Genomic DNA, 144179 nt, shown 5'->3' with positions numbered 1-144179 from the left:
TACAACACCGCACATATACTTACATTCTGGGACCAATTGCACAACATAACAGCAGCAAATCAAATCGATCATACGCAATACATTGTTGTCTGGGACAATGTGTCTTTCCATCGTTCTGCTCTGGTTCAGCACTGGTTTCAGCAACATCCACATTTCACTGTCCTATATCTTCCAGCATATCTCCATTCCTCAACCCTATAGAAGAGTTTTTCTCGGCATAGTGGTGGATGGTATATGATCTCCGTCTTCAGGCTGAGGTACCCCTCATACAAGCCATGGAGGAGGCCTGTGACCAAATGGAGGTAGCAGCAATACAAGATTTTACATTCAAGACACTTCTTTCCAAGGTGTCTTGCTAAGGACAACATTGCAATGTTGATAATTCTCATGCCAGATTCATCTAGGCAAAGAGACAGTGTCTAACTTACAGTTCAATACGTAAAGTGACATGTTACAGTACTTTGAATCCTCATGCCAACATGTTGGACATGTTGAGGAATAAATGAGTTTATTCAGTGTGCAGCATTGCTCTTGAGTAGTGTTTGGTAAATTTACTTTATATTTGTACTTTGTTGATGGTAGCCTACTCTAATCATAAGGAAGTAGAAGTGCTAAAAGTGTTTTAGGTTTATCACAGCAGTGTGTAACTCGTGCAAACAGTGTATAGTAAATGTGAAAATGTGTGTTTCTTATGGTAAAAAAGTGTGGTTTTTAAACATAAGTCTATAGTTTTTATAAGAGTGTTTAATTATGCAAAGGATCTGTAATGTTTTGCTAATTGGGTGTGTGGTTGTGCTAATTGTGTGTACTGTTTTGATAACAAGGGCCCTGTTTTGAAAATCGTGCTTAAGCAATCCAAAAAAAAAACTGTAACAAAGTATGGTCTATTTTTTTTTCCGTACACAACAATGAATCATTTTTAATAGCACTGGCAAAACTACCACATACTTTTAAGGCCATAGAGACACTTTTTGTCAATTTTTAAACAATACTTTTTAGCTTTTTTACAATATTTTATTTTACTCTTGATCCTAAACTGAAATAATTTTACAAAAAAGACAAGAACACTGTCAGTAATAAAATAAAAAAAAACTAATTACTTGGTTTCTGACAACAATACATTTCTCAAGGCAGTGCTTTAATAATGTTTATTTTGATAAATGTAACAGATTGCTTTGACCTGTAATGCCTGTACAATTTTGTGATGCTTTAAGACAGATCAGAATACCTCTATTATGTATAAATCACATAAATACCTCATCCAGAAACATTTCTAGCATAATTCTTTTGCCGTAAAGAAATAAAAAGTTGGTCTTCCGGCGGAGGAGGGATGGAGTAGACACGTGTTTAGGCTCGCTCCTACACTTTTTTACTTCTCATTTACTTTAAACCCCACATTTTACTCTACATTTGCTTCCAAGTGGACAACATTTTTACAGCACACAACTAAACTTCGAATCATGGCAACAAAATCAGCCAAACCGAGCAAAAACGAACCGAAAACGGAGGCGAACGGAGACGAGGGCAAGGAAGTTAGCATGTCGGCTATCGCAAAACTCCTAGAGGACCACCGAACCGCTCTCTCAACCGACTTTAAAAACACAGTTTCTGCACTCGAAGTAAAACTAGATAAAATCCAGTCTACCGTGACAGAGCATAATTCAAAAATCGCCAGTCTTGAAACCTACGCAAATTCACTTGAGGAACGCGCACAATTTCTCGAAGCGACTTGCACAATGCTAATGGAAAGTAATTCAAAATTACTCACCAAGGTCATAGATCTTGAATCCCGTAGCCGACGCAACAACATACGGATCGTTGGACTGCTGAAGAAGATTTCTATTCTCTCTGTATGAAGTATTTTCTAAGTGTAAAGCAGTTAATTTTCTCTTCTCAAAATGTATGTAGTGTTTGCAGCAAACATGCCAGCATGTGTTAAAAATACAGTGATATGTCTGTGTAAGATGAGAGTGCCTGCACAGAAGCAACACTAGGAGAAGGCTGAGTGACTGATTGTGTAGAATAACTTAATATGTAAAGCACTGATTATATATGTTAAATACTTCTATGAAGCTATATGTGTCAGAAGTTAGAATGAGTAACATATTATCAAGTTATTATCCTATCATGACAATGTATGTAAACGCTTAGTTCCTTTGCATAAGTTGCATCTATACTTTGCTGACATAGACCTGTAACATCTCTGCTGACATGAGCTAGTGGGCTGAGAGCCAAGAATAGCAGGACCCTTTAGACTAAAAACCTATTCAAAAATGGTCAAGAGTTAAAAAGAGACTTAGGGGTGTGTCAAATAATCCTGTATAAAAATTGTAACAAACACAGATACTTCAGAAGGTGCAGGAGAGACTTCAGAAGGTGTCCAGGAGAGACTTCAGAATGCTCTGGGGTCTGCTCTGCTCTTTCTCGGCTTTATTATGGAGAATAAAGTCTATTTTCTGATATTTAAAACCTCTGGTCTGATAATTTCTAATTGATAAGTCAAGATCTGTCCAGAAAGAAAACCACTAAATGCTGAAATAGGTATAAAACTCTATCGAAAAGTGAAAAATAGGAGCACTAATAGAAACATTTAGATACTGTAATATGCAATCTGTCCTAGACATTTCTATCTAAAGTCAATTTCAATGGAGTTAAAAAATTATAAGTAACTAAGAAGATTTAATTGAAGTTAATGTGATAATTAAAATAAATGGTTAATCAAGACAGATAAAAGAGACTTAATGTTGATAATATGATTTAGGAGTAATCAATAGGAGAAGATTTTCCAGCTAAAGTTAATATTGTATGTAAAGATATGTTCTTTTGGATGATAAATATTTCAAGTGGTTTGGTTTCTATTGAGTTAATTTTAGGTAACTACCAGAGGAGGGTAGAAACTTGTTTGTACTTGTGTAGCTTGATGAATAGCAAATACTGTATACACCAGAATGCAGAAAAAGTTAATATTTAGGGAGAAGATCTTAGGATGGACATTGTCACAATATGTGGATGATTGAATTATCTGCAACTTCACAGAGCTCTAGTTCAATTAAAAGACTTGACTGGTGACCATTGCTCCAAACAGTGAGATATGATGACTGTTTTTGGTGTTGACTAGATAGAGAATTATTTCGTAAACAAGCACAGTTGAGAAACTATGATGAGTAGATGATTGGAGATGGTAGCAAAAGCAAATTATAAAGCTGGAACAGTTATTACATTTGTGACAAAAGAAGTACTTCCTAGGATTTGAAACATCAGCAAAAATAAATTTAATAAAGGGTTTGCATTCATAAAGTAATTAAAATTAAAGTTAATAAGTGATCAATAAATAAAAACATCTAAAGGAGTATGAAAAATTATGAATAAAGCAAAAGAGAGAATAATTGTATTATGCTCAATTACCAGAAATGGCTGAAAGAGATGAAGATGATCCATCAAGGCCAACGCTCAATGAAATATGTGAAAATAATAAACTTAATGGGATTAATGTGCTAACAAAGTGCATTGGTGAGTGATGGCATGGAAACTGACAGAAACAGGCATCTAACACTGCATCGAATGAACTGCTATTGGGTCGACCCTTGAAAGAAACCTTGCAAGAAACAGCATGACCCTTGCAAGAAACCACATGAAACTTTGCATAAAACCTGGCATATAATCTCACCTATAACCTTGCACATAACCTCTTGGAATGATTTGCAAAGATGTCTAATGCAGTAGGGATTTTTATGAAGAAACAAATAATTGCCATGTGCAAAGCGATATCTGTGCAGGAAACCAGAAAGGAGCCATGTGAGAGAGCAGTGATACAAGGTCCAATTGGTCTAGTTGATTGAGTCTATCTGAGGATGGTCTGGAGAGCTCAGGAGGAAAGGACCATATCTGGATGAGGGCAAATCCAACAGCTGCCAAAGTGGATGCCATTGATGAGGTACCAATGCCTCAAAGGAGCGAAAGGAAACAACTCCAGCAAGGAAAAGCTGACCGGAAACAAAGGAGCCTGAATATTCCAAAGCTCTAAGCTACGAAGTTCAACTTGTGGAAGGAGAAGTTTATCAGAACAAAGTAAAGAGTGATTCTGATAATATGCCTGAGTACCACATACAGCAGTGCTCCATCAACATCTTTTCAAAGTTTAATGAAGATGCTGATAGCTCTGAAGAAGAGAAACAAGGATGAGCAAAGATCAAGATCAACATTTGATGCTTTTTACGTTTGCATATTGATTTTGTTTGCATATTGCTTTCATGGTACCTATATATAATATCACTTCAGTATATTCTACATGAGTGTGAAAACTAGCAGCTAGCACTGAACCAACTGAATACTTATGCTTAAAACTTTATTGTCTTTGATGTGTTAAGAGAAAAACAGAGGAGATGCGCATGCGCAACGGACGGTGATGGCTGCTTAGTGAAACGCGCTCTGCTTCAGATGTCCTTTTCTTTTATAAATATTCCTACTGAGCTTTAAACTGAGGTTTTAAGTATTCGCTTTTGTTAAGAGACGTCAGAGATGGCATCCAAACGAGAATTGCTACACTCGCCCTCCAAAAAACGACCTAAAGATGACGAACGCCTTCACGACGCCATTGCCGAGATGCTCGAACAACAACTGAGCGCTATAAAGCTAAGTATGTCTGCGATCGTTCGGGAGGAAATTTCAAAGATTTCTACACGTCTTAACTCCCTGGAAAATGATGTCAAAGCGGTCGGCGACAGACTGGATTATATGCAATCCACAGTGCGCGATATTAAAAAGGATTCGATTGCCAGCACGTCGCGTGTGGAGGAGCTACAGGAGAAGCTTTGGCTTTACGAAGACAAGGCCATACAAAATAATCTAAGATTGGTGGGTTTACCTGAAGGCGCGGAAAGCAGCAATGCAATTCAGTTCCTGCAGACCCAGATTCCTAAGTGGCTGCCGGCCTTGCAAGGGAAGGTGATCGAGATTGAACGCGCACATCGCCTGTACGTGAACGAAGATTCCTCCAGAAAGAAAGCGCGCACTTTGATTTTCAAACTTCTCCGATACAATGACAGGCAAGCGATTCTTAAGGAAGCCAGAAATTCTTCATCCCTAAATTACGAAGGAACCAAACTATGGTTCTTTCCCGATTACAGCAAGGGCACGTCTCAAAAAAGGAAAGTCATGTCAGAAAAAAGGAAACGTCTCCAACAGTTGGGCATTGAGTCTTTCTTGTTATACCCAGCAGTGGTGAAAGTGTTAAACGGCCGTGAGCAAATTCTCTTCAAAACACCCACAGATCTGGAGAAGTTCGTCTCATCGCTAAATGCTGACACTCCGATGGGAGAAAACCTGACGGCGCGATCAACTGACTAAATTTTGCCTCATATAAAGGGTGCTTACTACATATTTCAAGTAGGAATTTAAGTTGTATTACTGATATGGACATTTGATTAGGCGAGACACGGCTCCCTGGGTATAGCCGCGCAGTTCGAGCGCATGGCCTCGAATTTGTTTATTTTCCAGGCAGGTAAGAGAGACTGTATTCTCTCTCTACAGGCTGCCATTTATATTTTGTTTATTCTGTTTTTATTTTATTTAATCATTTCGTTGTTGTTAACAGGGTTTGCTTTTTCTTATTATATATTCAATTTGATGGTTCTCTGGGGTGACATTCTTGATTACATGTGTGCTATTTATGGGTTTAAAATGATCACTTTATCTGTTAAGTGTTTAATCTATGCGTTCTGTTATGAATGATATCAACGTGATATCGTGGAATGTCAATGGCTTGAATTCACCGGTAAAGAGAACAAAATGCCTGGATTATTTACATCGCAAGAGAGCCGATATAGCTCTCATACAAGAATCCTACTTCAGGGCCTCAGATGTTACTCGTTGTCAAAATAGACATTTTAAAATTATAGCCGCTTCATCTTACACTAGCGCTTCAAGAGGAGTGCTAATACTTCAAAATAGAAGATTCCCATTTATATTAGAGAAATCAGGGAGTGATGATCATGGGGGGATCACATATGTTTTGGGATCGTGGAATAGTTTAAAAATAGCTTTTGTTTCAGTCTATGCCCCAAATAAATTTGACACAGTTTTTTTTCCTTCGCTTACCAAGCTCCTTCTTAGCTTTGGTGACTACAATCTGGTAGTGGGTATGGATGCTAATGCAGTTGTCAATCCCTCTATTGATAAGTCTCTCTCCGCACCGTCCGCTGTACACAGTGACCAGTCTTCCCGGGCATTGAATGAGCTTATTTTGGATAATGACTTGTGTGATATCTGGAGGCTGCAGAATGAAAAATGTAGAGACTATACCTTTTATTCTTCCCGACACAAGACATTTACAAGAATAGATTATATTCTTATATCAAAATATTTAATTCAGAGTGTAAATAACATAGGTATTCTCCCCATGCTCATTTCAGACCATTCGGCAGTAATTTGTAATTTATCACCCCCTACAGGATTTCAAAAGACAAAAAGGTGGCGCTTTAACACAACTCTGCTACTGAAAGATGATTTTATTAAACAGTTACGAGATAATCTGACCATGTTTCTTTCAGAAAACTCCAGTTCAGCAGTTAATCCGCAGATTTTATGGGAAACAACCAAGTGTTTTCTGAGAGGGAACTGTATATCATTTGCCTCCTATGAACATAGATCTAAAACTAAAGAATTAAATCATTTAGAAAAACAAATTAAAATAATAGAGAGAGACTTAAAGGAAACTTTTTCAGAACAGAAGAGCAGGATTTTAGGAAATTTAAAATCTGATTGCAAGGCAATTTTATTAAGAAAGGCAGAATTTTTGATTCATCGCACCAAACAAAATTATTATTTTAATGCAGAACGACCCACTAAATTATTAGCTTTAAGGCTGAAACATAATGAGGCAATGTCATCAATAACAGCCATTAAGGATAGTATGGGCACCCTGCATACTGCTCCGGACAAGGTGAATGCTACATTCAAGAACTTCTATGAGCATCTTTACAGTTCCGAGGTGGGGGTAGAGGATCAACAAACAATTGAATTTATATCAAAACTAAATCTCCCTTGCCTAAGTGACGAGCAACAGAAATTTTTAGACTCTCCAATTACATTAAGTGAAGTAAAAGAAGCTCTAGAGTCAATGAATAAAGGAAAGGCCCCGGGCCTAGATGGTCTACCCCCAGAGTTGTATTTGGTGATATGGGACTTGCTAGGACCCCTCCTTCTAAATTCCTTAAATTTTGCAATAGATACAGGTTGTTTTCACAGAGATCAGAATACTGCCCTTATCTCACTGATTTAAAAAAAAAAGGGAAGGACCCCTTTAGCTGCTCTAGTTACAGGCCGATTTCACTAATCTGTACAGACACTAAGGTTTACGCAAAAGTTCTAGCCCGCCGTTTAGATCAAATTGCCGGTTCTATAATTTCCCATGACCAGACAGGCTTTCTTAAGGGTCGCTCTGCTATGGATAATGTCAGACGACTTTTAAATATCATAGACAAGTCCAAACTTACTGAGGATCAAAGTGCTATTCTCTCACTAGATGCAGAGAAAGCCTTTGACCGGGTCGAATGGACATATCTCTGGTCAGTGTCTGGGCTTTGGTCCAAATTTTATACATATGGTACAAACTCTGTATCGTAATTCAGCTGCAAGGGTGTCAACAGGGTTGAGCTGCTCAAGTGCTTTTCTGCTGGGCAGAGGCACAAGACAGGGCTGCCCATTGTCACCATTGTTGTTTGCCCTTTCGTTAGAGCCTTTGGCCCAGGCAATTCGTCAGGATCATGTAATCGCCCCTATCATTATAGATAATTCTAAACATCACATCTTTCTGTTCGCTGATGATATTCTACTATATATGTCAGATACTTCTACCTCTATTATTCAATGTCTTAAAATATTTAATGATTTTAGAAAAGTGAGTGGGTATAAGATTAACTGGGAGAAATCTGTACTAATGCCACTGTCGGGGAGAAGTGATATCACGTCAGTGCCCGCTTCAATTCCAGTTAATAGCGCATTTACATATTTAGGAATTCAGATTCTTCCTTCACTTCAGGTGATGGTCAAACAAAACTATAGTTCCTTATTCAACAATATCAGACAGGACCTAGAGAGATGGGGCGCACTATTACTCTCTCTGCAAGGTAGGATTGCGATTATCAAAATGAATGTTCTACCTAGACTTCTATTTTTATTTACCATGATTCCTCTTTCTCCACATAAGACGTTTTTTAAAGAAATAAATTCCATTATAACTAAATTTATTTGGAACAACAAACTAATTAAACTTAAAACATTACAGAAAACACCTGCTAAAGGGGGGTTGGCAGTTCCTAACATTCAACTATATTTCTGGGCATGTCGACTGCGCAGTCTTAAGACTTGGTTGGAAGTAGATTCTGATATTGCTTGGCGTAACATTGAATCATCTGCTGTGCATCCACACCGACTACAAGATTTGTTATTTATGGGATTACCTAAGAAAGTAAAAAAAATTGATAATAGAATAGTGGTTGACTCCCTTCAAATATGGTATGATGTTTGCAAATTTACTGGATGCACCAACAAATTTACAAAAGAATCTCCGATTTGGAACAATTTTCATTTACAATCTGGGGGTAAGCCCTTTATATATAAGCTGTGGTCAGATCAAGGTATTTCTGTGTTGGGTGATATCTTCGACAACCAGGGCTTGAGGTCTTTCCAGGATTTGAAAGAAGGTTACAATCTCCCCGGACATTCCTACTTTCTGTATTTAAGGCTGAGAAGTGCAATGCGTGCTTATGGAGTTCCGTGGAACTGTAATTTGGACAATCATCCATTGCGGGACTGTGTGAATTTCTCTCAGTCACGTGGATCAATCTCATGCATTTACAACAAACTGCTTAATTATGACTCTATTGCACTCCCCATCATCACAATATGGGAAAAGGAACTGTCCTCTTACCAACTGAACTGGGACTGGATATGGGAAAGTATCCAGGTGATGTCTAAGAATCCTGCCCATCAACTCATACACTATAAACGGATCCACAAGGCTTATGCAACTCCATATGTGCTTCACCGCATGAAACGGTAACCTACCCCTTTTTGTACACTGTGTAATTCAAACTCTGTGGGGACATATATGCATATGTTTTTTGAATGTCCACTTATCAGTACATTTTGGGATAAGGTATTTCAAACTACTTCAGAATTGTGTGAGATGTTCATTCCCAAATACCCTAATATCTGTTTATTGAATGATGATTATGATCTAAACCTAAACAATTCCCAACGCAGGATATTTCATACTGCACTAACTGCAGCCAAGAAAGTTATATTTAAAATATGGCATGAACTCTCATTTCCAGCGGATAAAATGTGGCTTATTGAACTAAAAAATATTGCACTGTTAGAACGTTCCACTGCAAGAATTAACAGAGCTAAACCCCATACAATCAAAGTATGGTCCGATTTTATTGAGAAAATTTCTTATATAATAACTAGTTAATTCTCACCCCAGAGTTTTTTCTTTTTTTTTTTCTGTGTATTGTTATTCATTTATTATTGTAATGTCTTTATTTTATTATTATTTGTAATTTCTTTATGTATTTTTATTTAATGCAAACCCTGGCTTGTATATAGTTGTTGCTAGCTATGTATGCTGGCTTTGTTCTGCAATAAATAAATAATCAAAAAAAAAAAAGTTTTAGGTAAAGACGTCAAATTATTCCCACACATGCTGACCCACGATCAGACTTCATTTAACCGGTAAATAAATATAGTGAAATCAGCTTAACCGAGTCATCACACTTCACGTATTAACCAACCAACATCAGTGTTAGGGAAAACCTAAATGTTACAATCTAATGTCATTTAAAACAATTACTTAGTTATATTTTAATGCATTAGTGTAGCCAGAAAAATACCTAAAAAGATACCAAAATTCACATTTTATTACCATGAAAATTGGTTAAATTTTGGCACGGAAAACACCCAACTCAATATGCTATATAACTTTTTTTTCATCATTTTAAATGTAAAAACAAAGATTTATCTTAGGCTACTAGGCCTACCCGTCATTTTTTTTATTAATTATTTTATTTATTAAGCCTTTTTTAATAGCTTATTTTCAGGTTATTTTCATTTTAGGGCCATGAGCTACAAGTCAAAACAAACTCAATATGTTGTATTTTAGCTCTTAAAATAGATCTACAATATATTTTATGTTGTTTAATTTTGGATGAATAGCAAATAGCAGTATAGCCTAAATTACATATTTTTAAAAGATTATCATTCTGCCTACCTGCAGCACGAGAGGTTTCTCGGTTGATCCGCGATAAATCCACTTAAGCACTACACCTATTCCATTTATAACACTGCAAACTTGACTTAATAAACGCAAAAGGCATTTATTATGTGTTATACCTTGAATGCTGCTGCATAATGTGATGTTTCTCTACACAACTGTAAAAGTGCGCTTTTTAGCTAAATGAAAGCAAACATAACCTTATGAGAGTGTTCATCAAGTACAAATAACGTTCTGAAGATGTTTCAAGAACTTAATTCTAAAAACGTTTTCTGTCAACATTATGACAACGTTTATGAAGTACAAATAACGTTCTGAAGACGTTCCAAGAACTTTGTTTTAAGAACGTTTTTCATCAACATTATGACAAAGTTTATGAAGTACAAATAACGTTCTGAAGACGTTCCAAGAACTTTATTCAAAGAACGTTTTCCATCAACATTGACAACGTTTATGAATTACAAATAACGTTCTGAAGACGTTCCAAGAACTTTATTCAAAGAACGTTTTTCATCAACATTATGACAAAGTTTATGAAGTACAAATAACGTTCTGAAGACGTTCCAAGAACTTTATTCAAAGAACGTTTTCCATCAACATTATGACAAAGATTATGAAGTACAAATAACGTTCTGAAGACGTTCCAAGAACTTTGTTTTAAGAACGTTTTCCATCAACATTATGACAACATTTATGAAGTACAAATAACGTTCTGAAGATGTTCCAAAAACTTTGTTATAAGAACGTTTTCCATCAACATTATGACAACATTTATGAAGTACAAAAACGTTCTGAAGACGCTTCGAGAACTGTTCTAAGAACGTTTTTTATCAACATTGTGGCAACATTCATCAAGAACAAATAACGTTCTGAAGACGTTTCAAGAACTTTGTTCTAAGTACGTTTTCCATCAACCTTATGAGAGTGTTCATCAAGTACAAATAACGTTCTGAAGATGTTTCAAGAACTTTGTTCTAAAAACGTTTTCTGTCAACATTATGACAACGTTTATGAAGTACAAATAACGTTCTGAAGACGTTCCAAGAACTTTATTCAAAGAACGTTTTTCATCAACATTATGACAACGTTTATGAATTACAAATAACGTTCTGAAGACGTTTCGAGAACTTTGTTCTAAGAACATTTTTTTAACAACGTTACAAGAACGTTAACAACGTTAAGAGACCCTTCTAAAAACGTTATATTGATAACGTTTTGTGCTAACATTTCCACAACGGCAGAAATGGTTTATTGTTATTAGCTATCATCATCATCAAACATTTTCCACAATGGTAGGTTAACAGTGTTTGGTAACTTACAACTATCTGATCCAAAAGGTTTCTTATTTAAGAAATATGACCTATTGACTTATTGTTAAATAAGTAAATAAATGAGTCAGTTACTGTGGTCACTTACTCCATAAAGTTAACCTCCACTCCACAGCTGCCCTGTCCTGACCTCTTTATGCATCTCAAAGGACCGAGCTGTCCCGGGAGAAGCTTGCTAATATACAGAATTGGACTCAAGGCCATCTGGGCGTTCAAAGCATTTGCAGACCTGGACAGATTTGTCCAGCCCAGCACCTCCTTGTGCTGCAAAAGGGATGAATTCTCCCTATGAGCTATCAACCAAGGCTGAACCTGGACGGGGGCATCCCACGAGTCACTTTTAACACACAAGGCAGGGATAATTTGTCCCAATCGGAACGTAGCCAAGGCAGAACCTGGACGCAGCAGGCATCCAGCTTTGAACTGAGAAGACAGGGCTCATTTGTCCCTACTGAATCTACTTTTACCACACAGATAATAAATAAAAGGAATAATGAAGACACTGAACACCATTTGACTGTTAAGTTGTACAATATTTATTCAGGACGATTCAGAGTCTTCTGTTGGTTCGAGTGGGCGAGCGCCCTGGCTTTTTCCCCTGGCAGGACGCCATGGCAGGACGCCATGGCAGCGTCCTCCTGCTGGTTCCCTCCTGGAAAAGAGACACATAAAGGGCAGTTAGCCAATGCCACACGTTCTGCTGTCCACGCCAAAGAGAATCTGATTTTACCAGGGGAGAGACGGGAGTCTCTGTCCTCTTGTGCCCTTTCCGCGGGGGGCTTTCAGTGCCTGCTGCCTCCCCATCCTCCTCCTCCACCAGGGCCCTTTCAAACAGTCTGCGGCGCTCGCGTGCTTGGAGAAGTCCGAGGTGAAGTGCATAGAACTTATCTGAGGTTGAAGTGTCATGGCACATGAATTGCGCCACCTTGCGGCGATCCTCTGAAGAGTGTGCATTCTTTGCCTGCGTCGGAGAGAGACAGAAGCTTGATTAGGACCGAAGCCGCCGCTGGTAGTTACAGGGGCGTCACATGCATACTCACATGGGTCGCGATCGCAGTCCATACTTCAGTAAAGGTGGGTTTGCCTGGAAGGCCCATACTGATCCAAGCAGACTGAAAGTACTTGTTCAGGGTCCGACAAGGACTGGCTCTGGAAGTGAAAAAGAAATAGGTAGCCTGGCTCCCTCCAGGGAGACCAGCCTGCAGCGCCAAGAACCTGCGGAACCAGCTGTATTCCTCCCTGTTTAGGGACAACTGCGCCGCCCCGAAGGCTCTGTTTGTCTTGTGCGTGGTAATCTGCCATCAGAGAACAAGCAGTGAGTGAGAGCATGCTACTGGTGACCCCCACCTTACTAGCGCCATACTCACGTTAATGACATAAGCAGACTCGTCGGGGCTTCTGGAGGCCTCTTCAACCTCCTGGATTGTGAGATTCTGGAAGACTCCACAGCGATGCCCAGAGATGGAAGTTAGGTAACCAGTCAGAAAGCCATAAAAGCGCCACTGTTGCCTAGTGCTTGGGTTAGACTCGAGGCTATCTGATGAAGGACATTAGCCAAATTAGACCACCGACGGTTTTATTTCCTCTCTGGTTCACCAACAGCTCTTGGCTACTGACTTGTTCTCCGGGGCGCCAGCAGCCCAACCAAGAGCTGCTGGTGGCCCGGAGAGGAAATGTTCGTTTCTTCTCCAGGGGCACTAGCAGTTCTTGGTTCACCCAGTCACGTCTGTCTGCCCCTCTCCCCCGCGAATGGGACTCATTCGGGGGGAAGGGGGGCGGACAGACGTGGGTGGATGAACCAAGAACTGCTGGTGACCCAGAGAGGAAATTAAACCTAGGCCACCAGCAGCCGTTGGTTCACCCAGCCACGTCTGTCTGCCCCCCTTCCCCCCAAATAAGTCCCATTCGCGGGGGAGAGGGGCAGACAGACGTGGGTGAACCAAGGGCTGTTGGTGCCCCGGAAGAACGAACAGGGGGAATTGTTGGAAGGGCGGAAGGCTGGCTTACCTAGCAGGGCAGGAATTTTCCTCCCAGCGGTCCGGTGACAGCGCACTAGGCTGGCCTTGGGGATCAGTCTGTTTTCCTTCACCTGCTTGGTCCGTACCTCGTGCACGACGACACGCCGGCATATGCCGCGAATGAGGGCTCTGACCTCCCTTCGAATCAGAACCAGAGCCGTGCTGGAGAGGCGGCCAGCGGGGTTTCCGATAGGTAGTCCAGGAACTGGGCCACGTTCTTCAGATAGTGCTGCCTGGTGGGCTCGGCCATCCGCGTCTGACCTAGCAGGGCGGTCCACGCTCAGATTCAGGCTGGTTGGTTGAGGAAAAGGAAGGTCCCTGGCTCCGCAGTGCCCCTGGCCATGTAACCAAGGAAGGCTTTGATTCTCCCTAGCTTCGAAGTGACGTTGTTCCGCAGGCGGGCGGTGGGCTCGCTGCCCAGTTGGTAGCCTTCGAACTCCCCCAAGAGAAGGTCTGTGGAACGAGCACAACCAAGAGTCAACTTCCCCGAAGACACACACCCAGCACAGCGACAGTGACATGCCTGAAATATACTCAACTCAGCACAGGGACGTGGTCCGGGAATGGGTAGGCATGGGGTTCCAAAGCCTCCGGAGGCTCGGGGGGCGTCGGACCTCCGGGTGCCCCTCACCCGGGAGTCGATGATGCAGTAGGTGACCTGGTTCTCTTCGCCCTCTTCCTCCTCCTTCTCCCCTCCTTAACTTCCAGTAGAGGCGTGTGATTTGGAGCAGGGTGGACCGCATCTTGGTAACCTGCTTCCCCAGGTCCGTTAGCTGAGCCTGTATGCGCTCCGTGTCACGCCTGCAGCCGCGGTCGGCGCACGGGCGGCCGGCCTCTGGGCCCTCCGAGTCCCGCTCCTCCTCGGAGGACGAGGCTAGCCGGGACACGAAGGGGCTAGCCGGGACACGAAGGGGATTGCCGGCTGGGTGGACTGCAGTCACTGCAACTCCCGAGCTACTTTCCAACGTTTTGCCCTCCCCATAGCCTCTTTCCGGCCCGAGGTCGAGAGCTCCGCGTGCTGCCTCAAGTGCCTGTCTAGTCGCAGGACGCCAGCCCGGGACTGGGCACGGCGTCTTCCGCGTGTCCACGTGGCCGGCGGCCAGCGCGAGCAGCAGCCACTTCTCGTCCGAGTTGGTCACCTAGTGAACGGCCGTCAGGTGAGGAGCAAGCCGACTGTAGACGTTGAAGCATAGGGCACATTCAGCCATGGCCGTGCTAGAGCCAATGCAGAGGGGGAAAGGGGCCCACACGCCAGGTGCGGCGGTTGATAAGCGGGCGGAGGCGGTGTCCACTTCTGCGTCATGACGTTGGTGGACCCGTATTTCTTAAAGAGGAAGGATACCCCCCCGCACCAGGGGGTGTAAGCCGATGCCCTACGGGGATCCATTCGGTTCAAGCCTTCTTTTGTTACGACTCTCAAGTAGGGGGGAGAGGGGTGTCCACCTCACTCCCCCCCCCTTTTCAAAGGAACCAGAGGGGGGTGTCCCGTTCGACAATGCACTCCCGCCCCTTCATCGCTGCCCCGGCCAGCGGTTCGACACTTCTCTCTCTTGTTACGACTCGAGTAGGGGAAGGGGTGTCCCACCTCACTCCCTCCCCCCTTTATTGCTGCTCTGGCCTGCGGGAGCTTTTCCACAGCCTTTCTTTCACGTTCACTTTTTCCACCCCAAGAAGGGGATTGTTTGAGCCCCATCGAACATGCACCGTTTTGGGGCGGGAGCTTGACTCTAGTCTGGCACTGTGAAGAGACATGAGGGGTGTAGAATAAGTGGGAGGCCCCCGGGCTACCCGGGCCGGCCGCCGGTGAAATACCACTACTCTTATCGATTCCTCACTTACCCGGTTAGGCAGGGAGGTTGGGTAGCTCTTGGTCAGTGCTCTCCCCGCTTCTGGTGTCAAGCGCCCTGGGGAACAGCCTCCCGGGCGCGCGACCTGCCCCGGGGACAGCGTCAGGTGGGGAGTTTGACTGGGGCGGTACACCTGTCAAACGGTAACGCAGGTGTCCTAAGGCGAGCTCAGGGGGGACAGAAACCTCCCGTAGAGCAGAAGGGCAAAAGCTCGCTTGATCTTGATTTTCAGTATGAGTACGGACCGCGAAAGCGGGGCCTCACGATCCTTCCGGCTTTTGGGGTTTTAAGCGGGAGGTGTCAGAAAAGTTACCACAGGGATAACTGGCTTGTGGCAGCCAAGCGTTCATAGCGACGTCGCTTTTTGATCCTTCGATGTCGGCTCTTCCTATCATTGTGAAGCAGAATTCACCAATCGTTGGATTGTTCACCCACTAACAGGGAACGTGAGCTGGGTTTAGACCGTCGTGAGACAGGTTAGTTTTACCCTACTGATGTGAACCGTTGTTGCAATAGTAATCCCGCTCAGTACGAGAGGAACCGCGGGTTCAGACATTTGGTTCGTGCGCTTGGCTGAAGAGCCACTGGTGCGAAGCCACCATCTGTGGGATTATGACTGAACGCCTCTAAGTCAGAATCCCGCCTAAAAGCAGCGATACTGCAGCGCCATGATCTCCGATAGGCCCCGGGTAACCGGGAAGCCCCTCTCCGGGGGGGCCCCTGGCGCGGAGAGCCATTCGTGACAGGAACCGGGGGCGCGGCTAGAACGAGCGCCGCCCCCTCTTCCAGTGACGCACCGCATGTTTGTGGGGAACCCGGTGCTTAAATGACTCGTAGACGACCTGATTCTGGGTCGGGGTGTCGTGCGTGGCAGAGCAGCTCCGTCGCTGCGATCCATTGAAAGTCATCCCTCGATCCAAGCTTTTGTCAGCTGAAAGAGCGTTAGGGGCCTTTCGGTTTGACTATTCCTTTAAAGTTGCGGTCCACCAACGGCACAGCTCCTTTAAGAAGGGGTGTAATCATCCGGGCGCCCGAGGGTATAAAAGCCGAATGCCACGTCAGCATAAACACTCTTGACCATGGGTATGGGATGCGCGTTGTGTGGCGGCGATTACACAGATCTTTCCCAACATTTGAAGTGAACGCACGGTATACTTAACCCCCAAGAACGGCTCCTTTTGCTCAAATTGTCGTCCGGCCGATTCGACATAAATAAGACCGTTTGTCCATTACCGGACTGCCTCAAAAGGCCAGCCCGTATGGATCGTCACCTGAAAGGTCACGGCTTGGGCGAAGCGTACAGAAATTAAACGGTTTCTCCGTGATCTATGGTCCAGCAATCCATCAGTGGCGGTGGTTAGTCGGTTGTCGGATGAGGAGGAGGAGGCGGCAGCGCCGCCGGAGGAGAGGGTTGGTGATGGGTCTGGGGCAACAACGCGGGTCGACCTGCAGTCTTTGGCCGACGACGTCAATTCGTTGCGGGCGCATTTGCTTGATCTGACCCGCATGTTTAGTCAGCTAAGGGCTAATGAAAAGGCCGTGATCCAACCTCATACAAGCCGGGTCCGTGGTTCGTCTCCGGGCAAAGTAACGGGATTACGTGAGTACTGTAACGCTAAAATTGACCCGGATTATTGTACCTAGTTTGACCGCGTATGTGGTGTGCTTGGCAGGCCAGTTGGTCTGCGAATACAAGGGATACATCCTTGGCAGCGATCCGACCCCCAAGACCCGAAATAACGCGGCCACGAAAGTGGGTCACGTTCGGTCATTCTTGCAGTTCATGAGCGCTGGTTCGGAGCAGGTAGACGACCTGTTATTCTTGGAGAACCCATCTAAAATACGAGAATGGGTGGTAGATTTGGGCCGGTCACCGATAGTTGAATCCACCCGCTCGCAGTACTTAAAGCATGTGATTCAGTTCCTGCAGTATGTGTACGAGGCTCCACCAACCTCGTGCCGGCTGACGCCACGTGCCATGGTCATAGTTATGAGGGAATTAAGGTCATTATCCCGCGGGCTGCGTCGCAAAGTCGCAGCCCACGAACGCTCTGTGAGGCGGGCAAAAGAGGCTAGGCTGATATCCAAATGTGACCTGTTGACCTGTCATCAGCGGGCGGGCTCGATCATTCCCAAGCATCTAGGTGATCTGATTGCGGTCGCTGCGTTAATGACTGGGGGACATGGGCTCCGCTAACCCACGCTCTGTTTCTGTATCAGATGATCTGTCCTCCTCCCCGAACACGAAAGGTCAAATGGCGGCTATACGGCTACTTAATTGCCTACCTGGTATTTATTACCGGTCATAGGCCAGGCGTCTTCCAAAATCTTTTAATCCAAGAAGTGACCGGGGCTAGGCGGTCAGCGGATGGCCTGTCGTTGGTTATTAATGTGAGTAACCCCCCATCCCCATACTAAGGGGACCAAATTAATTAAGCCGCGTAAATCGGCTTGGTCTCTGTGTAAATAAAGGTTGTGACGCACAAGACAAATCAGGCCTACGAGGCCGCGCAACTGGCTGTTACGACCGAAGAATACCAATGGTTCAATAAATTTCTGGGTCTGAGATCCAGCCTACCCGGTGGGAAGTCTGCCAACTACTTTTTCTTCACGTCAAGGCCATCCAACTGCAAAAATTTGAACCAATATTTCCAATTGGCTTGGGCCGAGATGAGACTTCCAGGGACCCCCACATTCACCGATGTTCGTTCATCAATCGCAACCCACGTAAGAGATCCTTTACCCGGGTTAGTAATTGTGATATTTGCGGTATAATTGTGGCTAAATGTATCGTCTCTCTCCCCCCAGATTAAACACGCTCACAGCGGGGAACATCGAGCCAAGCTCGCGGATTTTATGGGGCATGACACGAGCACATCGGACCGCTATTACGAAATGAATCTAACGGCCAGTCAAGCCATGTCCTACCGGCACCTGTTCGAACAGGCCCTCTCTGAAACCCCCGGTGATAATCAAATTGACAGCCATCCTCCAGCGGTAAGTAAGTGTGTTGGTGGCCGATTTAGATAGCTCGATCCACGGCTGAAATGTGTGTGTGTTCTTCCTTCTAGGACAGTAGAGTGAGAGCGCCCAAGCGCAGCAGCGATGGAAGCCGGTTATCTTCCAACCCCAAACGGAAGAAATTGTTTCAATTTCCCCCTTAAATAAAATGGAACAAATTACCTCTCTGTGTCTGTCTCATGTATCAGAATCGGGCAAACTGACATTAGACTTGCGCCCTGGACATCCGTCCTGCAGAACCAGCTACAGGCGTCTGTCCTCGGTCATCCGGCCTAAGTGAGGAGTTAATCTGTATTAACCGTGTACAGGTTGCCGCTTAGAGAAACGTCGGGCCGGCTGTGGGGACTCGCGATAACACTTTCTCCCAATATTGTATTTTTGATCTTTATATTCCTAGATCATTTGAAGTACTTTATCTAGGAGATACTCCTATTAATCTTAAAAAGGAAAATAAATATCTATTTAAGATATTTTTGGCAACAAGTAAAAAAGCTATAACCCGGAAATGGTATAAAGAAGAGCCACCAACTAAAGACGAATGGTTCGAAATTATAGCAGAAGTTAAGGAAGTGGAAAAATGACACATGCACTTGGATTACAATTAGAAACCTTTGAAAAGAAATAGAGTAAATGGCTGACTTTCTCCTCAACGACAATATAATTATAACTGAACATTTACATAATTCTATAGGTTATGTATCATTGTGAAAATATGTTTGGCAACCTTTTATTATAATTTATTTTATATTTATTTATTTTGAGGTTAATTTAATATTTTTATGCATATGTGTGTACATGGATATACATGTGGAATGATATATATATATATATATATATATATATATATATATATATATATATATATATATATATATATATATCAAACAAGAGATGCAAGTAAAGCTTAAAATAATATCATTGATGGTTAAGTGCACCATTTCCCAAAAACTATCAATTCTTGAGCACTGCCAGAATATATGCACATGATGTGCCTCTTTTACTCAGCAGTTCCTCCAACAAGGATTAGTCCCCAATTGTAATGATTTAATTTAGGGTGTAATTAAAAAAAAAAAAAAATAATCAAATTAAGTTTTTCCAACAAAACTCGCGCCACATTCTTGAGCTTGTTGAGGTGTGTGGGACAGCACATATTTTAACCCATTGGTTTTAATTTAGTATAATGCCTACTTCATTTTCCAATTTTAATCTTATATAGTCTGTTGAGAGTCCTCTAGAATTACTTATTGCTCTATATAATTTAGACATTTTTTTAGTCATACTTGTATGTCTGTTCAAAAATCTGAACAAGCTGGTTGTTTCAGTCCTCATCCTGTATTTATTTTATTTAATAGTCCAGCAACTGTAAAGATCTAAATACATCTTGCTTTAGAACAGTGGTTCCCAACCTGGGGTCCGCGCCCCCCTAAGGGGGGCGCCAGAGTTCACAAGGGGGGCGCGGGAGAGGATAAGTATTGAGGTAGAAAAAGGCATAAAAATGCTCCACTATTATATAGGGCTGTACAATTAATCGAAAATCCGATTTCGATTTCAAACGATTATAAAAAAGCATTAATCAAGATAAACGATTATATGCATCATATACCGCCACCTTTCCAGCTGTGCACGCGTTGCTCTTAAAAGCGCGAATGTGTGTGTGCAGCACGCACACGCAGCCAGAAGCATGCGGCCAGTCAGCATTCGCTCTCATTCGCACACTGAGACGAGCAGAGGAGCGCAGACATCTAAAGTCATTAACGTGAGCGCTTTAATGGTCAAATAGGTGTCAAAACGCGGTGTTTCGTGATTATTTATATTAGCCCCCATTTGTGTAATAAACAAACGAGTTGAGAATCAAAAGACGTGAAAGAGAAACCATTAAAGAGACAGCGCGAAATATTCCTGCTGCCGCCTGTTTTATCATTAATCAAACATAACGAGAAAATGTTTCTCTGAAGGATTTTTGTAGCTAAAGTGTTTTTCTTACAGTAAAGATGCTTAAAGCAGTTTGTTTAATATTTTTATTTAATTGTATTTATTTCTCTTTCCTTTGCAGGCTGGAAAATAACTGTATGTATACACTTGAAGTCAGAATTATTAGCCCTCCTGAATATTAGCTGAATATTAACTTTTCCTGCCCAATTTCTGTTTCATAGAAAGAAGTTTTTTTTTCTGAACATAAAAGTTTTGATATATCATTTCTAATTACTGATTTATTTTATCTTTGCTGTGATGACAGCACATAATATTTTACTAGATATTTTTCAAAATACAACCATTCAGATTAAAGTGCAGTTCAAAGGCTTAATTAGGGTAATTAGGCAAGTCATCAAAAATATTTATTGCTTAAGGGGGCTAATAATATTGACCTTAAAATAGCTTTCAAAATATTTAAACTTGCTTTTATTCTAGCTAAAATAAAACAAATAAGCCTAGAAGAAAAATATTAGAGGAAATACTGTTAAAATTCCTTGTTCTGTTAAACATAATTTGGGAAATATTTGTAAAAAAAAAAATTCTCAGGAGCGCTAATAATTTTATTGTATTTTTTCTGATTCGTTTTGAATAATCGTGATTACAATTATGACCAAAATAATTGTTATAATGATTTTTCCCAATATCGAGCAGCCCTACTATTATATATGTATTTTTAAGTACCAAAAAAAAAAATCAAAACACATGCTTAAAATTCCAACATAATAGTAAAAATAATTAAAATAAATAACTTTAAATAATTATTTAAATTTTGCTCACTTGCGCAATGTGGTTGTCCAACTTCTCGTAAAGGCAAAATCAAAACAAAAATGGCAGAGAAACGTAAATGCAATGATTCTTTAGAGGTGAAGAAAAAGATTAGACAGTATGTCAAAGCCTACCTAAATTTTGGTTTTATTGAAGGCCAAGACAAGTTAAAACTGATTATTTTATATTTTGTATACATATTATATATTAATATTACACAAACACACACATACTGTATGTATGTATGTATGTATGTATGTATGTATGTATGTATATATATATATATATATATATATATATATATATATATATATATATATATATATATATATATATATATATTCAGTACATATGTGTGTGCGTGCGTGTGTATTTATATGGTGGGGGTGCTCCAATGTTTGTATATGTTCATGGGGGGGGCCCCTAAGAAAAAGGTTGGGAACCACTGCTTTAGAAGACCAAACTTATCTTTTAAAGTTTGGAAGCATTCCATTCTGCCATCTTTTATAATTGTACAAATGAAGAGATTCCTAAATATACCCATCGTTTAAATCTATTATCCATAGTTCCAGGTTTGAAATCAGAGTCATGCGCCACCCAATTCAAGATTTTAATTTGTTTTTCCAAATGAAGTTCCTTCACCACTGTATACCAAGTTTTCAGAGTAAACTCTGTTAGTGGGTTAAAATAATGGATCTTCATCTGGAAATTTTTTTTTACCTATTAATGCTTGAATTGGTATTTCCTGAATTTTGCTCTCTATTTCCTTCCATCTTGTCTCTACTTCAAGATCACACCAACATACCAAGGCTCTTAATTGTGCTGCATAATAATAATAATAATAATAATCTTTGAAATTATAATAATTTTGCCCTGTAATGTCAGACAGGGCAGAACAAGACTTCGCACAGGACTTCATTGCTTTTATTTGGCGGATCGCACCAGTTCTTGTGCATTATCCCCACCTGCCTGTAACCTGATTCAGAGACTCTACTGTTCCCATTATAATCCCTTCCCCTAACCTAATGAGAGACTTCGTATCCGCCAGCGCCGCGTCTCCAGTTCCTCTGACTTCTGCACACTTCTCCCACTATGTCAGGTTCAGAAAATAACTCCCTCCCTCCCTACCTTAAACTTTATAAATTTGCATTAAAGTAATTCTAAAAATGAAATCTTATTAATCAGTCCTGTATCTTTTAAAAATCTAAACAATGCAGTGTACTTAATATGCCTTCCTACCTCAGGATTTAATAAAAATTTCAATGTGAACTCATAATCTCTTTCTTGACTTCTTCCCATAACTCTCTTCATTATACCGCTCACAATGCATGATCACATGTTCAACAGATTCATTTTTCCCCACACTCATAGACCTGTTCTGTGCTTCGCCATTACCTTCAATGTACTGTTAGGTCCAGTATGCCCAATTCTTAGTCTGGATAAAATAGTATCCTCTTTCCTTTCGAGTGCCTCCCTTTACCCACTTTTGGCTGAATATTGTACATTTGCCTTCTATTCTTTCCTGCTTCCCAATGGAACTGCCATTTCCCCATTATTTGTTTCTTTATTATTGTTTTAACTTCAATTCTACTGTAATTCACTTCCATTCCTATATTATCTTCTATTGTAGCTTGCTTTGCCATTTTATCTGCTTCTTCGTTTACTTGTAACCCCTCATGAGCTGGCACCCAGATGAACACTAACTTTACTCTTTCTCCTTCTAATTTATACAACTCGTGTAATATTTCAAATGCTAAACTTGCCTACAGTCTAAGGGGTCTATTTTGATGGTCCAAAACGCAGGGCACAACCGCTTTCAGGGCGTGTCAGAACGCATTTTTGCTAATTTAAGGACGGGAAAACCCGCTTTGTGCCGTGGCGCATGGTCTAAACGGGTTGAGTTTATTTTGTTAATGAGTTATAGGTGTGTTTTGTGAATAAACCAATTAGAGTCTCATCTCCCATTCCCTTTAAGAGCCAGCTTTGTCGCGCCATAAGCGCATTCATTATTTACAGGACGTATAGTAAGTCTAAGTGGAAAAACTGAGCATTTCACTAGCAAACAGTGAACAGTTTTTTTTTTTTTGTTTTTTTTTTTTTTTTTTTACAGAAAACTGTTAAACAGAGCATCTATCGAGTGAGAATGAGTGATAATGGATCTACTTTCACTTACACTCTTGGATAGGGAAACCTTTACACACAGACATCCATTAGCCTATAAATAATCAATTGCGTTTGTTAAGCGCAAATATTAGTTTCAAAACTTTTTCTAAATTCAGTTCCAATTTCCAGCAAACAAATAAATGAACAACAATAACAAGTGTGCTCAAAAACCTGAGTTACATCCTAAAACACATGCTGTGCCCCATATGGTGTAAAACCTGACAGGTGGGCAAATCTAAGCTTGTTGTTAATAAAACAAATATAAATATGAATATAATAAATAATACTGCTAACAACAACAACAACAACAACAACAACAACAACAACAACATTATACAAAAGCAAATTGTTATGAATAAACTGAAAAAGCCTCCCGAGATGAAGACAAAAGCAGTGATTTTTTCATATTTATGTAGGCTAGAAAATAATGTTTTGTAATATTTTAATCCTTTATATTTATTTCCTATATTTATTCTTATTTTATCCTATATATGTTCTTAATATTTAAATGTTTTCATATGTAAAGATATTTGCCTATTGCTCCCTTGTGCGTATTAAACAGTGTGTAAGCGAGGCGCAACTCTGCACCGGAGTTTAGTTTTGGTCTAATGAAAAATCTATTTTAGAACGCCTATAGGTGCACATCTGAACGCAAATGCATTTGCTATTTAAACAGCGTAGCGCAACTCTTGCGCCAAGCTGAAACTAGCAAAAGACTATTGCACCGCGCCTTCCGCCACATTGCGCCGGGTGTATGATAGGGCCCTAGGTGCTTCAATGCTAAAAAAAGAGCAGAACTGCAATCTGAGCAAACTAAAAAACTCTTTATTTCAGCATCTTTCACCCATTGTAAAGCTAAACTTATTGCCAACATTTCCCCTCTATATATTGCTAATTTGTTTGAAATCCTTATTTTTTTTTACTATATTGAACTTTGGAATTACAGATGCTATTCCTAGCTGGTCATTATCTGGATTTTTTGATGTATCTGAATAAACATGTACCATATCTGCATATTCTACCATTAAATATTCCCTTACATACATTTCCTCCAATTCTCCCATTCCCACTTTTTGTCTATTTTCTAAAATTTTTAAATCCACTACTGGTTGAGGCAGAACCCACAGAAATACAGCAGGTATAATCAGTCTGGGAGATATACTTAACTCTTTAATGTTCACTTCCTCTACTAAATGTTCCACTATCCACCCAAAACTGTTACATTCACTTTTTCCATACTCCCAGCATTTCTGTAAAACCTTAGTTGTAGGTTGAGACTCCTCCTGCCCCATTAGATTAACCCAATAAACTGCCGTTAACTGTTTCCTCCTTAAACTAAGAGGCATCTCTCCTACTTCAACTTGAAGTGCTGACACAGTAGATGATCGGATCGCTCCACAACAAATCCTTAATGCCTAAGCCTGTATTCTTTCTAACTTCTCTAGATGAGTCTTTGCTGCTGAACTGTACACTACACAGCTGTAATTCAACACTGATCTAATCAGTGTAAAATATATAGTTTTTAAAGCCAATCTGTCTGCCCCCCAGACCTGCCCAGCTACACATCTCATTTTGTTCAGAACCTTTTGCATTTATCTTCCATCCTTTTAATATGTTCATTCCATGTAAGTCTATGATCTAACCACATACCTAAAAATCTTATTTTTGATACCCGTTCTAACTGTTGATTATATAACCTTAACTTCAAATTTGTTCCTTTACTTTTTTTGTAAACAAGACCACTTGCATTTTCCACTGAAAACTTGAAACCCCATTTAAAATGGACCACTCTTCAACCTTATTTAATGCCTCTTGCATTTTCCTCATAATATAACCTAGATCTCATCCCCTAAACCACAAAGCTCCATCCTCCGCAATCAAAGACCTACTTATCCCCCTATCTACTTTCTCAAATACATCATTAATCATTATAATGAAAAGCAACGGGCTAATGACACTCCCTTGAGGAGTACCATTCTCTAACAATTGTTTTGGTTGTTATAAAATCTCCTACTTTTACCTTAATTGATCTCTCTTGCAAAAAAAAAATAAAAAATCTTTAACCCAATTAAACATTCTCTCTTCTACTCCCATTTTTTCCAGTTTCATTAACAGTCCATCATGCCATATCATATGCCTTTTCAATATCAAAAAAAAAATACTGCTCCCACTGATTCTTTCTTTATTAATGCTTTTATATCTGTCTCTAAACATACTACTGGATCCATAGTCCCTCTTCCCCCCAAAGCCACTCTGATTTGGTGATAATTTCTTACCCTTTTTCAAATGATACATTAATCTGTCAGTTTTTTTCCATTATTTTACCTAAATGAGATGGAAGTGCTATTGGTCTGTAGCTGTTTGGATTACTATAATCTTATCCTGGTTTCTTAATTGGTATTATTAAAGCTTCTTTACAACTCTTTAAAAAAATTTCTTCTCTCCACCTTGTTGCAAAAATCTAACACAATATTCAAAGCCTTGTCACTTAAACGTTTAATCATAGTGTAACTTTATCTAAACCAGGGGAAGATTCTTTTTTTGTTTGCCTTAATACTTGCCTAACTTTTGCTTGAACAGTTTTATATTCTATTAAACTTTGAAAGTTATGTGAATTTGTCATTTTTTTAAATGCCTTCCTTTTTCGTTTTATGACTTCTCAGCATTTCTCATTCCACCAAGGCACTATCTTCCTCTCCCTTCCCCCTTTACTCTTTGGAATATATTGTTCAGCTGCCTCCATAATTACTGCTACTATTCTGTTGTTTATTTCATCATTGTCAGATATCTCCATTTAATCCAGTGTTTTTAACCCTTCTTCACTAACTGACATAAATTCTTCCCAGTTTGCTTTTACATAAATCCATCTCCCACCAATCTTTGCACAAGACTGAGTGTGAGCTGCTTTTATGAGTGAGTGTGGTTCATCAGTGTGATGTGCTGCAGGTGTGTGTGGCAATTAGTGTTTGTGCATGACGTCATGGTTAGAAGTCCGGTGATGGTGACCTCTGCTGGCCAGCGAGGGGAATGACTAAGACAGAATCGGTGACAACTATACCGGTCAGCTGCATCATGTGTTAACCACACTCCTAAGTATTTAAGGGAGTTTAGTTTCCAATTAATATTTAATTTATGTTGAAGTTTATTGTTTGGGTTGTTGCCAAATTATAAAATTTGAGTTTTTTTGTATATTTAATTTGTACAAAGAGAGTTGTCCAAACCTTTCAAGAACAAGAAGCAGACTAGAAAGTGATTCATCTGGATTGGAGAGATATAGTAGCACACGATCCGCATATAGAGCAATTTTATGGTCTACCTTATTAATGTTGATCCCCTTAATTGATTTTTCTTCTCTAATTGCCTGGGCTAGAGGTTCAATGTACATGGCAAACATCAGGGGAGAGAGGGGACAACCCTGCCTAGTTCCTTTTTCTAGTTTTTTCTTTTTTTTGAAAGACAATCGTTTATTTTTATCCTAGCTTCTGGGTTTAAATATAAACATTGAAAGCTTCTAATTGTATTTTCTGTAAATCCAAATCTATATTAAACATTAAATAAATATTCCCAATTTACACAGTCAAACACTTTCTCTGCATCTAGGCTAACTAAAATTGCTTTAATGTGATCTTTTTTTAATTTGTCGTATTGCATAAAGTGTCCTTCCTATATTATCTTGAGTCTGCCGTCCTCTAATAAACCCTGTTTGATATATGTCTATCAAATCAGGTAAAAATGTTTCAAGTCTCTTGGCTAAAATAAAGGCAAATAATTTATAGTCTACATTTAAAACAGACACAGGTCTAAATGAACTACAAATAGTTTTATCCTTCCCCTCTTTAGGTATGACTGAGATAATTGCTTCCCTCCAAGAAAGGGGAATTTCTGCCTCTTTAAGTGTCCAATTAAATGATGATATAAGAAGAGGTGAGATCTCTTTTTTAAATGTTTTGAACCATTCAGAAGGTAGACCATCATTGCCGGGTGTTTTATTATTTTTAAGATTATTTATAGCTTTATCTAATTCCTCCTCTGTAATTTCTTTTGTTAGGAGACTATTTTGTTCTCGTCCAATACAGGGAAGATCAAGAGAATCCAAAAAAAAAAGCTTTAATTGATGTATTATTTACCTGTGTCTGTTGTGAGTATAAAGATTTATAATAGGTTTCAAATGCCTCTTTAATTTTATCCAGACTATACAATATTTTTCCTGAGTTGGGGTCCTTTGTCTTATGAATTGAAACCTTTTGTTGTTGTTTTTTAAGTTTCTATGCTAGCCTTTTTGTTGCTTTTGGTCCCGTTTCATAAAAGGCTTGCCTTAAGAATTTTAATTTTTTCTCTGTGTCCTCTCTATACATTTTATTTTATTTTTTATATTTTTGATCTGTTTCAAAATCAGGGTATCTTTAATAGTTGCATGTTGTTAATTGCTTTAAATTATCTTTAAGAATCCTAAATTGAAGTTCTTTTATCTTCTTAAGGGTTGCTGTAATAGAAATGATCTTGCCTTGTAATACAGCTTTAGCTGCATCCCATAAGATTATAGGACTAGCTTCTCCATTATCATTATTCTCTACGTATAATTCAATTTCTAATTTAATTTGGGCCACTACTTCTGTTTTCCCTAGTATACTTGTATTTAGCCTCCATATTTTATCAGCTTTTCTGTCATTCAAATTTAAAGTGAGGTATAATGTTGCATGATCTGATACATTGGCCGCTTTCATTTCACATTCTTTTACCCTGTGTCTGTCCCTGCTAAACATAAAAAAAATATTCAATCCTACTGTAAACTGCATGGGGTGAAGAATAATAGGAGTATTCTCGTTTTGAGGGGTGAAGATCTCTCCAAACATCTAATACTCCAAGATCTTTTAATGAATTCTTAAAACTTCTTAACTGAGTCGTTTTAATTCTTTTATTATTGGAAGTGTGCTTTTGTTGGTTAAGAACTATATTGAAATCACCTCCACATATTGTTATTGCCTTAGTTTCCATAGCCAAAAGGTTGATAATTGTATTGGACAGCGTTTTACTGCCAGAGGGTGCATATATATTTACCAAAGTGATTAATTGTTCATTTAGTTTTCCCTGAAGCAAAATATGTCTGCCTTCTTAATCTGATATCTCTTTTAGCAACTCAAAATTAAGAGAATTATGTATTGATATTGAAACTTCCCTTTTATTATTTTTCCTAAAAGAACTATAAAAAGTTTGTGTATATCCAAATTTTTTTAAGTTTATCATGTTCAGAAAGGGAAAGGTGTGTTTCTTGCAAGTAAATTATTTTTTTTTTAACGTTTCATTTTGGCTATAACCTTACTCTTAATTGGATTATTTAAACCTTTTACATTTAAAGATGCAATTTTAACATATCTCTGCATGGTAATTTCGGAAAGTTAAGTTGGCAACCTAGAACTAACAAAAATGATAATAAAACTAAACAAAGATCCAAGAAAATTGGCTTTCAAAGTTGTGGGCCACGTTTGACCCAGCAAAACCCAGCTGAAGTCCTGGGGAGAGGGATTTATTCCTGCCTCTTGCAGGTGTCCCTCATTTAGATGAGAAAAATTCTTTTCTAACATACCAATCTAATCACTTGTCCCTGGTCTTTTGTTCTTTTTAACTCAGATTATTAACTTAAGTAAATATTATTTTAAACAAAATGATTTCTATAGCCCCTCGAGGATTCCAACCAACTAGGAATCATGAGGGTTGTTCAAATACAAAATGAAACATATTCAGTCCAGAACGACGTAGTTTTTACCTTTTAAATGACTATGGAGAAGAACACATATTCAAACAAATTGTAGAATGGTTAGAGTTCAAGTATTTCAGCCGAAGTCAGTTCGCACTCATAAAGTAGTTTGAAATAGCGTTATTTGTAAGTTGTGTATCGTAACAGTGCCTCCGCATACCTCTTTAACGTTAACAGTCAGCGGTGTTTATCAACAGTTAATCTTCATTTGGTGTTTGTCTCTGAAAGCTCTTCAATCTTTCCCGAACACGATCAGGAGCGATCCGTCCAGCTCTTTGCCACTGGGTACAGCGTGTCAGTCTTTCTTACCATCAACACCGGGGGTCTTCGGATACCTGCTGTGTCATCATCAGATCCACCGTATATCCTCTCTTATTCAAATCTTTCGTAGCTTCAGCTGCGCTTTTGTAAAGTTGTGGTCCTGTCTCCCAGTGTATTCGCATCTTGGCTGGGTAGGGAGTCTGAAATCTGAAAAACTTTTTTCACTTCTTTATATTCCTCCAGTTTTGCATTATTCTCCATGGGGAAATCGTGCGCAAAGAAAATCGGCTTGCCATCGTGTTGCGTTTCTTTTGCCCAGGCAGCTTGCAAGATCTTATCTTTAGTGGTGTACTGCAGGAAATTGACTATAATCGATCTTGAAGTATTATTATTTTGAGGTCTAGGACCGAGATATCTGTGTGCTCTCTGTACCTGCAGGTCTAAATCGGAGTCCAGTGAGAGCTTAGTTTTTTAGCAAAGACGTGATGAAATTAATCATGGACGTCCCTTCTGCTCCTTCTTTAATACCGTATATTCGGATATTATTTTGTCATGATCGGCCCTCAAGATCTGTTACCTTATTCTGCATCATTTTTTGCTCTTTCAAGGTGTGCAGTAAGGCGTCTTTTAGTTCAAGGTTTGCCGACTCGAGTTCAGTTATTCGCTCCTCTGCTTCATTCAGTCTTGTGCCATGTGACTGAATATCTTCGGTGATGTCTTCTAGCTTCTAGTTTATGTCGCTTTTCAGCTTGTCCACTTCTGTTTTCATATCCTTTTTGAACTCTTCTTTGAATTGGCTGAATTCTTTTCTTAAATCTGTCTTCAGTTCGGAGATATCTCTGCTGAGTGCTCTCACTGCTCGCAAAGTTTTGGCGCCATGTTCTTTCTCAGGTAGGCCTAACTTGTCATTATCATTCCTCGTCTCCTTTTCCTCCTCGCTTAATTTTGGCTTTGAATTCCCCTTTTTAGGTTTTGCCCCATTCATTTTGAAGTCATCAAGCGCAAAGCTCACTTGAATTGGTAAAAGTATAAGGGCTTTTTGAACACCTTGACCAGGAGAGTACGTTCTATGCTGCCATCCTACCGCTCACCCAACCGGAAGTCCTGGACTATGGCATTTATGTATGTATTTGCAACTATTTTCAGTAAAGGTGACATTAAATTTTGCAACAACATCCTTCAAAACGCTGAGAGGGTTCGAGTAAAAGAACTTCCAAGGAAGCACCAGGCTCTGTCAAATCCCAGAGCACACGAGCGACAAGGATGGGATTCGAACCCACGTGTACAGAGCACAATGGATTAGCAGTCCATTGCCTTAACCACCTCTTCAAATATTTTCCTTTTTTGTCTGGTGGAGGCTGGACTGTGGCACATATTTGTAAATGTATGTTTCTGCAACTATTTTCGGTAAGATGACTTTCAGTTTTGCCATATGAACGACAGAGCATATGAACGACAAGAATGGGATTCAATAGATTCAGCCACCTCGTCATGTATGTACTCACTTTCCTGTTGGGGGCTGGACTATGGCATTTCTGTATGTATTTGCAGCTATTTTTAGTAAAGATGACTTTAAATTTTGCAACAACATCCTTCAAAACAATAAGAGGGTGAGAGTAAAACACCTGTCACGAAAGCACTGGCCTCTTTCAAACACCAGAACATATAATCGACAAGGATGGAATTCAAACCCACGCGTGCAGAGCACAATGGATTAGTAGTCCATCGCCTTAACCACTCGGCCAACTTGTCATGTATAAAGCCATTTTCCTGATGGGGACTGGACTATGGCATTTATGTATGTGTTTGCAGCTATTTTCAGTAAAGATGACATTAAATTTTGCAATAACATCCTTCAAAATAACTTCCACAGAAGCACCAGGCTCTCTCAAACGCCAGAGTATACAAGCGACGAGGATGGGATTCGAACCCACGCGTGCAGAGCACAATGGATTAGCAGTCCATCGCCTTAACCACTCGGCCACCTCATCACGTATTTTCCCTCTTCTCTGGTGGAGGCTGGACTGTGGCACATATTTTTATATGTATGTTACTGCAACTATTTTTCGGTAAGATGACTTTCAGTTTTACCATATGAACGACGGAGCATATGAACAGTAAGAAAGGGATTCAATGGACTCGGCCACCTCGTCATGTATGTACTCACTTTACTGATGGGGGCTGGACTATGGCATTTCTGTATGTATTTGCAGCTATTTTCAGTAAAGATGACATAAAATTATGCAACAACATCCATCAAAAACGATAAGAGGGTGCAAGTAAAACAGCTTCCACGGAAGCACCGGCCTCTTTCAAACTCCAGAACAAATGAGCAACAAGGATGGCAAATGCCAACTGACCCAGCGGAGGCTTGAACCAGCGTTTTTCTTGCTGTAAGGCGATTGTGCTACCCACTGTGGCATAGCGTCACCAACATTGAAATTAAATGTTAGATTTTATATTGTTGAAAAAGAGATCAATATTAAAAAATGTCTATGTTAAATGTGAAATATATTTATTTGTTTACATATAGTCAGTGAAACACTTTTCAGTGTTTATTAAACTCATCTGTTTATCGTCTGTTTCTTTTAAAGTCTTTAAATTTAATATTAAGCCTTGAAGGGCAAATACTTAATTTACTTCATAGGGCATATAATTCAATAAATTTGATTCAAAAATTCATGTAAAGCATAAAATGTCATAAATATCAACATATTAATTAGATTAAACTAACATCTGCACTGGAAAAAAATATTTAGCCCAGCTTTGTAAGCTCAATTTGAACAAGAAAAATATTCATCCTAAAACATGAAATAAATGTTACAGACACCAAAATTTTACTTTCTCAAGTATCAACATATTGTTACAACACCAACTTATACATTTTTTGATTGTATTTCTTGAAAAGTAAAGCTTCAATGAATGATCTGGCAGACAGAACCTCATAATTCCAAGTAGAAAATTACTTTTTTAGAATGAGAAGGTTTTATCAGCATTTACCGTGTTTTTTTTACTCCAAAGTGCAAAGTAACTTTGTCATGACAGACCCTAAGGGTTCTCTAAATGCAAATGATCAATGTATGAAAGAGAAATGCTACACACACATTGTTTGATATATGGAATGCAAAAACTTTTAAGCTCAATATCTCAAAATCATTCATTACACAGATAGAACCTTATAATTATAAGATGACGATTTGCCAAACCTATTTTACACAATCTCATTTCACTTAATAAACAGTTTTGTTTTAAAATGTAATCAAAATTCTCTAAAACTGGACTTTTCCACCAAGCTCTCAAATTTTGCCATATTTCCTTCTTTTCGATATTGGGATATAATCTTTTCCAATACTCTTCTGCTTTGGGTGTAACAAACACGTCTTTACATTAACAAGAATAAAACATTAGTATACCATCTTTAAAAGCATATTGATTTTCTTTAAAGTTAATCACCCTTCCTTCATCGCTGTGCATTTTCAATTTATTTTCTATAATTTCTTTCCATTCTTTCATACTTGGGAAAAAGCTCTTGGGAAAAGGGTTGTGCTGGAAAGGAAAAGCAACAAAATTAAAACGGCAGCGCATGCTAACTGACTGCTCTTCATACTTGCGCCTGTACATAACCAGGTATCACTTCATATAAAATATCTTTAATTTTGCTTTATTCCTGCATTAAACCATTTCTTATAAAAAATAGTATTATTCCCTTCTTTAATGTGTTCATTTAAAAACAGCGGTTGCTTAAAAATCTCTTCTTTACTAAAAGTACAATCAATATGCTTTCTAAAATCTCCCCATGCTTTAATAACCTCTTTATAGAATTTTGGAATTCTATTCATCATATTCTCTTTGGGCTTCATCCATAATATATATTCTTGAATTTCCCCACATTTATTTAAAAAATATCTCATCACATCTTTCCATACATGTTTTTCTTTCCAATATTTTTTTTACAGTTTTTATTCTTATGCTTTTCATTCTGATTAGTGGATCAATTAAACCTAAGCCTCCTTCTTCTACTTTACCAATTATGGTGTCATAAGCTTTTTTGGAAGGTTTTCCATCCCATATGAAATCTAATACAAAAGCTTTTATCTTTTTATACACACTCATTGGCAAACTCACTGTACCTAAAACACCACATTTTTGATAAAAATACGGAATTTAAAACTAAAACTTTCCCCTTTAAAAACAAACCTCTTCATTTCCAGAAATGTTATCTTTTCTCCATTCCTTTTAAAACTTCCTCCCACATTAAATTCCTTGTTTCATTTTCATTTTCACCAACCCTTATACCTAAAATTTTCATATCAATTTTCTCCTTTTTAAATTAGAATTTTTTTTCTGGTAAAACATTTGTTTTTCCCATTCTCATGTATTTAGTTTCTTCCTTATTAATTTTTGCTCCTGTTCCTTTACAATATCTGTTTAAAATTTCCTCTGCTTTTTTAATACTTTTAATATCTTTTATTATTAGTGTGGTATCATCAGCATACTGAAATATTTTTTGTTCTAACCATGTTCCTTTTATACATAATCCTCTTATTTGCGTTTCATTATCAATTGCTAATGCCAATGTTTCAGATACAAGTGTGTATAATAGTGCTGACATTGGACATCCTTGTCTTATCGATCTTGTTTTTTTTTTTTTAAATCTTTAGTTAATAAACCATTTACTTTTATACAGCTTGGTTGCTGAGGTGTTGCTATGCGGTTGCTAAGGAGTTAGAATGTTTTATTGGAAAAATTAAAGACATGCTAAATGAAATGGGGATTGAAAATGAGGTCGTTGATGAGGAATGGGAAACATTATTTTTATTTGGTTGTAAAACAGAAGGTTGTAAGATTCCACCCACAGGTCCAATGAAGGAGTCCAGTGTTTTGGTCGAAGGAATTCTGCGTGTATGCCTTTTCGGACGCTTCTGGAAAGAGTTATTTTATTTCATTAAAATTTGTTGGCCAATTTTATATCTGACTTGATGCGTATTTTAATCTGACTCCAATTTCAATCTTATAAATTCATCATTTACGTTTTTAGCTGATCATGTTATTGGTTGTGATTTTAATTTAGAATTTGATATTTTCTGGGGTCCGAAAATTTAAATTTGTTTGTTCATTAGGGACCAACGTCGCTCAAAGTTTCACGCCCCGGGTTTGCGCTTCTTCTCACGGATAATATGTCGACACTCTGAAAATAGTCAGAGGATGCAGGATTAACTAGTATTTAGGCTGGTTGCATAACGCTCACCTAGTCCTAAAAGAACACATCTTCAGCCAAGCCCTTGCAACTTGCTGCTATCAGTTGTTAAATGACTAAAAGGTCTACATGTTATCAGCACGCTATGGCTACATATAATCAAATGAGCCTATTAATCAATTTCATTTATGCCGTACTTTAAGGGTAACGAAGATTCCTCGTAATCTAATGGACACAATGAATTCACAAAACTCCAGAATTAATCAAAAAGGGTTAACATTTATTTTGCCAGGCAGGTAAAACAACACTTAGAATGAATCAAAAATTGAATACAAAACACAACTAATTAGCATAACATATAAACGCAGATAAATGCAAATACAAATACAAAGTTAAAAAATAATTTCATAAAGTCAGCATACCTGGCAATAGAAGAGACACACAGAGGCTGTGTGGGAAGTCTGGCTACAGAAACTTCCCCAAGTGTTTTGCCAAGATTCTTTAAATACCCATTAACATTTGTGCAACAGTCATACATATTTAGCACCCACATATCTGACTCTGTTTTTAGAGTTAATTAACTTCAAAGGGTTACCCAATGTTTTGGGGTGAAATGAACTTTAAAGACAGTTCACCAGTTTACCAGTCACACCTGAATGATTATAATTAAAAAACAACATCAGTAAGGGAGATGGATGCGGGTGAAAGGAATGTTCTGATTGTGTTCTCCTGTCCCCTCTTCCAGATTCCAGAGATTTTATGGTTTTATTGCAAGGGATAGTTGTTTGAGTAAAATCCAGTCTTACAAGGTAAAAACACAAGGTTTATAAACTTCATTTTAACAGTTGCAAGAAATGTGATATGGAATAGAAGGAATATTGTTAAAGAAAATTATAGCAAAATATCTGTGTGTAAATCATTTCAAAGAAAAATGTCTAAACTGCATAATGCTCTTTTCTATTATTGTAACATGAATAACAAAATTGATGTATTTGAAAAAGACTTTTTAAGTGGAAATACATATGTTCAAATGGCTTTATATAATGTACATGTATTATTACCTGAATGTAATTGTTTTAAATTTTTGATATAAAATAAATGAATAAAAAATAAATAAAAAATAAAAAAAGGCGACGGACTAGAAGTCCATTGGGGTCTACATGCGCAGGCTGTGCAAATGGCACGTCCTGAATGTTTACGTTTTCTAAAGTGTGGAAGACTAGGGATTCGATATGAGCAACGGGACCTTTGATGCAGCATGCTGTGTAGATAAGCATTGATCAAGTCACGCTTCTAAGGCATGGAAGGAATCTTTTCAATTGTTAAGACTCCATTCATTGCCACAACAGAAAGACATTCTGCAGTTATCATTGATCTATTTAATGTCTCCTACATGACATGGAGTCCAAACTATTGTGTTGTACTGATGTCTACACCTACAAAAACCATAAACCCAACCTCACAGTAAACAGTTGTGTTTTAGTAACATCTACACCAACCATAAGCCTAAACCCCACCTCACGGTAAACTTTTGTGTCGCAAAGGTCTGCGCCGACCACAACCCTACACATTGCCTACTTGTAAAGCATTGCCATGGAGCCCGGATAGCTCAGTTGGAAGAGCATCAGACTTTTAATCTAAGGGTCCAGGGTTCAAGTCCCTGTTCGGGCGTGTAAGACTCTTTTTGTGGAGCCACTGCTTATGTTGTTGAGCTATCGCTTGCTCAAAGTTTCATCTGGATGCACAACACATGTACTAGGCATGAGGACATGGCAGTATAGGCACTCTTGTAGTTGTGGCTGAGTGGTTAAGGCGATGGACTTGAAATCCATTGGGGTCTCCCCGCGCAGGTTCAAACCCTGCCGACTACGTCCAGCCTGTGTGCAGGACTTAGTTTGCAACCTTCCATGATTGTTTGCAACTCCATTGTTTCTTGAGAAAAGGGTTGTGCTAAAAAGGAAAAGCAACAAAAATAAAATGGCAGCGCATGCAAACTGACTGCTCTGGGGGCCTTCCATTTTCAAAGACATATGATAGAGAGTGAAGGATCTGTGACTTTTCCGTAGCTCGCTGGGATCGCATAGTGGTTAGTACTCTGCGTTGTGGCCGCAGCAACCCTGGTTTGAATCTAGGTCATGGCAGGTTTTCCAAGATGACATGGGTGTTGCACTCTGTGTTGCCATTCGTAATCTCCAGCCTGCTTTTCGTGCAGGCTGTGTTAATGGCACACCCTGAATGTTTACGTTTCCCAAAGTGTGGAAGACTAGGGATTTGATATAAGCAACGGGACCTTTGATGCAGCATGCTGTGTAGATAAGTACTGATCAAGTCACGCTTCTAAGGCATGGAAGGAATCTTTTCAATTGTTAAGTCTCCATTCATTGCCACAACAACAAAAAGACACATGTACTTGGCATGAGGACATGGGTGTACAGGCAGTCTTGTAGTTGTGGCCGAGTGGTTAAGGCGATGGACTTGAAATCCAAACAACAAAATTAAAACGGCAGCGCATGCTAACTGACTGCTCTGGGGGCCTTCAATCTTTTAAAGACATATGACAGAGAGTGAAGGACCTTCATCTGGTTGCACAATACTTGTACTAGCCATGAGGCCATGGCAGTACATGTAGTCATGGCCAAGTGGTTAAGGCGATGGACTAGAAATCCGTTGGTGTTTGCCGCGCAGGTTTGGATCCTGCCAACTACATCCAGGCAGTGTGCAGGATTTGGTTTGCGACCTTTAATAAAACAGCAGCGCATGCTAGCTAGCTGCCCTGGGGGCCCTCCATTTTCAAAGACATTTGACAGAGAGTGAAGGTCCAGTGGCTGTCCCATAGCTTGCCGTGATTGTATAGTGGTTAGTTCTCTGTGTTGTGGCCGCAGAAACTCTGGTTGGAATCCGTGTCACGGCAGGTTTTTCAATGGCATTGGCGTTGCACTCTGTTGCCATTTATAATCTCCAGCCTCCTTTTAGTGCAGGGTGTGCTAATGGCTAAGGCAGTGCAGTCAGTCTTGTAGTTGTGGCTAAGTGGTTAAGGCGAATTCAGGTCACGGCAGGATTCCTTACGGTGACATTGGCATCACGCCCCACTCTTGCCACCTGTTTTGTACAGCTCATTTTTTAGTGCATGTTGCAACTCTGACACGTCACAAGTAAATCTAAGCTAATGCCCCAATGATCCCAGTTAACTCAGTCGGTAGAGCATCAGACTTTTCATCTGACATTCGAGGGTTCAAGTCAAAGATGCTGTGCCCTGATATGTTGTTGACTTGCTGCCAGCTCAGGTTAAAGAGGCCCATCTCATCTCAATCATTGTACAGTTGTCTCACTTTCAGCAACAGCTTGCTGCTTTTGACCAGTTGACAGAACTCACATTTTAACATTAGAAATGGCTTTTGACCAGTAAGTAGATTTAGTCTGTATGCCTTATGTAGCAAGCTTCTAAAACTCAGATTAGCTTATATCATTTTATCAGTGGAGTTAGTTACGTTTGTGGAAGTCAAATCTTTAAAAATCTAGAGTCTTCTAGAACTTAGTACTTCTAGATTTAAAAAAACTTCTAGATTTAAAAGGTTAGAAAACCGCTGAAGAGGACAGATGTTTGTGAAAGGAGAGCATTTTGCACACTAATTGTGTTGTTAATTGACTTGTAAATCCTAACTAGTGGTATAATCTTGGTTTAAGAAATAATTGAGACAGTTTTAATCTTCTCTCATAATGAATGTCATATATTTTAAATACATTTTTAAATAATATGTTTAGTAACAGTATTATATTAATATGAAATTAAGTTTTGTCTTAAAACTAATCAAAATGTCAGGCAGACTTTGCTGTGTGTTTGTGTGCGTGTGTGTGTGTTTTTTTGACTCTGAAACTCGCGCATGCCCAAATAGACACTCCCACACCATCCCACTTTTCTTCCTCTGACACTCCCCCCTAAACAGAGCTGGACACGCCCACTTTTCTGACTTTTTCCAAAGTAGAGGTGTGAAAACACCCTGCTGAAACGAGGGGGTTTCATGGCCCCTTAAGGTCCGATGAGTTGCTGAAACTCTTCCCACACCGAAGCTGCTGTCACACTAGAGTTTGAGCATGTGAAATTCTGTGGTTCGGTTTCTCTCCAGTGTGGATCCTCAAGTGTAGATTACGGGATGATAATTGGCTGAAACTCTTCCCACACTGAGTGCATGTGTATGGTTTCTCTCCAGTGTGGATCCTCATGTGTTGATTAAGCTGTGATGAGCAGTTAAAACTTTTCCCACACTGAGTGCATGTGAATGGTTTCTCGCCTGTGTGGATCCTCATGTGGTGATTAAGGTGTGAGGAGTAGCTGAAACTCTTCCCACACTGAGTGCATATGAATGGTTTCTCTCCAGTGTGGATCCTCATGTGGTTATAAAGGGATGATGATAGGCTGAAACTCTTCCCACATTGAGTGCATGTGAATGGTTTCTCTCCAGTGTGCATCCTCATGTGCTGATTAAAGGATGATGATAGGCTGAAACTCTTCCCACACTGAGTGCATGTGAATGGTTTCTCTCCAGTGTGGATCCTCATGTGGCGATTAAGGGAAGATGACAGACTGAAACTCTTCTCACACTGAGTGCATGTAAAAGGTTTCTCTCCAGTGTGCATCCTCATGTGTTGATTAAGGGATGATAATAGGCTAAAACTCTTCCCACACTGAGTGCATGTGAATGGTTTCTCTCCAGTGTGGATCCTCATGTGTAGATTAATGTTTGATGATTGGTTGAAACTCTTCCCACACTGAAGGCATGTGAATGGTTTCTCTCCGGTGTGGATCCTGATGTGAATCTTAAGTTTGCTTTTTCTTGCAAAATTCTTCCCACACTGAGTGCAGGTGAAACGATTCTTGTCTCTCCTTTTCAAAAAACCATCAGTCTGTAAATTAGTTTTTTCCTCAATTTTGACATGATGTTCCTCCTCTTTACTCCTCTCATTCTCTTCAATTAGGTCTGAAATCAATAAATTAAACATTAGTTTTCATTAGGTCTTAAAAACTCTCATCAAAAGCTGAAAAGTGGAAAGACACTGGAAACATTGGCTACACACACTGTATTTCTGATGCACATTAAATGTAAAATAAATCAGATCATATTTTGTTCGGTCCATTAACGTGTACACATTTAAGCAGATTCAATTCAATTCATATTCATCAAGTATCTTTTACAATGTAAATTTTGTCAAAGCCGCTTAACCTTAAGTTATAGTAGGGATGGGCGATACCACAATTTTTAAATTCAATATGATACCGATAGTTCTTGTTAAAAATTTTACGATACCGATATCGATACCTCTTATTATAAAAAATATTAATGTAATTTTTCAAAATGATGTTAATTAAAAAAACCATTACATATATATATACTGTAGTGTGTGTTTGTGTGTAATATAAACACCCATACACATCCATATTGTATATACACATTGCACAGATACACACACAGCCTTATATTTATTCTTATTCACCTAATGGTAACAAGAGACAAAGATTTACAGAGCTGATTTATTAATTAATTTATTTATTTTTTATTTGTATTTATTTATTATTATACTATATATTTAAATACTATTGAAGGATTCGGATTTCTGCTTTCCAATTCGTCTCATCATGGACCATCGTTTATCCTTTTCATCATCCTGTTTCTCAGTATTTAACTGTGAATTGATTTTAAGTAACGAATAAGTTAAAACTGCTTACTGTAAGAATGTTCTGTGTCCTTGTTTCTCTTTTTGCCTGTCTATTTTAACTTTGTTTTCAGGAGACACACAAACCAGGTCATAGGTCATGGAGACCTCTCTCTCTCTCTCTCTCTCTCTCTCTATCTGTTCCTATGACTAGAGGTCCAATACAGAGGAGAAGAAGACACCTGTTTTATTGTCCTGATATATTGCCTATTATTTTATAGCTGTTTGATTGATCTGTTTTTGAGTATAATTAATAGTAATGTAATTCCTTTTTGTGTGGAGACAGACTGTGACTGTGTGTAGCCAAGATATTGCAGCAGACTGTTGATGGAAACAGTCTTGAACCAGCCTGATAACACAGCTGAACGTACAAGAAACATCCTTGAGTCTTTAACACAGATGGTCTTTTGTGTCTATTGTGTTCCTGGTTTAGCTTTTTACAGGTCGGAGATCAGCTCCTAATAACTTAGGGCGACCTCACCTCTAGGCATCAGGTCGCCATCCATATCTGGATACAAATACAAGGCTTTCTTTGACGCACACACTAAGGCCATCCATATCTGGAAGTAGATACTATGTTTCTTTGACGCATGTATTTGGAATTGTCTATTTCTGTTGTAACCAATGAGGACTGTTTACCTGGATCCCACCCTTTCTGGACTTGTGTAAAGAGTATAATTGTTCGATTGTTGAAACTGTAAGCAGAGCGGCCTAGGAACTCATTGAGAGTGTTGAAGCTGGCTTCTGCGAATGAAACTGCAAACTATCTTCAGTAAACTTAATTTATTTTTTTTTAAATCTCTGACTCCGGCTCTTCTTCATCTACCAGACTGGTCATTCTTTGGGTTAAACTGTAAACTATCCCTACACTATACTACTGTTTGCTCTGTTTACTAAGCTTATATATATATATATAATATATATATATATATATATATATATATATATATATATATATATATATATATATGTGTGTGTGTGTGTGTGTGTGTGTGTGTGTGTGTGTGTGTTTTAATGTTAATTTTATTAATTCTTTGGCAAAACATGTGTAACATTTGTCATGTCAATAACGCAATCATTGAATGGAATTGAATTGAGAGAGAGAGAGAGAGGGAGAGGTTTGCCTCCTTTAAAACTCTTCTATGTCTTTTGTCAGAGGGAGACTGAGCAGAGGTACACTGGGCATCTTGTTTTTGTTTCACTTGTTTTCTGTAAGTGTCTATAAAGGCTGCTTGTATGGTTGCTGTGTTTGAATTTCTTATAACAAAAATTGCTTGTGCAAAGCTTTTTAAGCTGAAGACCACCACAACACGCTGCGTTATGTCTCTGCCATCGTGTCATTCCGTAATGCAAAAGTGTCTGCGACTTGCGTGTGTTGAGTACATAAGTTATCTGAAAGGCACATGATCGTTCACGTGATATTTCGCCGCAGATTGATTGGTGTAACGTCTTATATACAAAGCGTCACTGACAAGCCTGTACACAGCGCCAAAACATTTAGTTATGCAGAAATTATTAAAATATAGTTAAAATATTGATACTTTAAAAAAATATCGATACCAAATTAAAATCTTCCGAGTATCGATATATCAATACTCGAGAATCGATGTGCACATCCCTAAGTTATAGTAAATTGAAACTGTGTCAGTCCAGTTTTCAGAGTTTCTTACATAATTGATCATGAGTCATTTTGGTCATATTGATAAGACAGATTTGAAAGCTGTAAATGGCCTAATTTTATTCATATTTATTCATAATTACAACAAAATGTTTTTCTAAAATTTGTAAAGCAGACAAGGAACACTTGTTCATTCTGTGCCTGACTGGTAAACGCATCAAAAAAAAGTTCTGGGGTAACAGCTGAACAAACAGCTGAATATTTGCCTCGCAGACATGAGACATACCTGTACAGCATCAGCATAAAGGCTAGAATGTACACCTTTCCCTTTGTGTGCTGATGGGTCATTTTTATCCATTCTGGGGTGATTTTGAATCTTAATTTGGCCAAAACTTTCTCTGTTTCAGCAAACGGACTGTTATTTGGGGACATCTTATTTTGACATATTCTGGAAAAATGCTTTGAAATAAAAAATCACTACACTCTGGGCAAATTTACTCCCTTTTCATTATATTCATGGCTGTTTTTTCTCCATTTGCCTCTATTATAACAAAATTTTTTTGATTGCAAAGCCAAGACAGCATATAATCATGCATTTATGATTGTTGGTGTTTTCTGTGACGACACTCTACATTGTTTAATTGGTCTCCACCCATGAGACGGCAAAAAGGAAATGGGTGAGAGAATAAAGGAAGAGGAGGAGAGTTGAAGAGGTTGACTGAACTGTTGCAGTGCAGGGAAACAAGAAGAGAAACCGGGTCGAGACACGCATTGTAAACTTAACAACTGGCTGTGAGAAACAAAAAGCAAAAGTATGTATTGAAGCAACAGAGCAAAGACCGCTGTCTTATTACTGAAGTGCTCGTAACGTTGGCAAAGACTTCAGTGCAGTGTGTCCTGAACAAAATCAACTTACCAATTTATCTCGCTGGCATGGAGTCAGCTGCCTACTCACCGGCCGGGTTCAATGACGCCCTCAACCTGCCCATCCACACCTCCACATTCGCTATTTCCCTTGATCCCTCGGCTCCGTGTAAAAGAAGCAAAAGTTTTTGTTTTCTTTGCCCAAATTCTCATTTTGTTTCTCTTGTTAAGTTTTCTCCCCGTACTATTATTATCAGTATTATTTTTCCTCGTTTTCAAATCTGACGAATCTGCTGGCCTGAAATAATTTGCATTTTTTTTCCTTTTGATGCGAATGGTGCGGTGTGAATGGCGCGATACACGTAAATGACGCAGTGCGAATTGAGCGTTTTGCGCGTTCCACGTGAAATGCTTGAGTTCAGAAATGTGAACTTTAGCGGACATTCACACTGCATTAACCAATCAGGAGCTTGCTCTTGTGGGGGCGTGATTGTGACGTAGCACCTATTGTTGGTGTCCCGGGGGAAATCGGCTGGGTCAATTTGGCATTTCTCTGTGGAGTTTGCATGTTCTCCCTGCATTCGCGTGGGTTTCTCCCACAGTCCAAAGACATGTGGTACAGGTCAATTGGGTGGGCTAAATTGTTTGTAGTGTAGGAGTGTGTATGGATGTTTCCCTAGAGATGGGTTGCGGCTGGAAGGGCATTCACTGCGTAAAACATGTGCTGGATAAGTTTGTCCATTCCACTGTGGCGACCCCGGATTAATAAAGGGACTAAGGCGAAAAGAAAAGGAATGAATGTTTTTACTTATGTTATATAGCGCCAGTGCTCAAGGATGCAACAAACAGTAGGAGAACGAGAAAAGCAATAACTTTAAGAGCGCGGTTCACTTGAGTTTTGGCGCGGTACGCTTGTAGTGTGAGTGGAAAACGCGCCAAAGCCCGAAACTGAAAGCTTGACGTGACTTTTAAGTGACTGTTTCACAGGGTATCTGCACATTTTTTAACAGGAAATTTAAGACCTTTTAAGACCTTTTTAAGTCCTCTAAAATGAAAATTTAAGACTTTACCTAATCAAAAAAAAAAAAAAAAAAAAAAAAACAGGAAAATGTTCAGTGTGTCAACACAGAATGATGTGGTGAAGTATGGCGGCAAATCTATGGCAATATAAATCGAGCGCAGCGGTGATGTTTGCGCGCAAGGAGAAGTGAACCGTGAGCAGATTACTTGGTTGACTTGGTTTACTTGTTATCTCTAATGCTATTGGCTACTCTGCCTTTCCGGAAGTTAGCCGGGATTGGACGCAGGTTAAAAGATCACGCCGTTAAATATATATACAATTTGCAAGTCATAATCATAAGAAACTTTCTGAGAACTTTATGAGGATTCAATCTCGAGAAACAGTCAAATAATAAAAATTAATCTTCTAAAAATATGACTAGCATTCTTGTAACATGACTTTCTGAACCCATTTGATTTGTCCGTGCAGCACTTGTCTGGTTTGTTGTATTTTACTTCATTATTAACCACAACAGCAGTGCTCATTATTACACTTGGGCATGATCTTTCTAGGAAATATTGTCTTCAGAAGAGTTTATTTGCGTTTTAGATCTTTCCATACAATGCATACTATATGTGCAGTGCAACTTTGTATATTATTATAATTGTTAACATTGTTTGTAATATAGGTCAGTGTAAAATATATATATCTATATATTATATATATTTTTCAATCTCATTTTTAGTTAATGATTGAATAACCTGCATATAAAGACTTCAATCAAAAATGATTAGTCCAATTAAACATAAAAAATACAGTGACAGACATTCAGATGGGTGTTTATCGCCACCTATTGAGCAACAATTTAATTTCTACAATATTCGTTTGGCTTTACTCACTATCCGTTACATCATTCCACTTCAGAGGCATACAAATACCACTTTCTATACGACAGGCCCACATCTTAAAGGTCACATATGCAGTTGAAGTCAAAATTTGTAGCCCACTTTTTTCTTGTTTTATTTCAGCAAGAATAAAAGCTGTTTTAATTTTGTAAAACCCATTTTAAGGTCCATATTATTACTCTCTTTAAGCTATTTATTTTTTCGAAAGTCTACAGAACAAATCATCGTTATACAATAACTTGCCCAATTACCCTAACCTGCCTAGTTAACCAAGTGAAGCCTTTAAATGTCACTTTAAGCTGTATAGAAGTGTCTTGAAGAATATAGTCAAATATTATTTACTGTCATCATGGCAAAGATCAAATAAATCAGTTATTAGAGATGAGTTATTAAAACTATAATGTTTAGAAATGTGCTGAAGAAAATCTTCTCTCCGTTGAATAAAAATTAGGATAAAAATAAACAGGGGGCTACTAATTCAGGCGGGCTAATAATTCTGACTTTAACTGTAAAGTGGAATAACAGACTAATGGCAATATATTTACTATAAACCTTTGTACTTTATGCACTTCATGCATGTATAGCCTATTTTGTATACTATTGTCCATCCAATTTATTCTGACTTGTTCTTCATAGAAAATGAGTCAAGGACAATGAGTCTTAGAAAAAAAAGAAAAAAACACGTTTGGTTTGAGTTCAGTTTAAATGTAGGTGCTAAACTTCATCAAATGGTTCAAAACACACAGTTAAAGTCTGAATTATTCGTCCTGAATTATTAGCCCATGTATATTTTCCCCAATTTCTGTTTAATGGAGAGATCTTTTGCCACATGGTATAACTCTCTCTTTCTCTCCCAAGCAATAAAGTTTGTTGCAAGAATATATCTCATTATTTTGATATGTGATTATATGACTTGGTCATGATGGTAAGAATAGGCATTATTATGAGATTAATTATTACAAGAAATATCTCATTATTGAAAGTAAGTCGTCACCTATTATTACTAAGAAAGTGAGTCTATTAGTTTCACACTGTGACATTATGATAAGATATCCTGTATATTTTTATTTAACGGGGAAACTAGCTTACCTGCGTCCAATCCCGGCTAACTTCTGGAAAGGTAGAGTAGCCAATAGCGTTAGAGATAACAAGTAAACCAAGTCCCGCCCTAGGACTCACAAAAATCCAAAATGTTTCGCGCGAGCAGAGAGAAGAACCAGCGCGCGCGCTGTAGGCGTGACCACATCGTGCGCACAGATGATGATGTGCACGCGCGGGACTTGTTTTCTCGCGCTAGATCAGTTGAGCGCGCTCGAAGATCCCCTGTGCGCTCGCGCGCTGTAGTTTTCTCGCGTGTAGACCTGTAATCTGCTCACGGTTCACTTCTCCTCGCGCGCAAACATCACCGCTGCGCTCGATTTATATTGCCATTGATTTGCCGCCATAAGACGAGTCGGACATGATATTTAAGATCCCACATGAAATTTAAGACCTCCTTATGGAAAATTACAGAATTTAAGACATTTTCAGACCTTAAAAATCGAAAATTTTATTTAAGACATTTTAAGACTTTTTAAGGACCCGCGGGGACCCTGTTTCATATGGATTTATTAATCAATCTTACTGTTGAATGAACGCAAACTGTCGTAGTTTATTAAATATGCAAACCCCTCTCACGACAGCTGCGCACCTTCAGCAAACCTCCTCATTCTTGCAGCACGAGGACTTTATAATTGTTTATGAGCGCCAAAAGTGGTGGATCTGTTCGGCAAAATATCTGACTGCATGTCACCGCATCCCTAAAGATCCCACGACTGGCACGATATAACTAGAGAAATCTCCACTGTGCTGAGCAAGAATGCTTACTGAACAGCGCAGCATCGATGACGTAAGCGTTCCCAGGCCCGATTGTAATGTGAGCAAGGCCGGCGGGGGAAATGGGAGGGGGGACAAGCGTGCTTTGGCCCGGTTCGAGGCAACTGTACATAGTGTGAGTACGGCTTAATAATACATAAAAAGAATGATAAAGACATGAGAACAAGTAACAAGAAAGAAACTCATTCCTGTCTTTCAATGAGTGCTTATGTGCATTTAGGGGAACTAGGCAGCACACTCAGGGCTGCAAGATGGATTAATTTATTATTCTTAGTATTAAAATATATCTGAATGAGGATCAAATGACTGAGTTGGTTTCGAGAATGAAAACCAACCTGTTTGTTCCTGCAGATCTTCCTGTTAGACTGTGAATGTTTCTTCAATCTTCACTCTCCTCTTTAATAAACGCCATCTTTATAACAGTGTGGGGATCAGTCGCTTCAGCAGGAGTTTTTATCTGCGTTTGGACACTTTATCCTGTTTAAAATGAACAAAACAATAAAAATGTCCTGTTTAAAATAAATAAAATAATGAACAGAAATAAAATAACTTCTCTTCAACACTTGCTTTAACAGTTTCTTTATATGAGAGTGATTAACAAAAAGAAATCAGGTAAGTCTGAGCTGAGCAAAAAACATAGAGGTAAAATTGGTTTTATATTCGCACATTTAGACTTTCCCCTTAATAATATAATTTCATAAAAGTATTATTTGCAAACTCTAAACAGTGAAATCATATTAGCAGCAAATGACTATCAAAGTACAACATTGTTCACAGTCAAATAAACAGTGTTATTGTTGTTTTCAAGTCATACTTGCATGCTAATTCAGATCAAATATAAAACTAGTACTCCATTTCTTATATAAAGTGATGTATACTTAGAACGAAATAACATTATGCTGTTTAATAAATTAAATCTTCATTAAAAGACTCATTAAAAGACGTATTACACACAATAGAGGTAAAGTTGGTTTTATATTCCCACATTCGTTCATTTAGAAGTCTCTATATTGTTTACCATGTTACTTTGAATATTCGATAGGAATTAGCATGCAAGTGTGGCTTGAAAACAACATTAACACTGTTTATTTGACTGTGAACAATGTTGTACTTTGATAGTCATTAACTGCTGATATGATTTTGCTATTTTGAGTCTGCAAATAATACTTTAATGAAATTATATTATTAAAGGGAAAGTCCGAATGTGTGAATATAAAACCAACTTTACCTCTATTTACACACATCTCTGTTAACTTATTCAAACAATAGCCCTACTGTGAGTAAAGTACTTCGTTGTATAAAGGGTCAAATAATAATGTCAACAGCAGGTGCATGATTAAGCATAGGATGAAAACCTAAAACTTTAATCAATCGGTTTATATTTATGTAAAAGTTTTAAAACACAAACCTTTGTCCAGTTGAATCCAGCGCAAGAGTGGCGCAGCCTTATGACGTCATACGTCACGCCAAAATAAAAGTATTTTCTTTTGTTTAGCTTTTTTGCCACTCACTGTTGCAGTCATGACTTACTGCTATTTTTCTCCCTCGTTTTCAACTTCACACTTGCTCTCTCTCTCACACACACAGACACAGATATTCACCCTGCTGAAAAAACCAGCATAGACCAGCATTGCTGGTCACCAGCAAGACCAGCATATGTTGTGTTTTGGTGCTGGTATGCTGGTGACCAGCATGGGATGCTGGTGCTGGTATGCTGATAACCAGCATGGGATGCTGGTGCTGTGATGCTGGTGTTATGCTGTGATGACCAGCATGGGATGCTGGTGCTATGCTGGTGACCAGCATGGAATGCTGGTGTTATGCTGTGGTGACCATGGGATGCTGGTGCTGTGATGCTGGTATTATGCTGGTGACCAGCATGGGATGCTGGTGCTGTGATGCTGGTGACCAGCATAGGATGCTGCTGCTATGCTGGTGGCCAGCATACAAGCACCAGCATCCCATGCTGGTCACCAGCACCAAAACACAACATATGCTGGTCTTGCTGGGATTTGGGTGCTATGCTGGTGACCAGCATGAAATGCTGGTGCTGGGATGCTGGTCACCAGTATGAGATGCTGCTGGGATGCTGGCGCTGGTATGCTAGTGACCAGCAATCCCATGCTGGTCACCAGCATCCCATGCTGGTCACCAGCACCAAAACACAACATATGCTGGTCTTGCTGGGATTTGGGTGCTATGCTGGTGACCAGCATGAAATGCTGGTGCTGGGATGCTGGCCATGCTGGTCACCAGCATCCCATGCTGGTCACCAGCACCAAAACACAAATGCTGGTCTTGCTGGGATTTGGGTGCTATGCTGGTGACCAGCATGAAATGCTGGTGCTGGGATGCTGGCCATGCTGGTCACCAGCATCCCATGCTGGTCACCAGCACCAAAACACAACATATGCTGGTCTTGCTGGGATTTAGGTGCTATGCTGGTGACCAGCATGGAATGCTGGTGCTGGGATGCTGGTCACCAGCATGAGATGCAGCTGGGATGCTGGCGCTGATAGTGACCAGCAATCCCATGCTGGTCACTGATAGCAAATTACATCTGGCCCAGATATGGCCCACATCCCCCACTTTTTTCTGGCCCACATACAGCGCGGAATGACGGCGATGTCTCAACCTGATTGTGGCTGTCATAAGGATCCAAAAGTCAGCCACAACTGAACCAGATCTGGGCCATATCTCAGAAAAAGCTTGGTCCATATCTGGGCCAGATGTGGCCCATACATTTTCTTAGATCTGGCCCAGCTGCGGCCCATGCAAATTCTGAAATCTGGCCCAGCTGCGGCCCATGCAGTTTCTCAGATCTGGCCCAGATGCGGCCCATGCAATTTCACAGATCTGGCCCAGATCTTGTTCAGTTGCGGCTGACTTTTGGGTTAGATGTGGCTGACATCTACATTTGGTAGCTATATAAATCACATTAAAAGGAATGCTTAGTTTAAATTGCTTTATTTAAAAAATTGCTTCAAAGGAAGCATATAAATTGATAAATACAAATATATAATTTATATAAATTATATAAATAGATGCATACAAAAAAAACAACAACAGATTGATCAATGCAATACATATAAATATATGAATTAGATAAATAAATGCATACAGAATAATCACAAATTAAATGCAAATAAATATATATATAAAAGGTAAAATTAGGTAAGTGGATATACAGAATAAGAAGAACATACAAACACAAATGTATATACAAATTAGATAAATAGATACAGAAAAAAACACAGAAAATATATTTATATGTATTTTTTAATATAATGCATATTAATTAAATTAACAAATATTTTATAACCATATAACTAGAACCAATAATTAAAAAGATATATGAAGGGCAATCCAAAAACAAGATCAGAGGCGAGGCAAGGGTCAAATAAACAAATGATAATTACAGAAACCAGATAAACAAGTTCGAGTAGACAGAACAAACACAGAAATCGCATATTTAACAAAAACATATTATTTAAAAAATTACAACGAAAAATTATTTGTCTGATGAAGAGCCGGCGGCTCGAAACATTTTACGCTCTGTGTCAGCCTTTTTAATTTAATAAATTTGTATTTTTGGAGCCTTGGTGTTGCCGCCTTTGATTTACATTAAATAATTACAATTAAATATTTAAAAATCCAAAAATTTTTTTTTTAATTAAATAAACTGAAAATCCAACAGGGCAGTCCAAGAGTGAGGTCAGGGGCAAGCAAGGGTCAAAGCCAAAAAAAACAGTCCAATGCAAAACATCCTGAAAATCAGAGAAGACAACAATTAAAAGGTACTGTTTGCAGAGTACATACAGGCACAACTCGATTAAAATTAAGGACTTTTAAGCACTTTTTTCAGCACCTATTTTTATTTTTAAGACTGACAAGCAACGTATTGAACACCTGAAATGTATTCTCAGCGATACATAAAAACATTCCATAGGAACTACCTATCAATTTATAAAAAATAAAAAATAATATTAATATAATATTTCATAGTATTAAACCTATTTTAAATGTGCTTGTGAAATTATTTTTTTAATGTTTTTGTAGATGGAAAGAGAACTGAAAATTAAATTACATTAAATTAAAGGACTAGAAATACTATTATATTGCTAAAATAAAACAAATTTTAGTAAATAATACTAATACAGAGTAAAAGTACATGGTACTATTTTAGCTAGTTACATTTGGAAAATTCAAAACTTGTTTGAATGGTTTAATTGTTTACAAGACTACATAAAAAGGAATTTGCACTAACAAAGGAAGTTTATTTCCTTTAAGGAAGTTTGGTATATTTTCAAGCTTAGGAAGGTTTTATACTTCCTCATAATATTATTAATATTATAAAATATTTGAAATATTTGTTTTACATTTTCTACATTTTTCAAAGCAGTGTTTTAAGAGCCTTATTGTTTATTTTGATAAATGTAACAACAGATTGCTTTGACCTGTAATGCCTGTACAATTTAGTGACGCTTTAAGACAGACTATGTATAAATCATACAAATACCTCATTCAAAAACGTTTCTAGCATACCAACCCCGTGACGTCAGACAGAGCAATATTCCAAGATGGGGGTGCCTTTGTGCTAAAAGCTCTAGTAAAACATGCCCTTTTCATCAAAATTGTTACATTAATCAAGTTTGGTTAATATATTTTTTATTAAATCAGAAAGCAATTTACGAAATAATATAAACTCGATTGACTACATCACTTCTACTACAAGACACTGGGAAGAATTTTTGCTAGGCGATGTAGGAAGATCTGACACTCAAAGTTTTCTCCATCAACTCATAGTCTGAAATCTTGGTAATTAGTGAAAGTACCTTTGAACTGACCGCATATCTTGATGTAGTCTTTCTTGATCTGGTCTTCTCCACTTTCGATCCTTCCCTGGGTTAATCTTTACAAGGAACCTGCTGAATGGAAAAAAAAATACTTAGTGATAAAAACCTGGACTATATCATGCTCTAAAATATTTGAAATAAAAGCAACATAAAAGGACAAGCTTGTGGTGGAGGTTTGCTAGAAAAATATGTGGGAGAGGATGTTGTGTGTGAGTCAGACTGAGACAGACTGTTGTATGAATGTGTGTTTTTGAGTGTATGAATGTGAGAATGCATTCACAAGAGTGTGTGTTAGTTTGAGGATTTTGCTATTTTAAATATTAGGGTCCAACAGAGTAATTTGTTTAGTTAAGTTGTTTAAAATTATTTTCATTGATTAAATACTTGCCCATATATAGATGTAAAGAATAACCAAAAGAAATAATGCATTAAAATGTCATTATATTTTATATTCAATCTGCAAATCATTTGTTGTGAAATTTGAATGACTTCAATTCAGTATATGAATAAAATAAAATTAGAATAAGAATAAAACAATAGAACTCTATAAAAAAATACTTCCTATCAAAATAAAGCAGGTGCTTTTACCTTAAGGAACTTTATTAGTATGGTTCCCTGCTTCCAGTTAGTTCAACTTCAGATACCTCCATAATCTGTACTCTGGTGCTTCATTTGGTTCTTGACTTAAGGCTGATTTATACTTCTGCGTCAAACGCCGGCGTATGCTATGGCGCTGACGCATAGCCCTTCGCCGTAGCCGTCACTGACGTGCACTTCTCAAAAAATGTAACTACAAGTCGCAACGACGCCTAGCGTAAGCTCTGTGATTGGTCGGCTTGGTAGCGCTGACGAGTCTGGGCGGGACCGAGAGCAGCGCGAATGTGAGCGAGCGATTGTTTACAAGTGTGGAGTACTGTGAAGGAGCTCCGGATAGAAAGTTTTGTTTTGTGTTTACCTCATAGTTAAAGTTGTTGTACGTCCACCGGTTCCTGCCTCAAAATGAGCGAGTTTGAGCCACTTGTACATCCCGGAAGTGTTCAGGAAAAGCAAAAAAGCAGCGAAGAAACTCGACACAGAGGAACATTTAAACCTCACTGCCAACTAGCGTTTCGGAAGTGTTAATGCAGACCGACAGAGACAGCGCGCAGAAGTATAAATGCACAGCCACGCGCGTTGCATGCGCCGTGGGTTATGCCGGTCCCCTGACGCAGAAGTATAAATCAGGCTTTAAGAGTAACTGGTGTCGCATTCCAGGTCCATCACAATCTGAGCTAAAAGGACAATATGACAAAAGACAAGACAAATATGAATACACATAACATACAGAATAAAACATTTAAAGATATAGTTTACTATTCTGCCACCATTTATTCATCCTCTACTTGTTTCAAAGCAGTTTGAATCTGTTAAACACTAAAGCAGATATTTTGAAGAATGTTAGAAACCTGTAACTATTGATTAACATAGTAGGAAAAACTGGGTTTGTGTTCATTCATTTTTTTCAGCTTCATCCCTTTATTAATCTGGGGTCACCAAAGTGGAATGAACAGTCAACTTATCCAGCATTTTTTACGCAGCAGATACTCTTCCAGCTGCAACACATCTCTGGGAAAAACCCATACACTCTCATTTACACACATTCACTAAGGACAATTTAGCTTACCCAATTCACCTGTACCGCATGTCTTGTGGGGGAAACAGGAGCACCTGGAGGAAACCCACGCCAACACGGGGAGAACATACAAACTTCACACAGAAATGCCAACTGACCCAGCCGAGGCTCGAACCAGAAACATTTTTGCTGGGAGGCAACAGAGCTATCCACTGTGCACCGCACCACCTGAGTTTATGTTCAACAGAACAAAAAAAAATATTTTGAAACAAGTGGAGGATAAAAGATGTCATTATTTTTGGGTGAACTATCCCTTTAAAATTTAAGTGTCAAGCATTAGTCTTAAAAACTTATGTATCACTACAGGAAAAATAAATCAAGTACCTCTTGTGAACAAGCAAAATCATTATGCCATTGTTTTCAATGGTTTTCTTTTATATTTTTCACTCTGAAATTATAACTGAAACATGCGATCCAAGGTAAATTAATCTACTTTTAACATAAAATAAAAAGATAAGATAAAAATAAAAGTTACGTCAACAGACTGTTTTTCCAGCTCACCAATACTTTCAAATTTTACATTTTCAGAAAACAGTTTAATAAATTACCTTGTGGAAACATTTAGACTTTCTTTCAAATTAGATTTTTTAAATAATTTTAAATAAGCTATGACCTCACACAGTGATAAAATAGCAGCAATAAATCTTGTAATATTTTAATAATAAATAAAACATAAAATATATTATTTTAGTTCCCAACAACCAGTCTGACATATACAAGTTACAAAATATGTACAATATTGTACCTGGTGTGCTTGATGATGAAGTCAAACAATTAGTAATGCACTGATGTGAGAGTTGTCCTTTACTTCAGCTTGCATCCTTGCATGATTCCTTTCTTTTCTGTAACAAATTAATACAATACAATCAATTTATAAAAATATTATTTTTACTTGCCACAAAACCATTTGTTTGGACTTGATACATATGTACAAGATTAATGGTGCAATTCAGTTTGCAGGCCGTTTTAAAGTAATATAAAACATAAGATATGGATTTTAAGCTTATTTAACACAATTGATTTTATTTTTTAACAAGGTTTAATATTTCATAACACACTTAGCCTTCTTTTTTAGCTAATTAATTTCCTTCATAAGTCATTTAACACATTATGTTTCAACTGTGGATTTTTTTTTTCAAACGTTTTGGCTTTAAATTTTTTTTAATGCAGACCAGTCTCAACAGTGGCCAGCATGAACCACATAACGTTACTCTGTAAACGTTTGCTGAAACTTGATAAAACACACATTAACAAGCAAATCAAGATCAGTAGGATTAACGTTACCAAAAAGAGACTGTTCGTTCAGTGTTTGAGCTAAAACCAGTACAAAAGCAGAACTCGGCACCAATTACAACTGTATAAAACGGACAGCATATGATTCATTCATTCAAGCTCCCGTTTCGACGCTGTTCTTCATATAACACGTCTTATTGATCATTTAATTGGGAATGACGAGCGTAAAAGGACAATTGTAACTTAAATGAATTTGTTAAAACCCCGAGCACAATCAACTTAAAAGATTAACGTTACTGAACTGACGGCTGCCATCATTCTTAGCCATCAGTTTTTAGCCATATTATCCACATATAAGTTACAGTTTTATCACTATTCAAAACAGGGGCTTTTTTAACTAATAAAAACATTACCTGACGACAAATATCTCACAAATATGATTTTAAAATAATAACTTACCCGATAAAAAGAAGAAGATGAAATGGCGGACTTGACTTCACTTCCTCGTTTGAAAAAATTAACCGTCATTCACGAGGCTCCGCCCACTCCACCGTAATGCAAGGATGAAGCGAAACACATATTCGCCACCAGGCGGCAGTTTATGATAATGTTTTTAAATAAATAAATAAATAAATATATATATATATATATATATATATATATATATATATTAGGGTAAGGGTAATTAGGCAAGTTATTTTATAACAATGATTTGTTTTGAAACTGTCGAAAAAATATATAGCTTAAAGGGGTTAATAATTTTGACCTTAAAACACTTTAAAAAAAATTAAAAACTGCTTTTATTCTAGTCGAAGACTTTCTCCAGAAGAAAAAATATTATCAGACATACTGTGAACATGTCCTTGCTCTGTTATGTAACATGCTGTAATTCTAAAATATTTACTGTTATTTTTAATATTCAGTAGCTTGTTTTATAAAAACTATAACACTTTAAGATATATTTACAATCAACTTATTGCTAATTAACATGCTTATTGATAGCATATTGTCTATAAAATTTGTTGACGCTGTTACAGGTGCACACACTCAGAACCAGGATAGACTTTTGGGCCTTTCTATGTTGAGTTTGCATGTTGTTTCTGTTGGTTTCCTCTAGTTTCTTCTATAGTGCAAAAATTTGCAGTATAAGTGAATTTTGGATAAACTAAATTTGCTGTAGTTTGTGATTAAGATAATGTGTGGTGTTTCCCAGCACTGAGGATTGTACCCTCAGGGCTGTGTTGCAGAAGCATTAGTATCTGATTGCAGACGTGCATATGCAAGCTGAGACACACAGTTTGACATGCAATGTCAGAAACAATGCACTCAAATAGAGCTAGTGACATCAAAGTGAGGGGTAGGGTTAGGAGCGGGGTTAGGTGTGCGCATTAAAATTGGTCAGATTAATTTTTATAATTTTTTTGTGTTCTGTAGAATAAGTAAATAAAACTTTGTGTTGTTTACAAAGATCAGCTTATTTACGAACACATTCATGTTATTCACATTCTACTGCTCAGTTCTCTGACATTTTTTTCTATATAGTTATTTTATTCATAAACAAAACATTTATGTCTATTTAATATTCAAATTAAATAAAAAAGAACAATGTTGTATGTGGCATTTAATCAAACAAAATCATTATAAAAATGTAGAATTGCAAAAAATAACACCAAGAAAACAGCACTTTAATTCAGTATTATTAGATTATGAATTCATTTGTAAAATTGTTCGTTAAAAAGTAGTACTAATAGCAAATTAAATCCACCCAGTAGGTGGCGGTAGGACACTGTCTTAATTCATTCAAATGGAGAAACTGAACAAAACATTAATGGATCAAAACATAATAAATAATGAAACTCATTGCATTTATAGACATACCAGGTAATATGAAAAAAAATATATGAATTTTACTCATGCTGGAACATTTACATATAACAGATAATATAAACTTATATTCATAGCAGCCCTAAAGTAAAAATAAATCCATTATTGAGGAAATAAACTGAATTAATATGTGATAAGGTTACAAACATATACTTTCCCGGATAAGCAATAGCTTATTCCTATTCTTAATAACCTAAAGAATCATTTTCAATCACAGAAAGTCTTATTTAGAACATGCAATGTTATTATTTTCAGAGAAGGTGTAGCGCTCTCACTGCCTGATGGACAATAATGTTAATAAAACACAGGAAACACAGAACTGCTGATGCTTCACATCAGAGTCTGTGTATTGTTTGAGAGAAAAGCCCCTCCCACTCATTAGGTATGCAGTCCACAGGCAGAAGTAGCCAATCGGAAAAATGTAAATCCTTGCATCACATTACATTAATTTACAATATTTATTTTCTATTTTCTACTTCATAAAATGAAAGTGTACAGACTTAGAAAGACAAATTAACTTTGATTTTCAATTTCTAATAATTTGTAACCACTTCAAAGGCTCCCGTTAATTTAAAGTTAAACCGGAACTAAAAATACACAACATGCACTACACCCGATGTGTCACACACGGGCCACATCTGGCCCACATACAGCAGGCCACAACTCACACTACACCCGGTGTGACACATACGGGCCACATCTGGCCCATATGTCTCCTGCCATTGCCAGAAGTGAGCCATATGTGCCTTAGTTGGCCCAGATGTGGCCCAGAACTGTATGCTATCTGTGTGGTAGTTTTGTCTTGCTTGTCCACCAAACATAGACCAGCATCACCAGCAATACTAAGCTGGTAGACAAGCATGACCAGCAAGCCGAAGCTGGTCTACCAGCATAACCAGCAAGACCAAGCTGGTAGACCAGCATGACCAGCAAGACCAAGCTGGTAGACTAGCCTGACCAGCAAGCCGAAGCTGGTCTACCAGCAAGACCAAGCTTATCTACCAGCTTCACCAGCAAGACCAAGCTGGTCTACCAGCATCACCAGCAAGACCAAGCTGGTCTACCAGCATCACCAGCAAGACCAATCTGGTCCACCAGCATCACCAGCAAGACCAAGCTGGTCTACCAGCAAGACCAAGCTGGTCAACCAGCAAAACCAAGCTGGTCTACCAGCATCACCAGCAAGACCAAGCTGGTAAACCAGCTAAACCAGCATTGACCAGCATAGACCAGCATGAAAATCATGCTGGTCTTTGCTGGTTTTTTCAGCAGGGCAGGAAGAATGCGGATGTATATATTTCAGCAGCGGCGGGTAAGACAGACGCTCCTGGCGGGAAACACTTTTCAAATTGTAGCTTTCTTAAAAGCAGGGTTTGACAATAAAGATAGCCCAGTATGCATATGTGATCTTAGAATCGAGAAGCAGCAGCAGCAGGACTGATGAAAACAACTGTCTTCACGCGAGCAAAAGAAAGATCACTCGCGCGCACAGGTCATGTGATGGGAGCGGCTGTTTACAAAGCGTGCGCGCTCCCGTTTTCTTCCGCGAAGCGACCGTGCCTAAAAACTCACCTGGCGCGATCTGCTCTCTTTAAACTCGACTGGACAAAAGGTGATGCTTGTGAATCTGCAGACCTGCTGCTTTCAAGAGCTCCAGATTTCAAATAAATGTATTTTTGTAAGCAGCAGCGGCGCCGGTTACTGCTTTCTCTTTTCTTTCCCCATTCTTTAAACAGATTATTAACAGCTCTAATGTTAACGTGATCCTGTTATCACACGGTATGCTTTTCACCAGCTTTCTTTTGCTTGTTGTTATTTTTGTTAATATGTTTTAATTGTGTGTATATAAATAATAAGATTGCTTTAATAGGAGATTAACTCGCTGTTTGGTTAACTGGTGATCTGGGGCCTTTAGCCAGGACAATTAAAGAACAGTTTTGTTAAATAAAAAGAGCATGTATACAGCTATATTGAGCTTGTTTTGACACATCATTTAAAATTTATGGATAGGAAATAATTATGTATTTTTGTTGTGGTCAGAGATAGATTTGGTAAATGCTTAATTTTGAGTCCTGTAAAGTCTCCTATAATAAAAACTAATTGCAGTGCTACACAGGGCCGCAGTGGGACTCCTTTACAGCCCTGGAGTTTCAAGGCTTAGACCGGCCCACCTCAGTTCACCACTGACTATATTAAACTCAGGTCATTTCCAGTTCAGTTTCTAATGACACGATCACGTCTTTTTCAAGGACACAGCTGCTTTTAAGATTAAAGGGGAGCTGAATCTCCAACACTACTCTTTACAACAGCACAACGTCCTTTCCTGCAATATCTGAATATATATTCTGTGCTGAACTCTTTATAGATATCCAGTCCTTCATAACGGTGGTCACACAAAAAATAAAATATGTACACCTATATAAGTAACCCAAACAGTATTACATGTCTTAGCACTAAAAATGAAAATAAATGACTCAGGTTTGAACTCCGGTCAGAGGCGTCATAATGAAACGTGCTGACCACTGGACCACAATGGCTTCAGCATTTACTCTCCTTTTTAGATTTCTGATCAAGGTATGTCAGATTTATTTCAGTTTTTCTTCTTTGGTTTGGCTCATTTCCTGAAACAGAAATTACATTCTCAAAACAACATGGACAAACCTCCAAACCACTTGGCAATTGTTCACAACAGAGCTGAATTTCTCATTAATTTAATCACATTGCAAATGTCTAAGTTCATCTTTGCACATGATTAAGTACAGATTGCCGACATTTAGCACAGTTTCCAAGTGATATATATCTAGTTGATCTAAACTGATTATTAATTCTCAGTCTAATGGTCTTTCTCTTCAAACCGTGTCGGCGTCATTTCATTGTATAAGTCATCACATGCACAATAGTCTGTTCAATTGTCCAAATCAATCAAGACCATAACAGCATGAACACCATACAGTAGGTGAATGCTCGGAGCATTTGATGACAGTTTATTACAGCTCTCTACTCTTTTTGCTCTGATATATGGAAGATGCTTTGTGTGTGCTTGATCATTACAATAATAAAGGAGTGACCGTTTCCCTGGCAGTATGAGTGAAATGTGTGACGTCAAACCTTGGAGGCTACTCGTACCCTAAAATCCTATTTCTGTTTTCAGTTTTATACATTGTCGGCTGGACAGAAACAGTACAGTAAGCATTGTCAGTGAAGGACTGGGCTAAGACTATGAGGTGGACATGAGGGATGTTTTAGTGGTGCTTTGCCATGATGACCGAACATCTGAACATTTTGACTTGCAGTGCTCACACAATGCTGAACTGACTGTTTAAATGAGAAGATCATGTAGTTTTGACACACGAGTGAACTGTTTGGGGAAAGATATGAGCTTTTGTAAGTGAGCTGTTGTGTTTTGCCAAATGATCTTAGAGTTTTGAGAACGTCATTTCTGTTTCAAGAAAAGAGTTAAACCAATGGAGAAACACTGTAATCTAGTGAATCAGCAGATCTTCATTGAGCAGGTGTAATATTCATTACTAATAATTATTCAAAGTCTTTCACTAAGGTGCCGCTGTTTGGGGTCGAATGATGTTATGTCATTAACCTGCAGGCTGCATTTTCCCCATGGGGCTGCGAGAAAATAAAGAAAAAGAGCAGAGCTGCGGCAAAATAATGAATAAAAGAGTGAGTCTATGCTCAAATAAATAAACAAGTGAAAAAAAGTGCAACTGCTGAAGGTGCTAGCAGCTAGAGACACCGGCCCTCACGGCCAAAAAACATACCGGCCCACCGGGAATTCTCCCGAATTAGCCAATCCGGGCCTGGTGCTACACTAGAACCCATTTGCTCACACACATCAAGCAAGGTCATACACAACACAGAACACAGTGAAATGCATGTGGACATCACACAAAAACTAGACCAAGTCATTTTAGCATGTCAAAGTCAGATTTATGCATTTAAAATATATTCTCCAACAACAAAATCATGGCTAGTGAACATGGTGAATGGCTAGTAATGTTGGAGATCTACTAGCCAAAGTGGCTGGTGATGAAAACAGTTAATGTCAAGCCCTGTGTGTGTGTGTGTATATATATATATATATATATATATATATATATATATATATATATATATATATATATATATATATATATATATATATATATATATATATATATTTCTGCATGTGAATGCTGTGGCATGACTATCGGGTCTGTTTGAGTGCGGTGTTGTTCGTGAAGTGAGCATTGATTGCTATAAAGTGTGCTGTTCTTCATCTCAGTATATTGTCATCTCCAGGTGATGGTCAGCGACTGATTGTTTTCTCAAAGCTCTGCTAATGTCTGCATTTTATGTTTTAGCTGGAGTATGGCAGAGGAGCGAGTAAAGGACTCTCTCTCAGAGAAACACAGGTATTGACTCTGTTTTTACACCATTATTTCAACACTTTCTCTGAAGAACAAAGACCAACAACAAAGCACTTATTTGTGTTGCTATTGCCTGATCAAATGATTGACAAAGCTTCAGTTTACAGCTTCAGCAAATGTGTTTAGATCATTCTAGATTACAGACAGCTCGATCTGGTGACCTGATCAGACAGACCTTCAGTCAACTATTAGTGCTGAATTAAACTGAACAAACTCATATTTGTCTGATAAACTCTTGTAAAGGAGACTGAAGTTTGTCCTGCAGTTTATTCCTCTGGTGTGTTTGTGTGTTCAGTGTGAGATCAGGATCATGTGTGTCCAGCTCTGTGTCTCTGAAGAGTGACTGCTCTAAAGAAGGTCATCCACCAAACTTCAGTGAGGAAACACCATCATCTGCACAAAGGTATGTTGTGTTGTACATTACTGCTCAATTATGGACTTTTAGGATTTGTTAGAACATTTTATTATATTTACACAACACTTTAAAGACTCGATAAGAAACACAAGAGCAGTGTTATATCATTTTCAGACTCTTTTGAATGTCTTCATCTATACTCCTGATAAGGACAAATATCTGACCATTACACATTTATCTGCTGTTTATGACTTTAGATAATGCATCTGAAAACACTCTGGTAGTGAAATATCCTCTTTGTCATATAAAGTTATTAGTCACAAACCAGAGGATTGATGTTCAGCATCTATTCAATAAAAATCCCAAAGACAAGGTGAAGATCAGAGCAAACTCAGAATAATCCAAGGAACAAGATGGCAGACATGGCAAAACTATAATCCCCAGAACAGAGAGACAGAGATGCAAACACAACGGGCCTCATTTATTAATGCAATGTAGAAACGAGCGCAGATATGAGCGTAAACATCAATCCATGACCATGTTCATGTGTGATTAATGAAACATTGTCATACAGACGAGCTAATCGTACAGAATGAAAGCTGTTGTCATTTCACTATCACACTCTTAACTGTCTGACATATACACATGTACACTATTATTATTATCTGTGGCACTTTTTAAAGTGTTTAATGATTAATGTTCAATATTGGGTGTGTTAGCCTAATGAAAGTGATCTTACACCAAACTCCCCGTTAGCCACGTTTCCAGCTATTATTAGACCTGTTTCAGACCTGTTTAATATAGCCTGATATCAGGCCCGGATTAAGAATTCAGAGGCTCCTGGACACAATGGGCCCTATCATACTCTCGGTGCAATGTGGCGCATGGCGCGATGCAATACTTGTTTGCATGTTAAGGATATATATAGGATATATTAAGAATAGATATAGGATATAAATATAAAGGATTAAAATATTACAAAACATATTATTCTCTGGCCTACATAAATATGAAAAATCACTGCCTTCATGCTTTCTTCATCTCAGGAGGCTTTTTCAGTTCATTCATAACAATTTGCTTTTGTATATTGTTATTATTATTACCAGTATTATTTATTATATCCATATTTATATTTTAGTTTAGTTTAGTTTGACTTTATTAATCCCCGGAGGGAAATTCACATGTCACCGCAGAGCTCTCCATACTAAAAATAGATAAATAATTTACATACATATAAAAACAATAATAAGATTACATTTCATACTGCACACCTTGGTTCCAAAAACAACAAGTAAACACTTGTACATATCTAATATCTAATTCAAGTTCAGCACAATTCATCTGGTATGACTTTGGTTATACAATCTGATCACTGTTGGTAAAAAAGACTTCCTGTATCTTTCTCTGTAGCACCGGGGTTGAATTAATCTTGTACTAAAAGAGCTTGCACACGCTTGGACTGTATCAAAAAGGGGATGGCTATCGTGGTTCATTATACTAACAAATTTGTCCAGCATTCGATCCTGTGCAATATTTGTTTTATTTAAAACAAGCTTAGATTTGCACACCTGTCAGGTTTTAGACCAAATGGGGCACAGCATGTGTTTTAGGATATAACTCAGGTTTTTGAGCACATTTTGTTATTATTATTCATTTTTTCGTTTGCTGGAAATTAGAACTGAATTTAGAAATAGTTTTGAAACAAATCTTTGCGCTTAACAAACTGAATTAATTATTTATAGGTTAATTGATGTCTGTGCATAAAGGTTTCCTTATGCATGAGAGCGAAAGTGAAAGTAGATCATTAATCTCTCATTCTCACGCAGTAGATGCTCTGTTTAACAGTTTTCTGTTAAAAAACTGTTAACTGTTTGCTAGTGAAATGCTCAGTTCCCCTTCGGGGGGAACTTCAGCACTATAAGTGGATTTGATTGTAAAATCCACGCATTGGGAGGTTCGGTTCAGAAGCTACTCGTCTGAAAGAGTATTGAACGGGCCAATTAAGAATGAATTGGCAGCGCAAGCCTGCGCAGGTGAGCGGCATAAGCAATCAACTGAGTATATAAGCTCACCTGGCGCCAGCAGACGCTATCCTTTTCGCTTCAGAGACTTTCTGATCGAGTCGATGAGGGTTCCTCCTGCTGTGACCAGCGATTCTGAGCGAACGAGAGCATTCTCCCGGTCCAGAGTGTGTACACGCAGTGGCAGACGGTCGAGCTGGGTTTCTCCCTTGCCTGGCGTTCTTTGGGTCCGGTCCTCCAGAGCGGTGCGTATAAAGTTGCAAACTTCACAGAAAGAGCAACACAGTCGTGCAGCTTGTCCTTATCAGGACGGCGCTCCGACTGTGCGTTTCTGGATGCGGTGGTTTCCTGTCCTCGGATGATGGGCGCGGGCACTGCGTTACATGTCTGGGGGTCCAGCATGTTAATGCGCTGCTCGCGGGCAGTTCATGTCGTCATTGCGATGCCATGACTGTTGCGCAAGATCGCGGTTAGCCTTTGCAAAAGGGCGAACCACCCCAGTTGTCCCCTGCTCTGCAGCGGGCACTCGGGCAGATCTGAGGGTTTCAGCGAGAGATAATCCGTCGCCCACGGGCCCACGGACCTCCCGCTCCTCTAAGCGCTCCATCCAAGCTTCGGGCGGGGGAAGCGATCCGTCTAACAGATGGTAGCCCTTACGCCCGATGACACCGGAGACCAGATGTCCACTGCGGCATCGGAGGGTGGGCTTTCATTGTCCGATGATGATCCAGACCCGCTCGCCCCCTTCGGGCTGGTGAGCGCTGTCACTACGGATCCTGAAACGGACATGTTAGCCGTGCTTTCCCGGGCTGCTTCGGCCGTGGGTTGGAGATGGTTTATCCCCCAGCTCCGCGGCCGGACCGACTAGAGGGGCGTTCCCTTCTTCCCGGAGGTGCACAGTAGGCTCACGCAGTCTTGTAAAGCACTTTTTTTGCTCGTGCTGCATGTTCCTCCACCCTAACCACTCTTGACGGTGAAACAGCCAGGGGGTATGTGGCGATTCCACAGGTTGAGTGCGCGATGGCGGTAAATCCGCGCGGCGCCTCTTCTTGGCGGGGTCCGCCTCGTCTCCCATCCAAAGCCTGTAAGTTATCTACCTCCCTCGGAGCTAGAGCTTACATAGCTGCGGGCCAGGCTGCTTCCGCCTTGCATGCGATAGCCACCTACCAGCGCTACCAAGCGCAGGCGCTGGCCGAGCTGCACGAGGGTGGGTCCAACCCAGGCTTACGAGCTTCGCACCGCCGCCGACTTAGCTCTTCGGACTACTGAGTCCGCTGCGTGTGCGTTGGGGAAGACGATGTCCACATTAGTGGTCCAGGAGCGCCACCCCTGGCTGATATGCGCAAAGTCGACAAAGTCCGCTTTCTTGACTTCCCCATATCCCCAGCCAGGTTCGGCGACACTGTCTGTGAATTCACCCAGGAATTCAAGGCGGTGAGAGAGCAGTTGGTGGGTGATGTCTTATCGGCGGTCCGTAGCCCGCTCCGCCCGCCGTGCCATTCATACCTGCTCCTCGCCGAAGGCGCCCGCCTACGAGAGCTGCTCCGCCCCCGCACACGCCTCCGGCGAAGCGAGCGCGTCGGGCACCTCGGAAGCAGGCAGCCCCCCTGCCCAGAACGCCGCTAAGTCCGGCAACGGACCGCGAAGCGCCCCTGGGACAGGCCATCTGGAGAAGAGGGAACTTGCTCTTTCCCCGCTGGAGGGCGGGGCCCCATTTCCAACGGCACTTTTTACTGCCATGAAAACATTATGAAAGGGCACTTTTCACTTCCCCAGATGTGACAGCCCGAAATCTGGCAGTCTGGGACGCTATGCTTTCTAGCTTGCAGATTCGGTGCGTTTCGCCAGTGGCTCACGAGCGCTGGGAGGACGGTCTCCTTTCTCCCACCCCTCGAGCCTCCCCTCCGGAGCTTGGGTTTGGAGTGAGAGCAAATATCTCACCTCCAGCTTTTCCATGGGACCCGCGAGCTTCCCGGATCAGCACACCCACTCCGCGCTGCCCCACTGCTGGTACGTCAGCGATTGTAGCGATGAGTCCATTAGCGAGAGCTCTGCCTGCCTGGTTAGCGCGGGCCAGCTCTTCGCGGTGGCTCATACGCACAATCAGACTCGGCTATGCGATTCAGTTCGCGAAACGGCCCCCCAAGTCACGGGTGTGTATTCACCAGGGTCAGCCCCCTGTCCGCCCCTGTCTTGCTAGAGGAGATTGCTGTCCTCCTGGCGAAGGATGCAATCGAGCCGCTCCCTCCAGCTGAGATGGAGAGCGGGTTTTACAGCCCACGCTTCATCGTGCCCAAAAAGAGCGGTGGGTCACGGCCAATCCTAGATCTGCGCGTTTTGAACTGCTGTCTGCACAAGCTGCCGTTCAGAATGCTCACGCAGAAGCGCATCCTCCGGTGCGTTCGTCCTCTGGGTTGGTCTGCAGCATTAGACCTGATGGACGCGTATTTCCATGTCTCCACTCTTCCTCGCCACCGACAGTTTCTGCGGTTTGCGTTTGAAGGTCGAGCTTGGCAATACAAAGCCCTCCCCTTCGGGCTCTCTCTGTCTCCGCGGGTCCTCACCAAGCCCGCGGAGGGTGCCTCAGCGCCCCTTCGGCTCGCGGGCATCTGCATACTCAATTTCTTTACGACTGGCTGAATTTTGCCCTCTCTTTTGATTATGCACAGAGTTGATTATGCACAGAGACAAAGTGCTCTGGCACTTCCACCTGTGGGGGTTTCAGGTCAACCGAGAAAAGAGCAAACTCGCCCCCATGCAGAGGATCTCTTCTCTCGGGCTGGAGCTGGACTCGGTCACCATGGCAGCGCGCCTCTCCGGAGAGCGCGCTCAGCTGATGCTGTACTGTCTGAGAGAGCTCGACAGTAAAATAGTGGTCCCACTGAAACTATTTCAGAGGCTCCTGGGGCATATGGCATCCGCAGCCGCTTCATGCCGCTCGGATTATTCTATATGAGACCACTTCAGCACTGGCTTCACGATCGAGTCCCTAGACGCGCATGGCACGCGCGCGCACACCGAGTCTCTGTTACTGCGCTGTGTCGCCGCGCCCTCAGCCCTTGGAGCGACCCCTCGTTCCTACAGGCCTGGGTGTCTCTAGAACAGGCGTCCAGTCTTCCAACACGGGCTGGGGGGCTGTGCGTTGCGGGCATGCGGCTGCGGACCTGTGGAAAGGTACCCAGTTGCATTGGCATATCGCCTGGAGCTGTTGGCAGTGTTCCTCGCTCTCCACCGTTTTTTTCCGGTGTTGGAGCGGCAACACGTGCTGGTCAGGACGGACAGTACGGCGGCGGTGGCGTATATCAGCCGTATAGGGGGTATGCGCTCTTGCCGCATGTCTCAGCTCGCCCGCCGTCTGCTCCTCTGGAGTCATCCGCGGCTGAAATTGCTGCACGCCATTCATATTCAGGCAAGCTCAACCGTGCAGCCGATGCGCTTTCACGGCAGCCTTGCGTCCTGGAGAATGGAGACTCCACCCCGAGTCTGTTCAGCTGATATGGGCGCGATTCGGGGAAGCCCAGATCGATCTGTTGCTTCCCCCGAGATCGCTCATTGCCAGTTGTTCTTTCCCTGACCGAGTGCTCTCGGCACGGATGCACTGGCTTACAGCTGGCCTCGGGGCACGAGCAATACGCGTTTCCCCAGTGAGCCTGCTCGCGCAGTTACTGTGCAAGGTCAGGGAGGACGAGGAACAGGTTGCTGGTTGCGCCCCTCTGGCTCAACCGGACCTGGATGTCAGAGCTCTCCCTCGCGATAGCCCTCCCCTGGCAGTCCCTTCGAGAGAGCACCTACTCTCTCAGGGACAGGGCACCACCTGGCACCCTCGCCGATCTTTGGAGATTTTTAGACGCGAGGAAGACTTAGGTAACCTCCAATTGCGGTGGCTAATACCGTCACTCGGGCTAGAGCCCCCTCCCCGAGCGCGCCTATGCCCTGACGTGGAGTCTATTCACTGAATGGTGTGTCTCTCGCTGAGAAGACCCCCGTAATTTGCCAGATCAGCGTTGTGCTTTCTTTACGCCGAGAGAAGCGGGAGAGCAGGCTGTCGCCCTCCACACTCAAGGTTACGTGGCTGCCATCTCCGCTCTCATAACGCGGTGGCTGGCAGCACCGTGGGAACGCATAACCTCATCATCCGGTTCCTCAGGGGCGTTAAGCGAATTAATCCACCCCGCCCCCTCTCATGCCCTCTTAGGATCTCGCCCTCGCTACACAAGCCGCGTCAGATCCCTTCGATCCTCGACTCAGTATATTTCTGTCCCTGAAGACAGCTCTGCTGGTCGCGTTGATATCGATTAGAGGGTCGGGGACCCGGAGGCATTTTTCGGTCAGTGACTCGTGCCTGTAATTGGGCTGGCTTCTCTCACGTCCTGAGACCCCGCCCGCGATATGTGCCCAAGGTTCCTACCACTCCATTTTAATACGAGGTAGTGAGCCTGCAAGCGCTGCCCTCGGAGGAGGCAGACCCAGCCCTTCTTTATTGTCCAGTTCGCGTTTTGCGTATTATCCGGACCGCACTCAGAGTTTAGATCATCTGAGCAGCTCTTCGTCTGTTATAGCGGTCGGCAGCAGGGAAGTGCCGTACCGAAATAAGTTCCCACTAGATTGTGGATGCCTTTCTTTCACTATCAGAGCCGAGATGAGCCGCGTCCCCCGAGAGCGCGTGCGCACTCCACTCGGAGCTTCGCATCCTCTCGAGCGCGCGCACGCGCCGCCCCTCTAACAGACATCTGTAGAGCTGCGGGCTGGGTGACACCCAACACATTTGCAAGGTTTTACAATCTGCGAGTGGAGCCGGTTTCCTCAAGGGTATTAGGTAACCCTTGGTGATTGAGGAAACAATTCGGTAGGGTGTTGAAACACGCTTGCTGCGCCATTTTCCCTAACACGGAGATACGTGCGCCTTTTTATCTGTCAGTAAAGTTCCCCATCAGGTGAGCCCTGCAGATTCCTCCGTGGCCCCCAGCACTGACTCAGCGGAGGAGTCACTTGCTGGCCCACTACGTTGTAGGTCTGCCCGCTGGTCAGCCCGCGTTTTGGGTAAAGGTGCCTGCTATGCGTGTTCCCCACTAGGCGATCCCATATGCTTATTCAGCCACGGTTAAGTCCCCCCCCCTGGGCGGACCCGTGTCTTCCCTCCCCGCTAACCACTCTTTTGCTATGCGTACTCCCCCTTTTTAGGGCTAGTCCATATGTAAATTCTGCCATCTATCCCCCCTTGGGTAACGGATGGCCTCCGCAGCGTCCTCCCTATCGGGATTGCACGCTTCCCAACGTACTGTCGTATTTTCCTAGAATTATCTAGATGCTCACGACTTCCCAAAAAATATATATAAATCCGTAAAACTTCTGTTGAAGTAGGATAAATTAGGGCCAGGGACACGTTGGAGGACCGCGCCCCCCATGATGTGGGTGCGTCACGCTTGCTTGACTATCTCCTAATCGGGGGTGTTGGTAAGGTGCAGTCATTATGGCGCTTTCAATGGGCTCCCAATGCGTGGATTTTACAATCAAATCCACTTATAGTGCTGAAGTTCCCACCGAAGGGGAACGTTCGAGGTTACTAAAGTAACCCTTCGTTCCCCGAGGAGGGGAACGGAAGCACTATACTCCGTCGCCATAATGACTGTCCCTTAGCTGTTGAAAGTCTCTTCAGCTTAAAAAGGATAGCGTCTGCTGGCGCCAGGTGAGCTTATATACTCAGTTGATTGCTTATGCCGCTCACCTGCGCAGGCTTGCGCTGCCAATTCATTCTTAATTGGCCCGTTCAATACTCTTTCAGACAAGTAGCTTCTGAACCGAACCTCCCAATGCGTGGATTTTACAATCAAATCCACTTATAGTGCTTCCGTTCCCCTCCTCGGGGAACGAAGGGTTACTTTAGTAACCTCGACCGTTTTTCCACTTAGACTTACTTTACGTCCTGTAAATAGCAAATGCGCTTATGGCACGATGCAGCTGGCTCTTAAAGGGAATGGGAGATGAGACTCTGATTGGTTTATTCTCAAAACACACCTATAACTCATTAAGAAAATAAAGTCAACCTTTTTAGACCATGCATCACAGCGCAAAGTGGATTTTCCCGTCCGTAAATTATCAAAAATGGATTCTGACATGCCCTGAAAGCGTTTGCGCCCTGCGCTTTCCGTTTCGTGCATCGACTGTCAAAATAGAGCCCAATGTCTTGTTGGCCCCCTACCTGGACCCGCACCCCTATAGTTGAATAAAAAACTTGATTAATACAATATTTAAAAAATTAAATTCATCTATAATGTATTGCCCACATGTTTACAATTAAATGTTAATCAAAGGCGGCAACATCAAGGCTCTTCATCAGCCGTGTGGCTCTAAACGTTACTTGCTTTGTGTCAGCCTTTTTAATTAAATAAATATGTATTTTTGGAGCCTTGGTGTTGCCGCCTTTGATCAACATTTAATTTGCACTTTTTGCTGTTTTTTGGCTGAGCACCCAGTTAAGAGGAATGTGCGTGCTTTTGTACAGTTTTTTCCATGTTTAAAATAAAATTAGGTAAAATCTTTGTAGACTAGAAATGTTCTGTAAATCATTTAACACATTTAAAACACACTTTAAAAAATAAAATACCAATACAACTAATGAAAATTAATGAATTTAAATATACTTGTTTAAGTTCACAGAAGCAGTATTAATATATATATATATTTATATACATACATATATATATACATATATATATATATATATATATATATATATATATATATATATATTGTTACGTGTTTTATGATGTTAAAGTGGGATGCTGTAACATTTAAGTGAGACAGGTGTAATGTGTGCGACAGATCAATAATGAGGCAAGATTCAGTAACTCTCATTTAAAGCTTTTACTCTATAATTGAATTGAAACATGTAACAATAATAAATGGGGGAGAAAAAAAACAAACAAACATTTATAATTATTATCTTTAAACAAGAACAACGAGTGTAAGCCAAATCAAAGAAATTAACAAAACAAAACAATCCTTAAATCTAATGTCTAAACTAGGCGTCAAAAAGAAACACAAATAAAAACCGAGATCTTCAGTGTGTACGACACCCGAACTAAACTAATCAAACTACAAAACTCAAAAATACACGGGTGGCAAAACACTCAAACTAATCTAACAAAACATCAATCTAAAGTAAAACAAAACAAAACGGATAAGTCCGCTAAATCTTAGTTTAGAATCACACAACCATCATCATATGTTACTTAAAGCCAACAAAGTTCAACAAGCAACTCGAATTATCACAGTAACTGAGCGATCACAAAATAGACGAAGCATTTGCACAAACAAATTGCGTGGAGCACAAAGGGTACGCCGAGGCAGGGCGCACACCACACACTGGACTGACAGGGCTTTAAATACTTGTGACTCGTCCTGGGATTGGTGGAACCGGAGAGCGTCATAATGATGATGGACAGAATATTAAACCAATAAGAAACCTAGGGTTGAGCAAACGGAGAGGAGGGTGAAAAAAACAGGAAAAAAAAAACATAAATCATAACACTCCCCTGCTTAAGATAAAACTATAATGGATGAAATTCCAAAACAATATAGTTTTAACAAATTTTACTTTCAACCACTTTTTCTTCACACTCTAGATAATGCATCGGCCAGTACATTTTCTGATCCTTTTTTATGTTTTATCATCAAGTTGTAACCTTGAACGATCAGAGACCAGCGCATAAGCCGTTGGTTCTGATTGTGCATACGGGACAGAAATACCACAGGGTTATGATCTGTGAAGACAGTTATGGGCAGATTACTAGAACTCAAATAGACATCAAAGTACTGCAATGCCAGTAGTAACGCTAACGTTTCTTTTTCGATTGTGGAATAATTTAACTGTGCTTTATTAAACTTGCGTGAAAAAAAACAAATTGGATGCTCTATACCGTGCGTATCTTCCTGAATGAGTACCGCGCCCGCTCCCACGGAGCTTGCGTCCACCTCCAGCGTAAAAGCCTTCTCATAAACTGGTGCTGCCAACACAGGATCACTGCATAGTAAAGATTTGACGCTTTCAAAGGCTGCCTGGCATTCATCAGACCACTGGAACACACGTGAAGGGCTAAGGAGGGAAGTTAGAGGAGAAACGACAATGGAAAATTTTTTACAGAAGTTCCGGTAAAAACCAGACATTCCCAAAAATCTACGCAACTCCTTGCGTGTGGTAGGTACTGGAAACTCAGAGATAGCACTCACTTTCGCTCCAATAGGCTTCACTTGTCCTTGCCCCACTTCTTTACCCAAATATGTTATTGTGGCTTTCCCGAAATCGCACTTAGCAAGATTCAAAGTTAGCGATGCTTTCTCAAGACGCATAAATACTTCACGAAGCGTTGAAACGTGTTCCGACCAGTCAGTGGAATAGATCACACGATCATCTAAATACGCATTACAATTACGCACTCCCATAAGTACAGTGTTGATGAGTCGTTGGAATGTTGACGGTGCGTTACGCATTCCGAATGCCATGACGCAGTACTGCATGAAGTCATCAGGGGTTACAAAAGCAGAGATGTCCGATGCGCGATCAGATAACGGTATTTGCCAGAAACCTTTGAGTAAATCCAACTTACTGACAAATTTAGCAGTTCCAAGTGCATCTACGCAATCTTCCATGCGTGGTAACGGAAAACAATCAGGTACAGTCAGAGCATTCACCTTACAATAGTCTGTACAAAATCGCGCCGATCCGTCACTTTTAGTCACCAGTAGACATGGAGAACTCCAAGGACTGCAGCTTGGTTTGGCTAAACCATTCTCACGCAAGTATTTTACTTCAGTTTGCATCACAGAACGTTTCACGGCATTAACTCTGTACGGATGTTGTTTCACAGGGGCTGAATTACCCACATCAATATCGTGTTGCAATACTGTAGTGCAAGAAGGAACGTCACGAAAAAGTAAAGGAAATGCCTCTATAAGCGCTTTAATGTCACATCTCTGAGCATCAGATAGATGAAACAGAGAAGAATCTAAATCAGCCAGGATTTCGGAGTTTTTAAAACGTGCACATTGTTCGTACGTGTGTCTAACTTTCACGCCATCATCTTCGTGATCAGACATTACATCACAGACCAGCGAAGTGACAGGTGCATCAGAGAGCGGCTGGTCTAATTTCGCCTCATTATTAGATGCCTCTCGAACATAAGTTTTCAGCATGTTTACATGACACACGCGAGTTTTCTTGCGGCGATCCGGAGTACCAATTACATAATCTGTGCAACTCAATTTTTTAATTACCTCGTACGGTCCCGAAAAACGTGAAGATAGTGAAGAGCCAACAACAGGCAATAAAACGAGCACTTTATCGCCTTCTTTAAAATCGCGCACAACAGTTTTCCGATCAAAGTGAGATTTCATGGTTATTTGTGCACTCACTAAGGCTTCTTTTGCAGCAGAGCAAGCATTGTGAAGACGTTCGCGAAATCTACTTACGTAATCAAGCACAGTTGTTTTTTCACTAGTCTCCTGAGATAACATCTCCTCTTTCAGCATCTTAATCGGGCCCCGAATTGAATGAGCATACACCAGATCTGCCGGGCTATATCCTAAACTTTCCTGCACGGCTTCTCTCACAGCAAATAAAACTAGAGGTGTCCCCTCATCCCAGTCTTTACCAGTTTCAAAGCAATATTTTCTGAGCATTGATTTTAAAGTCTGATGAAATCGTTCCAAGGCTCCCTGACTTTCTGGATGGTATGCACTTGAAGTTCTGTGGGAAATCTTTAGAGTTTTCAACACTTGTTCAAATAGATTAGACATAAAATTTGTTCCTCTATCAGACTGCACAACTTTGGGCAGAGTAGTTTTGTGGCAATAAAAACACTCCCTTACCTCTCGAATTTGTGCATTTTTATTTTTCAAACGAGACTGATCTTTTTCAACAGATGGAACAGAATTTTTCTCAGTACGAGCTAACAGAAAAACATTTTTGTGGGTTAATGCGAATTCGTCAGCAGAAACAGAGGCTTGAGCCAGAGAAGTTACCTTCTGTTCATTAAGATAAATTACAACACGCTCCGGAATACAATTCTTGAACTCCTCCAAGAGAATTAATTCACGTAACGCTTGAAAATCGGAGACTTTATTCGCTGTGCACCACTTGTCAAACAATATACCTTTTTCTCTCGCAAATTCAACATAGGTCTGATTAGAATGTTTCTTATGCATTCTAAAACGCTGTCTATACGCCTCAGGTACGAGCTCATACGCTCGTAAAATTGCCGCTTTAACAACGTCGTAGTTTAAGCTGTCCTCTAAGGACAACGCAGAACATACCTCTTGTGCTTTTCCTGTTAACCTGCACTGCAACAGTAAAGGCCAAACTTCCTTAGACCACTTCAAAGCGCAAGCAATTCGTTCGAATACATTAAAATAGGAGTCAACCTCAGTCTCTCTAAATTGAGGTACAAGAGAAATATGTTTACTCACATCAAACGTCCCGACAGATGATGTCACGGCAGATGAAAGAGCCGCATTCTGCGCTAGTTGGCCAGGAGAAACAGGTGCATGCCTGGCTGCATTCAGTTCAAGCTCTCGCAACTTGATTTGCGTCTCCGACTCTATTTCAAGCCTGCGGATCTCAAGTCGCAGCTCTCTCTCAGCATGACTCTCTCGCTCACGCTCTTCTTTTTGGAGTCTCGCAATGCGAGTTTTGAGGCGCACATCACCTCCCGATTCAACCTCTGAGGGTGAAAAAGGTTCGAAGGGCGGCAAAACAGCTTTAGCTTCGTAGCCCTCCGCAACAGCTGTTTCGCTCGCTTCCTCCGCACCTATGTGAGCAGAGTCAGCAGACACATAGTCAGCGCCAGGTGAGCTTTCAGCCAGCACCAATAAACCCAGCTCCTTTAAATGTCGGACAATGACTCCTTTTATTTCACGCTTTAACTGTTGTCTACTAATTTTAATTTGGAAATGCTCAGCAATTTTTAATAAATCATCTTTTCGAAAGGTATCCAATTGTTCAACAGATGGTGCACTAACGAAACTGTTTAAATCAAACTCAGCCATACTGATATAATGCTCTAAAACTCCACGCAATCACTAATCTTCGTTCACTCAAAACTCAAAATTGATCCGCCGTCAAACACACATTGTCTCACCTCATCCCATAAAGAGATAAATTTAAATATAATCTCACCGCTGACACCAATTAAATGTTACGTGTTTTATGATGTTAAAGTGGGATGCTGTAACATTTAAGTGAGACAGGTGTAATGTGTGCGACAGATCAATAATGAGGCAAGATTCAGTAACTCTCATTTAAAGCTTTTACTCTATAATTGAATTGAAACATGTAACAATAATAAATGGGGGAGAAAAAAAACAAACAAACATTTATAATTATTATCTTTAAACAAGAACAACGAGTGTAAGCCAAATCAAAGAAATTAACAAAACAAAACAATCCTTAAATCTAATGTCTAAACTAGGCGTCAAAAAGAAACACAAATAAAAACCGAGATCTTCAGTGTGTACGACACCCGAACTAAACTAATCAAACTACAAAACTCAAAAATACACGGGTGGCAAAACACTCAAACTAATCTAACAAAACATCAATCTAAACTAAAACAAAACAAAACGGATAAGTCCGCTAAATCTTAGTTTAGAATCACACAACCATCATCATATGTTACTTAAAGCCAACAAAGTTCAACAAGCAACTCGAATTATCACAGTAACTGAGCGATCACAAAATAGACGAAGCATTTGCACAAACAAATTGCGTGGAGCACAAAGGGTACGCCGAGGCAGGGCGCACACCACACACTGGACTGACAGGGCTTTAAATACTTGTGACTCGTCCTGGGATTGGTGGAACCGGAGAGCGTCATAATGATGATGGACAGAATAATAAACCAATAAGAAACCTAGGGTTGAGCAAACGGAGAGGAGGGTGAAAAAAACAGGAAAAAAAAAACATAAATCATAACAATATATATATAAATAAATAAGGGTATTTTTAAAAGTAAAACTTCTACAAACTTATAATGCATCTGATTTGGCTATAACACCTCTCCAATCCAGTTCTGTGAATCTGAGTCCTCCATAATACACACACTTACTAATGATTCCTATTTCTTCATGATGAAGAGTACGCAAAATCTGATATGTAGTGGGGGGAAAATGGATTTGAACAAGGTTTATGATCGATCACATCAAATCATGTCGCCAATTGCTTTACGAGCTACGCCACTCACGCTGCTGTCTGCTGCGCTCTTTAGTCATGATGTCTCTGTCAGTCAAACGGTGATGGGTTGTAAATCGCTTAACTAGCTTATTCCAACGATCTGCGCTATTTACACTTATCCTAAATAGACGCTGCAAAATCTGCATTTTCCCCCCTCGCAGGGGCCCCAAGTGCATACGGGCCTCTAGGTCTATGCCCATAATGCCCATTGGTTAATTCGGCCCTGTCTGATATGAATGTAATGAAAAAGGACAAATCACATCAAAACCTCTCCCTTTCCTTGTCAAACTGTAGACAGAAATAAAATAAACACGATCTGTCTACGCTATTATTTTTTCAGACATCCAAAAAATGAACACAACCTTACAATACAACACTAGTTAGAGTATTCAGCAAGATCAGAGACTCCAGTTGTGAGCAAATAATGAACAGTTTGAAGTGTGACACAAGTAATGTTTCATTAAGTCCACTGAACACTTAAACTAATCTAACATACATTCAGCTGCTCAAAAAAGAGGCAATACAATTGATGAATAAAGTTATAGCACTAGCAAATAATTAATTATTCATAAATTCCATATGAGCTAATTGTGTTACAAAGAGACAATCAGGAGTACTGGGGCTGATGGGAAATGAAGTCCAGGAAGATAAAACACTGTGCCCTCTAGTGTTCATAAGAGAGACTGCAGCAGGTGGTGACGCTCCTTTTCCTCTGGTGTGTTTGTGTGTTCAGTGTGAGATCAGGATCCTGTGTGTCCAGCTCTGTGTCTCTGAAGAGTGACCAGTCAAAAAAATATCCACCAGACCTCAGAGAGGAAACACCATCATCTGCTGAAAGGTATTCAGTGTTTTACATTATTGCTCACTCATGGACTGTTTTGAACATATTATTTGAACAATCCAATAGAGAGAGCCCTTCCTGAATGACTTTGGTGGCTCATTAAGACATTTACAGACTCCTGGTGGCAGATTTAGTTCCTGATCTTATAATTATTTTTCATTAAATCATAATTTAATATTTCCATGTCAATTTAACACACACACATATATAGAGAGAGATGATTCAATTCAATTCAAGTTCTTCATCCTCGTTTCCTCACTTGTGGATATAAAAGATGTTTACAGCCAAAACTGTTCAGTAAATGTGTCTGAATACAGATTTGAAAAATAATCATAGCTGTTGCAGCTTTAAAGTTTTGTGTAATAATAAACTGTAAAATCAATATATTTCTGTCTACAGCTACTTTCCGAAGTCTTTCAGTTGCTGAGCTCAATAGTGACGTGTGTTTAGTGTGTGATTTCTCATCTAGATATAATATGTGACGCAGCAGTGGCACTACAGAATGTTGATTATTTTCAGTGTTTGCAAGATATATGTCTGTATTTGGGGGCAGCACAGTAGCTTAGTGGTTAGCACTGTTGCCTCACAGCAAGCAGCTCACTGGTTCAAGTCCTGGCAGGGTCAGTTGGTGTTTGTGTGTGGAGTTTGCATGTTCTCCCCGTGTTGGCGTGGGTTTCCTCCGGGTGCTCCCGTTTCCCCCACAAGTCCAAGCACATGCGCTGTAGGGGAATTGATCAACTACATTGGCATTAGTGTACGAGTGTGTGTGAATGAGTGTGTATGGGTGTTTTAAGGGCATCCGCTGTGTAAAACATTTGCTGGAATAGTTGGTGGTTCATTCTGCTGTGGCAACTCCTGATAAATAAGGAACTAAACAGAAGGAAAATGATTGAATGACTGAATATCTGTATGTGTTTGCCTGTAAATGTGTAATTACAGTAGTTTTATATGTTAACAGTGTTGAATATGAGTCAGCAGATTCAGGAGACGAGACTCACAGGAGACACAAGAGCTTCACAGACAATCTCCAGTCCATCTTCCAGGTAGGAAAAACTCATTTTGAGTCATAAAATCAGTGAAATAGCAAAAAGCTGCTTTCTAGTTATCACAACTTTTTTTTTTGCTTTTATTTGTTTATGTAATAATAATAATAATAATAATAATAATTATTATTATTATTATTATTATTATTATTATGTCTTTCTGGAATGATTTAATGTTTCTGCTTCTTCAAAGATGATGCACTAGACATGCATACCGTATCTTCATATTACATTATCTGCAGGGATTGACTTTTGAAAGTAATAGTAAATCTCTTGCAGAAAGGACACATTAAAGCATAAGCAGATCTTCATCATTCTTCATCATCTCATTCATTCATGCAGCAGCTTATTTTGAGCCATACAGAACTGTGCTTTAAAATGGTGACGGTTGAGGGAATATTATTGTAAACAGTGAGATATTTTACATGATATATAATAATGAATGTGCATTATTTATGAGTAGGGCAGAGTGATGCATTCAATATTAGCGATAATATTGGAATAATTTTGACGACGATGTAAATTTTTTTAAATATCACCCATATTGATTATTTTAATATTAAGCTCCCCTTAAGCTTTGCCGTGTGCACTGGAGGCATGAGGTGAGGGAGGGTCTTATTTAACACATTTCTGAAATGCAGGCTGGAGACGACAAACAGCACAGTAGAAACAGACGGGAGGAGATGATGAATTAGTCCCCAATAGAAACACACTCTGTAATTTCAGGATGGTCACAAAACACTCTTAAAATACTCGTCATGTGATTAGCTGGCTGATGAGCTCAGAGTTCTGCTTTGCACTCTTTTCATACAGATTTCTAAAATAAAGAGCATTTGTTTTCTAAATGAGTTTGCTCCTGAAGATTCAGCTGTTTTCTCTGACATGTTTGCCAGTCATGTTGACAGAAGACACAGAGAGAGAAACGACTCCCTGTCAGTTTTACTCATTTTACAAGAACATATAGTTTAGTTGTAATCATGAATGTACACAAATAAAAATGATAATAACCTTCAGATCTGTGTTTGTCCCATCAACATGATCAAAATGAGTATTTCAGCTCTTTTTATGGAGATTGACATCATATATCTGGTGTGCATTATTCTCTGATAATTCAACAGACCAGAGTCAATTTCTCCATATATCAGTGTAATAGACGTATAAACACAGATGGCTTGGTTAAAACAGGACTACATAGTGTGTTGGACTAGTCATTTAAACATCTTACTCAGAGACGGTGTTGTGTTTTGGTGTGATTTTTGTCTTTTGTAGCTGTGAAATATCTGAAATCATTCAGCAGTAGTGATATGTAAAGGGGCTCACACACCGCATGTGCCACTTGGCACCACACAGCGCAGCACCGCCACACACAGATTTCTATTAGGGTGCCTAGCTCTGACTCAGGACACTTCATATTCTGTTTCACCATCTGAATATTTTTATTTTAAATAACATGTGAATGTGTGCGTCTGGTGTGGGATACTTCTAGCTGTCATGTTTGTGCTGTGTCGCAGTATTTTCATTTATTGAGTATTTTGTGGATAAACAACTGTGTGTGAATGAATGTTTTGTTTAAATGTTGTTCTTCTCTTTTCTTCACTCATAGAATCTTGAGAGTAAAATGTTCAGATTACTGAAGAATGAACTGGAGAAATTTAAGAAAATCTTACAAGAAGAAAACAGACAAGAGTTTGTGAAGGAGTTTAATGAGAACAGAAGCAGTATCACAGAAGCAGCGCTTGATCTCACACTCTTCTTCCTGAAAGAGATGAAGCAAGATCAAGCTGCTGATACTCTCGTGGGTAAGAGACTCATGGATAGACCCACACGAACCTGCAGATTTCCACAGATTTATAACCTGTCATTGAGTCTATTTATTTACTTCTGTGCATTTTTATTTATTCAGTTTTTATTTAATTTCAGTAATATTGTTGCCTAATATGAAAATGTTCATATGATTTATTTACAGTGCTGTTTGTAAAGTCATATTTTCTGTCCTTTAGTAGATCTGTTATATGAGAGACTTGTGCTTTGTTTAGCAATTAAGTGGATCTAATTTGATTTGTATTGTAAAGATTCCCAAAATCATTCCACGGTAATCTGCAGATATTTTACAAAATTCTCCTCAGAAATAGCAAAAAAAATGTCTTAGTTCAGTCTGGCCCTACTCATGGCGATCTGTCAGACTGTAAGTTACAAATAAGTCAAGACTAAATCTCTCTGTTTCTTTGCTCCTGTTTAGATGAGCTGTTCTTCATTAATGAGTTTAAATGTAGTCTGAAGAAGAAATATCAAAGTGTGTTTGAAGGAATTGCTCAGCAAGGAGACTCCACACTTCTGAATAAGATCTACACAGATCTCTATATCACTCAGGGTGCGAGTGAACAGGTCAACACTGAACATGAGATCAGACAGATTGAAGCTGCTTCCAGACGTCATCAGTCACTAGAGATACAGGTTGAATGCAAACATTTGTTTGAAGCAGCTGAACAAGACGAGCAGATCAGAACTGTCCTGACAAAAGGAGTTGCTGGCATCGGGAAATCAGTCTCTGTGCAAAAGTTTGTTCTGGATTGGGCTGAAGGGAAAGAAAATCAAGACATCAGCTTCATATTTCCTCTTCCATTCAGAGAGATGAACTTAAAGGAGAATGAAAGACAAAGTTTAAAAGACCTCATAACTCAGTTTTTCCCAGAGACTAAAGGACTAAACCTTACAAGAAGCACACGATTCAAAGTCCTGTTCATCCTTGATGGATTGGATGAATGTCGTCTTCCTCTGAACTTTGCTGGTAATGAGACGTGTCGTGATGTATCTTCAGTAGTTTCTCTGGATGTTCTCCTGACGAACCTCATCAAGGGAAATCTGCTTCCTTCTGCTCTCATCTGGATCACCAGCAGACCAGCAGCTGCCAGTAAGATTCCTGCTGACTGTATCGACCGGCTGACAGAGATACGAGGATTCAATGATGCCCAAAAGGAGGAGTACTTCAGAAAGAGACTCACAGATCAGAATCAGGCCAGAGAAATCATTGATCACATTAAACAGTCAAAGAGTCTCTTTATTATGTGCCACATCCCAGTCTTCTGCTGGATTTCAGCCACTGTTCTCCAGAACATACTGAAACTGAAACACAGGGCTCATGCTGAAACACTGCAGGAATCTCCCAAGACTCTGACACAGATGTACACACACTTTCTCCGCTTTCAGATCCAGCAGAGCAGAAGAAAGTATGATGGAGAAAACACACCAGATGTCTCCTGGGATCCAAACCTCATCCTTTCACTGGGGAAACTGGCCTTCCAGCAGCTGGAAAGAAACAATGTGATCTTCTATGAGAGCGATCTGACAGACTGTGGCATTGACGTCTATAAGGCATCGGTGTACTCAGGCATGTGTACTCAGATCTTTAAGGAGGAGACGGGAATCATTCTTGGTACCATGTACTGCTTTCTTCACTTGAGCATTCAGGAGTTCATTGCAGCCCTTTATCAACATCTGATTCTAGGCAGCGACAAGAAGCATGGATTGTTTATCATACAGATTAGCAGAAATATAGGCATAACTGATTTGCTGAAGGGTGCAGTGGACAGGGCTCTGGAAAGTGAGAATGGACATCTGGACCTTTACCTTCGCTTCCTTCTTGGTCTGTCACTCCAGTCCAGTCGACAACTCTTAGGAGGCCTGTTGACACAGCAGGATGACAGAGACCAGAGCAAAGAGGAAATAATTGCCTACATCAAGCAGAAACTTGAAGGGAATCTGTCTCCAGAGAGATCCATCAATCTGTTCTACTGTCTGAATGAACTGAACGACCAAACTCTGCTGAAAGAGATTCAGTCTCACCTCAGTAGTGGACATCTGTCATCTGCTGACCTTTCACCTGCCCAGTGGTCTGCTCTGGTCTTTGTGTTGTTGACCTCAGAGGAGGAGCTGGAGGAGTTTGAGCTTCAGAAATTTCAGAGATCAGACGAGTGTCTCATCAGACTATCAGCAGTCGTCAAAACCTCCAAAAGAGCTCTGTAAGTCAAAGTGTTTCTTTTATCTGCAGAAGTCCATCTATTAGCCCAATGATGAAACTAACAGCGTGGTCAAAAGTTAAATGCATGTAAGCCTTTTCTAGTGCTTCTGAAAAACATTTTATTTATTAGAATTTATTTAAATTAGTTTTTTAGCTCTGAATTTAATCTGACTCCAATTTTAAGTGATACTAAAATTTAGCCTGTATTTCTAATTGTAAGAACGGATCACATTCATCATTTATGACTTAATTTAGAATTTTGATCTATATCTGTTCCAATTCTCTTTAGTTATGCGTTCACTAGGGATAAAACATCGCTCAGACTTTCACAGTCCAGGTTTTGCGTGTCTTGTCACAGACAGTATGTCAACATCCTAAAGTTAGTCAGAGGATGTTGAGTTAGCTAATACTTAAATATTCTGGTTGCAAATTGCTCACTAATCCAAGTTGACTAAGCCACTTCTAGACAACTTGGTAATTTCAGTGATTAGATGATTAAAGATCTCCATGCTGTTGTGTCAAAACGGCTCTGTACAGTCAAATGTGTCTCTAGAATCAAAAGTCTAACCATGTCACATCATAAAGGTAGTGCAGACTCCACGTAATCTACTGGATATAAATAATTTCAGCAGGTCGCACACCAGAAGAGTCACTCGGCGTCGCGTAGCGCCATGCATTTTAAAATTCTAAACATAGGTTTCTATCAGGGTACACACCGGCGCCGCAAGTCGGCGGCTGTCGGCAGCGCCCAGCCACGACTCAGGACGCAGTTTATATTTCAGCTGCGCCACAGAACGCCATCTGACCAGTTTCATGTTAAATATTATGTGAATGTGCGCGTCTGGTGTGTAATACTTTATACTGGCATGTGCGCGCCGTGTCGCGGCCCTTCTGGTGTGCGACCTGCTTTAGGGTGCTTTCACACTAGCACTTTCAGTCCACACCTGGGTTTGTTTGACGTCATAGTACAGTACATTTAGCTAGTGTGAACATGTTTTATGAACTCGGATGCGCACCCGTGAACCGTACCCGAGTCCGCCTGAAAGAGGTGGTCTGGGGTACGGTTCATGCGAATTCTGGTACAGTTCACTTCTGATGTGAATGCAATCGTACCAAATAACGGAAGTGAACCGCCAACTGTACAACAAACTATCGTTGTCATAACATTCGTTCGTGTATGTGTGTGTCACGTTTCGTATCTTGGTGACAAGTGTGACTGAGACAGGGCAAACACAGTGATACTCAGTGATGTTTGCTTGTCTCCTCCAAAAACAGCTCCTGCAGACACTGTGTGATGTTCTGAATGTTTATAATATGTTTGCGGCAGATAGACGCAAGTCGCTTACTGTATATCCAAAACCAAACGACTCAGTAAAAGCAGAATGACCATGATGTGAGTCGCTTGCTTGCATCACCGTCACTTAGAAATGGCCGTAAACAAAACTGCAGCTCGATGACGCAAGCGTACCTGGTTCAGAAGGAAAAAAGACAGCGTGAACACAAACCAACGGAGGAGGTGGCAAGGGCGGATAATCGAACTTGGGTACGGTCCAGGCAATTGAACCAAGTGTGAAAGCACCCTTGTTACAACCAGCTCACAGTTGCAACATTAGAGAGACAATACGGACCAGGTAAATTGAAAAGAGAAATGATTTATTAACAAAACGTATAATTAACAAAAGTATTTAAAGCAATCAAAGTCAGTATAGGTGAAAGTCAGTAGTGAAAAGCATGTGTATGGAAGTGTACTGAGCTCATGATCCAAACACAAAAATAAATCAAAAGCGCCAAGCAGAGACGTCCGGCTAATCGAGCTCTCTCAGACAGAATGCCGGACTCACACAAACCACACACAATGAGTCTCAGGTGGGATGACCCACCCACCAATCTGCAATCATCACGCAGAATCTGCAAATAACAAACACACATACAAACAGGTCCCACATGGGACCTAACATCTCCCCCCCTAAAAAAAGAAATATATAAATGCCACAAATACCAATAATTTCTCTTCAATGTTCAATCTATTTTTTCCCTATTTGGTTCTCTTTAAACATTAGTACTGCTTAAATTCTTAGGATGAAACGGTATAAAGTAAAGCTACAGTTTGGCATACTCCTGCCCCATCTCCTCTCCTCCAGGAAACCGGATCCTGAAAGCATTTAAGAAAAAGAAGAGACACAACAAGACTACCACCAAACAAGAAACTTACCCACTCAGTCACATCACTCAGAATGAGCTCGAGACAAACAGTCAGCAAACACATTGTCCGTACCCCTTATGTGTTTAATTAACAAATTGTAGGGTTGTAAAAACAAAACCCACCGCATCAATCTCTGACTGGGATTTTCCAGTGTATGTTGAAAAGTTAACGGATTATGATCTGAAAAAACAACAACTTGAGAACCACCTCCCAAATAAACTTCAAAATATTGGAGTGTCTATATTAAAGCAAGTGTCTCTTTCTCAATAACAGAGTAGTTTACCTGATAGGAGTTAAATTTCCTTGAGAAATAACAAACTGGGTGGTCCACACCATCCAAACCAGTTTGCAAAAGAACTGCACCTGCCCCAATCTGACTCGCATCCACCTGAATCATAAATGGCTTGTCAAACTGCGGTGCAACAAGAACTGGATTTGAGGAAAGCAGAAGTTTAACATTGTTAAATGCTTGCTGGCAACCAGAGGACCAAACGAATGGAACAGACGCTTTTAATAGACTTGTTAATGGGGCTACTACAGAAGAAAAATTTGGGCAAAACCCTCGATAATAGCCCGCCATTCCCAAAAAACGCATTAAATCCTTTTTTGTAGATGGGATGGGGAACCCCTCAATTTTTCCGCACCTTCTCTTTCAAGGGACGCACGTAACCATGTCCGACTTCCCTTCCCAAATAGAACACAGTAGCCTTGGCAAACTCGCACTTTGCCAAATTTACTGTGAGTTTCGCCTCCAATAACCGCAAAAATAAAGCACGAACACGCTCTAGATGTTGTTCCCATGTATCGCTACAAACAACTACGTCGTCTAAATAGACTGCACAACCCGAAAGTCCTGACACAACCCGATTCATTAATCTTTGAAACGTTGCCGAAGCGTTTCGCAGTGATCTCTTGCACTCGAGGTGTTAACGAAATTTGATAATAACCCTTTAACAGGTCGAATTTACTTACGAATTTAGCAGCCCCTACTTGATCCACGCAGTCTTCGACTCTGGAAAGTGGAAAAGCATCAGGTTTAGTGATCTCATTTATCTTTCGATAATCTGTACGAAATCGATATGAATTATCAGATTTTTTTACCAATAAACAAGGTGAAGCCCAACTAGAACAAGATGGTTTTGCCAAGTTATTATCAAGCAAATACTGAACTTCAGCCTCTAACGCCTGTTGCTTTACCCGTGGCGCTCGGTAAAAACGCTGACGAACAGGTGTTGCGTCACCAACATCCACATCATGTTCGATCAAATGGGTGCGAGATGGAACATCACCAAACAAATCTGGAAATTCGTGTATCAGCTTTATTAATTCTCCCTTCTGAGAAATATTTAGATGGCGCATTAAATTCTCTAAATTAAGAAGCGTCTCTGTATTGGATAACCTCGGTTGCAGCACACAATCAGTTGGAGCCTCATCTTCATCCATCTCCTGTACAATTTCATCTGTCTGAGAAACAGTTAACACAGCAGATGTTTTACAATCAGTCTGATCACGGGAATAATATGGTTTTAACAAATTTACGTGGCACAACTGCTCACTCTTCTTTCGATCTGGGGTTGAAATAAAATAATTTAACTCAGATATGCGGCGAGTAACTATATAAGGGCCTGAAAATTTAGCTCGGAAAGGTGAAGCAGGCAAAGGCAACAGCGCAAGCACCTGATCCCCAGGAGAAAACTCACGGACTTTAGAATTACGATCAAATAACTGCTTCATTTTTTCCTGTTTCTTCTCTAAATTCTCTCGCGCTGTCTGACCCGCAAGGACCAATCTCCTCCTAAACCCATTAACGTAGTCCAAAAGACTTCTCGGCGGCTCCTCCCCCTTTAAACAATCTTTTAACAGTGCTAACGGGCCCCGAATTTTATGTGCAAATACCAAATCATTTGGGCTGAAGCCTAAACTAGACTGGATTACCTCTCTAGCTGCCAAAAGAAGCCACGGTAATCCCTCCTCCCAGTCCGATCAATTCAGTGCAATACGCACGCAGCAAACTCTTTAATGACTGATGGAAACGCTCCAGCGCGCCCTGACTTTGGGGATGGTACGCACTTGACTGCTGATGACGCACTCGCAGTTGTTTCAAGATCTCAGCAAACATTTTAGAGGAAAAATTTGTTCCTTGATCACTTTGAATGATTCGCGGTATACCAAAAATGGCAATGAGCTGGGAGAGAGCTTTAACTACAGCTTTCGTAGTAATCTTTCGTAACGGAAACGCAGCAGGGTATCGGGTATTTTGACACATAACAGTCAATAAAAATTTGCTTCCCGATCTTGAAGGTGGTAAAGGTCCCACACAGTCAATTAATAAATGCTCAAAAGGCTGCGCCATCACTGGTATGGGACACAGCGGAGCAGGTTTAAGTGACTGATTGGGCTTTCCTGTCATTTGACATACATGGCACGTTTTAATGAATTTAGAGACATCCCTCTTTAACAAAGGTCAATAAAAATGTAGCAGTATTCGATTATAAGTTTTTTTTAACACCTAGATGACCTCCAATGGGACCATGCGCTACTTCTAGAACAGCCATGCGCATTTTTGTGGGCACCACAATCTGTACTACTAGCTCACCTCCACAAATCTCACTAGAAGACATCCATTTTTGCAGTAACATCCCGTCTTGTAACAAATACCCAGCTGCTGCACTGTGCGCCTCTTCAGGGGGCAAAATAGCATCGAACAGTGGAGACAACGTAACATCCTCCTGCTGCGCAGCTATAAGCTCTGCACTAGAAAATGTAGGAAGAAGAGACAGACCAGGCAAATTACACTTTTTCAGAGGAGTTGCATTAAAATCGCCCTGCACAGATTCATCTAATTTTAATTTAGAACGAGTCACGGCACATGATGGAAAAATATGGGAATCCCCCGCAACAAAATCAGATACAGGCGGCGTAATGACAATGGGTAAAGGAGATGCGTCTGGCCACACGCGCTCTCCCGCTAGGTTGTTACCCAAGATCACGTCTACTCCACCCACTGGCAGTGATGGACGCACACCCATAGTGACCTCACCATTCACAAGCTCAGAACGCAGTACCACTCTGTGTAAAGGAACAGCCGTACAAGTAAGAGTGATGCCTTGCACCAGCACATTCTTCCCCAACCCAGACTCGGTGGAAAAAGGCAAAACAGAATTTAAAATAAAAGATTCAGAAGCTCCCATGTCATGCAAGATCTTAACGGGTACATTTTCACTCCGTCCCGGCAATAAAACGAATCCCTCTGTAACAAACGGAATATAACTCGGATTTAACTCAGGCCTTTTACATGATTCAACAAAAAACGAATCCCCTTCAAAACGAAGTTCAGGGTAAACAGTATCAGCAAGTAAAACAGATGAGCTATTTTGCGACTTTGAACCTTTATGCTTATTTTTTAGGACAGGGCATTCTTTTTTCCAATGCCCCTCCTCAAAACAATACCTGCACACAGAATCAGGAATGGGTCTTGATGGTACATGTAACATTTTCTCTGCTGTAAACTCAGGTTTTCGAATATTCGATCTCGGTTCATCAATAGGATAATTCCTACCCCTATTCATTCGATAAATCACTCACCCATCTTTTATGCGTTACCACAAAATCATCGGCTAACACGGCAGCCTCACTCGCAGTTGCTGGCTTATTCTCATTAATATAAGTGGCAATGTTTTCGGGAATAATATTCTTGAGCTGTTCAGTAAGGATCAATTTCCGCAACCCCTCAAAAGTGCGCACATTAGAGGTGGAACACCAGCGATCAAAATGTGTAGCCAATTCACGAAGGACTTCAACATGAGTTTGTCTGTCATTTTTTTTTTAAGTACGAAAACGTATGCGATACGCCTCAGGAACTAATTCAAACGCTTTAAGAACTGCAGATTTTACCTTTTCATAATTTCAACGATCTTCCACTGAAAGCGCAGTATAAGCCTCTTGAGCTCTTCCCACAAGTACTGACTGCAACATAATTGTACGGTCAGCGCTTGGCCAACCTCGTTCATCAGCTACACTTTCAAATAAAGAAAAGAAAACTTCAGGATCTTTTTCATTAAATTTTCGTAGCAACTTTAAATTGCTTACCAAGTCACCTGCTCGATTTCGTTCCCCGACGCCGTCTGCTAAGGGTCTCCCATCAGCCATGATTTTTAATCGTTCCATTTGTAACTGGTAATCTCTAGCTTGTCGATCTAATTCTAATTTTTGATCATGTTTAAGTTTCTCATATTCGATTTCACGCTGTTTTACCAACTCCTCTGCCTGTAATCTCGCCAATTCAACCTCCTTTTCTTTTAGTTCTCGATTGCGCTCCGTTGCCTGCTTGTACATTTCTTTTTCATGAGCCTGTCTCACCTCTAATAATTATTTTCGCTGTTCAAACGATAAATTACTCTCCGAAAAATCAAACTTACCCATTCCCTCATCAGCAGTCTCAGATAGCGGAATTAACACGCCACAATCAACTAATGCGCTCTTAATCAAAGCTCTCAATTCATTTTTTCGCAAACGCTTATCAATTCCCGGTAATTTATAGTTATCAACAACATCCCACAGCTGTTGCTTCGAACACAAATTTAACTTCTCCTCTGATGGAGAACTAACTAAATCTTCCAACGAAATCATCCCAAAGAATAAACTTACCCAAATGCAGTACTAATAAATACTTACGACTTACATCTAAACTTCGGACATAAGCAATCGGCTCATAATCAAATATCCCCCTAACTAACCCACATTTCCCACTAACTAAACTTAATTAACTCTTCTGTGTTTTCCCAAGAGTCAAGCCTCTTTAAGCAGCTAATACCGCTGGTGCACAGCTGAACTGTCAGCTCAGAAATGCAACCACGGCCGTGCACTTAACCCAGGAAAACACCAAAAAAAATAAATAAAAAAAAATAACCTTTCCGGGGATTTACAAAACATATTGGCTGTTTCTCAATATGCGTTCTTCAGCGGTCTTGCGTCCTCGTGTTCTCGTGCAACGTCATCATCAGCTGCCTAAGTTCAGTTCCAATACTCAAGACCGCAAGTACGGAGGACGCGTGAAACTTCCCTGATGTGTTCTTGATATCGAGGACGCACCGATGCAGACTTCAGCAGCGAGCTCGCTCTGGAAGTCCCAGAAGTCATTGCGACTGGAGGTGGGAAGCGCTGCATTTTATTTCGATTTATTATTAAAGTTCAGAGATATCACTTATTTACCTCAGGAGTTACCTAAATGAAACGGTGAAAGTAAACATTAACATGAACATCTTAATAAAGGAATAAACACATTAAGGGTGTTTGTTTGATGAAATTCGTATTAAAATTTGTTTTATTTATATTGTGTTGAGTATATTTATAATGTTTTTATGCAAAGTATATATTTTGAAGAGGGGGGAAACAATAAATCGTTGTATGAATTCTGTAATGTTTAAATAATTTCCATTTAAAACGCGTGAAGGTCACATGACCATCAGGAAGAACGCAGCATCCCATTTCTCAAAGGACGCGTTCTCTGCCCTCGCGGTCTCCTGAGTTCGTTCTTCCGAGGACACCTTGCAAGACCGGTCTCCACAAGAACGCAAGTCCATTTTCTGCGTTCTTGGAACTGAGAAACAGCCATTATGAGCCGAACTTACCTGTCCGAAGCCAAACGAACGCTCTGCTCTGCCAAAACATGCACCTGATTCTCCTTAACAATTACCGGTCCGCATGCCTCTCAATAAGACGAGCCCCCATATGTTACAACCGGCTCAAAGTTGCAACATTAGAGAGACAATATGGACCAGGTAAATTGAAAAGAGAAATGATTTATTAACAAAACGTATAATTAACAAAAGTATTTAAAGCAATCAAAGTCTGTAAGGTGAAAGTCAGTAGTGAAAAGCATGTGTATGGAAGTGTACTGAGCTCATGATCCAAACACAAAAATAAATCAAAAGCGCCAAGCAGAGACGTCCGGCTAAACGAGCTCTCTCAGACAGAATGCCGGACTCCTTATAAACCACAGACGATGAGTCTCAGGTGGGATGACCCACCCACCAATCTGCAATCATCACGCAGAATCTGCAAATAACAAACACACATACAAACAGGTCCCACATGGGACCTAACAACCCTTAATGGAGAGTAAATGTTTAGGAGAACTATCTCATAAGAAACAGCCAGTAAATTACATTGTCTATTAACGGAAATTGCACAAAAGTCAGCTATAAAATGAAACAGCACCCCAAAAGTCCTTTCTAGTGAGAGTTAAATGATCACACTGATGTTTTTTTTTTTTTTTTTTTTCCAGTCTGAAATGAATGAGTCCGCTCTGATTGGTCAGCTAATGTATTGTGCTGTGATTTGTCAATCGATTTCACGTCACCAGGAAAAGTGTCACGGCTCTACAAGCACGCGCTTTTGTGCTATCAGTCAGAGTAGCTGTTAGCCGTATCAGTGTGAGCCTGAATCAGACAGAAAATGATGCAGAGGACACAGCTGAAGCTCACGCCTGCTCTCTAAAATATCATCTGACAAGTGTCCTTCACATATATTCAGAATAAGCATGTGTGAGTCATATGAAACATTCTCATATCTTTTGCAGCATTGATTGGGCGGGTTTCATTAGCTTTTGGGCTGGAATCAGTCAGCTCCATCTGGCAACACTGATCTTTTGTGAGTTTGTTATCTGAGATGAAGGATGAATTTTAAAAAACCTGTGTTAGGAGTTTAATAAAGAGTTGGGCTATTGGAACATCTAAATGAAGCCATTTAATTGTGTTTTATAGACATTAAAACTATTAAATGCTAAACTCAGCAGATGTGCTCACTAATTAGTGAAGTTAAACCAGTCACTACAGTCAGATGTGCTTCTGTGATATATAGAATAACAGGTGAACAGCTGTAACTCATGTTAAGGGTATATTTTAATTGAGATCTATTTTATAAAATGGATATTTCTATAATACTGGTGAAAAGTGTTTAATTGCATATTTATACATAGAGAAAGATGCTATGTGCATTTATTGAATTAATTATTTTCGTTTGCCATGTCTGCGTCATGACGTCACCACGCGCTTCAGTGGGTGACGCGGCCGTGATGTGCTTTATTCATAGTAAAGACACCATTGAAGAAGCCATCTCTGGACCGCTCTCTTTTTCACCTTTTTTTTCTTTATCTTTATAAACTTCTTTACAGGTTAATGTTAATTAAGATGCACGTAACATTCTTTCGTTTATGTATAAACACTGTGTAGGGTGACATTAATGATTGATGGGTTGAATGCAGAATTGCAGATCGTTTTTTTCGACTTGAGTGTCACGAGGGTAGCATATCTGGAACACGTTAATATGAGTGCCTTGCGATTAGCGTGTTAGCCGCTACACGTGACCAAATACCAGTACTGTATGCCAACACAGTTTGTGTGTTTAAAATTGTAATGTTGTTACATGTTTGTAAGTTCTTCTAAACAGATACGTGTAGATAATTGATGTTTACAGTGCCTGAGTTATACATAATGGTTAAACAAATGAACCCTGTTGATGCCTTTTCTTTCTAATGAAGTATATCAGATACTGGATATTTAGCAGTTTGCAGGGTTTAACATGTTGACATCCTAGATTTAATGTCATGACAATGTTATATATATATATATATATTTGGAGTTTATGTGTGCATTTTTAATAGCCTTTTCAATTTATGAGAATGTGTGCTTGTTGAACTGCATAGAAAGAGAGAGTTTAGCAAATAACTTTTTGATAATATTTACGTATTTCCTTTATTCTGAATTAGTGTGTGTGAACTCATTCATGTCTACATTATGTGATCACAGGAAAGCAATAGCACTGTTATGTGTTGAGTTTTTGTTATAGTCTTATGCTTTAAAAATTCATTCATAGTAAAGACACCATTGAAGAAGCCATCTCTGCATCGCTCTCTTTTTCACTTTTTTTCTTTATCTTTATAAACTTCTTTACAGGAGTATTAGGAGTATCTTTACAACATATTGTGTTTGTCCTCTACACAGGCTACAGGGCTGTTATCTTACTGTTCGGTCCTGTGAGAGTTTGTCTTCAGCTCTACAATCCTCAAACTGTGTGCTGAGAGAGCTGGACCTGAGTAACAATGACCTGCAGGATTCAGGAGTGAAGCTTCTCTCTGATGGACTGAAGAGTCAACACTGTAAACTGGAGACACTGAGGTAAATGATTCTCCACTCTACAATAACTACAGTCAGACAGTTTCATATTGTGTTACCAAATTTGGAGCCCCTTTCAGGTAAATTGGCAGAAGGATAATAAAAAAAAAATTGCAGGGATGTGATTTTATTCGTTTCTGCACATTGATAATGATTATATGATTATATCTATGTGTTGACTCTGAATAAAAAAGACAAATCTATTTAAATGTAAGCTATCGGTGATACTTGTGGATCCAGGCTGTCTGTAGAACGAGTTTTCTCCACTGCGTCTGTCATGGGTCAGCTGGGATCAGCGCAGTCATCAGCGTCATCATCTCTGTAGAGGAACACAATGACCAATCACAGGTGTTTAAGAACTCGCTCAACAGTGCTCAAAAAGCAAACAGGATTAATAATTCAATGTCAAGTCAAGACAATGTTTATTTATAAAGCGCTTTTAAAGACAACAAGTGTATACCAAAGTGTTGAACAAGGGTGCACCATATAAACAAAGGACAAATTAAGGACACAAGACCTCACACAAGAAGACAAGACTATTGATGAACTCCAGCATAACACTGTATGACAACACTTCAGATGACTGATCTAGAGCCTGCAGCTAATCAATCTGACAGATTCTGGAGCACATTACAGCTCTAAAGAGCATTTAAATGATGAATGATCTTATACAAAACAAATACATTTATAGAGATACTATATAAGTATATCATTTCACTCACCTGGGAAACGGAGGCCACATGAACGGTTAGTGAAGTGCACACAGCATGCCATATCATCTGATTCTTGTAGGAGACAATTCCAAAAGACAACTGACTGTGTAAAGCCGCTTAAACAACACAAAAATACATCGAGTTCAGCGGCTAATCAGCCGGAATCAGCTGAGGTGAGGAGACAGCGACCAGCGAGACCTAGCTGTCACTCAAGTGGCCATGCCCTTAATTATGCAGACTTAATATAAAGGATAATAAATAAATAAAGAAAAACAGATGAGTCATAAGAAACATCACCCCCCTCACAGTTATCATGAAGGCTAATATTAGCCATATGAACCAAAACACATTTATTCTGCTGTAAAGTTGGCCATTTTAACAGTGGGCTCAATAGAAATCTGCTCTTTAAGGAGCCATGAGTAGCGGGGTTACCATGAATTGCAGTTTCAGGTACTTCTGTGTTAGCTTCATGAGGGAGAGTGGGAGATTACTGCTTGGTCATTGCTCTACTTATTTACTCAGTGCTATAGCTGAGCACCGTGCACTGTAGCACCAACTATAACAGTAAATCAACACTGCTGTAAACTATTGCTGTACACTGACATTGCAAAGAGGATTTTAACTATTTTAAGCCCTTTTAAAGATTTAATGGCTTTAAACTGTTCACCAGACTGGTCAAAAATACTAGTATTTTACCTTGTTAATAAAGGCTTTGCTGAATAATTGCAATCCTGCATTTTCAGATGGATACTGTTCTTACATGTGTGGTTTCTGTGTGGAGTTTACATGTTCTCTGTGTTTTCGTTATTTATTTTCTTTATTTCTGTTATATATGCATCTGTTTCACTTTATTTTGAAAAGTGCTTTGAGATGCAACTTTTAAAGATGCTACAGAAAATTATTGTTATCAGTTTGTTTGTTTATTAAAATAATAATAAACAAAAACTATTTTAAAAAGTATTTCCCTGTGTATGTATATATATATATATATAAACATTATTTATAAAGACAGACAGGCCTACAGAATTATTATTAGAGTGTATGAACGTGAATAGCAGCTGATGTTTTTGATAACGGCCACAAAACTTGATGCTGAACGCTGTGAGTTTGTGTCAGGATGATGATACATGAGCCGACTTTATGAGCAATGTTGTACAGTATTACAGGCCGTGATGCTGCTTGGATACTTTCAGAAAATTGGCAACAAACATTTAACATACAAATTGTAAATGTAGGTTAGTTTATAATATTGTATCAATAGTATGAGAGGACTAGTTACCTACCTATCTCACTCACTATCCTTCATCTTAGTCCCTGATTTATCAGGGGTAGCCACAGCAGAATGAACCGCCAATTATTCCAGCATATGTTTTACACAGCAGATACCCTTCCGGCTGCAACCAAGTACTAGGAAACACACATTTACACACACACTTATACACTACTGCCTATTTAGTTACCCATTATTCACCTACACCCCATGTCTTTGGACCGGTTGAAATGGCTACTTTTTACTTTTTTACTTTTGTACATGTTTGAGACAGTACTTCTTTACTTTTAATCAATATACAAAAGTGTAGTCAGTTCTTCTACTTTTACCAGAGTCATTTTAAACTTGAGTATCTGTACTTCTACTTAAGTAACGGATGTGTGTACTTTTGCCATCTCTGCTACAGTCAGATGTCCTCAGACTATTAAACACACCAGATAAACAATATTCAATCAATATTGTGCTTGTCCTCTACACAGACTACAGAGCTGTAATCTCACTGTTCAGTGCTGTGAGAGTTTGTCTTCAGCTCTACAATCCTCAAACTGTGTGCTGAGAGAGCTGGACCTGAGTAACAATGACCTGCAGGATTCAGGAGTGAAGCTTCTCTCTGATGGACTGAAGAGTCGACACTGTAAACTGGACACACTGAGGTAAATGATTCTCCACTCTACAATTACTACAGTCAGACAGTAAAATAAATAATGATGTACATGCTTGTGTTTTAGAAATAAATATTATGTGTGGTTAGTAGGTTTTGGAGAAAACTAAGTGGGATTTCACATCTGTAGATCGCTTTATTTAGTCTGGACCAAGGGCAATAAATGATGCATTGTTGTATTTTCTGTCGTCTTTGGGTTGTTTTCACTCCACACTGCTGGCTTTGGTCTGAACCAGTTGAAACAAATCAAAATGCAGTCATCTGACAAAATCCACATCTCTCATTGGCCAGATGTTGTTGAACATGTTTCCTAAACTACTTATTGATTGGTTAGAATTTATGTGCGGGAAAATGCCAGTGAACTCCCGCAGGTAAACAAAACCGGCAGAGACAAAATGTGGTTTTTACTCTGGAGGGGCGACTGCGCTGACTGATTGTATTCCTGCTTTAGACAAACTATACATTTCTAGAATGAAGCGCGGCTGCGGCTGGAAAACAGTGTTTAATGCATCGCTCGTCACTTCAGGAGGAGGCATGAATTAATTCAGCTTAACTGCGACATGCTCATCTTGCGGAAATATTACCAACAATAATTACCAACAAAACTGGCCAACATGTGTTTTATTTGTATTCAGCACAAACTGAGCTACAATAATATGTGGAAAATATTGATGCACACGCTTGTGTTTTAGAAATAAATATATTGTGTGGTTAGTAGGTTTTAGAGAAAAAATGTAGCTGAAATAAGATCCATAAACCAGACTGAATGTGCCTGAACAAGACTTTAGAGTAAGCAAACTTGTAGACTAGAATATTTACTGCACAATCATGTAAAATTATTCTGTTCTCTCATTCAGAGAAAACATTACAATGATCTACATTTTGTTAAGTGTGTTTTGGGTGATCTCAGCTGTATGTGTGAGTGACAATGCTCATGAATAATTCACACCTGAGAGACAACAGACACTCCCCCACTCACCCATCAAGGGCAGTGTACAGCAATGTCCATCTGCAGAAGCTAGCCCAAACTCAATGCTTGTTGTGTTACTGCTGTGTGACCATGTAAACACTCTGGGTGAACAATATACAGTGCTCAGCATATATAAGTACAGCCCTCACTAATCTCTCTTTTACATTCATATTTTAATAGGAAGCTCTACAATATTATATTTGTGCATATTCAATAGATTAGCCAAATCTGGAGCTCATCTAACAAAATAACTCATGATAACGGTGTAAAAACTAGTACAGACAAATTTATGTGTTATAGAAAAATATTAAATACAAAATTAAACAGAGGAAAAATCAAGAGAAGCAAAACAATAAAAAAAAAAAATTAGCTGGAATTTTTGGATTTTGCAATATTCTTTTTTGCACTATTTAGCTTAAGTTTTATTGTGTTATCTTACAATTTCTGAATATGTTTGGTGACTAAAATATGATTGTCCTAAATAAATCTGTTTAATAAATGTGTCCTGTTTAAATGCAGCAGAATACACTGCCTATATTGACTGAGAAATGGAGGAAAGTCTTGGTTTTCAGAATGGGCTGTCCTCCATTATGCTGAGCGCTGTATGTGACTTATACAGCCGCACATATAATATATATTTGAAATGGTGTAAAACGTGTTCGCCAAACTCTCTTGTGCATTAATCCAGCATTTAATAATCATTTCTGAATGAGTCTGAGACACTGAAGTAGAGGAATGACAAACGCTTTAAACACAAGAATAAATCAGATTTAAACATGAAAAACAATTACTGTAAATCTAAATCATATTTGAAGAGCTTTAATATAGATTTCACTAATAGTTGCAGTCTTAGTTCACTGTTTGAAAACTTTACCAGGTTCAACTACAATAAAATAACTAAACATATATATAATAACCAGTGTAACGTGTCTTTGCTCTGTACACACTTTTACAGGTGATGTCGAGTCCTTGTTGAGTGTGTGAGTGTGTGTGTTTGCTGATGCGAGGGCTCGATCAATAAGGAGAGCTGATCAGGATGTGTGTGTTCATCACTGCTGTTGACATGAGCAGAAACAGCAGTCAGCATCTTCACAACACAAAGAGATGTGTGATTGTCCAACTGTGTGATGTGGACTATTGCTGTGTTTGTAGATTGTCTGGCTGTATGGTGACAGAGGAAGGCTGTGGTTTTCTGTCTTCAGCTCTGACTTCAAACCCCTCACACCTGAGAGAGCTGGATCTGAGCTACAATCATCCAGGAGATTCAGGAGTCAAGCTGCTCTCTGAACAACTGGAGGATCCAAACTACACACTGGACAAACTCAAGTATGTGGAGCAGCACTGCCTTTTTTATTGTGAATACAGATACTTTGATACTTCACTGCTCTTCTAGTGTCCAGATATTAATCAAAGCTGTTAAATATGTCAGTGCACTGGGGCAGTTCTCACATTAAGCGTGATATTATATCTCATATTAACACTGTACAGTTTCAGCTTTGTAGTTGAGCAGTGAAACTTGTTCTCTACATTTCTGCTGAAGAACTGTACAGTATCAGGTCAGAAATGTGTGTATACTGTTCTCCAAATACGTCCTGTATATCCTCTAACAGCAGGTTAAACTCTCCCTCATTAACTTCACTGACACAGAATGTCCTTTATCACACTTTAATAATGGCCGAGTAAAACTATAAACAGGAAGAAAATAAACAATATCAATTTACATTCACAATGTGGACATAACAAAGATGTTTCTGGCAAATATCTCACATATCTTGTAATCTGGCTCTTTTCTGCTTCTAAACTAACATGAACACAAAATATCAGGCAATAAAAGTGATCAGCAGACAGTGATGCTGGTTCTGATATAGTCCAGTGACAATCACATGTTGAACAAACTCAAATAAAGCAAATTACAAAAAACTCCTAAACTAATCCTTTATAACTGAAGTATTATGAACAATAAACAGAACACAAACCCACGAAGCTTCCAAAGGGCGAGGAGGACTGCAGATTGGTCTGGATTCACTGCTCTCCATCTTAGCAATGTTTAGAGATGATGAAGAGGCATTTGACAGAAGATGAAGATCTCCATCATATTTCAAGTCATTTAACACTGAATTCTGCTTTATTATTGTGCTGCGCTTTTGTCAATTGATCATTGAATGAATCCTTCAGTCTTTATATCTGTCTGTTTCTGTGTTTCCATTCTGTTTTCTGTTTCCACATCTGATCTAAAAGCTCTGTGTGTCATTCAGAAGCTGATTTGACAGCTCCACACACACTCATGTTGTTTTACTGCAGTTATTAATGCACTGAGATCAGCCAATCACAATCCAGCATTCAGCACACACTCCACATCTCTTATTGTGTGTGTGTGTGTGTGTGTGCGTGTGTGTGTGTGTGTGTGCGCGCGCGCGTGCGTGTGTGTGTGTGTGTGTGTGTGTGTGTGTGTGTGTGTGTGTGTTATAAGCTGATGTTTGTGTACTGACTGAATGTGAATCTGTGTGTGTTTACAGTCTGGATCATGGAGGACACACAAGGATTACAGCAGGACAACGCAAATGTATGACTACACACACACACGCATGCACACACTCACACAATCAGACACACACACACACACACACACACACACACAGAGCGGTAAACACATGTGTGCACACACACACAAGCACGCAAACACTCCCTCGCTTACACACACACAAACATAAACACACTGTCTCTCTCTCTCTCTCTCTCACACACACACTCACTCATACACAGACACACAAACACACAGAGCAGTGAACACATGCACACACTCATACACAATCACACACACACACACACACACACACACACACGCACTTCCTCTCTTACACACAAACACACTCCCTCTCTCTCTCACACACACACACACACACACACACACACACACACATATACGTACACGCACACACAGCAGTGAACACATGGACACACAAACACTCCATCTCTCTCTCTCTCACACACACGCACGCACACACACATACTCACACACACTCCCTCTGTCACAAACACGCACACACACACACACACACACACACACACACACACACACACACACAGCTGTGGTTGTAAATGTGTGTGTTCTTGTGTTCAGATGTCTGTTTCCTCACTCTGGATCCAAACACAGCACACACTCAACTCATTCTGTCTGAGGAGAACAGAGAGGTGAAGAGTGTGAGAGAGAATCAGCCGTATCCTGATCATCCACACAGATTTGATGTTCATCGTCAGGTGTTGTGCAGAGAGAGTGTGTGTGGACGCTGTTACTGGGAGATTGACTGGAGTGGAGATTGTGGTGTGTGTATATCAGTGTCATATAAGAGCATCATGAGGAAGGGAAGAGGTGCTGAGTGTGTGTTTGGATTTAATGATCAGTCCTGGAGTTTGTTCTGTGATTCCTCCAGTTTCACATTCATACACAATAACACACACACTGCTCTCCCAGTGGAGGCGCTCAGCAGGAGAATAGGAGTGTTTGTGGATCACAGTGCAGGAACTCTGATCTTCTACAACATCTATAGAGACACAATGAGCCTCATCCACTCAGTCCAGACCACATTCACTGAGCCGCTCTGTGCTGGGTTTGCTGTTTATCCTGGATCATCAGTGAAACTGAGCTGAAGACTGAGATTTACCCAGAATCCTCTGCAGGAGCAGTCAGCAGCAGTGTGTGTGTGTGTGTGTGTCTGTTCACTGTTGTGTACGTGTGTTTGTGTCTGTGCCTGTGCATTTGTTTACTGTTGTGTGTGTGTGTGTATGTGTGTGTGTGTGTGTGTGTGTGTGTGAGAGAGAGAGAGACAGAGTGTGTGTGTTTGTGTGTGTGCGTGTATGTTCACTGTTGTGTACGTGTTTTTGTGTCTGTGCATGTGTTAATTGTTGTGTGTGTGTGTGTGTGCGAGGGAGAGACAGAGTGTGTGTGTGCGTGTGTGTGTGTGTGTGTGTGAGAGTGTGTGTTAGTGTGTATCTGTGTGTGCAAGAGAGTGTGTGTGAGAGAGCGTGAGTCTGTGAGAGAGATTGTGTGTGTGACAGTGTGTGTGTGTGTGTGTGTGAGACGGTGTGTGTGAGAGAGATTTTTTGTTACTTTGAGTGTGTGTGTGTGTGTGTGTGTGTGTGTAAGAGAGAGAAAGAGAGTGTGTGTGTGTGAGTGAGAGAGAGAGAATGAAGTCTACTTTAGTGAACAGATCCTGCATAAGCTAATAAAGTTGTAAATAATATTCAGTTTGTGGCACAGAGTGATCATTTGGGAGCCGCGCGCGAAGTGAAAGTCTTAGCAGTGAAAATGAAACGGAAAGAGCACACAGTGTTGCTAGATGTAGCTGACCGATTCCAGCCCAAACAGTATCCAAAACCCGGCGAAATGTAAAAATACCCGCCCAGTGTTCTGTATTCACCTAAATCAGATTTTAAGCAGAAAATGACAGATTGTAAGCACATATCTCAAACACAAAATTCAACATCAGAATTATCATCAGCATTAATGACCAGAACAAATCTAAAGTCCCACTCATATTAACCTTTATTTTACTACAGAATCCTGAGAAAATCCTGATCTTTATTTTAGATAAAAAATCGTGATTCTCATTTTAGCCAAAATCGTGCAGCTCTAGTGTGTGTGTTTGAGACAGAGAGAGGTTCAAATCACTTTTATTTCAATATATTTCAGCTACACTTTTACACAATTATTAAATATTAAAACAAAACTTTACAAATAAAAGCATAGTTCATCTTTAGTGATTGCACACAAATCCCCTTTTAGACAGCAAATTAGATTAAACTTTGCCAGATCATTCATGGCTTTATAATAATTCAAATCTATTAAGACTCTTGATTTAACAGAATTCCTAAATATTACACATAAATCATTACACAGGCCATGATCAATCTTTTCCTTTCTCCTATTATAAATTGCCATTTTAGCTTGTCCAAAAATAAAATTAAACAACTGACACTGATGTTTTCGGCCTTTTAAATACTTAAAACCACATAGAAAAAACTTTCATTGAGAAACATTCGCTGAAAAATTTGAAGAAAATTGCTTAAGACCGTAAATAAAGGTGTCAATCTAGCACACTTGTGAAAGCATGAAATGCTGTTTCCCCTTCGGTTGGGGAACTTCAGTGCCATAGAGTGGATTGATTGAATCCACGAAATGGGAGGATTCGGTTCAGAAGCCGCTTGTCTGAAAGAGTATTGAACGGGCCAATGAATGCAATGAATTGGCAGCATAAGCTTTCACAGGTGTACTTCATTGCCAATTATCCCAGCATATAAGCACACCTGGAGCGAGCAAACGCCATCCTTTTCGCTTCAGAGACTTTCTGATCGAGTCGATGAGGGTTCCTCCTGCTGTGACCAGCGATTCTGAGCGAACGAGAGCATTCTCCCGGTCCAGAGTGTGTACACGCAGCGGCAGACGGTCGAGCTGGGTTTCTCCCTTGCCTGGCGTTCTTTGGGTCCGGTCCTCCAGAGCGGTGCGTATAAAGTTGCAAACTTCACAGAAAGAGCAACACAGTCGTGCAGCACGTCCTTTTCAGGACGGCGCTCCGACTGTGCGTTTCTAGATGCGGTGGTTTCCTGTCCTCGGATGATGGGCACGAGTACTGCGTTGCATGTCTGGGGGGTCTAGCATGTTAATGCGCTGCTCGCGGGCAGTTCATGTCGTCATTGCGATGCCATGACTGTTGCGCAGTAAAGATCGCGGCTAGCCTTTGCAAAAGGGCGAACCACCCCAGTTGTCCCCTGCTCTGCAGCGGGCACTCGGGCAGATCTGAGGGTTTCAGCGAGAGATAATCCGTCGCCCACGGGCCCGCGGACCTCCCGCTCCTCTAAGCGCTCCATCCAAGCTTCGGGCGGGGGAAGCGATCCGTCTAACAGATGGTAGCCCTTACGCCCGATGACACCGGAGACCAGACGTCCACCGCGGCATCGGAGGGTGGGCTTTCATTGTCCGATGATGATCCAGACCCGCTCGCCCCCTTCAGGCTGGTGAGCGCTGTCACTACGGATCCTGAAACTGACATGTTAGCCGTGCTTTCCCGGGCTGCTTCGGCCGTGGGTTGGAGATGGTTTATCCCCCAGCTCCGCGGCCGGACCGACTAGAGGGGCGTTCCCTTCTTCCCGGAGGTGCACAGTAGGCTCACGCGGTCTTGTAAAGCACTTTTTTTCTGCTCGTGCTGCGTATCCCTCCACCCTAACCACTCTTGACGGTGGAACAGCCAGGGGGTATGTGGCGATTCCTCAGGTTGAGTGCGCGATGGCGGTAAATCCGCGCGGCGCCTCTTGGCGGGGTCCGCCTCGTCTCCCATCCAAAGCCTGTAAGTTATCTACCTCCCTCGGAGCTAGAGCTTACATAGCTGCGGGCCAGGCTGCTTCCGCCTTGCATGCGATAGCCACCTACCAGCGCTACCTAGCGCAGGCGCTGGCCGAGCTGCACGAGGGTGGGTCCAACCCAGGCTTACGAGCTTCGCACCGCCGCCGACTTAGCTCTTCGGACTACTGAGTCCGCTGCGTGTGCGTTGGGGAGGACGATGTCCACATTAGTGATCCAGGAGCGCCACCCCTGGCTGATATGCGCAAAGTCGACAAAGTCCGCTTTCTTGACTTTCCCCATATTCCAAGCCATGTTCGGCGACACCGTCTGTGAATTCACCCAGGAATTCAAGGCGGTGAGAGAGCAGTTGGTGGGTGATGTCTTATCGGCAGTCCGTAGCCCGCTCCGCCCGCCGTGCCATTCATACCTGCTCTTTGCCGAAGGCGCCCGCCTACGAGAGCTGCTCCGCCCCCGCACACGCCTCTGGCGAAGCGAGCGCGTCGGGCACCTCGGAAGCAGGCAGCCCCCCTGCCCAGAACGCCGCTAAGTCTGGCAACGGACCACGAAGCGTCCCTGGGACAGGCCATCTGGAGAAGAGGGAACTTGCTCTTTCCCCGCTGGAGGGCGGGGCCCCATTTCCAATGGCACTTTTTACTGCCATGAAAACATTATGAAAGGGCACTTTTCACTTCCCCAGATGTGACAGCCCGAAATCTGCCAGTCTGGGACGCTATGCTTTCTAGCTTGCAGATTCGGTGCGTTTCGCCAGTGGCTCACGAGCGCTGGGAGGACGGTCTCCTTTCTCCCACCCCTCGAGCCTCCCCTCCGGAGCTCGGGTTCGGAGTGAGAGCAAATATCTCACCTCCAGCTTTTCCGTGGGACCCGCGAGCTTCCCGGATCAGCACACCCACTCCGCGCTGCCCCACTGCTGGTACGTCAGCGATTGTAGCGATGAGTCCATTAGCGGGAGCTCTGCCTGCCTGGTTAGCGCGGGCCAGCTCTTCGCGGTGGCTCATACGCACAATCAGACTCGGCTATGCGATTCAGTTCGCGAAACGGCCCCCCAAGTCGTGGGTGTGTATTCACCAGGGTCAGCCCCCTGTCCGCCCCGGTCTTGCGAGAGGAGATTGCTGTCCTCTTGGCGAAGGATGCAATCGAGCCGCTCCCTCCAGCCGAGATGGAGAGCGGGTTTTACAGCCCACACTTCATCGTGCCCAAAAAGAGCGGTGGGTCACGGCCAATCCTAGATCTGCACGTTTTGAACCGCTGCCTGCACAAGCTGCCGTTCAGAATGCTCACGCAGAAGCGCATCCTCCGGTGCGTTCGTCCTCTGGGTTGGTCTGCAGCATTAGACCTGATGGACGCGTATTTCCATGTCTCCACTCTTCCTCGCCACCGTCAGTTTCTGCGGTTTGCGTTTGAAGGTCGAGCTTGGCAATACAAAGCCCTCCCCTTCGGGCTCTCTGTCTCCGCGGGTCCTCACCAAGCCCGCGGAGGGTGCCTCAGCGCCCCCTCGGCTCGCGGGCATCTGCATACTCAATTTTTTACGACTGGCTGATTTTTGCCCTCTCTCGGAGCAGTTGATTATGCACAGAGACAAAGTGCTCTGGCACTTCCACCTGTGGGGGTTTCAGGTCAACCGAGAAAAGAGCAAACTCTCCCCCGTGCAGAGGATCTCTTCTCTCGGGCTGGAGCTGGACTCGGTCACCATGGCAGCGCGCCTCTCCGGAGAGCGCGCTCAGCTGATGCTGTACTGTCTGAGAGAGCTCGACAGTAGAATAGTGGTCCCACTGAAACTATTTCAGAGGCTCCTGGGGCATATGGCAGCCGCTTCATGCCGCTCGGATTATTCTATATGAGACCACTTCAGCACTGGCTTCACGATCGAGTCCCCAGACGCGCATGGCACGCGCGCGCACACCGAGTCTCTGTTACTGCGCTGTGTCGCCGCGCCCTCAGCCCTTGGAGCGACCCCTCGTTCCTACAGGCCTGGGTGTCTCTAGAACAGGCGTCCAGTCTTGTTGTCGTTTCAGCAGACGTTTCCAACACGGGCTGGGGGGCTGTGCGTTGCGGGCATGCGGCTGCGGACCTGTGGAAAGGTACCCAGTTGCATTGGCATATCGCCTGGAGCTGTTGGCAGTGTTCCTCGCTCTCCACCGTTTTTTTTCCGGTGCTGGAGCGGCAACACGTGCTGGTCAGGACGGACAGTACGGCGGCGGTGGCGTATATCAGCCGTATAGGGGGTATGCGCTCTCGCCGCATGTCTCAGCTCGCCCGCCGTCTGCTCCTCTGGAGTCATCCGCGGCTGAAATCGCTGTACGCCATTCATATTCAGGCAAGCTCAACCGTGCAGCCGATGCGCTCTCACGGCAGCCTTGCGTCCTGGAGAATGGAGACTCCACCCCGAGTCTGTTCAGCTGATATGGGCGCGATTCGGGGAAGCCCAGATTGATCTGTTGCTTCCCCCGAGATCGCTCATTGCCAGTTGTTCTTTCCCTGAGCGAGTGCTCTCGGCACGGATGCACTGGCTTACAGCTGGCCTCGGGGCACACGCAAATACGCGTTTCCCCCAGTGAGCCTGCTCGCGCAGTTACTGTGCAAGGTCAGGGAGGACGAGGAACAGGTTGCTGGTTGCGCCCCTCTGGCTCAACCGGACCTGGATGTCAGAGCTCTCCCTCGCGATAGCCCTCCCCTGGCAGTCCCTTCGAGAGAGCACCTACTCTCTCAGGGACAGGGCACCACCTGGCACCCTCGCCGATCTTTGGAGATTTTTAGACGCGAGGAAGACTTAGGTAACCTCCGATTGCGGTGGCTAATACCGTCACTCGGGCTAGAGCCCCCTCCCCGAGCTCGCCTATGCCCTGACGTGGAGTCTATTCACTGAATGGTGTGTCTCTCGCTGAGAAGACCCCCGTAATTTGCCAGATCAGCGTTGTGCTTTCTTTACGCCGAGAGAAGTTGGAGAGCAGGCTGTCGCCCTCCACACTCAAGGTTACGTGGCTGCCATCTCCGCTCTCATAACGCGGTGGCTGGCAGCACCGTGGGAACGCATAACCTCATCATCCGGTTCCTCAGGGGCGTTAAGCGAATTAATCCACCCCGCCCCCTCTCATGCCCTCTTAGGATCTCGCCCTCGCTACACAAGCCACGTCAGATCCCTTCGATCCTCGACTCAGTATCTTTCTGTCCCTGAAGACAGCTCTGCTGGTCGCGTTGATATCGATTAGAGGGTCGGGGACCCGGAGGCATTTTTCGGTCAGTGACTCGTGCCTGTAATTGAGCTGGCTTCTCTCACGTCCTGAGACCCCGCCCGCGATATGTGCCCAAGGTTCCTACCACTCCGTTTTAATACGAGGTAGTGAGCCTGCAAGCGCTGCCCTCGGAGGAGGCAGACCCAGCCCTTTTTATTGTCCAGTTCGCGTTTTGCGTATTATCCGGACCGCACTCAGAGTTTAGATCATCTGAGCAGCTCTTCGTCTGTTATAGCGGTCGGCAGCAGGGAAGTGCCGTACCGAAATAAGTTCCCACTAGATTGTGGATGCCTTTCTTTCACTATCAGAGCCGAGATGAGCCGCGTCCCCCGAGAGCGCGTGCGCACTCCACTCGGAGCTTCGCATCCTCTCGAGCGCGGGCACGCGGCGCCCCTCTAACAGACATCTGTAGAGCTGCGGGCTGGGTGACACCCAACACATTTGCAAGGTTTTACAATCTGCGAGTGGAGCCGGTTTCCTCAAGGGTATTAGGTAACCCTTGGTGATTGAGGAAACAATTCGGTAGGGTGTTGAAACACGCTTGCTGCGCCATTTTCCCTAACACGGAGATACATGCGCCTTTTTATCTGTCAGTAAAGTTCCCCGTCAGGTGAGCCCTGCAGATTCCTCCGTGGCCCCCAGCACTGACTCAGCGGAGGAGTCACTTGCTGGCCCACTACGTTGTAGGTCTGCCCGCTGGTCAGCCCGCGTTTTGGGTAAAGGTGCCTGCTATGCGTGATCCCCACTAGGCGATCCCATATGCTTATTCCGCCACGGTTAAGTCCCCCCCCTGGGCGGACCCGTGTCTTCCCTCCCCGCTAACCACTCTTTTGCTATGCGTACTCCCCCTTTTTAGGGCTAGTCCATATGTAAATTCTGCCATCTATCCCCCCTTGGGTAACGGATGGCCTCCGCAGCGTCCTCCCTATCGGGATTGCACGCTTCCCAACGTACTGTCGTATTTTCCTAGAATTATCTAGATGCTCACGACTTCCCAAAAAATATATATAAATCCGTAAAACTTCTGTTGAAGTAGGATAAATTAGGGCCAGGGACACGTTGGAGGACCGCGCCCCCCATGATGTGGGTGCGTCACGCTTGCTTGACTATCTCCTCATCGGGGGTGTTGGTAAGGTGCAGTCATTATGGCGCTTTCAATGGGCTCCCAATGCGTGGATTTTACAATCAAATCCACTTATAGTGCTAAAGTTCCCCCCGAAGGGGAACGTTCGAGGTTACTAAAGTAACCCTTCGTTCCCCGAGGAGGGGAACGGAAGCACTATACTCCGTCGCCATAATGACTGTCCCTTAGCTGTTGAAAGTCTCTTCAGCTTTAAAAGGATAGCGTCTGCTGGCGCCAGGTGAGCTTATATACTCAGTTGATTGCTTATGCCGCTCACCTGCGCAGGCTTGCGCTGCCAATTCATTCTTAATTGGCCCGTTCAATACTCTTTCAGACGAGTAGCTTCTGAACCGAACCTTCCCAATGCGTGGATTTTACAATCAAATCCACTTATAGTGCTTCCGTTCCCCTCCTCGGGGAACGAAGGGTTACTTTAGTAACCTCGAACGTTCTCCCACGGTTTTTATACCTTTTTTCAAATATACCCATATTCATAAGAAAACAGTTTTTCTGTAACATAGATAAATTGATAAGCCATTTTATATGGGGAGGTAAATCACCTCGTATTAGAAAATCACTCCTCCAGAGGAATAAATCCCAAGGAGGCATGGCACTGCCAAATTTTTTGTTTTACTACTGGGAGAGCAACATTCCAAAAATTTTGTTCTGGGTATCTTCTTGGGACCCAGAGTCAATTCCACTGTGGGTACAGGGTGAAAGAGCTTGTTCCTGAACTTCTCTAAAATCTTTGATATGTGCATCACTTCCAATTTCAGAAAATAATTATATGACTTCTTTTAATCCAATAGTTGTACATACATTAAAAATTTGGTCACAGTTAAGAAAGCATTTTGGCTTTCAGGCTCTCTCAATTGCAGGTCCCATTGCCTCTAACTGCTTATTTGCCCCATCTTGTACAGACTCTGCATTCCGGGTGTGGGAGGAGAAGGGGAATAAATGCCTGAAAGATTTATTTATTAATAATATTTTTTGCTCCTTTGAAGAGCTTGCTCATAATTTTTCTCTGCCCAAAAACAATTTTTTAGATTTCTGCAAATACGAAGCTTTGTTAAGTCAAAATTTAAATCTTTTCCTGAATTACCTGCTGCCTCAGTAATTGATGCAATATTAGACTTAAAACCCGAAAGTAAAGGACTAATTTCTCATATATACTCTTTAATTTTTACAATTGATCCTCAAAGTCTAGAACATATTAAAACCTCCTGGCAGCTCGACTTGAGCAGAGACTTCACAGACTTAGAATGGGATGGTATTTTAAATAAAGTACATTCATCATCACACTGTACCAGACATGCCCTTATTCAATTTAAAATACTTCACTGGTTACATTTTACAAATTTAAAATTGTCTAAGATCTATCCTACTGTTAGTCCAGCATGCAGTAGATGCTCAATTTCACCAGCCACAACTGCCCACATGTTTTGGTTCTGCCCAAATCTAGGGAGGTTTTTGGAAAGATATTTTTCAATCATTTAGTGATATGTATGGTTTTCCTATTGAACCTGAACCCCTGTTGGCAATTTTTGGAACCAGTCCCGAAAATATTGTGCTTAAAGAAGAAATATGTAGAGTAATTGCTTTTATCACGCTACTGGCAAGGCGTTTAATTCTTCTGTATTGGAAAAAAACTGAGGCCCCAACACATAGTTGATGGATTAAAGACGTTATGTATTTTATTCAGCTTGAAAAAATCAAATTTACTCTAAGAGGTTCAAAAAATACTTGTTTAAAAACCTGGTCTCCCTTTCTTACATACGTTGACCATTTACAATTTTTGGAGCAGGAGGATATATAAAATCTCTCATAATCCCAAAGGACCCCCCCCCCCCTCCTTTTTTTTTTTATATTTTCTTATTCCTCTTTCATGTCACTGTAACCTTGTAATGCCTTTCACAATGGCAGTGCTTGTAATAAAGGTATACAGAACCTTTCTTTTATCACACACTGAACTGTTCACTTTTTATGTGCATCGTATATCTTGAGGACTTTATGTTTGCAGACTGTTAGCTATGTATATCTTCTGTTAAAGCCACAAAAGGGAAAGTAGTGTTGGGGATATTTGTTTATATATTTTGTTTTGTTGTTGTTGATTGTTTGTCTTTTTTTTTTTTGTTTTTGTTTTTTTGTTTTGTGCAAATGTAAAAAAGAAAAAAATTCTTATAAATAAAGTATTTAAAAAAAAAAAAAAAAAAACATTATTATACACACTCCAGTAAAGCAGGTGGCGGTATTCAGCTTCATGCTGCTCTCTGTAACTCGCCACACAAGAAGAAGAAGAGGAGGAGGAAGAGGTTATCCAGGTATGTGTTTGTTCTTTCTTCTCTGTGTCAAGTGTTTATACTGCTTCAGGTAAAAATCACTCTAAGTAAAATGTAACTCCGCAGGTGCTTTGATAACCCTGCAACTGTTTGACTCTTCTCTGCTCTGTTTAGTGTTTGTGACGGATGTTTATCACTGAACTCATGATCTGCCGCTCCTTCAGAAACGAAAGTGAAAGTGTTGTGTGTTGTGTCGCCATTTTAAACAGCTTTAAATCCTTAATGTCATGACCAAACATGTATGCTTTATGTGAATGTGTGTATGATGTTATTATAATCAAACTGATAACGCTGTGATTCTTCATTAGTTTACTCGTGATGAGCTTCTGGATTTGAGAGTCTCAGCTGCTGATCTATTCCTGCATTCAGCTGAATTATGAAGGCTGATCAATGACTGGAGATCTGTGATTGTTCATCAGTTTCTTCTAGAGTTTCTGCTGGAGATCAAACTCTTCAGGTCCATCATGGAGGACACACACACAGATCAGGATTTGTCTACAGGATGCAGGTATTAGACCTACACTTGACATTTTATTTGATTATTTTCTACAGGATATTATATTTACTCTCTGTTAGTTGTGTTTTTAATCTTTCAGAATATTTAACACACACAGCCAGCAAGTTTGTGTACAATAATTATGAAAAGTATGTGTTGTTTAAACAGTGTTTTAATTATGAAATGTTGAATAAATCTGGTGTGTTGACTCCAGTGTGTGCAGCGCTGAACTTTAATCTTCTCTGTTTTAGTTCAGTTCATCAGAAGAGAGCAGAAGCAGAGCCCAGCTGTGTGACTATGAAGAGTGACTGGTCTATGGATCACCCAATAAAATTTAAGAGTGAAAACACACGACCTGCTGTCAGGTAGATCATCTCTTTAATATCTGCAACTGATGAGTATTTTCATAATAAATGAATCAGGTAATTAGTGTTGTGGATCTGTTGGGTTTCAGATGTTAGATGTTGTATCTGAGCTCTGCAGGATAGTGCTTGAAGATCTCCGCTTTACACTTCAGGCCACAATTGATGGTGTTAACAAACCAATCAGCGCTTTATTAATAGTTAGTGAGGTAGAAGGTGGGTTTAGGTTTTGGGTAGGGTTAGGGATCCAAAATAAGATCATACTGTATGACTACTAATGAGCAGTTCATATGTTCACATTACACAGATAATAAGCCGATAGTTAATAGTATGAATTGTGAGCTAAACTAAAGTGTTCCCGATCTCCTGCCATAAAGGGCTTTTCCTGCACACTTCCCCCTGCTGTTTCTGTGCTGTACTGATCAGCCATTCCTCTGATCTGAGTCTGTTTTCACTGAAGCGCAGTCATCATCATGTTGTGTTGGCCTCATAGATGCTGCTGATCAACACATTTGGTTTCTAGAATTGATATTTCTTAAGTTCTCCTGCTCATTCAGTCATGATAGATGATGGTAAATGAACTTGTCTTGCTGTCCTCAAAGTCTGGACTTGAGCTCTGCAGACAAACCCCCCAATGAGTGACCTTCTGAAGACTGAGTGATGAGGAGGAGGATAAGTGGAGCTGCTGGAGGCGGGAATAACAGTCAGCTGACACAGTGCAGTTTATACTGCTGCTTATAGTCATGTGATGATGATTGACACGCCTGGATGATTAAGCTCCTCCCACACCTCAACTGTGGACTTCATTCAGTGATTTGATGATTAGTTTCAGCTCTAATCTGCTCTAATAGTGCTGCATTTCTGTTGGGCTTTCTCTACTAGAAATGAGCCTTGATCTGTGTTTGCTGATATTTTCACATTCAGACAGTTTTTGTTCAAATATAAAGGAAATTAATTTAAGTGTTTTTGTAAATGAAGAATGATTAATATCAGGTTTGTGCAGTGTGGGCAGCGCTCAACTTTAATCTTCTCTGTTTTAGCTCAGTTCATCAGAAGAGAGCAGAAGCAGAGCCCAGCTGTGTGTCTATGAAGAGTGATGCGTCTATGATGCAACCAATGACATTTAAGAGTGAAAACACACGACCTGCTGTCAGGTAGATCATCTCTACACACACATGATTACACTGCAGCATTTATATGATCCTGTGTTTCTAGAAGATCAGACATTATTACGCTTTATTCCCACAGTCCAGTCAAGACATTTTAGTGAAGTACTGAAGTAGTATTAAGTGACGAAAGTATTAATACTCAAACTGTTACTTAGTAGAGTGAGTTTACAGGCTTTTACAATAGTCAGCAAAGGGTTTATGATAAAAAGAAAGATTTTAGACAAGATGAATGAACAAGTTCTGTGAGACAAACACACCACACAGGGTTCAAGGCTAAGGATTTTTTTCTCGTGGCCCGATTGGGCCAGTGGTTCAGATTTTTACTTGCCCTGCCGAAATGTTCACTGGCCCCACCCAAAAAAATAAGTTAATAGCTATTTCTTAGTGTCAAAAGCCAAACATAATTGTACACTCACACTTTGTTCAGCATAACTTTTCTTTAAATACAACTGACAATTTAAAAATGATTTGTTTACAATTGATTAAACTAAACTTGGAAAAAAATCGACATGTATATTATAAGCAAAAATGTGCACTTTAATTTTGACACCCACAGACATCGTCACCAAACAAATCAGAGCGGTCAGATTTTCTCATACATGGCCTCATTTCAGTTGTCAAGTTTTGTAAAAATCTGTCTATTGAATTAATTAATCTATTAAAAATGTGGGCTAGAATTATGCATTACAGGCTTACAATATAGAGAGAAATGACAGATGAAGCATTGTTATGCCAAGAATTGCACCCCTGCCATAAAGTGCACAGCCTCTGAAATGTGCATATATTACCTTAAATTGATTTGAAAATAATAATAATAAAGTTATGACAACTAATGACAGTGACTGAGGTGAGCTCCAGGAATGTAACCCTCACAGACGATATGTTTAAATAAATAAATACATTTAATTTAAATGCACTGATTAGATTAAATAAAGTGAATTGTTTAATGTGTGGTTTAGTTGAAAATACCTAATACAAATACTAACCAGTCAATATTTAGTATTTTTCTTTTATTTGTAAACCTAGTTCTAAAATGCATTTCACTTCTTGTTCTTACAGACAATATGTTTAATTAAATAAGTAGATTTAAATTTAAATACACTGATTAGATTAAATAAAGTGAATTGTTTAATGTGTGGTTTAGTTGAAAATGCCTAAGTTTAGAAACAGGCTCATTACATCAGTCTATAGTACAGTCAATATTTAGTATTTTTCTTTTATTTGTAAACCTAGTTTGAAAATACATTTCACTTCTTGTTCTTGCTTGATGCATCAACATAATAATCACATTAGCCTGACTGCAGTTAGATCATGAAGCAGATGAAGGTGGATCTTTTTGTCAAAGTGTCAGTACAAAAATGAACAAAACAAAAGGATTAATACACCATATTATAAGATTAATTTTGGTCAACTTTCCTAAATTAATATTACACATTCATAATACACTGTGATACAGCCTGGTTTGTTACTTTGTTGGATCGTTTTGTTTTCTCACTACAATCGATCCGCTCAATTGAACCGAGACCGTCTCATCCTGGCGATCTCGGACAAATACTGTCCAGAGTGTCTCGCATGCTGGCCCCGGGCCATCGGGCAGCCCTTATTGTCCAGCCTTGACACATTTCATCTGATAAATAATTATGGGCGAGAGAGATATTGATTTAGGATGAAACTGTATTCAGATATTCTCTTTATTATTGTCTGAGAGCAAACACTTGTATGATCTGGAGATTATCATGTGAATTAAAAACTATATTCAGTCAGACAGATTTAGACAGCAGAGATGACAGAGAATCATTATTTTCTTATTGATGGTAAAACATTTAACAAGTATAAGATCACAACAACCCTCAGAACTACAGACAGCAGAATACAATATTCAGAGGAACACGAGAACAGAAAATTATACAGTAAAAGAAACAACATTACCATGTTACACACTATAGCAGCTGAACAGGTCATCTAGGAGCTTCAGTCCTCATGCTTGTGCTCTCTCACATTTTCATCTTAAAAGATTTTAAATGTCTTTAGTGAGCATCCAGCATAATTGTGAATAAATTAAATTAAATTATTGAAGTGCTGCATTTATTAAATGACAAACACTGTTAAATGTTTACAGCATTTTGAACAGTAGATGTGTGATCAGTGTGTGGTGTTTACAGTGATCAGTGTGTGGTGTTTACAGTGATCAGTGTGTGGTGTTTACAGTGATCAGTGTGTGGTGTTTACAGTGATCAATTTGTGGTGTTTACAGTGATCAGTGTGTGGTGTTTAAAGTGATCAGTGTGTGGTGTTTAGAGTGATCAGTGTGCTGTGTTTAAAGTGATCAGTGTGTGGTGTTTACAGTGATCAGTGTGTGGTGTTTACAGTGATCAATTTGTGGTGTTTACAGTGATCAGTGTGTGGTGTTTAAAGTGATCAGTGTGTGGTGTTTAGAGTGATCAGTGTGCTGTGTTTAAAGTGATCAGTGTGTGGTGTTTACAGTGATCAGTGTGTCGTGTTTACAGTGATCAGTGTGTGTTGTTTAAAGTGATGATCACTGTGTGGTGTTTAAAGTGATCAGTGTGTGGTGTTTACAGTGATCAGTGTGTGGTGTTTAAAGTGATGATCAGTGTGTGGTGTTTAAAGTGATCAGTGTGTGGTGTTTAAAGTGATCAGTGTGTAGTGTTTAAAGTGATCAGTGTGTGGTGTTTACAGTGATCAGTGTGCGGGGTTTAAAGTGATCAGTGTGCGGTGTTTAAAGTGATCAGTGTGTGGTGTTTAAAGTGATCAGTGTGTGGTGTTTAAAGTGATCAGTGTGCGGGGTTTAAAGTGATCAGTGTGCGGTGTTTAAAGTGATCAGTGTGTGGTGTTTAAAGTGATCAGTGTGTGGTGTTTAGAGTGATCAGTGTGCTGTGTTTAAAGTGATCAGTGTGTGGTGTTTACAGTGATCAGTGTGTGGTGTTTAAAGTGATCAGTGTGTGGTGTTTAAAGTGATCAGTGTGCGGTGTTTAAAGTGATCAGTGTGTGGTGTTTACAGTGATCAGTGTGCGGTGTTTAAAGTGATCAGTGTGTGGTGTTTAAAGTGATCAGTGTGTGGTGTTTAAGTTAAATCTGATTAAATCTGTGTAGTGTGTCTTAGCTGGTTCAAAGAAAACACACATGGCTTCACTAGAGAATCTTTACCCTCACACTCATTGATTCTTTGTGTTGTTGTTGTTCCTGCAGTGTGGATAGAGATGATCAGACTGGAGACCTGCAGCAGGATTCACTCCAACCAGAACATGATGAACTCCAGAGAGTCAAAGAGCAGCACCAAACCAGCATGAAGAACAAGTATGAGAGATTATTTGAGGGAATCAACCATGGAGAGACTCAAACCCTCCTGAACAGGATCTACACACAGCTCTACATCATAGAAGGAGAGAGTGAAGGAGTGAATGAAGAACATGAGGTTTTACAGATGGAGAAACGAGGCAGAACAAAACCCTCACAACACACTCCAGTCTACTGCAATGACATCTTTAAAGCCTCAGCTGGAGCAGGACATGAGGAGAAGATGGAGAAGGAGAAAGCCCAGATCAAGACTGTTCTCACTAAAGGCATCGCTGGAATCGGGAAAACCGTCTCTGTGCAGAAGTTTATTCTGGACTGGGCCGATGGAAAAGCCAATCAGGATGTAGATTTCATGTTTGTGCTTCCATTTCGAGAGCTGAACTTGATCAGAGATCATCAGTACAGTTTTCACAGACTTCTGCTGGACTTTCATCCTGAACTTGAAGATCTGGAGCCCAAGATTTATGAGCAGTGTAGAGTTGTGTTCATCTTTGATGGTCTGGATGAAAGCAGAATCACACTCAACTTTTCAGATGAGGAGAAAGTTTGTGCTGTGACTGAATCTTCATCAGTGGCTGTGTTGATGCGGAGCCTCCTGAAAGGAGATCTGCTTCCCTCTGCTCTCATCTGGATCACCTCCAGACCAGCAGCAGCCCATCAGATCCCCTCCAGATACATCAAGCGTCTGACAGAGATTCAGGGATTCACTGAGCCTCAGAAGGAGGAATATTTCAGGAAGAGAATCAGCGACGAGCATCAAGCCAGCAGAATCATCTCCCACATCAGAAGAGCAAGAAGCCTCCAGATCATGTGCCACATACCCGTCTTCTGCTGGATCTCCTCCACTGTGCTTCAGAAGCTCCTGGAAGAAGATGTGAGTGCAGAAATCCCTCAAACTATGACTGAGATGTACATCCACTTCCTGCTGATTCAGATCAACATGAGGAAGCAGAAGTATGAAGAGAGAGATCCAGAGAAACTCTTGCAGTCCAACAGCGGAGTGATCCTCAAACTTGCTGAAGTGGCTTTCAGACAGCTGATGAAGGGCAATGTGATGTTCTATGAGGAGGACCTGATTGAGAGCGGCATAGACGTCACTGACGCCTCAGTGTATTCTGGGATCTGCACTGAGATCTTCAAGGAGGAATCTGTGATTCATCAGAGGAAAGTCTACAGCTTCATCCATCTCAGCTTTCAGGAGTTTCTGGCTGCTTTCTTTGTGTTTTACTGCCATTTAACAGAGAACAGAGAACCGCTGAGGGTGATTTATGAGAGAGAATATTCATATAATCAATATCTACAGTCCAGCTCTGAGAACTCTCTGTATGTTCTGCTCAGTTCAGCAGTAGTTAAAGCTGTCAGGAGTAGTAATGGTCATCTGGATCTGTTCCTGCGGTTCCTGCTGGGCGTCTCACTGGAGTCCAATCAGAGACTCTTCCAGGATCTGCTGACACACACAGAGGAGAACTCAGAGAACATCAGGAGAATCACACAGTACATTAAAGACGAGATCAAGAGGGATGATGACCCTCCCTCAGCTAAAAGACGCATTAGACGGTTACAGAAGAAGAGACATGACCCTCTCTCAGCTGAAAGATCCATCAATCTGTTCCTCTGTCTGCTGGAGGTGAAAGATCAGACTCTGGCCAGAGAGATTCAGGAGTTTGTGAAATCAGACAAACACTCAGAGGAGGAACTCTCTCCTGCTCACTGCTCAACAATCTCCTACATGATTGAGATGTCAGAGGAGCCGCTGGATGAGTTAGACTGTAATAAATTCAACACATCAGCTAAGGGAAAACAGAGACTGACAGCAGCTGTGAGAAACTGCAGAAGAGCTCTGTGAGTATTCATTGATTGATCACAGAAGACACACATCAGTCTGCACTGAAGACTCAGATCAGTTTAGTGAATCACTGCCCTGCTTTAACAGAAAATCTTTAGCTGGCCATATCGTCCCCCTGTGAGATCGCTGATACACCATATTACTGCATGGGGACGCGGCGACAGTGTTCTGTTTCCTTATTTGCTCATTTATTTCAGCATTTCTAAACGTATTTAACAAACTTTTCTTGACTTTTTACTCACACAAACAACATTTGTACTTATTTAATAATCTACTTCATTTGCTTTACAGTTTATCCTGGAAAATAACTCAAATCCCTGTAAATCCCTGTGCTCCTCCAGCTGAATAGGACATTTGTTGATGTGTATTTGCTCAAATCTAACACAGTGTTGCTCTTGGATAATTGTGTTTGTTTTCTGATCAGAGAAATAGTGTAATTTTAGACACAGTATTGCCGTCTCGCTGCAGACATGCCTGTAATATTACATTTACTGTAGGCCTAAACACTAAACTTTACACTGAGCTCAGTAAAATGCTCTCTGATTAGTTATTAATAATCTGTTCAATAATTCAGTACAGTCATATAAATGGGGAAATACAGCTTTAGTTAAGTTTAATGTACTTTCAATAATTAAATAAATGAATAAATAAATAAAAGAGCAGATTTAAATGAAATAATATTCTTGTTCTGAAAACGCTCATGTGTCTGTAGTATGTCAGCAATTCCTGTAATTCACTACAGTTTTGAGTGTGACTCCTTGTATTTAATGATAATATTTCATTCATTCAGATCTAGGATGTGTTATTTTAGTGTTCCCTTTATTGTTTGAGCAGTATATATATATATATAGTTTATTTCCAGTGTTGCTTTTATCGCTGTAGACTGGACTCATGAACACTCAACACTGCTCATTTCTTACTGTGATTGTGTTGCTCTTTGTCCTCTACACAGGCTACAGGACTGTAAACTCACTGTTCAGTGCTGTGAGAGTTTGTCTTCAGCTCTACAATCCTCAAACTGTGTGCTGAGAGAGCTGGACCTGAGTAACAATGACCTGCAGGATTCAGGAGTGAAGCTTCTCTCTGATGGACTGAAGAGTCAACACTGTAAACTGGACACACTGAGGTAAAATAAAAACATTTCCATCAAATAAATGCTGCCACAAATGACTTTTCCATTGTGAAATGCTGTAAAGTCTGATGAGGTAATGAGCATATGCTGTGATGTGTTTTATTTCTGTTTATTTATTGTGAATATTTCATATGTAATGTGAAGTCAAATATGAGAAACCCTGTTTATATCAGATATAATATTGCTCTTTAGTGTAATTTCTGCTGAAATGATCATTGATTGGTGTTCTTTGGTGTTTTTGGGGCATCTCTAAATGAGCTGTGTTTCTGCAGATGTTCAGCCCATCTTTATAAAGTTTATGTAATAATGAAATACAAATGTTTGATCTTCCTCCATGTGACAATTAAAGCAACTCTGAATAGTTAAAGGAGTCTTTTCCTTTTCCCTATGAGGAGGAATCACTCATTATGGACACTTCAATAATTACATCACACTCACACACAATAATACAGTGTCTTTTACTGTCCTCTACACAGACTACAGTGCTGTAAACTCACTGTTCAGTGCTGTGAGAGTTTGTCTTCAGCTCTACAATCCTCAAACTGTGTGCTGAGAGAGCTGGACCTGAGTAACAATGACCTGCAGGATTCAGGAGTGAAGCTTCTCTCTGATGGACTGAAGACTGTGAACTGTAAACTGGAGACACTGAGGTAAATGATTCTCTACTCTACAATAACTACAGTCAGACAGTTTCATATTAGAGCTTTTCATGCTTGAACATGTTAACCCTGGGTGATACTAAACCCCAGATAACAGGAATTATGGTTTATCAGTAATTCTGTTTCACACTGCTCATACTATACCTGTAGTTAACCCTCAGGGGTTTTGGGACCCCTGAGATGTTTTGACATGCCCTGACATCTGTTTTGTAGAAATAAATATTATGTGTGGTTAGTAGGTTTTAGAGAAACAAATGTAGCTGAAATACGAATCTAAAACCAGACTGAATGTGCCTGAACAAGAGTTTAGAGTAAGCAGTCTTGTAGACTAGAATATTTACTGCACAATTATGTGAAATTATTCTGTGCTCTCATTCAGAGAAAACATTACAATGATCTACATTTTGTTAAGGTTGTTTTGGGTGATCTCAGCTGTATGTGTGAGTGACAATGCTCATGAATAATTCACACCTGAGAGACAACAGACACTCCCCCACTCACCCATCAAGGGTAGTGTACAGCAATGTCCATCTGCAGAAGCTAGCCCAAACTCAATGCTTGTTGTGTTACTGCTGTGTGACCATGTAAACACTCTGGGTGAACAATATACAGTGCTCAGCATATATAAGTACAGCCCTCACTAATCTCTCTTTTACATTCATATTTTAATAGGAAGCTCTACAGTATTATATTTGTGCATATACAATAGATTAGCCAAATCTGGAGCTCATCTAACAAAATAACTCAGGATAATGGTCCAAAAACTAGTGCACTTAAATCAAATATATGTGTTATAGAAAAATATTAAATACAAATAAAAAAGAGGAAAAAACAAGAGAAGCAAAACAGTGGAAGAAATAGCAATATTTAGCCTGAATTGAATTGTATTATCTTTAAATTTCTGAATATGTTTGGTGACTAAAATATGATTGTCATGAATAAATCTGTTTAATAAATGTGTTCTGTTTAAATGCAGCAGAATACAGTGCCTATATTGACTGAGAAATGGAGGAAAGTGTTTGTTTTCAGAATGGGCTGTCCTCCATTATGCTGAGCGCTGTATGTGACTTATACAGCCGCACATATAATATATATTTGAAATGGTGTAAAACGTGTTCGCCAAACTCTCTTGTGCATTAATCCAGCATTTAATAATCATTTCTGAATGAGTCTGAGACACTGAAGTAGAGGAATGACAAACGCTTTAAACACAAGAATAAATCAGATTTAAACATGAAAAACAATTACTGTAAATCTAAATCATATTTGAAGAGCTTTAATATAGATTTCACTAATAGTTGCAGTCTCAGTTCACTGTTTGAAAACTTTTACCAGGTTGTGTCTGTCTGTGGATGTCGACATTCAACATTTCTGTGTGAAAGTGAAGCGCAGCAAGAACACAAATAAACATTATAGCAGTGTTAATCCTGTTTCAGAGCAGAACAGTGGATCTGGAGGTGTGAAAGCAGCAGAGTTAAACGCTAAAGTCAAGCTGTTTTGTGTCCTGCTGAAGGTTTGAGCTGCTCTCATATTTGTGCAGTTTCAGTTTCTTGAAAACAAATAAAAGTCTCATGATAAAGTGTGTGAAATAATCCTGATTACTCGCTCATCTAAAACAATATCTGGTAAAGGCTGAATGTGAAGGAGAGTCAGCAGTCATGAATATTGATCAGGTGTTTCTCTCCTGACAGAATAAAAGTCCCCTAATGGAGCATCAGTTTGAATGTGACTGTGGGTCAGGTGATGAACACATGAAGAGAGCGGCTTTGTGTTTGTCTGAGCTCATTTTGTTTTAATCCACAACAGAATCACAATATAAATGATGAAATCAGCTCATTTCCTGTTGTGTTTTATACATGACTTTAAGATGATCTTCTGAGCTCAAGTGTGTCTTCTTTCTCCTCACAGCAGACTTTACAGCTTGATGTGGTGTATTATGAACAATGTCTTTGCTCTGTACACTTCTACAGATGATGTCGAGTCCTTGTTGAGTGTGTGAGTGTGTGTGTGTGTGTGTGTTTGCTGATGCGAGGGCTCGATCAATAAGGAGAGCTGATCAGGATGTGTGTGTTTATCACTGCTGTTGACATGAGCAGAAACAGCAGTCAGCATCTTCACAACACAAAGAGATGTGTGATTGTCCAACTGTGTGATGTGGACTATTGCTGTGTTTGTAGATTGTCTGGCTGTATGGTGACAGAGGAAGGCTGTGGTTTTCTGTCTTCAGCTCTGACTTCAAACCCCTCACACCTGAGAGAGCTGGATCTGAGCTACAATCATCCAGGAGATTCAGGAGTCAAGCTGCTCTCTGAACAACTGGAGGATCCAAACTACACACTGGACAAACTCAAGTATGTGGAGCATCAATGGCCTTGTGCTTTTACACTGAATGGCTTTAAAAAGACACTAGAAAGCTCTTTTGTGATCAGCTTCAGTTTTCTGTGAGGGTTATGGGGTGAGGACAGACAGAAGATACAGCTTGTAGAGTATTCCAGTCATGTCTATGAAGAGCAAATCATTGAGTGTGAAATGAATCTCCTCTGTAAATGTTGGAGTGTATTGGCTCAGTTACAGTGACATTAAGCGGGACACACTGTACAGTTTCAGCATTTGAGCTGAGCAGAGAAACTTCTTCCTCCATTTCTGCTGAAGAATCCTACAATATCAGGTCAGGAATAGGGTTGGGGATTGAAGATGGATTCCGATTCTGGAATCAGACACTTGGATTAATGTTCAGACTCTTGTTCTAAAATCAACAACTGGATTCCTCTTCTCTGTGTACACATGTGTATTTTTCACTTGCTTATCTGTCAGGAACTTGGGCGCTGGCGAGCAGCTTTAATAATCTGAACATAGTTTAGAGATGGACTGCAACATGTGCTCAAAGGCTGCATGTGCTGAAGAACGATGGCAAAGCTAAGTGTGATCACTGTAATAAATGAATGTTGCAGCAGGGTGTCTCCATCAACATGAGCAGTATCTGCGCTCGCTTCACCAACAGCAGAGGAAAAGAACGCACTGTGTTACATTCATTGTGCATCCCGGCTCAACCAACAAGTGTTGTGTGTTTTAGCTCAAGAGTTTGGAGCGTGTAGCTGAGCAGCTCAGTGCTAGCTTTAGCTTATTAGCTGAGGGGGAAACTAAACAGCTCATTCTCTCCATCTGTGTGTGTTTACAGTCTGGATCATGGAGGACACACGAGGATTACAGCAGGACTGCACAAATGTAGGACTACACACACACTCTCACACAAACTCACACATGTACACACACAAGCACATGCGCGCACTCACACACAAGCACATGCACACACACACCAGTGGACATGTGCGCGCACACACACACTCTCCCTCTCTCTCACACACACACAGACAGATACGCCCACAAACACTCACAAATGCACACACACACACACACACACACACACACAGCTGTGGTTATAAATGTGTGTGTTCTTGTGTTCAGATGTCTGTTTCCTCACTCTGGATCCAAACACAGCACACACTCAACTCATTTTGTCTGAGGAGAACAGAGAGGTGAAGAGTGTGAGAGAGAATCAGCCGTATCCTGATCATCCACACAGATTTAATGGTTATTATCCTCAGGTGTTGTGCAGAGAGAGTGTGTGTGGACGCTGTTACTGGGAGATTGACTGGAGTGGAGATTATGGTGTGTGGATATCAGTGTCATATAAGAGCATCTGGAGGAAGGGAAGTGTTGAGTGTGAGTTTGGACATAATACTCAATCCTGGAGTTTGAGCTGCTCTTCCTCCAGTTTCTCATTCAGTCACAATGACACACACACTGATCTCCCAGTGAAGCCGCTCAGTAGGAGAATAGGAGTGTTTGTGGATCACAGTGCAGGAACTCTGATCTTCTACAACATCTATAGAGACACAATGAGCCTCATCCACTCAGTCCAGACCACATTCACTGAGCCGCTCTGTGCTGGGTTTTGGCTTGATTATTCTGGATCATCAGTGAAACTGAGCTGAAGACTGACAAGAGATTTATCCAGAATCCTCTGCTGGAGCAGTTTGCAGCAGTGATGTATGTGTGTGTGTGTTTGAGAGTGTGTAGCTGTGTTTAAGAGTGAAAGTGTGTGTGTGTGTGTGTGTGTGTGTGCGTGCATGTGTATGCGCGTGTGTGTCCGTATGTGTCTGCGTGTGTGCATGTCCGTGTGTGTGTGCATGTGTGTGTATGTGTGCATGTGTGTGTGCGTGCGTGTGCGTGCGTGCATGTGTGTCTCAGTCTTCATCAGTGTCATCATTGATGTTGATGAAGTGTCCTCCAGGATGCTGCTGTGTTCAGATCAGCTCATTCTTGTCTACAGGTCAGGCCCGGCGCCAGGAAGTCAAAACTGAGGGGGCACTTTGAATCCATAGGGGGGCACTAGACCTGGTGACTGATATTGGTCTCTTGTTTCTTTCATTTAGGCTATTTATTCACATTTATAATTACTTTGCATTACTGCCTAAGTTACTGACCTAAGGCAGTAATATAGGCTACGTTTTAATAGTAATAACAATATGCAGTTTCGCTATTACGAATTTTATTAACAATGGTAATGCATACCGCTGTCACGTTTTAGCGTGATCAAAACAGAACAAAAAAAACAGAAAGGTGCGGATCCAAGTGCGGTTTATTTACAGTGCACATCAACAGTTAAACAAGGTGCTTAAAGTACAAATAAATAACAAAACAAGAAACATAAAACAGAGACAAGGCTCAAGAATCAAAACTCGAATATCAGACTTACTGGGAATACTGCAGCAGGAAAGACAACAAGGACAAACGACGGGATAACAAACTGTGGTGAAATGGTTGTATAAATAGTCCAGGGGGGTATTCCAGAAAGCTGGGTTAACTTACCATCTGCTAAACCCTAAACTCTCGGTTGATTTACCCAAAACCTGCTTACCGCGAGTATGTTGGTTCCAAAACAGGTGACTAGAGTTAGTTAAATCAACCTGCTGAAGATAACCGCGGGTTAATGCGCGTGCACGGCCCACACCTGAAGGCATTTTCAGTAGATCGCTGAATTCACGAGTCACCATAGAAAGTCACGGTGAGAAAAAAAGGGCAACGCACTTTACAGAGGCGAAGCTGGAGGTTTTAAACACAGAGATTACACATCTGCTTCAACGAAGGAAAGAAATAAAGAATAAGAAATAGATAAGAAAATAAAAAATAAATAATAAGAAAATTTATTAGTTCATTAAATTACACATGCCACCCTCCATTTTATTGTAATGATAAATTAAACTACTCTTTAACATCCTTTTTGAGTATGTTGTGTAACCATTCATGCATTTATTTTTCTTGCCATTAATTTCTTAAGGCCACAATATGTGTATTGACTAATAAGGCTTATAGAAATTGTAATCTTTCTGGAGCTAGAACTCTGTCCAAAGTCATTAAACACAGAAACATTATCATAAAAGGTAATATTTAATTACTGGAGCTCTTTATTTAACACTCTAGAATATTCTTTCTGTCATGCAGCTAATAGAAAGAGGCCTGTCTAACTGCTGTGTCCTATAATAAAGGCTTTTCAGTGGTTGAGTTTTTGACTTAAACCACACACTCTGTCACTGTTGTAAGTGATTGTTGTCAGATGGCTTTAGGTTCTTTTTATTTTGCATGCAGACGAAGTTCCTTCTGCCTCAACTAACAAGCAGTGTAAGAATTTTCTGCACTTTTCCATATTTGAATATTACTCTTGGATCACAAAATCTTTTATCTACATATTTAAATTCTAAAGTAGCTGTATAAGGTCCATCTTCAAAGATAAAGTCACATGAGCATCAACTTAAGGTGAGAAATGTATATGAAAAATATGTTACACGTTGAAAGGTGTGTGTATAAAGCAGTGTGCAAAATAATTCATTTTATTTCAGGAAATGAAGAAATGAACAGATCAAACTATTTGATTAAAATAGTTTTTTGACTAATTATATTTTTTTAGCACTCTTCCATCTGTTTTGTCTGCTTGGGTCACTAAGATTTCCTCTGGGTCAGGCTGCAGGTACGTGTCATCGTATAAGGCAGAAAAGGGTATCTTTTGTCCTCCAGCAAGTAACAATGTAGTGCCCACTAATGATTCTATTTTATAATACATAATAATTTTTTACTATATTTGTATTATACACTTCCTGAAAATCAGCCATTTAGCCTCAACATAGTGATGAGGTGGGGTGTGTGATGAGCTGGTAAGTGGAAGCAGTAATGAGTTTAATAGTTGAAACACCAAAAGATTAAGGATAGATAGATTGTACCTGCACATTTATACTTTGGACAAATTTTATATTATCAGTGTCCTTTAGTGACTGATGGAGCTTTAAAATCGGCTGCAATTAATGCACACAATAGCATTTAGAAACCCTGAAAAAAATATTATATTAAAAAATGTAGGTGTGTGTGCGTGAATGTATATATAAGAACGACATCCTACATCTTAAATTAAAGATATATTTTCCTACAAAAGACAAAGCTGCCACTTATAATATTATACAGAAAAATGTGAGGGTGCAGAAGGAGAGAAAAAACACAAGATCTGAAAGTGAGATTCGAACGCGCTCCATTGTTCTTTATTGACGCACTGTCCACTACGCTATTCCCGTGCTCTGTATCATCTGTGTAATGATACGCAGTAATGTATGACCAAGGAACTGTACAAAAGTGTAAAAATCAGTTCAGTGCAACGCGTACTGTACAGGTGGTCCTACTGCCACATTGTACAGTTGCCTAAAATGCCCTGACGCCTATACAAAGAGCTGCACTAAATGTTTTTTTATGGTAAGCGCAGACCCGCGGTTTGTCACATTTGATTTCAAAAAGGTTTGTTAAATACATTAACATTATGAATTTGGTTATGAAAAAAACTATGCACTTATAACCCTCTCACAACGAAAAAACTTGTATCTGTGTGTCCACATCCATAAATATTCTCATCAAAAGAGCACGCAATGCTCAGTAAACTCTCTGAAACAGACAAACTCTGAAACATAGCAACTTACTCTCTGAACATAACCTGCTCCGGAGCAGGTTATCTTCAGAGAGTAAGTTACTATGGCTACTTAACATACCCAGAAGTTACCTCCGATTTTGTAACCAAAGTTGAGGCTATCCACCTACTTACTCTCAAACTTACCCGTGTATGTCACATAACCTGCTTTCTGGAACAGCCCCCGGGAGGCAAACATACAGCCGGCTACAACCCTAACATTAGTTTCAGACACAACTGCAATGTATTTTACTGGTGAATATGTCATGTAAAAACACTTAACAAACACATTATATGTATATTTTTCATTAATTTAAACGGAAACCTATATCTAACTGAAACCATAGATAATCAAAAATGAGCTTTTGTGTCAGCAGAGATCCAGCCTCTCATCGGAGAATGTGGATATTATGGTGTTTTTAAAGAAGATCTTTCACTAGTCTACACTGCAATTATTTTATTTTAGTTTACTTAGTTAAGATGGCTGCACTAAAGAGAATAGTTTTTTTTTTCTGACTAGTCTATATTGGAGGTATTTATTTAATTTTAGTTGTTTACTCTGGTATCCTGACTGTACCAAAAATGTGATGACAAAGTTAATAAAGAAAAAGTTAAGATGTTCTTGTTATTAAGTGAATCTATTGTCCCTTAGCATTGCTGTTAACATGACATCAACCCTAACCCCACAGCAAACAGAAACCGAACCGTATCGTGGCTCCAAAACCATGAACCGAATCGAACCGTGCCTTTGGTGTGTCGGTACATCCCTGTCTTCAACACTTGCTTTATCAGTTTGTTTGTACGAGAGTAATTAACAAAAATAAATCAGGTAAAAGAGTAAGTCTGATTAAGAAACAAAATGCCACAAATGACCCTACCAAAACTAGTTCTCTATTTTTTATATATAGTGATGTATACTTAGAATGGAATGACATTATGCTGTTTAATAAATTAAACTTTCATTATAACTCAGACTTTTGTGTTGCTTTATTCAAACAATAGCTCTCATTACTGGGAGTATTACGTTGTATAAAGAGTTTAAATTTTTTTTGTCAATAGCAGGGGTGATAGCGTTCCGGCACCACGCCGGATTTCCGGCGTACTGTGGCTGCGGGGGAAAAAAAATCAGGTTCACGGATATTGATCTGTCATTTCTCTAGATTCACAGAATTCACTCACTGCTACTGATTAATTGTGTAATTTAGAGAGCTTTATAAATTATAACGGATCTTTGTGAGATCTCTATGAACTAAGATTAGTGACGCATTTAGTGATAATAAGAGGAGCGTGCTTTGCACTTTCCAGGTTATAATCCATTCAGAATTTGTATGAAACTTTCGTTTTCGGCACATAAACGCTGATATGTTTTGGGAATGACATCTGCATATTTACGCTGGGTTTATTCTCGAAATAACGGTGAAGAAATAGACGGGACAAAAATATATTTCCCCCTTCTCCTTAAACAACTTAGTGTTTCAGCTATGAAAGAGTTCAGTTTTGTATGTAGCCTAATGTCAAAGTGTTTATATTTAGTTTCGTTTTTTATTCGGCTTATTTAGAAAAACGTTTGGAGCATTTTTTATTCGTTAAAAATAATTTTTTTTTAACGAACAGCGCCCAGCGGAAGACCCTCATTGTCTGTTTGATCAGTTTGCCTTCTCAGATCATCACGACTTGCCTAAAATAAAAGATATAAAACAGTTCAAGTATAAAACAATGGTAGCTTAAACGTTAAAGAATGTGTGCTATTAGGCGCATAGTTTGCTTTTAAAAAGCTTGCAGGACATCGAGGCGCCAGAGCAATCATTTGCATTTTTTCAGTGGGAGCAATTTAAAGTTATCCGTCATTTTTGCTCACAAAGTACGAGTAATACATCAAAAAACGTTTCAGCGTTTTTATAAAATAAAGAAAACCAAAATTATGCGCTTTCTGTCGTCTGGTTTTTGAACAGGAGCGCTTAACAAAATGAAGCAAAATGTATATGCCTCACAGACATAATAAATATATTTATAGAAAGCTTTAAATTATTACTTAACGAAATAAAACAAATCGAAAACAAAAAAAACTCCTTCATGTAATCCGTAAAGATGAATTTCTCTCTAAAGGCGAGTCCAAGAGGAGATTGCCAGTCAGGATCTTTGCGACACTGACTCAGAATAAGTTTATTAATAAATAATTAAGATATGTCCTTACTCTTTCCTCGACACATTCATTGTTATTTGTTTTTGCCGGTGCTTGGGGCGAGTTTTAGCTTATTGTGTGTGCTTGAACGCGGATTCACAGTAGCAGTTTTAACATGGAGTGACACGACATCTGACGTACAGATGACACTGGCACATGCCACTGAGTGTAGTGACACTTCCGGTGGCACGTCCGGTTTTCCACTGTCATGTGTCACTCGCTAGTGGCATGTGTAGCGACCTGTGTCACTCAGAGTGTCGCGCTGCATGTCACTGCAGTGACATGGACACCCGGCGAAGCTTATGACATTAATTAACACGAGCAAAACCATATTTAATCAATACGCGACATTTAACCTAATTTATCGCGTCGCAAGTTAGTTTATTTGCTGAGCTACTCCACGATGTTTTAATTTAAACGCATTTATTTTATGTATTCGTAGTCATACTTCCGTACGTAATATAGTCATTTGACAGTACATGTCAGTCAAATTTATTGTGGCATGCTTATGTATGGGAGGGGTTACACTTATCTGTTGTACTGTATATTATTGCATCCTGGCAGTTTCTTTGTTCCCTACAATATGGACTTCTCTATGTTTTTAATTCATTCATTTATTTTATTATTTAACTTATTTTCATTTTAAGGTATTTTAAATAATATCCTTTAAAAAGTTATAATAAAATGCATGTTGAAAACTCATAACATATATGCATGTAAGATAACAGGTGTCATTTGCCTAATGATTTTTAAATATTAAAGCAAAGAGACTTATAAGATTAATGTGCTTATAACGTGCTTATACTGACACCTACTGGCACATGTCACAAGATCACTGACACTGGCATGTGTCACTGACATTACTGGCATGTGTCTTAAAAGAGCCACTTGACAATAATGATGATCAGGGTTACACATAGGCTGTAAATATATTTGGGCCCAGGGGCCCACAAGTTATGTGTTAAAAGTGCGTTGCATACATAGTACCCCCACCCCTACTCACCTCAGGGGCAAGGAAAAAAAGTTCAGGCTCAGGAATTTTTTCCACTATCAGCCCTGCAATAGCAGGTACATAATTTAGCATCGGGTGAAAACCTGAAACTTTATTCAATCGTTTTATATTCATGTAAAAGCTTCAAAACAAACCTCTTTCCAGTCATATCACAGTCCAGGAGCGACGCAGCCTTATGACATCACACGCCGCGCCAAAATAAAGGTCTTTTTGTTTAGCTTTTTTTGCCACTTACTGTTGCAGTCATGGCTTATTTATACATTTCTCCCTCGTTTTCCACTTTTTCACATACACAGACACACAGACATTCAGTATTAGGAGTTGATCTAAACCCTTAATCTAAACATTTGTAAGACAAAAAAATAAAAAATAAATTAGCCATAGTGTATGCTGTGATTTAAGTTTTGTAATATAACTTTCTAATTAAAGATTGAGGATCTTTTTCAAAATTGTGTTAAAATATTTCCCTTGTCAAAAAATCTTATTGGAATTTCAGTTTATCCTTTAGGATCCTATTGGATCTTAAAGGATTCCTAAAATTCTAATGGACATTCTGAATTTTTCACTTTGTCCTATATAGGATTTTAAAATTTCCACTTTGTGTTTAGAATCTGATTTAGATTTTTAGAATTATTAGACTGTGATTAGATTGTGTGTTTTTTTTTTATGGAATTTCCCTATGTTATAGGATATTTTTGATTTTGTCAATAAATAATTTAGATCACTGTAGTATAGGATGTTTTTTTTTCCGAAGACCTATGATTTTTCTTAAAGTATAATGATTATAATATGAACATATAAAAATTATAAAATAATAAAACAATTCAGTAAACATTATGTATTACATTATAAGTAAACATATTAAATTAAAAAAACCAATGAAACAATGTTTTGTTATTTTGTCTTATTTAATCAGCCTCTTCAAATTTGCTTTTATTTAACAAAAAAAAAACAGTATGTCTTTTTTTACTAGATAATTAATTACAGTTTATATAGAGTAGTTAATTTACAGTATTTTACAGTGTGTGTGTGTGTGTGAAATACAGTAAATGTGGTATTTTTGTCATGAATTGTGTGTCTGCCACCTGGCGATAAAATACATCAGTTTACAGGCATTAAATAAAGTAATTTCGGTCGTCTTTATAACATGATAAATTCTGACCATGACGTTGCTGGATTCTGCTTCAGCTGCTGCTCGCTTCTCATGTCTGCTTAACCAGGTAAGTTTAGCCTTTCAAATATGAGTTAATAGTTGAGTTCTGTATTAAATTAGAAATAAATAGTTGAGAATTGATCTGTGTTCAGTTACACCCATTGTAGTGATTCGCTTGAATCATGAGTGAGCAGTAAACTGGCGACTTAGGCGATCTATTTAAACTCATGTAATTTGGTGTTAATTAGATGTATCATGTTTGTTTGTTGCTGTTTATGTGATCAACGTACGCAATGACAGGTGTATTTAACGTTACTGCAAAGGAAAAATATTTGAATAGCAGCAGATCTGATGTAATACGCTCTAGTCTAAACTATCGTTACGTGATGAATTATTGTCGATCTCACAAACAATTTAATATATATATTTATATAATGAAAGTGTGCTTTTCATATTGAGTTAATCATATTGCCCTAACGCTAACGTTTAAACTTTGAAAAAATAGATTAACCCATTACTAATATTGTCACAACTTGTCAATGACATGAGTGTATCAACAGTTTATCAATTTAACATGTTAATCAACTTCTCTTCACACCTCTGTGTTATTTGACTGAATTATTTTTTGTCTCACTTTTTATCCTGTGTTATCAGATTATTGGTTCTGCACTGACTCGTTGTTAGTCTTTGCTTGCTGAAAAAAAAATGACATCATCTTTTTAAACTTTGTGTTTATGCTATTAACATACTTCTTTGCAGTATTGGATGCCATCTAGTCCTGATTGCATTTTGACTCCAGTTCCAGTCCAGCACAGTTATACCTGCCGATCAACAACCTAAAGCTATCAAGCAGATGTGTGGGCAGCTGTGAGCCAAACTCTTAGGAACATTGGTTTTCCAGGATGAGGACTGGTCATCACTCCAGTAAGTGATCAACCTAGCATGGCTCCCCCTTAACTGGAAACAGTAACTGGGAACCAAGACTCAACTGGTGTGATTTGTTAAGATCATCTAGGAAATATTTTTTAAATGAATATTAATTTAATCTTTTTATAGAATTATCTGTTGTCTGAGACCTGACTAGGTGGCCAAGAATTACATTTCTCCTTTCTGCTTCATACAAAACAATCTATCTTACAGGAGCCAAGCTCAGTCAAAATAAAATCATCATATTATTTAAACTTTAGTTTTATCTGGTGATTAAAGTTGACATGCAAACCCACTGTGTGCAGACACCTCAGCATTGAAGGCTATTACGCCAGTCTCACAATGCATGAGCAGTGTATGTTTTTTCTGCTGAGGTTCTCAGGAACTGCGCAGAAATGGTTTTCTGCATGCATCAATCTATTTGTTTTCTATTGAACTAGTTTTTTTTTTTGCATTCTCCGTCTTTCTTTCTCTCTCTCTCCGAAAAAAAATTAAAATAAATCAAAGCCTTAATTTGTTTTAAGTGTTGAAATGTCTAGAACTTTGTCATCCGGGAACTCCTGTAAATATTTTATTTCCCGAGTTCCCCCAAAAAATACGTTACTCTAGAAATTTTAAGGTAAAAATGGTAGGGAAAATACAAACATGAAAATTTAACTTTGTTTAGTTTAACTCAATATAGTTTTTATGTTTGGTTGTTTTGTCTCACTTAGATGGAGATACAAAAAGCAGCTTGGACACAGCATCCAAAGTGGACACTTCTTGCAAGACACAGGGTGATGGAAAGAGCAGAAGATCAGTGATCAGGTATAAATATATGTATAATATGTATATATATGTATGGGTAGAAAGCACTAAGCCTTAAATAAAAATGAATAAAATCTACTTTCAGGGGAAGCTTGCTTGTACAAAAAGTGTAGAATGATGCTGAGTCGTCAAGAAAAGTCACAGAAGAGCTGAAGCCAACTGAGCAGAACACAGAAGTGGGGGGTCAAGGCTATTGCTCTTATGGACAGAGCCCTTCATGTACTGTATGTCAACAGAAGTGCCGGCCGCTTGTGCTTTCACTTCAGTTAACAGTTGTTTATTTCTCTGAGTCCTGGAAGTCCTGCTTTAAGTTTGTAGCATTCTGTTTAGTTTTATCTGTGAGGACAGAAGTAAGACAGGTTCTCAGTCTTCTACCACAGAGTCATTGTGTTTGATCTAGACTGGCTCATCACTAATGCCTGAAGCACATCTGACTCGTGTTTCTGAAAGGGTTCAAATAAATTCAACCCAACACAGAAAACATTTACACAGTGATGTAGCCCAGATCAGTGAGGCCTGCTGGCCATGTTAGTGGATGTAAACTAAACACTGCATTTGTCCCAGCCCTTGCCTCTTGGATTTCTTGAAGCAGTAAGTGAATGAGGCTATAAGAGATTCACATGTGATTTAACAGTCAGAGGAATGATTGTGGAACTGTGGAGCATTATTTACACATGCATAAATGTGTGGTGGGAAAGAAGAAGAACTGGGAGAACTTTCAACATTTCTGTCACAAACCAAAGCTATCTGTCATATACCCGAGGCACTTCTCTGAAATTGCATGAAGAAACAAATAAATAAAATGCACACAGTGTCTACATTTTTTTCAGTATTACAACTATTTATTCGAGTTCTTTTCTTGTGATAAATACAAATAAAATAAAAAATACAATTTTTTTTTCATAAAAAACAGGCTACAAAGGTTTGTCCCTCAATATAAACTCAACCCTATTACGCTAGCATTGTTCCACCTATAGCAATTTATTTGTATTATTACATCACAGACAGGAAGTGACATCATTCAGCTCTTTTTAACAGCACGGTGCAAAAGAAGGCAAGATATATTTTCATTCATTTAATTTCTTTGAGGTTTACTATGGTAAGGAAGGGTACGGTCAAGCTTAACAATTCAACCCTGTAACCTAAAACTAAGATGGAGTATGATTGTTTTCTTAATGTCCAAACAATATGACATATTCTAGTTTAACTGCTGCCATGTGGACCTTCTCTCTTAAACCACACGAGCAGCAGCGGCCATTTTGTTTTATAGACACAACCCCATCACACTCAACCATAACAGGATTGAGATATTCTCCTAATTTGTCATGAACATTTCAGTAAATATATACTGACTATAACTTTATTTAGTCACTGAGAGAATATTTGAAGCAGTGTTTCCACTGAAACTGTGACACAATCTTATCTCAGACATGGCGCCCGTATCAGCAGCAGATTTTATATTGAATGTGTCACGAGTTTCATCATGAGTTAAAGCTGATCAAATCAGAACATGTGAAGTGAAAAAAGACTTTAATTATGTAAACAGTTCATTTGCTCATCTCAATGTCATGTGACAATTAGCCAACGTTAGAGAGGAGGTCATTAAGGGCAGAATTCATATTAATATTAGAGATAAAGAGGCTTCAGCTGTCAAAAGGTTGAGGAATATCTGGTGGTCTGCTGTAGCCCATCCGCCTCAAGGTTGGCTGTGTTGTGTGTTCAGAGATGCTCTTCTGCAGACCTCAGTTGTGACGAGTGCTTATTTGAGTTACTGTCGCCTTTCTATCAGCTGGAACCAGTCTGGCCATTCTCCTCTGACCGCATCAACAAGGCATCTGCGCCCACAGAACTGCCACTCACTGGATATTTCCTCCCCTAGAGATGGCTGTGCGTGAAAATCCTAGTAGATCAGCAGTTTCTGAAATACTCAGAGCACAGAGCAGCCCGTCTGGCTGTATAATTCTATTATTATTATTATTATTATTATTAAGAATTTTCATTTAGAAGACATTAAGTTTTCTGCTGCAGTTTTTCTTGATGTTCCAGAAAATAAAGGTTTAGTCATGATGTAGCTGTTGCTCCTGTTCACTGTAGGTTCTGTTCAGCAGTATATTCGGGAACACAGGCCTTTATCAGCATTTGTAAAGGTTACTAACGCTCCAGTTACCTGCAGCACTTCACTGTTCTGAATTCTGACTGTAGTTTGGTTTAATGAAGTTTAATGTCATCTCAGTGTGATCAATGTCTAAATGTTTTATTGAAATAAAGAAGTGTTTTGGTTTAGTCTTAGATTTAATTTCACATTAATTAAAACAAATTAACATTGAAATGAAAGTGTCTCCTCAACCCTGTTACGGTCTTCACCCCGTCACTGTATTCTCCACCCTGTGATATTCATATTGTTTAAGGGAAACAATTAAATATAGAAAAACCTCTTGCTGAGGACCAGCCGCCATGTTAAGCCTGACATTGTGAGCATGTGGTTTGGGTAAGACATCTAAAGTTAAAGCTTTTTTAGAGAAATAAAGAGAGCACAGATGCACAAGTTGTATAATTGTACCTTAAATCACATCTAAATCTAAAACTCCTCAGAAATGTGATGTTTTAGCCATTAAGCTGGTTTGAGGCACATATGAGCAACAGGGAAATGTTGGTTTTACAGCAAAAGCTTTGTGAAATGCTATTATTAAACTCAGTTTAGTCCGTTACGGTGTTGAGAATAACGGCTGTGCAAATAAGAATAAAAGAGAAAATAATATAAATAAATAAAAGATGATATTGTGAACGTTTCAATTGTGCCTCATGATGTAGGCTATTTAACAATATCATCAACACACTTTTAAACATGAGTTTGCTCAAGCTGAACTATTAGCCAACGCCAGGAATGAGCCTTATATTCTCTCAACTCTTAAACGTGCGCACACTACAAGATCTGAACACATCGGGCACAGCACACAACAGGATACTATTGAGACGACTGTGCCTGATGGAGCACATCACCCGACTGCAGAAGAACTCTGCTTTTTATTATAGGCCAGCGCACACATATCTGAGCCACTGCCAGAGCCAACAGCCTGCAGAATCAAGACAACAGCTGCTTGTTGAAGAGAGCACATCATGTCCAAACACACATCTGATATCCTGATGATTATTCGGGATCAGAGAGAAGACGAAGGCAGATGAACAGAAGGAATGGATATGTGATGATGCTGTAGGGGGAGAGCGGTGTGGAGAGTTTTGTGTAAAGCACCATTGACCAAACGTGTTGGGGATTTACAATGGAGGATTCTGCAAGGGAATGTGGCAGTGAACGCTTCATATGTGTTGTTCACTCTAGTGTCCATGACGAGTGTCTCTTCTGTGGACATGGAGAGACTGTGGATCATCATGGCTATCTGGAGTGTAGACGCTGAACACAATAGTTTGATATGTGGAGCAGAGTTTTCCTGAGATGTGGACAGAATTGGACTCAGTGTAAGTTTCTTCTGGAGCTGGCGATAGTCAGAGACACAGACTAAAATGGTGGCTCATTCACTGTTCAGCTGCTCAAGCAAAACTTGCTCTTGCTCACCACAAGAAGAACCAGAACAGATGATGAACATGATCAAGAGATTTAAAGCAATTCTCTCTCTCACACACACACACACACACACATACACACACACTCTCTCTCACACACACAAACATAGACACTCTCACACTACACACACACACAGCAGTGAACACATGCGCACACACACACACACACAAATTCTCTCTCACACACACAAACATAGACACTCTCACACTACACACACACACACAGCAGTGAACACATGCACGCACACAAACACACACACATATGCGCAGATACACGCTCACACACACACAAACGCGCACACTCTCTCTCTCTCTTTCTCTCTCTCTCTCACACACACTGTCTGTCGCGCGCGCGCGCGTGCGCGCGCGCACACACACACACACACACACACACACACACACACACACACACACACACACACACACACACACACACGTGCGCGCGCGCACGCACACACACACACACACACACACACAAATACAGACACTCTCACATGCACACCCACACACGCACACATACTCTCTCACACACAAGCATGCATGCACTCACACTAACACTCAGACACACACACACACACTGCTGCTGACTGCTCCTGCAGAGGATTCTGGGTAAATCTCTCGTCAGTCTTCAGCTCAGTTTCACTGATGATCCAGGATAAAGCCCAAACCCAGCACAGAGCGGCTCAGTGAATGTGGTCTGGACTGAGTGGATGAGGCTCATTGTGTCTCTATAGATGTTGTAGAAGATCAGAGTTCCTGCACTGTGATCCACAAACACTCCTATTCTCCTGCTGAGCGGCTTCACTGGGAGATCAGTCTCTGTGTCATTGTGCCAGAATGAGAAACTGGAGGAAGAGCAGAACAAACTCCAGGACTGAGCATTATATCCAAACACACACTCACGACCTCTTCCCTTCCTCCTGATGCTCTTATATGACACTGATATACACACACCATAATCTCCACTCCAGTCAATCTCCCAGTAACAGCGTCCACACACACTCTCTCTGCACAACACCTGATGATGAACATCAAATCTGTCTGGATGATGAGGATACGGCTGATTCTCTCTCACACTCTTCACCTCTCTGTTCTCCTCAGACAGAATGAGTTGAGTGTGTGCTGTGTTTGGATCCAGAGTGAGGAAACAGACATCTGAACACAAGAACACACACATTTACAACCACAGCTGTGTGTGTGTGTGTGCATGTGTTCACTGCTGTGTGTGTGTGTGTGTGCGTGAGAGAGAGAGGGTGTATGTGTGTGTGCATGTGTTCACTGCTGTGTGTGTGTGTGTGTGTGTGTGTGTGTGTGCATGTGTTCACTGCTGTGTGTGTGTGTGTGCGCATGTGTTCACTGCTGTGTGAGCGTGAGAGAGAGAAGAAGTGTGTATGTGTGTGAGAGCGAGTGTGTGTGTCTGTGTGTGAGAGAGGGCCATGCTTGTGTGAGTGTGTGTATATGTCTGATTGTGCATGAGCCTGTGCGTGTGAGAGAGAAAGGGTGTGTGTGTGTGTGTGCGTGAGAATGTGTGTGAGAGTGAGTGTGTATGTATGTCTGATTGTGTATAAGCGTGTGCGTGTGAGAGAGAGAGACAGAAGGGAGCGTGTGTGTGTGTGTGTTTTTGTGTGTGTGTGTGTCTGACTGTGTGAGTGTATTCATGTGTGTTTGAGAGCGTGTGTGTGTGTGTGTGTAGTCCTACATTTGCGTGGTCCTGCTGTAATCCTCGTCTCTCCTCCATGATCCAGACTGTAAACACACACAGATTGACATTCAGTCAGTACACAAACATCAGCTTAACACACACACACACACACACACACACACACACTTACACACACACACGCAAACACACGCACACACACACAAACACGCACACACACGCACACACACACACACACACACAATAAGACATGTGGAGTGTGTGCTGAATGCTGGATTGTGATTGGCTGATCTCAGTGCATTAATAACTGCAGTAAAACAACATGAGTGTGTGTGGAGCTGTCAAATCAGCTTCTGAATGACACACAGAGCTTTTAGATCAGATGTGGAAACAGAAAACAGAATGGAAACACAGAAACAGACAGATATAAAGACTGAAGGATTCATTCAATGATCAATTGACAAAAGCGCAGCACAATAATAAAGCAGAATTCAGTGTTAAATGACTTGAAATATGATGGAGATCTTCATCTTCTGTCAAATGCCTCTTCATCATCTCCAAACATTGCTAAGTTGGAGAGCAGTGAATCCAGACCAATCTGCAGTCCTCCTCGCCCTTTGGAAGCTTGGTGGGTTTGTGTTCTGTTTATTGTTCATAATACTTCAGTTATAAAGGATTAGTTTAGGAGTTTTTTGTCATTTGCTTTATTTGAGTTTGTTCAACATGTGATTGTCACTGGACTATATCAGAACCAGCATCACTGTCTGCTGATCACTTTTATTGCCTGATATTTTGTGTTCATGTTAGTTTAGAAGCAGAAAAGAGCCAGATTACAAGATATGTGAGATATTTGCCAGAAACATCTTTGTTATGTCCACATTGTGAATGTAAATTGATATTGTTTATTTTCTTCCTGTTTATAGTTTTACTCCGCCATTATTAAAGTGTGATAAAGGACATTCTGTGTCAGTGAAGTTAATGAGGGAGAGTTTAACCTGCTGTTAGAGGATATACAGGACGTATTTGGAGAAGAGTACACACACATCTCTGACCTGATACTGTACAGTTCTTCAGCAGAAATGTAGAGAACAAGTTTCACTGCTCAACTACAAAGCTGAAACTGTACAGTGTTAATATGAGATATAATATCACGCTTAATGTGAGAACTGCCCCAGTGCACTGACATATTTAACAGCTTTGATTCATATCTGGACACTAGAAGAGCAGTGAAGTATCAAAGTATCTGTATTCACAATAAAAAAGGCAGTGCTGCTCCACATACTTGAGTTTGTCCAGTGTGTAGTTTGGATCCTCCAGTTGTTCAGAGAGCAGCTTGACTCCTGAATCTCCTGGATGATTGTAGCTCAGATCCAGCTCTCTCAGGTGTGAGGGGTTTGAAGTCAGAGCTGAAGACAGAAAACCACAGCCTTCCTCTGTCACCATACAGCCAGACAATCTACAAACACAGCAATAGTCCACATCACACAGTTGGACTATCACACATCTCTTTGTGTTGTGAAGATGCTGACTGCTGTTTCTGCTCATGTCAACAGCAGTGATGAACACACACATCCTGATTAGCTCTCCTTATTGATCACATCAGCAAACACACACACACACTCAACAAGGACTCGACATCATCTGTAGAAGTGTACAGAGCAAAAACATTGTTCATAATACACCACATCAAGCTGTAAAGTCTGCTGTGAGGAGGAAGAAGACACACTTGAGCTCAGAAGATCATCTTAAAGTCATGTATAAAACACAACAGGAAATGAGCTGATTTCATCATTTATATTGTGATTCTGTTGTGGACTAAAACAAAATGAGCTCAGACAAACACAAAGCCGCTCTCTTCATGTGTTCATCACCTGACCCACGGTCACATCACACTGATGCTCCATTAGGGGACTTTTATTCTGTCAGGAGAGAAACACCTGATCAATATTCATGACTGCTGACTCTCCTTCACATTCAGCCTTTACCTGATATTGTTTTAGATGAGCGAGTAATCAGGATTATTTCACACACTTTATCATGAGACTTTTATTTGTTTTGAAGAAACTGAAACTGCACAAATATGAGAGCAGCTCAAACCTTCAGCAGGACACAAAACAGCTTGACTTTAGCGTTTAACTCTGCTGCTTTCACACCTCCAGATCCACTGTTCTGCTCTGAAACAGGATTAACACTGGTATAATGTCTATTTGTGTTCTCGCTGCGCTTCACTTTCACACAGAAATGTTGATTGTTGACACCCACAGACAGACACAACCTGGTAAAGTTTTCAAACAGTGAACTGAGACTGCAACTATTAGTGAAATCTATATTAAAGCTCTTCAAATATGATTTAGATTTACAGTAATTGTTTTTCATGTTTAAATCTGATTTATTCTTGTGTTTAAAGCGTTTGTCATTCCTCGACTTCAGTGTCTCAGACTCATTCAGAAATGATTATTAAATGCTGGATTAATGCACAAGAGAGTTTGGCGAACACGTTTTACACCATTTCAAATATATATTATATGTGCAGCTGTATAAGTCACATACAGCGCTCAGCATAATGGAGGACAGCCCATTCTGAAAACCAAGACTTTCCTCCATTTCTCAGTCAATATAGGCAGTGTATTCTGCTGCATTTAAACAGAACACATTTATTAAACAGATTTATTCATGAACATCATATTTTAGTCAGCAAACATATTCAGAAATTGAAAGATAATATAATATAATAACATAATAATAATAATAATATATAACATAATACAATTAAATTCAGGCTAAATATTAAGAAAAAAAATAATACAAAAATACAAAAAAAAAATCCATTGTTTTGCTTCTCTTGATTTTTCCTCTTTTTTAATTTTGTATTTTGAGTGCCCTAGTTTTTACACCGTAATTATGAGTTATTTTGTTAGATGAGCTCCAGATTTGGCTAATCTATTGTATATGCACAAATATAATACTGTAGAGCTTCCTATTAAACTATGAATGTAAAAGAGAGATTAGTGAGGGGTGTACTTATATATGCTGAGCACTGTATATTGTTCACCCAGAGTGTTTACATGGTCACACAGCAGTAACACAACAAGCATTGAGTTCGGGCTAGCTTCTGCAGATGGACATTGCTGTACACTGCCCTTGATGGGTGAGTGGGGGAGTGTCTGTTGTCTCTCAGGTGTGAATTATTCATAAGCATTGTCACTCACACATACAGCTGAGATCACCCAAAACACACTTAACAAAATGTAGATCATTGTAATGTTTTCTCTGAATGAAAGAACAGAATAATTACACATAATTGTGCAGTAAATATTCTAGTCTACAAGACTGCTTACTCTAAAGTCTTGTTCAGGCACATTTAGTGAGCTTTTTCCGCTAAAACCTACTAACCACACATAATATTTGTTTTCTAAAAAGCACAAGCATGTACATCAATATCTCTCACATATTATTGTAGCTCAGTTTGTGCTGAACACAAATGAAACACATGTTGGCCAGTTCTGTGTAATAAGCAGCTGAAATAAGCACAGATGTCAGGGCATGTCAAAACATCTCAGGGGTCCCAAAATCACCTCAGACCCCTGAGGGTTAACTACAGGTATAGTATGAGCAGTGTAAAACACAATCACTGATAAACCATAATTCCTGTTATCTGGGGTTTAGTATCACCCAGGGTTAACATGTTCAAGCATGAAGAGCTCTAATATGAAACTGTCTGACTGTAGTTATTGTAGAGTGGAGAATCATTTACCTCAGTGTGTCCAGTTTACAGTGTTGACTCTTCAGTCCATCAGAGAGCTTCTTCACTCCTGAATCCTGCAGGTCATTGTTACTCAGGTCCAGCTCTCTAAGCACACAGTTTGAGGATTGTAGAGCTGAAGACAAACTCTCACAGCACTGAACAGTGAGATTACACATGACCAATCTGAGAAAGAAGAACACAGATTACATTAACAGTGTGATTTCAGTCATTCATCTGATGTAAAATCAAACTATGAGGTTAATAATATGACAAAACTACTGGAATTTGTGTCAATTAGAATTATTGACTATTGTTATTTAATAAAACTGAATATTAAATGTCATCTAATATATTCCTGAACACGTTTAATGTAAAAAAATGTTAAATTTTAGTTTAGATAAGAGGAACACGAGACTTTATATATTTATGAACCTGCAATATGCAAATGACCAGAGCCTGTCAAACCTGCTGCCGGGTCCAGAAACCTCCTCAGACCTCATCCACATTGCTTCTCTTGTTTCATTTTTTTTTTTTTTTTTTGTCAGAATGACCAAAACATCTGACAAATTCCTAAATATATCTTTCCAATAAACCAATTCAAGATAAACTATAAATATAATCATTAAAAATAAAAAATATAAATAAAGATTTAGAGGTAATTAATTAAAATAATCATTAAAATACACTGATTTCCTGAACTGATTAAGAAAAAGAGCAACTTTCATTTGAGAAGCAGCATTTCGAAGTTTCTCCACTAATGCTCTAAAATATATCTGGACATTTCCATCTCAATCAAAACACTTTTAATGTTGTAGAGTGGAGAATCATTTACCTCAGTGTCTCCAGTTTACAGTGTTGACTCTTCAGTCCATCAGAGAGCTTCTTCACTCCTGAATCCTGCAGGTCATTGTTACTCAGGTCCAGCTCTCTCAGCACACAGTTTGAGGATTGTAGAACTGAAGACAAACTCTCACAGCACTCAACAGTGAGTTTACAGCCCTGTAGCCTGTGTAGAGGACAAAGAGCAACACAATCAGCAGTAAGAAATGAGCAGTGTTGAGTGTTCATGAGTCCAGTCTACAGTGATAAAAGCAACACTGGAAATAAACTATATATATATATACTGCTCAAACAATAAAGGGACTACTAAAATAACACATCCTAGATCTGAATGAATGAAATATTCTCATTAAATACAAGGAGTCACACTCAAAACTGTAGTGAATTACAGGAATTGCTGACATACTACAGACACATGAGCGTTTTCAGAACAAGAATATTATTTCATTTAAATCTGCTTTTTTATTTATTTATTCATTTATTTAATTATTGAAAGTACATTAAACTAAACTAAAGCTGTATTTCCCCATTCATATGACTGTACTGAATTATTGAACAGAATATTAATAACTAATCAGAGAGCATTTTACTGAGCTCAGTGTAAAGTTTAGTGTTTAGGCCTACAGTAAATGTAATATTAGAGGCATGTCTGCGGCGAGACGGCAATACTGTGTCTAAAATTACACTATTTCTCTGATCAGAAAACAAACACAATTATCCCAGAGCAACACTGTGTTAGATTTGAGCAAATACACATCAACAAATGTCCTATTCAGCTGGAGGAGCACAGGGATTTACAGGGATTAGAGTTATTTTCCAGGATAAACTGTAAAGCAAATGAAGTAGATTATTAAATAAGTACAAATGTTGTTTGTGTGAGTAAAAAGTCAAGAAAAGTTTGTTAAATACGTTTAGAAATGCTGAAATAAATGAGCAAATAAGGAAACAGAACACTGCCGCCGCGTCCCCATGCAGTAATATGGTGTATCAGCGATCTCACAGGGGGACGATATGGCCAGCTAAAGATTTTCTGTTAAAGCAGGGCAGTGATTCACTAAACTGATCTGAGTCTTCAGTGCAGACTGATGTGTGTCTTCTGTGATCAATCAATGAATACTCACAGAGCTCTTCTGCAGTTTCTCACAGCTGCTGTCAGTCTCCGTCTTCCCTCAGCTGATGTGTTGAATTTATTAGAGTCTAACTCATCCAGCGGCTCCTCTGACATCTCAATCATGTAGGAGATTGTTGAGCAGTGAGCGGGAGTGAGTTCCTCCTCTGAGTCTTTGTCTGATTTCACAAACTCCTGAATCTCTCTGGCCAGAGTCTGATCTTTCACCTCCAGCAGACAGAGGAACAGATTGATGGGTCTTACAGCTGAGAGAGGGTCATCTCTCTTGATCTGTAACCGTCTAATGCGTCTTTTAGCTGAGGGAGGGTCATCATCCCTCTTGATCTCGTCTTTAATGTACTGTGTGATTCTCCTGATGTTCTCTGAGCTCTCCTCTGTGTGTGTCAGCAGATCCTGGAAGAGTCTCTGATTGGACTCCAGTGAGACGCCCAGCAGGAACCGCAGGAACAGATCCAGATGACCATTACTACTCCTGACAGCTTTAACTACTGCTGAACTGAGCAGAACATACAGAGACTTCTCAGAGCTGGACTGTAGATATTGATTATATGAATATTCTCTCTCATAAATCACCCTCAGCGGTTCTCTGTTCTCTGTTAAATGGCAGTAAAACACAAAGAAAGCAGCCAGAAACTCCTGAAAGCTGAGATGGATGAAGCTGTAGACTTTTCTCTGATGAATCACAGATTCCTCCTTGATGATCTCAGTGCAGATCCCAGAATACACTGAGGCGTCAGTGACGTCTATGCCGCTCTCAATCAGGTCCTCCTCATAGAACATCACATTGCCCTTCATCAGCTGTCTGAAAGCCACTTCAGCAAGTTTGAGGATCACTCCTCTGTTGGACTGCAGGAGTTTCTCTTGATCTCTCTCTTCATACTTCTGCTTCCTCATGTTGATCTGAATCAGCAGGAAGTGGATGTACATCTCAGTCAGAGTTTGAGGGATTTCTGCACTCACATCTTCTTCCAGGAGCTTCTGAAGCACAGTGGAGGAGATCCAGCAGAAGACGGGTATGTGGCACATGATCTGGAGGCTTCTTGCTCTTCTGATGTGGGAGATGATTCTGCTGGCTTGATGCTCGTCGCTGATTCTCTTCCTGAAATATTCCTCCTTCTGAGGCTCAGTGAATCCCTGAATCTCTGTCAGACGGTCGATGTATCTGGAGGGGATCTGATGGGCTGCTGCTGGTCTGGAGGTGATCCAGATGAGAGCAGAGGAAAGCAGATCTCCTTTCAGGAGGCTCCACATCAACACAGCCACTGATGAAGATTCAGTCACAGCACAAACTTTCTCCTCATCTGAAAAGTTGAGTGTGATTCTGCTTTCATCCAGACCATCAAAGATGAACACAACTCTACACTGCTCATAAATCTTGGGCTCCAGGTCTTCAAGTTCAGGATGAAAGTCCAGCAGAAGTCTGTGAAGACTGTACTGATGATCTCTGATCAAGTTCAGCTCTCGAAATGGAAGCACAAACATGAAATCTACATCCTGATGGTCTTTTCCCTCGGCCCAGTCCAGAATGAACTTCTGCACAGAGACGGTTTTCCCGATTCCAGCGATGCCTTTAGTGAGAACAGTCTTGATCTGGGCTTTCTCCTTCTTGATCTTCTCCTCATGTCCTGCTCCAGCTGAGGCTTTAAAGATGTCATTGCAGTAGACTGGAGTGTGTTGTGAGGGTTTTGTTCTGGCTCTTTTCTCCATCTGTAAAACCTCATGTTCTTCATTCACTCCTTCACTCTCTCCTTCTATGATGTAGAGCTGTGTGTAGATGCTGTTCAGGAGGGTTTGAGTCTCTCCATGGTTGATTCCCTCAAATAATCTCTCATACTTGTTCTTCATGCTGGTTTTGTGCTGCTCTTTGACTCTCTGAAGTTCATCATGTTCTGGTTGGAGTGAATCCTGCTGCAGGTCTCCAGTCTGATCATCTCCATCCACACTGCAGGAACAACAACAACACAAGGAATTAATGAGTAGACCCCATGGTTATGCCTCATAGCTCAATACTCTTCTGAATATGTGAATCCCAGCCCACTGCTCCCACTCGTGTGTCTCCTGCAATGAAAGTTTTTCATTTAATATTCATTTAATAGTCAATATTCAGGTTAAATTCATTTACATAGAATTAACCTACAGGTCTGCGCGCACTCCCATCAATTCATTTATTTATTTTGACTTTTACATGGGAAGTGGTGTATGCATGTTTCTAAACATGGGACGGTTGATAAGTTTAATATCGAAGTTTTATGTATTTACTGGAAAAAATCCTAAGGTGGCCAAATTTTTGTGGTAAGATTGCTTTATGATTGTTAAGATGGTTATGAGCTCATTATTTTCACATTACCGCCACTGTTGGTTTGTCTGAACTTCTAAGCTGAAGCTGATGTGTTCATTACTTTCACTTTCACATTACTGATCTGTGCTCTCTCTCTCTCTCTCTCTCTCTCTGTGAGAAGTTAAAGGCGTCTAAAACATAAATATTTAAGGGCTTGATGTTCAAATCATGACCGTTTTCAGTCGACACATTTATTAACATATAAAGATCATCTGTATGATGGGACTGTGTGCATGAGAATGTTTCATAAATCACACATGAACCTTGTCATAAGTTGATTTTTGTGTCCAGATCTGCACTTTTTTAGTGTTGAATTTATAGATGTGCCCTGTTGTGTTTGCATCTCTGTCTCTCTGTTACTTGGATTATTTAGTTTTCACTCTGATATTCACCTTGACATTAGTATTTTTCTTTATTAGATTTAGCAGATGGATCTTCTGTCTCTTTATTTCAAACTCACCATTACAAAGAGGACATTATACTTCCAGAGTTTTTATAGTCAGATATCTGTCCTTATTAGGACAATGGATGAATACATTCTAAACAATTCCAAGTCAGAAGATTTATATAGCACTATTTTAGTGTTTTCTGGACATTTTAATGGAAATAATTTTGCGGCATTGTGCCTTTAAAGGGCA

At 40.2% G+C, this 144179-nt stretch overlaps 5 protein-coding genes, 3 long non-coding RNA genes, 3 other non-coding genes and 1 pseudogene across 18 annotated transcripts in view; 5 read left to right on the top strand and 7 right to left on the bottom strand.

Annotated features, from left to right (window-relative positions):
- Positions 1-5019: 5019 nt before the first annotated feature.
- Positions 5020-15957, bottom strand: LOC147844953 (uncharacterized). The gene is made up of 6 exons (XM_088650821.1): positions 14159-15957; positions 13609-14072; positions 12969-13138; positions 12642-12896; positions 12332-12562; positions 5020-12253 (listed from the first exon to the last, which is right to left on the bottom strand). Exons 4-6 carry the CDS (start codon positions 12696-12698, stop codon positions 12152-12154), a joined length of 390 nt encoding a protein of 129 aa, XP_088506947.1. The 5' UTR covers positions 12699-12896; positions 12969-13138; positions 13609-14072; positions 14159-15957; the 3' UTR covers positions 5020-12151.
- LOC147844952 (28S ribosomal RNA) lies at positions 15329-15957 on the top strand (annotated as a pseudogene; the record flags this gene model as incomplete).
- A 15118-nt stretch (positions 15958-31075) lies between these two features.
- Positions 31076-31157, bottom strand: trnas-acu (transfer RNA serine (anticodon ACU)). The gene has a single exon. It is a non-coding gene; the product is annotated as a tRNA-Ser (tRNA).
- Positions 31158-31314: 157 nt separating this feature from the next.
- Positions 31315-31396, bottom strand: trnas-gcu (transfer RNA serine (anticodon GCU)). The gene has a single exon. It is a non-coding gene; the product is annotated as a tRNA-Ser (tRNA).
- A 3465-nt stretch (positions 31397-34861) lies between these two features.
- On the bottom strand, positions 34862-48041 carry LOC137491419 (uncharacterized). The gene is made up of 3 exons (XM_088650775.1): positions 47982-48041; positions 46909-47050; positions 34862-39578 (listed from the first exon to the last, which is right to left on the bottom strand). The coding sequence occupies exon 3, from the start codon at positions 39325-39327 to the stop codon at positions 38677-38679; it is 651 nt and encodes a 216-aa protein (XP_088506901.1). The 5' UTR covers positions 39328-39578; positions 46909-47050; positions 47982-48041; the 3' UTR covers positions 34862-38676.
- On the top strand, positions 36392-36473 carry trnas-uga (transfer RNA serine (anticodon UGA)). Its single transcript has one exon. It is a non-coding gene; the product is annotated as a tRNA-Ser (tRNA).
- Positions 41279-48046, top strand: LOC147844951 (uncharacterized). The gene is made up of 3 exons (XR_015483877.1): positions 41279-43716; positions 46552-47215; positions 47533-48046. It is a non-coding gene; the product is annotated as an uncharacterized LOC147844951 (long non-coding RNA).
- Positions 48047-49524: 1478 nt separating this feature from the next.
- LOC101883363 (uncharacterized) lies at positions 49525-54857 on the bottom strand. Of its 2 annotated transcripts, XR_015483718.2 has the most exons (6): positions 54794-54857; positions 53847-53943; positions 53093-53269; positions 52018-52700; positions 51409-51501; positions 49525-50340 (listed from the first exon to the last, which is right to left on the bottom strand). It is a non-coding gene; the product is annotated as an uncharacterized LOC101883363 (long non-coding RNA). The 2 variants fall into 2 exon arrangements; XR_015942840.1 differs by lacking the exon at positions 53093-53269.
- Positions 54858-57544: 2687 nt separating this feature from the next.
- LOC147844949 (NLR family CARD domain-containing protein 3-like) lies at positions 57545-99375 on the top strand. Of its 2 annotated transcripts, XM_087248478.2 has the most exons (11): positions 60572-60624; positions 60935-61042; positions 75975-76079; positions 77041-77125; positions 78729-78924; positions 79365-81144; positions 91350-91523; positions 93983-94156; positions 96287-96460; positions 97651-97697; positions 98256-99375. In XM_087248478.2, exons 1-11 carry the CDS (start codon positions 60581-60583, stop codon positions 98780-98782), a joined length of 3414 nt encoding a protein of 1137 aa, XP_087104604.1. In that variant the 5' UTR covers positions 60572-60580; the 3' UTR covers positions 98783-99375. The 2 variants fall into 2 exon arrangements, 1 of the variants encoding a protein (XP_087104604.1); XR_015942531.1 differs by lacking the exons at positions 91350-91523; positions 93983-94156; positions 96287-96460; positions 97651-97697; positions 98256-99375 and adding exons at positions 57545-57997; positions 81889-82638 and having other exon boundaries at positions 60512-60624; positions 79365-81438.
- On the bottom strand, positions 81182-92259 carry LOC141381776 (uncharacterized). The gene is made up of 3 exons (XR_015943029.1): positions 91300-92259; positions 89455-90194; positions 81182-82723 (listed from the first exon to the last, which is right to left on the bottom strand). It is a non-coding gene; the product is annotated as an uncharacterized LOC141381776 (long non-coding RNA).
- An 8749-nt stretch (positions 99376-108124) lies between the features above and the next one.
- On the top strand, positions 108125-122757 carry LOC103910514 (protein NLRC3-like). Of its 3 annotated transcripts, XM_088649657.1 has the most exons (11): positions 108125-108166; positions 108604-108692; positions 108932-109045; positions 109645-109733; positions 110083-110196; positions 113419-115368; positions 116325-116498; positions 116981-117154; positions 119341-119514; positions 120342-120388; positions 120629-122757. In XM_088649657.1, exons 5-11 carry the CDS (start codon positions 110129-110131, stop codon positions 121156-121158), a joined length of 3117 nt encoding a protein of 1038 aa, XP_088505783.1. In that variant the 5' UTR covers positions 108125-108166; positions 108604-108692; positions 108932-109045; positions 109645-109733; positions 110083-110128; the 3' UTR covers positions 121159-122757. The 3 variants fall into 3 exon arrangements, with proteins under 3 accessions (XP_088505783.1, NP_001431512.1, XP_087101871.1); NM_001444583.1 differs by lacking the exon at positions 109645-109733 and having other exon boundaries at positions 108493-108692; positions 120629-122443; XM_087245745.2 differs by lacking the exons at positions 108125-108166; positions 109645-109733 and having other exon boundaries at positions 108250-108692.
- An 8309-nt stretch (positions 122758-131066) lies between these two features.
- Positions 131067-144179, bottom strand: part of LOC101882252 (NLR family CARD domain-containing protein 3-like) — a 19688-nt gene continuing 6575 nt past the window's right edge. Inside the window, exons 6-12 of one of the 4 annotated variants that reach the window (XM_088649632.1) lie at positions 141777-143145; positions 141196-141719; positions 140067-140240; positions 139244-139417; positions 136772-136945; positions 135529-135575; positions 131067-134984 (exon numbers count right to left, since the gene is read on the bottom strand). In XM_088649632.1, the coding sequence (XP_088505758.1) occupies positions 134458-134984; positions 135529-135575; positions 136772-136945; positions 139244-139417; positions 140067-140240; positions 141196-141719; positions 141777-143145 (2989 nt within the window). In that variant the 3' untranslated portion in view covers positions 131067-134457. 4 annotated transcript variants of the gene reach the window in all.

This window comes from Danio rerio, chromosome 4, assembly GCF_052040795.2.
Source record: "Danio rerio strain M-AB ecotype USA chromosome 4, GRCz13ab, whole genome shotgun sequence".
In the NCBI taxonomy this organism is placed as follows: Eukaryota; Metazoa; Chordata; class Actinopteri; order Cypriniformes; family Danionidae; genus Danio; species Danio rerio.
This window is presented reverse-complemented; position numbering and strand designations above follow the sequence as displayed.

Coding starts and splice junctions, on each gene's coding strand:
- LOC137491419 (XM_088650775.1), bottom strand. CDS start 39,327: ATGAGGATCCACACTGGAGAGAAACCATTCACATGCACTCAGTGTGGG.
- LOC147844953 (XM_088650821.1), bottom strand. CDS start 12,698: ATGGGCCTTCCAGGCAAACCCACCTTTACTGAAGTATGGACTGCGATC. Junction 12,563..12,641: donor GGACTGCGATCGCGACCCAT/GTGAGTATGCAT, acceptor TCTCCGACGCAG/GCAAAGAATGCACACTCTTC. Junction 12,254..12,331: donor AGACTCCCGTCTCTCCCCTG/GTAAAATCAGAT, acceptor TCTCTTTTCCAG/GAGGGAACCAGCAGGAGGAC.
- LOC103910514 (XM_087245745.2), top strand. CDS start 108,649: ATGGAGGACACACACACAGATCAGGATTTGTCTACAGGATGCAG. Junction 109,046..110,082: donor AACACACGACCTGCTGTCAG/GTAGATCATCTC, acceptor TCTCTGTTTTAG/CTCAGTTCATCAGAAGAGAG. Junction 120,389..120,628: donor TACAGCAGGACTGCACAAAT/GTAGGACTACAC, acceptor TCTTGTGTTCAG/ATGTCTGTTTCCTCACTCTG.
- LOC147844949 (XM_087248478.2), top strand. CDS start 60,581: ATGGCAGAGGAGCGAGTAAAGGACTCTCTCTCAGAGAAACACAG. Junction 78,925..79,364: donor AGCTGCTGATACTCTCGTGG/GTAAGAGACTCA, acceptor GCTCCTGTTTAG/ATGAGCTGTTCTTCATTAAT. Junction 97,698..98,255: donor TACAGCAGGACAACGCAAAT/GTATGACTACAC, acceptor TCTTGTGTTCAG/ATGTCTGTTTCCTCACTCTG.